We start from the raw sequence: 144,179 nt of genomic DNA, 5'->3' as shown, positions 1-144,179 counted from the left end.
CCGGCTGCCTTTCAGCGCCGTCAACGTGCCGTGAGTCCTCCTGCCCCAGGGCCTTTGCATGTGCTGTCCTCACCACCCTGAATGCTTTCCAGTCGTCCGCTTCCCTTGCATCAAATCCCCTGAGAAGGTCTTAGAAGAATCATCAAAATACCACCTGAGATTCTCTCAAGACCACATGATGAGGATGCCTGTGATTTACGTGAGGTTAATAACTTCAGACTGGAAGCTAAATTAAGTAAACCAAAACCTTCACTTGCTTTTAAGAAAAAAGATTGCATCTGTGATGAGGAAGAATTATGCAGGGGTTGAAGGTCTTTTTGGTGACAGCTCTTCTTTGTTTCAGTGTTATACTCGCTTGCTTTGCTGATGAATGGATATAGAAACGTCTTTATATGCAGATTAAAGGAAAATCTGCCTGACGACAATCCAAATAAGGAAAAAGAAGGCTGAAATTGGAAGTCCCTGTAGTTCCTTCACTCTTTGCCCCAACAACATGGGACCAAGCATCCCCTCCCCGCACCCTCACTCCTAAATGAGCCCCTGGGAACAAACGTCACGAATGGCCATCTGCATTAGTTTTCCCAAAACTACCCTCCTTGCTGTGGCTCCCATCCCGACACACAGGCACACGTGCACACAGAGAGGCAGGGTGACAGCTGGCATGATAACTAAAAGAAATAAAGGTAAGATACAGTACAAAATATTCTTCCCCTCTTTTCCGGTGGTTCCTCAGGTCATTAGGAATTTACCGCCAAAAAGGATCTTGTCTGGAGGTCCCCGCCACCAGGCAGAAGGCCCCAAACAGCAGAGCCAAACAGCACCTGCTTGATACTGGCCCATCCTTTGGACCTGGGCTCAGCGTCCTTTCCTCGGAGAACCCACCCCTCGTCCCCGTCTCCACTGGACACCTTCATGGCTCCCAGAACTCCTTGCCCACCCCAGGCCTTAATTATGTGTCCACAGTGGGAGGACGTGGTTCAAGCCCGTTTCCTCTCCCCTCCGAGCTAAAAGCTCTACAAAGGTGACCCAAGCCCTGGTGGTTTCCTCCTGCTCTCGTGGGCTTGAAACTTGAAACTCAGTGGGAAGAACCCAAGACAGGCCCGCCGAGACTAAGAGCTGGGCTAGGAACCTCCCCACGTCGGAGCCTCGGCCTTCTTACTTGAGAAATAGCAGGCCTCCTAAAGCCCACGCTGCGTGGTCTGGATCTCGCGTGGTAGCTGGATCGGGAGTGGTTGCTGCCCTCCAAGCACCGGCTCAAAGGCCTCCTGCCCCACCGACTCTCACAGGGTGCAGGGGGCCTTTGGATGGTACGTACTGGCTATTGTCCTGTGCCACGGCCTCCTCCTCTCCTCCCAGCTTCTCCTCCTCCCACTCTCCCTCCTCTTCTTCCTGCTCTTTCCACAGTCAGGGCAGGGTGGAATAATCCTAAAGGATGAGATGAATAATCCTAAAGACTTATGTATCTCACACTCCTTAGGTAAGAACCATTATTCACCCATTTTACAGCTGCAAGAAACTGAGGCCTGCCAGGCCCAGGGAAGCTCAGGCCTGTGGCCTTTGTGTCTGACAGGGCTGGATTCAAACCCCAGCTCTGCCACTTGTTCATGGGCTGACTCTGGGCAAAGGCTCCCACATTTCTGACAACTCTGAACATGTTTATCTGAGGGAAAACAAAGAGCTTTCTTTAACTGCCAAAAAAATAAAAATAAAAGCACAGGAAGGGTGTTATTCTCCAAATACCAATCTCATTATTATGTCATGGAAAGTTAAGTGAATTTTTTAAAGTAAATTAGGTCAGTACTCCTAGGCTTCCCATTAAACTTCTAAGAAGGTCCAAATACCACAGCACAGCCCACATGGCCCCATACCACGGGCCCCTGCCCACCTCCTGAGCCCGCTTCCCACCAGGTTCCCTTCATTCCCTCCTTCCGTGCCCCCTTTCCACCAGTGCTTTTTGCTAGCTGATCCCCCAACCTGGGATGCTCCCCCTGCAGGCTTTTCTCTGTCTGGCCCATACTCCTCATTCATAAGTCAGCTTAAATGTCACCTCCTCAGAGAAGCCCTCCCTGACTACCTTATCGAACACTCTCACGTGTTCACACGATGGTGCTCATCTTCCCCATGATCTATGTTACCATCTGACACTTTATGAGGGTGCTTGATGATTGTCTTTCTGTCCCCTTTGGCAGAGAAAGCTGGGGCCTCCTGTCTTGTCCAGCATTTCATCCACAGCACCTAGAACTGTGCCTGACTCATAGGAGGTGCTCAATAAATATTTCTTGAAAGAACGCTTGAAAGGGGATCAAGAATATAGAACGCGTGGCATGGAGTAAGCATTCAGCCTAGCCCAGGTGGGCTAGAGGATGCTTCGGTCCTTCTTAATGACCTGCCACAGGGTCTGTGTTTCTGCTGTTAGATTCTGAACACAGGCACAGGCAACACATAAAATGATGGGCATGGCTGTGTTCCAATAAAGCTTTATTTACAAAAATGGGCAGCCAGCTTAATTTAGCTCACCAGTCCTGGTTTTTCAATTCCTAGTCTAGGAGAATCCCCGCCAGGGGACCTGTTGTACAAAATGCAGGTTATGGTCCAGGAACCAGCATTCACAAGACACTTGAGACTTGGTCAAGGTACCTGACAAGGCCTGCGTTAGCAGGACCCTGAACACCAATTACAACAGAGGCACGGACCATAAACTTTATTGTTCAGCAGGACTTTGGCCCCCAACTTGGCGTTCTGCTGATTTTCCAAAGAGCAGCGGAGGTGGGCTCAGTGCTGTGATCACTGATGCGTCAGGGAAAGGGAGCCTGCACGTTTAATTAAATGTTATTCAAGAAATAAAATTCAGGCCCTCAGCTGACAACGCAGAATATTAAAGCATCAATTTCCTGAAGGAAACCTGCCTTAATGAGATTCTCCAAATAAATGGAAGGGGGGGAAGAAACATATTAATCCCAGCTGGTAATGTCGGCCCCATCAACCCAGAGCGATGTCTTGATGAACAAAAACTGATGATATTGGTTTACTAGGAAAAGAAGGTGTGCGAGTCTCTGGGTTCCAGAGACACCAGATCTCTGGGAAGAAGACCCTTCTTTCTCATGAGCCCCTAGGATGGGGAGAAGCCGTACCAAGCTGCATCCTCAGGGCCAAAGGTGATAATGATTGGAGTCAAGCTGGGAGGTCTGCCCTTGGTCCTGTCCCAGACAACCTTTTCATTAGTGACTTGGGAGGGAATAAGGGGGCATATTGACCTCATTTGTTGATAAGCTGAAACTAAAGCTGAATTAACTTATGTAAGGTACCTGAAACACTTAGAACAAAACAGAGGCCTATTACCTTTCCCCGCCAAACCCGTCAATCCCTTCTGTGCCCCAAAACCAGTGTGAATAAGATCGATTTACTCAACTGAATACCATGTTCATGGCCTTCACCATTCTTTTCCTCCCTGTTCGGTTATTAACTTAACATATTCCCTTGAATTTGACTCATTCATTATCTCAGACAGATTTTAAATGACACTTTAGATCACTACTGGAAATGAAAAACTGGCATTGCCCCCAGCAAAAAGTAGCCAGAAAGACAAATCTGATGACAATTTAACACTACTGTGGCTCAGTATCATTTGCCAGATGAAAACCACGAGCCTGAGATTCACTCCTTTTTTGTTAGAGTTAGTTTTGTTAGTTAACCTTTGCTCAAAGGTTGGAAAGGGGTTAACCGCATACTGGAACTGTAGACGGTGTCAGCCACCTGGTGACGTCATGCCTCTGTACTATGACCTCTGCCTGAAGTCAGCCCAAATCTCTTTCTATTATTGATGCTCACAGAACCCTAACTGATGGCCATGCAGACTTTTGATTATCAGCTCTCCCCAGCCCTGGTGTTGCGGGGTTCTTGCCTCACGGAGCTGAAGAATGAATCTTGCGGACAAGAGGAGGAAGTGAAGTGAAAGTTTATTAAGGGAAGGTGAAAACTGAAAGGACAAAACAAGAGCTCTCTAGAGTGAGAAGGGTCCTGGACGGGTTGCCATTGAGGGCTTTTGTGACCGGTCTACTATAGATAACTGACAAGGGAACTTGGTAAATATCTTGTCAATAACATGAAGACAAACAAGGTGGATGTGTCAATACCATGAAAATATCTCTCCTATATTTAGAACAAACAAGGTGGGTTTGTTACATTCCCTTCTCTCCAGCTAATATCTTGTCTATAACATTTCTCCACATCTGGGATTTCTGGGAGCCTGGTCGAGTAGCCCCCCCTGCAGGAGCCTAGTCATGTAGCCCGCTACCTGTCATCTCTCCCTACCTCGCCTCGCCTGTCCCCTACTCGCGGGGACCTACCCTTAGGCCTCCATAGAGAAGCTTCATTCTGGGACATGAAATGAAACGAGGCTCTATTCCCAGCATAACCAGTTCACAGTGAGAGGCTGTTGAGGCCTCTCCGGCTGCAAGTCGGATCAGCTGGGGAGCCGGGGCAAGACTGACCCTTTCTGACTCGTTTGGTACTATCTCCCCAGATGTGGTGCTTGGCACACAGTAGGCATCATGCCCACGGGTGCTGGATGCTCTTGGACTCAATACAGCAACAGGCTGCTCTGCTGTGCAGCGGACAATGCTTCCCGGGGCTCGGGAAGAAAGTCTGTGTGCGTATTTTCCCTTCTAATTCTGTGCCTAGGGACTGGAGGGAGCATTTCCCAGAATGACGGCGGAGGGTGTCAATCTTGATTATGGGGGGGATGAATCTTCTTGGGGGAAGTTTGATGGAATGTCCAGCAGTCACTATTAGTCTTCATTGAATACTAAATATAAATATAAAGAATCAGAAAAGACAACCAGATTGTGAAAAATCTCCCGAATTTGTTTTTGCAGTGCTGTTAAATCCATTTCTGATTAAAATAATTCATCACTTATCTATAGCAAGCAATAGTGGATGGTTATCCATATGTGAATCTGTCTTAGAAATATGCACCAACTTAAAGTGATTTTTAATAAAAATACATTATTTTTAGCCAGCAATTTTGTTCCGAGGGCTGGGTGCTGACAAAGGGAAGGGAGCTGTTCTCTGAGTCAGTGAATGTTTTCCAAAAAATAAATTAAGGGGAAAACAAGAGAGGCAGCTAGCTCCCAATGCGATACAAATTCATGGTGCTTACCTTTGCCTCAAATTTCACTGTTCTTTGGTGGGGGACGGGGGTGGGTTGTGGCTGGTGTTTGGGTTTTAATAAAATCCATCAGACAGCTCCTGACAACTCTGGCTGGGTTTGTGGTTTCCTTGAAAAGTGTCATGACTTGGAGGAAAATTTGAAAAATGGCCCGGCACATGCCCAGACTTGAAGAGTCTTTGGGGTGGCATTCAAGGCCCCTGCACAGCCCCGTCTCAACCCAATATTCCCTGCTGCCCAGGTCTGCAAACCTCTGCTTCAGCCGCAGAAAATTTGAACAACAGGCACAATGTGTTCTCTCTGAAATAAAAGAGGGGGAGACCAGAAAACATTCATATATGCCTGCATTTGCATGAAGTCTGGAAAGGTGCTCAGGAGACAAAAGGAAGTGGTTCCGTGGAGGGGGAAGCAGGGAGGAGGCTGGGAAGTGCGGGTGGAGGAAGGGGTGGGGAAGGAGGGAGATATTCACTACGCATCATTTTTTGCTGGTAGATTCTCAAACTAGGTGAATGTAACACTGGTTTAGAAATGCAAGGGAAGGAAGGGAGGAGGGAACGGAAGTAAGAGGGAGAAAGGGCAGGAGGGAGGGAGGAAGGAATTCTCATTATTCCAGAGACGCAGTTGCAGACCTTTGCACTTGCTAGCCCCACCTCCTGCAGGACTTGTTGGACCTAACACCACACGCCACCAGCCCACCCTCCCATCCCGCCTGAGGGATGAGCCAACAAGAGCTCCTCTGGGCTCCAAATCACCTTGGGCAGAAAGCAAACTCCCCGGGGCAGCATGTAGATGCCTTGTTCTCTGTCGTAGCACCAGGCTGTAGCACAATGCCCAACACATAGTAGATGTTCAATAAATATTTGTTGAATGAATGAATGAGGAGCCATAAGAAGGCTGCGTAACATAATGGTTAAGAGCATGGGGGCTGGTGTCAGGCGGATATGACTAATAGGGGCTGTGTGACTTTAGAAATGTGAATTAACCTCTCTGAGATCCAATGTCTCCCCCCAGGGGTTCCTGGCAAAGACTCGGTAAGGTCACTTGTGTGTAATGAACACGCAGTGTTAGCTACGTTGTTGTGGTTGTCTTGGGGGGGGGCAGTTGCCACACTGTATGACAGACACCTGCCATATTCCTGCCGCCACACCCAGACTGGACACTCTTGAGGACAGGGACCCATTCCTGTCCCTATCATCTTTTTGCAGTGCCAGCCCTAGAGTAGAAGCCAGCAAGGAAAGGTTTGTTGACTGACTTAAAGAGGGAACAAATGAACGAGGAGACTTCTGCCAGAGGGGAAGGAGAAGAGAAGCAGATGGGCAGATGGGACCCACCCTTGCTGGTAACTGGGACCCCAGCCATGCAAAGCACCCCAGAGCTGGAAGTCCCCAGCAGTCAGATCTCAGCCTTGCAGCAATCCACCACCAGGGATTCAAAATGAGTTGAGAGTTGGAGCCAGAAGCTTGGCCATTCCTCCAATAGGAGCCCTGCTCAGCCAGCCCTCACCTCCTCACCCCCCTGCTGTAGGGGGGTGCCTGGCACCTTAGCCCTCTACCCATTGGCCTCTGTGCCCAGGCAGCCCTCTCCTGGTATGGCTTTTCCGTGGGTGCCAGCTTGCCCCAGTCCTGGCATGTGCCACATTACACTATCCCCCCTTCCTACCACCCCCCAACTGGTCCAGTGCACCGCACTGGGTTTCCATCTTTCACATGTAACACACGTAGTTCCTGCTTGTTGAACCAGATGCGGCACTTTGCAGGGTGTTGTCATGTAAGTTTCTGCCTTTCCAAAGGGAGAAACTGAGGACTGAGGAAGTTCGATGACTCTCTCACTATTGCATAGCTATTCAGAGGCCAGGACGTCATCAAAGGTCTCTTGTATTCTAGGATAAGGGCTCCTAATTACACCCCAGGCTGCCCTCCCTGTGAGACCCATGACACAGGCTCGCTGATGGTTACACCCCTATTCCACCCTAACAGCTCTTTCGGTTCCAACTGGAGATGCAGCATCCCAAGCAAAGTATGTCCCGCAACCTCTCTGAATACCTCCCAAGATGGGGAGCTCACTCCCTCACTGCCTCTTCCTGTCTAGTTTCCTTTTACCACACTGGTAGGCAGGCTGATGCTTCTTGGAGTTTCCCAGATCAGGTGGCAGGGCCCTGCTACCCCCACTCTGACTCCTACCCCAGAGCTCAGCCTGGCATGCACCTTCAGAGGGAAGCCCCCATCCTTCATGCCTCGGCACAGCGTTAGGCACATAGTCGATGCTTAACACAGCTGTCTAGGTTTTCCCTTGGGCAACTGGACCCCAATGGAGGGACCCGCCCCTTGGGCCAGGCTGTATCTGAGGTACCTGGACTTTCCTTCAAGTTCACCTGTGTTGATGCCTTCACAGCTTGCATTGGGTGGCTGGGAGGGCAGGCAGCTCTCCTGCTGAAGTATTAATCGCCCTGGGTGGGCGAACCCCATTCCTATTTACTCCACTCACTCTTTCTTTCATGAAACATTCACTGTGAATACTCTGCTGGGCATGGAAATCCTACACACAGAGCAGATGGTCTCTGACCTCAGAGAGATTCCTGTGGAATCAACCCTGGCCATAGAAAGGGAAACAGCAGAGAGCTGGTCCCACTGTCATTAATCCACACCGCATCCTCTTGCTTGAATGCTGCGTACTGTGTGCTCCGGGACAAAGGGCATCTGTCTGTGGGTCACCGTTTTCTCCCTGGCAGGGAGCAGGTGCCTGTGGGAGCCCAGTGCCGATCGGGGGGAGGAAGGACTGAATGAATGAAACTCCTAGAGGTTTATACAATGTGCCGTTGGAACCTAGAGGGCAGATGCCAGCATCTTGGAAAAGAGAGTGTGAAACAATGAGTTTAACCTCGTGGATTGTGTGCCGGTGAGTATGGGTATCGGGAAGACCACAACCCAGCAGAAGGGACTGCCCAGAAAAGGCAGAGACGTGGCAAGGAATGATGGTTTGCAAAGTTACAAGTGTTTCAGGAGGCTGCAGAAAGCACTCGGTCTCCCACAAACACACTTCATTCTCTGCATTTTGAGCACAGCCCAGAGTCTGCAATAGGACCGGTGGCAGGCAGTTGTGGCTGGCGCAAGGGAGGAAGGAGGGTGGCAACCACACCTGTCGGGAGCACACTCCCCTCCTGTTTCCCCCCTTTCTGTCCAGCCTGGGTTCCCAGACCTGCAGATGTGACCTTGAGCATCTGCCTCCCATGGGATGGAGACTGTCAGTGCCTCCAAAGCAGACAGGCTTGTGCTAAAATTCATGGCACTCTCCAGCGACTGGGCAGGTGACGTGCCCTTTCCTGGGTCTGACAGATCCCTGGGCTGCTCATCGACCAGTGTGGCTCCCCCACACTGTGATTAGCCGGGGTGCCATGACAGCCAGCTGACATTAATTATCTGTGAGTTACAGGCATGTGAGAGCACAAACAGAGGGCTGTTAGCGGAGCAAAGCGGTGTCATTACAGCTCCTGGGCTTTGCAGCCAGGACCACAAGCAGGGACATGGCTTTGCAAGTTCAAGGAGGGGTGGGCGAGGCCAGCAGCCCTTCCCAGCAGGCTCTGGGTTATACACAAACAACCTTTGGATTATTTCATAAGAAGGTCAGGCTCGCGGTGGTGAGCAGTGCATTACCCAGCTCCCTGCCCCGACCCCCAATCAGATCCGTCCCCACAGCCTGACAGTTCTGTCTCCTGAACAGTGGTCACATCTGGTTCTCTGCATTCCCCCGCTGCCAGCCAGCTCTCAGCGCCACATTTGCCCCGACTTTGTCCTCCCCTCTAACCCAGGTCCTCCCTGCACCCAGCATCCAGAACGGGCCTTCCAAAGTCTACATCCAATCCTGCCACCCCTCTACACAGAGTCCACATCCCTGCAAACCCAACTTGTGGCCCTGCTGGACCCTCCAGCTTCTTCTCCACCTCGGCTCTCTGCTCCCCCATCACATGCACTGTCAAGGGCTTTCCCAACCAGTCCCCTTGGCCTCTTGCCCCATGGCCTTTGCACATGCTGTTCCCTCTGATTGGAATTCTCTCCCTCCATCCCCCACTTCCTTAAATGTCACATCATGCCTCCCTTCCACCACGAAGCTTCCCTCAAGTCCCAAACCCCAGCAAGATCCTGGTCTCACAAGGAGACAGCACAGCATAGAGGCCAAAGGCACAAAAGCTGGCATCAAGCAGCCTGGGTTCAAAACCCAGTCCATCTTCTGGCTGTGTGATGCCAGGCAAGGTACTTAACCTCTCCGAGCCTCAGCTTCCCCCTCTATAAACAATCCCACAATCCCTGTTTGATGGACTAAAGGAGGTAACAGGTACGAGGCCCTTGGAGCAGAGCATGGCACGTGAGCGCTATGCCAGCATTAGCCGCTGGATGTTTATACATTCCCTGATTTTCTGGAACTAGAGCCTCAATCGTGGGATAATTTGATTAATTCCATCATCTTCTTCTGCACTACTGACGTTTGGGGATGGATATCTTTGTCGTGGGGCCATCCCATGGATTGTAGGACGTTGAGCAGTGTCCCTGGGCTCTGTTCCCTAGATGCCAAGTAACATCCTTCTAATCGTGACAACCAAAAATGTCTCTGGACTTTGACCAGTGTTCCCTGGGGGCAAGATCATCCTTGGCGGTGGGGGGAGAACCCCAGCTCCTGTCTCTATGAGAGCAGTGGGCACAGGTGGTCTCCAGCAATATTTCTTCCCGGCACCCAGCACTGTGCCTGGCCCAAGACAAGGGCTCATTAAATACATGCTCAGTGGATCAGCGAATGAGTGAGTAGATGAATGAAGGCGTAGCAAGAGACATGGGTAGAATAAAGATGTCAGGGGATATGAAGTCAGAAGATCTGGGGTCACGTGCGGCTTCCGCTCGTCCCAGAGGGCATCACCCAGGGCCAATCGCTTCACTCCTGTCTTCCCATCTGTGAAATGAGGGTGGTGACAGTGGTCACGATCTCTGTCCCATCACAGGGGTGTTACGAGGCTCAGACAAGCAAATGGATGATAAAGTGCTTTATAAACTGTAGAGTGCCATACAGATGAGCAGGTTTGTAGGCGGCCCCTTGGAAATCGATAGACGTCTCTCCTCTCACTACGCTGCACTGGCCCCGTCTGGCATCATCTGGACTCTGACAGGCATGGGTGTATAATAGATGGAGTACATCAGGAAGAGAATATATCCCTTCGCCTCCCTTTTAATATCACTGTAAATATGTCTTACGGGGGAGATCATCGAGATACAGAGCGTGTAACGGTGCTGATGGAGTCCGACCAATAGGATCTCACATCTGCCGCGAGGGCAGTTTCCCCGTCATTGATTCATAATGGATGGTGTCCTGGGTAGATTGTGGTGCCAAGTATATTTCGAAGGCTAGCAAGCCCAGAGCGCTGAATTACACTGCGTTTCTAATAAGGAGAGGCACCATGTGGTAGCAGGAGAGCTCTGTGCTTGGGTCTGGCCAACCCAGGTGCAGATCCCGGCTGTGTGAGCTCAGGCACATCACCTACCCTCTCTGGGCCCCATGAACTTATCTATTCTATGGGACCAGAGAAGGCGGGACAGCATCAGAAGCTATTTGAAAAGGACGTCTATTTGGAGAAGGGGCAAGACAGTGTGGGAGAGCAGGATGACTCTGTTCTCAGTGATTTCCAAGTATCTGTCAAACGTGCTAATAGTATTTAGTTGCAGGCAATGACCCCTCTTAGGGGACTGGGAAACTCAATGACTTGTGCAGTGGGTAGGACATGGAGCCCAACCGAGGAACTGGGAATTTGGCTCAAGGACCCTGGCCCCCCTTTCATATCCCAAAATGTGAACCGGAGGTGCTTAGCACTTCTGTCTCGGACGCTTGTTGCAATGGTAGAAGAGAAGAACCGAGACAATGTATAGCCATTGCTTAACTCAAAGCCTGGTACATGGAAGCTTCTCGGTCAGTGAAAGGAGCCCCACGTGTCAAGTCCCTTCCATCCTGAGACAGAACTTATCTTTCCTGTTCTCCTGGAAGGTCATTGTTGTTTTCGTAAAACTAAAGGTATCCTAGTTTCTGGCTTCTGGAAGATTCAGAACACCTGACATTGCCAAGGCCATGATTCCCAGATGATCATAACAGGTGTCCAGGACTGTCTATTTTCAACCCGGCCTGTGGTCACCATTTTGCCAAAGTCCAAACCGGGGTTATTTCTCTTCGTAGATCATAGGCTGGTCCCATTAGCATTTGTGTTTTCAACCTTCCTGTTTCCACAAGGGGCAGTGCAGGCTGGTGGTCGGCCACCAGGCTGTTAGATACCACTGAGTGACCCGCCTCTGGCCCCAGCGTAGGAGACTGGCTCTGGGACCTCGCTGGGCCTCCAGATCCCTGAGGAGCCTGCTGGGGGTCTGGTGGGGGCCGGCCTGATGGGAGCCCAAGTGACCGGACCAGACGCCGCCACGGTATTTCTCTTAAAAAGCATGACATGAACTTAGATAAAGATGAAATTGGTTTGGGAGAGGCAGGTCCTGTGCTCTCCGCGCTGTGCCTGCTGGGAAGAAACCTTCCTCCTGGTGCTGACATTCTCCACGCCAGCTCGGCGAATTCCCCCCGAAACTGTGAAATTGCATAAAAAGATCTGATCAAAGCCCCCATTGGCCGCCAAGCTGTAATGACTTCTGTGATTTTTCTTAACCGGATTTTAATTTTTATGTTTATTATTTGGGGACTGATGGAGCAGAGGAAACCGCTCAGCCTCTGGATTCCACTTTCGCTCTCTCCTGTGAAGCACTTTAACGACTTGGGAAAACTCAATTGCAGAAGAAAGGCATTTGGCACTCAGTGTTTCATGTTTTGTTCCCACTCCCCAGGCTTGGAGACAGCTCAGGAACTTAATTAAAATCAATGGAGAAAAAGAATTGAATAAATCACCACAAAACATCTCTGAAAGTCTGTATCACAGTGCAGCGGCGTAGCAGTGGAAAAGATGTCCCGTTCCCTCTCTCTCCCTCTGGAAAGGGGCAAAATTAAAATGATCTCACAGTGCACTTGATATCTGCCTCCCTCTCTCTCTCTTTCCCTCTCTCTGCCCCTACAAGCAGAAATCTGAGGGGGAGACCATCAAGAGATCAAGGGCGAGGGTCTGCCCCTCATCCACAAGCGAGGTCACTACCACACAGAAAAAACCTCCATCCGTTACGGAACACGAAGCATGTAGCATTTGGCTTCCTCAAGCGACCCTACAAAGTCATGGTGCTTGGACCCCATTTTGCAAATGAGGTTCAGTCGTTCTCCCTGATTCACCTGGGCTTCCCCCGGCTCCCGGTGCTCCTCCTTTACCTTGGACTTGGCAAGATCTCCAAACCAGTGATTTGGGCACTTGTAGACAGATTGTGTGCAGGGGCTCTGAAGCATACCCAGAAAGGGACGGGAGAGGTCTCTACAGGACCTCTCCACCTGACCCCTGCCTCTGGGCACAATTACACTTAACCACCTCTGTCCCCAAGAGAATTGAGCGGGTTCCATAAGGTGCCAGAGGAAGAAATTCTCTTCCAGTCTTGAAAATGCAGTTAAGTCTCTAACATCCTTCATTCTGCATGAGTGGTCCTTGTCCAGAGCCAATCTGAACACTTTGGACTTTCAGCTGGATCCCGTCCTTGGGGTACATAGGAAAGTAAGTGATGGGCCGTCTTCTGCCCTCATCCGCCCCCGACCTCACACCCTCTCCAAAGTTCTGCCCTCTTGCCAGATACAACACCCAACCCAGTGCCTGGGGCAAAGCCTGTGTTTGCTGAATGTTAATTCCTCGCTTCCGCTCCTTCCTTCCACCATGCCCGAGCCCTGGCGTTGCAGAAGTCACTGGCCACCCTCTCCATCTCTTGGAGCTGCTTACGGTCTAGAAAGAAGGCCCACACTTCAGACATAGCTACGATGCAGAGAGGTAAGCGTGATCACAGAGCTAAAACCACTGAGGATCCCCAGGGAAGGACCTGCTCTGCCTTTTATTTTTATTTTTTTTAAAGATTTTATTTATTTATTGGACAGCGAGAGACAGTGAGAGAGGGAACATAGCAGGAAGGAGCTGGAGAGGGAGAAGCAGGCTCCTAGCTGAGCAGGGAGTCCGATGCGGGGCTCCATCCCAGGACGCCGGGATAGTGACCTGAGCTGAAGGCAGACGCTTAATGACTGAGTCACCTAGGCGCCCCCGCTTTGCCTTTTGTGACCCAGTGCCCCTCATGTCACTGTGCCTAGAACCTTCCTGTCACCCTTGGGGAGAAGGCCAGGTGCCTGGGCCCTGCCTGACTTGACTCAGCCTTGCGTATTGTCATCTCTCACGCTAGCCCTCACTCCCCGGCCTCAGGATCCTCATGCAAACTCCTCCTTACTCCTGACACAGTCCTGCCTCCCCGCTTCAACAGGCCAAACCCTATTCATCTTCCATATCTCTGCTTAAATGCCGCTGTCCCAGGAAGGCCCTCAGTACCTCCCACCCAAAAGCTGGTGCACGTCCCTTGCTCTGGGCTCAAGCCACACGGCACCCAACAGATCCCTTTTTTAAACACGCACACACTGAACGAGTAGTTGGTCACCAGTGGCCGTCTCTCCGAAGGACAGCGAGCATCCCAACAGGGTGAGGAAGAGCCTAGGTTTTTAAAGACATCACCGGGCAACTCTCAGACCTCCGGAGATGGTCTCAGGGAAACAATGAGTATCCTAAGGATTTGGGCCACTGTTCCTTGAGCAGTGTGTCGCTCACAGCTGAGTGTCTTCCTAACTGCTACAAGGGCTATGATTCAACCTGGGGGAACGATGGATCTGTAGTGGGTGGGCAAACGAGGGGGAGTCAGTAAAATAAAAAGAGACAGATGTCTTGGAACGTGGAGAGAATATCAAAACACAATCGGGGCCAAGTGCTGCAAGCAACTTCATTACAACAATGCATGATAATTCCCCACTGATTTTCACAAGCAGGGGGCTGCTGACGTAGATGAAAAGTTGGTGTTTCCCCCAAGTTTGTACGTTGACATCCTAACCCCCAATGTAATGGGTGCTAGGAAGTGAGGCCTTTGGGAGGTGAGGCGGTCAGAAGGGTAGAGCCCTCGTGAATGAGATTCGTGCCCTTATAAAAGAGACTCCAGAGGGCTCCCTTGCCCCTTCTGCTATGTGAGGACAGAGGGAGGAAAGAGCCATGTATGAATCAGGAAGTAGGAACTCACCAGATGCCAAATCTGACGGCGCCTTGATATTGGACTTCCCAGCTTCCGGAACTGCAAGAAGTAAGTTTCTGTTGTTGGTAAGCCCCCCAGTCTATGGCGTTCTGCTATAGCAGCCAAACCAACTAAGACAAATCACTGATGTATTTAAGTAGGGGAAGAGGGGTTTTTTTTGGTGGGGGGTAGAGTGGAAGATCACAAGAATTGAGAAGTACAGTAAACACTTGGGGGAGCATCAGGGTACATTCACCCTTCCTCCGTTCCTCCCTTTTGGGTGGGACTCATGCCTGACTCCAGGGATGATCATTTAGCCCAAACAAATCCCCCCAACTACAGCATTAGCCCAGAGGCTGGCATGTGCCCAAAGATGGGCTAATCAAAGTGGAATCTGAGCTTTGTGTTAGATAACAGGAAGACATTCTCTTTCTCTCTCTCTCTCTCTCTGTTACAGTATCAGGGAGGAAAGTAAGAAAATATATTGCTCCTCATAAAAGTGCGGTAAAAGATGACGTACAAACAGCCCCTCTGTTATGCTGAAATATTGTCATTCTGTGATTAACACTCCATGCATCAACCTAGTACTGCAGATACTCTTTTTCGCACTGGACTTGAACGTGGAAGGGTGTGAGGATGAAGCCATGTTGTCATCATGCAGATAGTGACTCTGAAAATGGATCCACCCCAGAAACAGCAAGAAGGAGGAAAGATCTGGTGACCTCATGTGAGCACCTGAATCAAGCCATACCTGAAGCCAGAACATCCAGAACTCCAGCAACATATGCCCTTACCATTTTCCTCCCAGTTTGCCCTAGAGTTGTGTAGGGTTGCCACTTGTGTACAAAGATTCCTGAGAAAAGGAGTGACATGGAGTGGAGGAAGTGGTGCTCAGTGGTTATCACTGTCCTTCTTATTCAAAAGCTGGCGCTAGCAGGCAATGACTAAACCCCTCCCCAGCCCTCTCACCGGATTGCCCTGTTTAGCCACCATCATTTGGCCAGCAGCTGTCATTTCTGCCTTACATGATGGGAAAGGAGGGGAGGGGTTGCCCAGCTCCTTCAATCCCTTTCTGTCTGAGTGCCCTGGGGTCTCACACTCCTCTCCTCCATCTGCAGAAAACAACCCACTCACCCAATTTATCACTCCTTGTTTTCATTTGCTTGTGTGTTTATCAGCTTTCAGTGAGATGCTCTGATTGTTCCCAAAAAGTACATCCAAGGGAAGGCACTGACTTCAGAGTAACCAGCAGTCTCTATGCTACGAAGCAGTCCTGTTGAGATTATCCACGTGGGGCCCAGAGCTTTTTGCCAAGAGCTCCTAATAATTCTCTGAGCATGGCTTCCTTCAAGCTCTGAATCACAGAGGGGCAGAGGCTGCTGCTGGGGGCTAAGTGGTTGGAGCTGTGCGGGTTAGAGGTTCACAGGGGTAGGGAGGCCACAGATCACTGCAGTCACAGGGATGCTTGATGTGTCATTGGTACACTCCACCCATCACCCCAGGACCTTGCTCAGGAGAGAGACGGGAAGTGGGAAAGGGGCCAGAAGCATACAGATGCCCTGATGTGAGAACTTTCTGATAGGCCCAGTCACCCATTTGAGATGAGCTGGAGAAGCACAATCTGATATTTTTAGCTTAGCAAGTGAGATCAAAGAGACCAGATATGGACTAGAGAGATGGTATGCTACATCTGTCAGGATGTGGTCTGGAACTAGGAGTCCATCTGACACCAAATACAAAACAATACACCCAGGCAGGGTCATGGAGGGGAGATCTGGGAGAATACTAAAATCTAAAGTCAGGATCACAAACTCAAATGACTCTAGGGCTAAAGTAGGAAAAATAACTGGAGGAACCGTGCTGAGAATAGATCATGGAGAACCAGAGAACTAAAGTTCCATCAAGATAAGCACCTGCTATTCAACTCAAACTAGGTAGAAATGAAGGTCAGTGTTGTCCATTTATGCTGGAGAAGCCAGAAATCTATAGGATTTTTTTCTTTAAAGTGGAATCATTTAATTTTTAAACACTGGCCACTAATGTGATTTTTTTTCCTTTTTAGAAACAATATGGACTTTCGATTCTGGTTGGGCATGTGAGGAGCTTAAAGATTGTCACTCAATCCCAACCACAAGTAAAAAGCTGAGCAAACTGAAAAACCCACAACTTTTCTTCGATCCTTCAGACAAGAAGTCACAAGGCAAGTGGCTGCCCCCAAAACTGGTGAGACAGACAGGCAGATACAGGGAATCACAACTCACCAAGCAGAAACCCACAGGCAGCAATGGGTTTCTGCATGGGAATCTGCGTGGGAACCAGCTGTGGGTAGGGAAATCTGAAATGGGGCTGACAAGTTACTGGAGGCTCAGTGCGGACAATCGGGGAGAGGAAAGTCAGTGGGGCCCAGTCATCGGGGCAGGAGGGAGGGCACACTTCGGTGAGTTATACCTCCAGGAGTCCAACCTAGTTCTCGCAGTGAATATGGGGGGGAAAATCTGCTTGTACTTTTGGAAGGGGGAAGGGAAAAGAAAGCATCCTGACGCCACCCACACATTCTGTTGTTAACAAGGCCTGCCCTCAAGAGAAGCTATGTTGCCAGGGCTCAATCTGCTGTGGTTCCATCAGACCCGAAGCCACCTGGAGAAGGGAAGTACCCAGCTCCAGTCCCCTCTCCCCATTTTGTCCCACCTAAGGGGAAAAACTATTGAGAAGCACTGAAGAAGTTCACATTTCCGGGGCATGGGCTCACCAGGAGACTGAGACCTAATCACAGCACCACAGAATGCTTCCCTTCCCTCCACACCTTAGGACTCCATCACTAAAGGCCTATTTGCCACCATTCCTTTTACCCAGCATATCATATCCACCTTTTGACAAAAAATAACAAGACATACTAAAAGACACAGATTGAAGAGACTGAATAAAATCAGAGTCTGATATGGCAAGAATATTGGAACGATCAGAGCAAGGACTTTTTTTTTTAACTATGATGAATAAACTAAGGGCTTTCATGGAAGAAACAGACAACAGACAGATAATATAAGCAGAGGGATAGAAATTTTAAGAAAGAGTTTTAAAAATGCTAAAAATCACAACAGTATAATATAAATGAAGAATACCTTTCATGGGCTCATTAGAAGACTTGACATGGCTGAAGAAAGAGTCTCTGAGCTTGGGGATATGAGAATAGAAACTTCTAAAACCGAAAAGCAAAAAGAGACTGGAAAAATATCCAAACAGAACAGAATGGAGTATCCAGGAACTGTGAACGGTTGCAAAAGGTATAACATATGTGCAATGGTAATACCAGAAGGAGAAGAAAGAAAGAAAAGAAGGAAGGCAATGTTTGAAGCAGTAATAACTGAGAATGTCCCCTCAAATTAATGTCAGACACCAAACCACATATCTAGGAAGCTTGGAGAACACCAACAGGATAAATGCAAAAAAACAACTCCACTTAGCCATATTGTATTCAAACTTCAGAAAATCAGAGATAAGGAAAAAAATCTTGAAAAGCCAGAAAAAAAATATCCTTACCTATCTATAAAGGAGCAAAGATAAGAATTAAATCTGACTTCTCCTCAAAAACCATGCAAGTAAGAAGACAGTGGAGTGAAATGTCTAGTGTTGAGAGGAAAAAAACCCACAACCTCAAATCCCATACTCTGCAAAATTATCCTTTAGAAATGAAGGAGAAATAAAGACTTTCTCAAAAAGAAATTGAGAGAATTTATTGCCAGTAGACATGCCTGGAAAGAAATATTAAAAGAAGTTCTTCAGACAGAAGGAAAGTAATACAGGTCAAAAAATACAACTTACTAAAATTTATGTGATACAGTGAAAGCAGTGCTTAGAGGGAAATTTATATTATTGACTGTGTATATCAGAAAAGAGAAAGATTTAAAATCAATAATCTAAACTTCCACCATACGACACTAGAAAAGGAGCAAATTAAATTCCAAGTAAGCAGAAGAAAATAATTAAAATTAGAGCAGAAATTAAGGGAATTAAAAACCTGTAGAGAACATCAACAAAACCAAAAACTGGGTGTTTGAAAAGATCAATGAAATTGATATAACTCTAGTCAGGCTAAACTAAGAGAGAGAGAAATTACTGATATTGGAAATGAAAGAGGGTACATCACTACAGATCCTGCAGGCTTTAAAATGATAACACAGGAATAGTAAGAACAACTCTCTACTCACATATTTCATAACCTAGATGAAATAGACCAGTTTCTTGATAGACAGAATCAGTCAAAATCACACAAGAAGACACAGGTAATCTGAATAAACTTATATTTATTAAAGAAGTCAAGTCAATAATGAACAATCTAGGGGCTCCTGGGTGGTGCAGTCGTTAAGCGTCTGCCTTCGGCTCAGGGAGTGATCCAGGTGTTCTGGGATCGAGCCCCACATCAGGCTCTTCCCCTGGGAGCCTGCTTCTTCCTCTCCCACTCCTCCTGCTTGTGTTCCCTCTCTGGCTGGCTGTCTCTCTCTGTTAAATAACTAAAATCTTTTAAAAAAAAATAATGAACAGTCTTCCAAAACAGAAAGCACCAGTCCCTGATGGGTTCACTGATGAGTTCTATCAAACATTTAAGGAAGATAGCACACCAAATCTTTACAATGTCTTCCAGAAGATAGAGGCCAAGAGAATGTTTCCTAACTCATCCCACGAGGCTAGCATTACCCTAATACCCAAACAAGATGAAGGCATTATAAGAATGGAGAACTACAGACTGATATAACTCTCGTGGACATAGAAGAAGGCACTTAAGCAGACTTAAACTGAGAGAAAGCCATGAGGACAGCTATGGGATGTGTACTTGAAGGAGAAGAAACAAGTGCAAAATCCCCGAGGCTGGAACACGTACAGGTAATAGCAAGAAGAATAATGGAAGATGAGAGCAGAGGATCAATAGATGAGGGACTCCTCCATAGTAAGGGCTCTGGCTTTTAATAGGAGTTGAGCAGCCATTGGTTCTGAACGGAGGAGTGACATGACACAGCTGTCTTTTAACACAATAGGTATGAATCTCAGTCCACAAACTCAGTAAAGGAAAGGAATATCATCTCATTTCACTCAAGGCAACCTGACTGTGACTCTTCTCTCCCTGGAGAGAAGCCCCATCTCAATCATTACAGCATCCCCTTCCTTGGTCTAAAGTCATTCTTGGATAAGGCAATGTGTATGGAGACCACAATGGGATGGTCTGCCTCTAACTGAATTTCACCATGGTCATCACCAGTACCCTTGTCGTGTGATCTGCGAGGGGTCCTGGGTCATGGAGGAGCCATTGCCTGGGGCTCCGTACCTAGGATCCTATCCTCCTACGCAGGGCTCAAAAACTATATTTGTCCAGAGAACTCCAGGTGCTGTAACAAATAAATCTAAAATTTCAGGGGCTTCATGAAATGGAAGAGAATTTGCTCCTGTGCTATTTCTGCATAGGTCATCCTGGATGATGGGGAATTCTCTTCCATGTGGGGATGTAGGGACCCAAACGTCTTGCATAGTGCAACTCTGCCACCCCTAGATAATCAGAGATCCTCTGTGCCCAGGGAGAAGGGGAAAGAGAAAGAGGAAAACCACGTCCACTTCCTAGCCACCTTGGCCTAAACTTCATACACATTATTTCTACTTACATTCCACCGGGGAGAACTAATCATATAATCCCACACAGAGACAAGAGAGGCTGGAAGAGGCTGCTGACACTGGAAGACAATGAGAAAGGTAACGAGGCTGAACCAGGGCCAGTGGTGCCCTAATCAGCAGCCATGTGTAGCCCGAGCATGCACGAGTTACATGAATGTCGACAGGGCCAAAAGAACATGGGCTGATGAATACCAGGTGGGATTTAAGAGGCGCCTGGGTGGCCCAGTCAGTTGAGCGTTTGATTCTTAATTTCAGCTTAGGTCATGATCTCAGGGTCATGGGATCGAGCCCCATGTTGGGCTCTGCACTCAGGGCAGAGTCTGCTTGAGATTCTCTCTTCCTCTCCCTCTGCCCCTCCCCCTGCTCACACTCTCTCTCTCAAATAAAATAAATAAAATCTTTTAAAAAAGAAAAAAGGAAAGAGAGTCTGCTTGAGTTTGAATTCCTACTCTGTCACTTCCTTGTTGAGTCCACTGGGTCAAGGCAGACAACATCTATGAGCCTCTGCTCCCCCACTGGATCCAGGGACATATAAAGGACATAAAACACTTAGCACGGTGCCTAGCACATAAGAAACTCGCAGTAAATGGTATCTAATATTTTTGCCACACACTGCAAGCCCCTGCACTCTGGAATTTCTATCCTACCCAGGGCCTGTATCCATGAGTCCTGACCCCGTTACGGGCTCTGTTCTGGGAAACCAAATATTCCCAACCAGGAACGCAGAGCAGACCAGTACGATATAAGGGATTGCTGGCAAGTTAGGGCAGAGAACGCAAGCACATGTTTCAATAAAATTTCACGGATGAAAGACAAGGCTGGTAAAAAGGATGGATGGAAGGGTAGAAAGAAGGGAGACAGGAAGTGTGTTAGGAAGAGAGTTGGAAAGAGGGAAGAAATCAGTTAGAAAGGAGGAGAGAAAGAAGGGAGAGGAGCTAGGGAGGGAGGGAGGGAGGGAGCGTACTGGAAGGCAAGAGAGGTGTGCTCTGCTGCGTCTTTGAGAATCTATGGATTTCTCTGGCCAGAGCCAAGTGTCACTATGCTCTGGTGCCGGTCCCAAATGCCCAGTGGTGAGCTACCGCTAACCAGCCCCAAGTGCAGCGGCAAGCCCCCCGTAGCTGCGGCTTAATAAAGGACTCGTCAGTTTATTGTCAAGAGCATGTGCCAATCTCATTCAAATCAATTAATTCCTTAATCATGCTGTGAATGGAGCAGGATGTGAAGCGCCCATGTGGGAGCAATGAATATTAGCCGTATTTAACTGCCAAACACTTCTGATACCATAAAGCATCCTTGAGGTTGCACAATAAAATCCAAAGTTTAATTGGTGGGTAACAAGGCCCCAGGCAATTGTACCTTATTAATGCTGACAACAGGAATATGTATGCAAGGCCGCAACAGCCGGCTACTTAGAGCAATGCCAGCCGCCAGCCCCAGGAACAGGAAGTGATTAGTGTGGCCCAATTGCAGAAAGATTTAGAATCTCTTTCACCAATGGATCTTTTTCAAACACCATGCTGTAAATACATCATCGCCTCCATCCAGCTATACCTCAGGGAATGATTTGTAAAAGGCAGAGAAGTGGAGGATACAGGCTTATGGGTGCAGATAGGCAGATACTGGAGAAATATCAGGCAGGCAGGTTGGGGCCACCCTATAAGGTTGCACAGGTTGTGTACTGCACAAGGCTTCTAGTGGAAGGGAAGCGAACAGGGGCTGAAATCCTGGCCTGAGCTCTGCCCACCAAGCTCTGTGCCTTGGCATGAGGCTATGTCTGCCCTGAGAAGGGCAAGGTTTTTTCCTAATCCAGCCATCCAGAGGGTAAATTGCTTAAGCTCTTTGAAACAATTTTTCCATTTGACGAGATGGGACTAGATGAGAGGTGTCTTCTGAACGTCACATTACTTAATCGTGTTTTGTCCGTCCAACAAACATGTATCAATACCTACTATCATCTCCGCATTAGTCTAGAACCTGGAGATAAGGCTCCTCCCTCCCCAACTTGGGGAAAAGGCAGAAACCCAGGCAGATAATTATGCCAGCAGTACTTTGGCGGGAAGAGTGGGAACACATCTCAGTTCCAGTTTAGGAAGCGCCTGTGGCCTTTCTCCTGTGGCCCCTCTCTGGCAGCCTCCCACGGCAGCGGCCCCAAGTAGCACATTAATGATGCACTTGTCACATTGCTTCATCTCTCTTCCTCACCTGTCCCCGCTGCCAAGCTGGGGGCTCCGGGAAGTCATAACTAGGCCTTATTCATCTCTGGCGCCCCCAAAATCTAGCCTAGTGTCTGACACACGGTGCAGGGTAGTGATGGTTTAATGGAGTTTCTATACTCTAAACACTTTTTATACATAGGATTCCTTAATTCCCTATGTTTGTTCTGCGAGGGATCATTACATTGTCTCTCAGCACCCCCAACGCTCTCTGGGCCATACTGCAGTGGGTGGCACACATTTTCTAGAAAGGGCCAGGACAGTAAATATTTCAGGTTTGGTGGCCCTTAGAGTCCCTGTCACAGCTCCTGAACTCTGCCGCTATAGCCCAGAAGCAAACCACTGACAACAGGAAAAGAAGTGGACATATCTGGGATTTATGGACTGAAATTGAAATTTCATACGCTTTTCACGTGTCATGAAAGATTCTTCTTTTTTTGAATTTCTCAACCACTTAAAAATGTAAAAACCATTCTTCAATCGTGGGCCGCACACAAAAAAGCAGCAGGCCAGATTTGGCCGCTGTCCCCTACTTTTGCCAACCTCTGTTCTACTCTGTGATGAGGGGGCTGGAGGTCTACATGCTATGTTTCCCAGAATCCCTTGATGCCTGGACTTCTGTTGGGTTTTTCTGGGAGGAGGCACTGCAGAAGGTCGGCAGGAAGAGAGAAGGGGCTTGCTCTTGTCTAGCTTCTGTAATAGCCCCCCAACAGAAGACGACAGCTGAAGATCTAGCCAGTTCCGGCCCTGGTGACTCTGTGTCCCCAGAGCCATGAGAACTGCCTGAGCAGGACTTCTTTTCGAGGTCCAAGTGCCCACCTACAAGGGCTCCTCCTATGAGCTCATATGTTCGGCAACATTACCTCTTCCCTTTCAGTCCCCAGAACTAGGGAATCATTGCTGCTTCCTGCATTTCTAATATTTAGGACACTTTGACCTCCCCTTTGTGTTTTCAGGTCCCTAATGCCTGAGGAACCAACTCCCTGCATTAAATCCTCTCTATTTGAAATACCTAGTGTGATTTCTGTTTTCCTGACAAAACCCCAACTACTACAGCTCCATTTTATAAGCAAGAAAACGGAGTCTCCAGGAGGGCTGAGCTTTATCTAGGTCCACGTAGGCGGTAAAGCAGAAGTGTTTGTCCAATATCACAGAAGAGGGAAAAGGTAGATTTATACTGGAACCCATCACTGTCTGACCCCAAAGCCTATACACTCTTAGCCAGCATACGGCCTGAAAGGGAGGGTTCACCACTCGTACTGCTCCCAGCAAAGCTCTGAGCACCCCGCAGCCACTGTGTTCTGATAGCTGAATGAATAAATGAATGGGTGATCTTGTCTTATCTCTGAGCCTAGCATTGGCTTGGGCATGCAGTAAGGTGTAACAGATGAGTGTTGGAGGAAAAATACAGAATTAATGTTTCGGGCCAGTAGTTCTCAGTTCCAGCTGCACACTTAAATCTCAAAAACTTTAAAACCATGCCCAAACCCTACTCTAGAGCAAATGGCCCAGCATCAGGCATCAGTATTTTTCTTATGAGTCCCCGGGTGATTGTAACACGCGGCTGGGATGGAGAATTGCAGCGTTAGAGAAAGCTTTGCTGGGGCCCAGTCTTGCTCAAAAGATCACTGGAGCAACGTGTGGTGGGTCCTCCCCAGCAGGCGGTACCATCCACACCACCCCAGGGACACGATCCCATCTGAAGGTGAAGGTCCCTTTGTTCAGGCAGCATGTAAATCCTCCCCAAGGTGGCAAATCAGACTCCAATTCAATCACGTTTGCTGACCACCTACTATGTGCTAGGCACTGTGCTGTTAAAGTTCATCTTAACGGATGCATACGTTACTTTGTCATCGAGAGACTAATAGAAACACGGACAACGGTCAGACCACATATGACAGAACTCTGACTCACAACCTCTGGAACAATCAGCCTAAAATAGTCAGGATTTGATTGACAACTGCCAATCTCCTTATTATTATTATTTTGCCACATCTTCTAACTCAGGACCAACCAGAGAAAGCCAAACATGTTCCTCCCAAGGCAAGAACATTAAGATACTTCTAGGTTTCTCACTACCAGCTTCCTCATGCCCACAACCTCCAAATGGGGCCCTACTGAAGCCTCGTGCACGATGAAGCTTTCTCGCCCCCTGGACAGCCTTTGAGTCTCTGGCAAACAGGAGTGGTGGATGGTGCCCAACTCCCCTGCTACAAGCAGCTCTGAGTCAGCGGCTTCTGTTCTCCTTTGGGTGATCGTCATTTATTTCTACGTGATTATCTATAATATTTTAATTGTGCCTTTTTTTTTTTAACAGGCGTGAAACGGAAGCTTAAAAATGTTAGGTGACGTCAGAGGTCACCCAGCTGGAAAGAGCTGAGGAGGGTTTGAAGCAGGGAGAAGCAGGGTAGCACTAGGAGGAGACGTGTAGAGCAAGGGCAGAGCATAAGCTATGACGTAAGGAAGAATGGCTGAAATCCCGGGCACGAGCAAGGTTAAAGAGCCTTCTGGACCTTGCCTGGGTCACTCGATTCTCTCTGTACTAAGGTTCCTCAAATCTGTAATGGAGATAACATTTCACAAGGAATAGAGTTTCCTGGGTCCGAGTAAAACCTCTGGAATAAAATTCAAACTCTGATTGAGTTACTTGCCAGCAGAGTAAAATTGTTCAACTGGACTGGGCCTCAGTATTTTCACCCCCAACATGAGGATAATTCATTTATCACAGGGTTATTAAGAGAATTCGATACATTTTGAAGCGCTTATGTGGCACCGACTGTGTAAGTATCAGGCCCTGCAATGTGTTTTACAGGCATTAGTATCCTTAATTTTCATGACAATGCCATGGGTTAGGCACTATTTTTACCACCTCCAGTTTATCGATGGGAAAACTGAAGGAAAAAGAAATTAGAGGGGATCCTGGATGGCTCAGTCATTAAGCGTCTGTCTTTGGCTCAGGTCATGATCCCAGGGTCCTGGGATCGAGCCCTGCATTGGACTCCCTGCTCTGCTGGGAGCCTGCTTCTTCCTCTCCCACTCCCCCTGCTTGTGTTCCCTCTCTCGCTGGCTGTCTCTCTGTCAGATAAATAAATAAAATCTTAGAAAGAAAAAAGAAAAAGGAATTAGAGGGATGCCTGGGTGGTTCAGTCAGTTAAGCATCTGACTCTTGGTTTCAGCTAAGATCATGATCTCAGGGCATAGGGATCGAGCCCCTTGTCAGGCTCCCTGCTCAGCACGGAGTCTGCTTGAGGTTCTCTCCCTCTCCCTCTGCTTTTCCCCCAGATCCAGCTCTGTCTCTCTATCTAAAATAAGTAAATAAATAAAATCTTTTAAAAAAAAATAAAGAAATTAGAGAACTCGCCCAAGGGCCCTCAGCCAGGAAAAGGTGGATCTTGTATTAGAGCCCCACACATCAGTACACAGTTCTGCTTCTTGAATAATGAAGTAGGCAAAACATTGACCTCCGTGCCTGACACACGGTAAGCTCAAAGGCAGGAGGAAAGAGTAGTAATGGGTTGGTGTAATTTCAAAACTGTTTTCCAGTACAGACTAATGCCTTCCAGGAAGCCGACATGCTACAAAAGATCACTCACGTAACAGTGAGGGTGAGAGACTGAGAGACAGAGACAGACAGACGGACAGCACAGACGAGTCTGATTTAACAAAATTGTTCAAGAGTCCAGCAGGATGAATAAACTCAGGGGGGCAGTTCCCAGAAAAAGAAATCTAAATGGATTTTAAATACGTGAAAGCGTGCTGAATTTCATCTAATATTTTCTGAAATTTATTTTTTAAAATAAGATACTATTTTTTAGAAATTGTAGAAATTGACAAGCTGATCTGAAGATGTGTGTATAAATGAGGGATCTAGTATAGGCAAAAAAATCTTGAAACAGAACAAATTTGGAGGACTCCTACAACTTGATTTCAAGACTTATAATAAAACTACAGTAATCAAGAGAGTCTGACACTGGCATAAGGATCACTGAACAGTCGAGAAAAGCCAGAAAAAGCCCCACACGTAGTCAGTTGATTTTCTTTTCCCCACTGAAGTGAGTAAGCAATTCAATGGCAGAAAGAAAAAGCTTTTTTTTTTTCTAATTTAAATTCAATTAGCCCACGTATAGTACATCATTAGTTTTTGGTGTATTGTTTAATGATTCATTAGTTGCATATGACACCCAATGCTCATCACATCAAGTGCCTTCCTTAATGCCCATCACCCAGTTACCCCATCTTCCCACTCACCTCCCTTTCCACAACTCTCAGTTTGTTTCCCGGAGTCAAGAGTCTCTCACGGTCTGGCTCCCTCTCTGATTTCTTTCAAAGCTGGGGGCATCACGATGCCTGGTTTCAAGCTATATTACAAAGCTGTGATCATCAAGACAGTATGGTACTGGCACAAAAACAGATACATAAGATCAATGGAAGAGAATAGAGAGCCCAGAAATGGACCCTCGACTTATGGTCAACTAATCCTCAAAAAAGCAGGAAAGAATATCCACTGGAAAAAAGACAGTCTCTTCAATAAATGGTGCTGAGAAAACTGGACAGCCACATGCAGAAGAATGAGACTAGATCATTCTTTTACACCATACACAAAAATAAACTCAAAATGGATGAAAGACCTCAATGTGAGACAGGAATCCATCAAAATCCTAGAGGAGAACATAGGCAGTAACCTCCTCAACATTGGCCACAGCAACTTCTTGCAAGACAGGTCTCTAAAGGCAAGGGAAACAAAAACAAAAATGAACTATTGGGACTTCATCAAGATAAAATGCTTCTGCATGGCAAGGGCAAGAGTTAGCAAAACTAAAAGGCAACCTACAGAAAGGGAGAAGAAAAAGCTTTTTAACAAATAGCATTGGAACAGCTGAATAAACATAGGGGAAAAAAATGAACCTTGATCTCTGCCTTACACCACATACAAAAAATTAATTCAAGATGGATCACAGACTAAACTTAAAAGATAAAACTATTACGAACATGGGAGAATACAACTCTGGCAATGATTTTTTATGAAAGAAAAAGTACTAACCATAGAAGAAAATAAATTGGAACTCATCAATATTTTAAAATTTTGCTCATCAAGTTACATATTAAAAAATCGGTAAGCCACAGACTGGACGAAAATACATACCTGACAAAAGAACAGTATCTATAATATGCAAAGAACTTCTACAAATCAATAATAAAAGACAAACAACACAATAAAAATTGTCAAGACTTGAAGAGATATTTTACAAAGAGGATATATGAATGGCTGAGAAGCACATGAAAAGGCGCTCCATTGGAAACTCATTGAAATACATATTTGAACTCATTGAAGCACATATTTGAACTCATTGAAACACACCCGAAACACATAGAATGATCAAAATGTAAAAGACTGACAACACCAAATATCAGGGAACAGGTGGAGCAGCCAGAACTCTCATGCATTACTGTTGGGGGTGTAAATGGTACAGCCACTTTGAAAAGCACTCCTGTAGTGTCTTATATAGATAAATATACATTTACCTTATGATTATTCTACTCCCAGACATGCATCCAAGGGAAATGAGAGCGTACTTCCACACTAAGACTTGTTCAAGAATGTTATTGACAGCTTTATTTATAATAGCCCAAACAGGAAAACAACCCAAATGTCCATCAAGAGAACAGATCAACCAATCTTGATACGGCCCCACAATGGAATACTATTCAGCCATGAAAATGGATGAACACAATAATAGCATGTATGAATCTCACAGACCCTCTGTCGGTCAAAAGAAGTCAGACACAAGAGAGTACACAGAGTATAATTCCATTGAAATGAAGTTTAAGAACAAAATCAATGGTGATAAAAACCAGAGCCGAGCTCCTTGGAGCAGGAGCCAAGAGAGATAGGAAAGAGGCATGAGAAAGCCTTCAGAAGTGATGGAATGATTCTCAGTCTTGACTGGGGGTGTGGGTTGCAGGGGTTTATGCGTCTGTCAAAACCAATTGCACTATGCAGTTAGGTCTGCGCATATTACTGCTCGTGAATTACACCTCGATAGATTGTTTGCGAGGGTGTGAGAAAATGCACCAGCATACGTTCCTGGGGAGAGTATAAATGTGCAACCTCTCTGAAGGGCAATTTTGACAAAACCTATCAAAATGAGCAATACAGACACACACTTGACCCAGTCATTTCACTTCTAAGAGTCATCCTACAGATATATTCATGTGTGATGTAGAGACGGTTGTACCACGATATTCTTTGCAGAATTGTTTGTGGTAGCAAAAGACTGGAAATAACATGGCAATCCATCCATAAAGGACAGGGTAAAAAATTACAGTGCTACATTTTAATAGAATACCATGCATCTGTTAAAATAATAAGGGAGACTGCTACATACTGATATGGAATGATATTCAAGATGTAAGATATACTGATGCCCAGAAAAACAAAGGTGTAGAACAGAGTTTATAATATCCTCCCATCGGTGTAAAAATAAATGTGTGCGTGTAACGTATCTTGAGAGGTACATAAAAAAACTGGACATGGCCGTTGCCTCTGGAAACAGGGACTGGCGGACTTGGAGACTGGAGGTTAGAGCGGGGCAAGGGGGAGAATTATTTTCGCCATATTACCTCTTTTATGGTTTGAATTATTTTGTTGTTTTCTTATAACCACATGGGTATTATGTAAATCAAGATTCTTTTTTAAAGCAAAGGAAAAGACCAACGCTTGCGGGGCCAATCCATTTTCCCTGGCACTTGACCCAGACCGCTTTAGATCCTGTGCACTGTGAACCCTAAAGTCTGTCCTGCCTGCTCTTATTAATATGTGCCCCCATCATTTCTGTCTCCGTGACAGTCATCCTCAGATCTGACCTCAGCCCCACCCACGGCCTCAGCTCTGCTCTCCTACAGGACCACCGGCCCTCACCTAGCAGGTATGTTCCCACCCCACGCTGCCTCCTGCCACTCCACATTTCAGTTATTGGATTTTCCAGCTTTTTACTTAGCCCCAGCTTTTTCCAAGCAAAACAGATCCGCCCATAGCCAGGACCATGTCTAGCCAACCAGATATATGCCCCCAAATGAGACCATGAAATATCCCTGTAATTTCCAGATGCCTTAAGACATACACACTTAAATATTTAGTAGATTATAAATGACCTAAAGCTTTAGTCCAGCTTTTAAACATAACTTAATGAGCCTATGTGGACGGTTTGCCCCCAGCCCGAATGCGGAGATAATTGTGCCTCTCCTGATGAATAAGAGGGTGGGTGCAGAGGAATGGCTGTGCAATATTAATGAAAGTGTCCTAGGGGCTTGGTACCCACTCCAGGGACAGATTTGCTGCTCGCAGCTTTCTCTCTGATCCTGCAGTTTGCAGACTGCTGCACAGACATTTGTAGGGAAGAGAGTCAAAACAACCGGTCTCAAGCCTGACTCCGCCACTGATTTTCTGTGCGGCCTTGAGCATGTCACGTCCCCTCTCTGGGCCTCTGGGCCCTTCTCTGTTGCATTAGGGTAATCTCTAAGGCACTTGCAGCAGCGTCCAGCTCCAGACTTCTGAGTGCCTGCAATTACAATTATTTGTTAAAATATGTTTCACAACAAAAGAAGGGGAAATAGGCAGCAAGGGTGTTTAAAAAAAAAAAACTTTTTAAAATGGGCTAAAAATAAGAAGAAGAAGAAATACTACATCTCTTTTAATCCTTATGCTCCAGCAGCGTCGGCATCACCTGGGAGGTCATTAAAAATGGAGAATCTCAGGTCTCCCCCCAGACCTGCTGAATCAGAATCTGAGGTTTAACAAGATCCTACGGTAATTTGTACTGAGCCCCCAGGGGCCATAAAAAAGTACTCCAGGAGTCTTCTGTAAAACCGGCAGCTTTGGGAAAGGGTCTTCTCCATGTCTTCAGGCCACTCTGGCCCCAGTAGATGAGCTAGATGCACTCACAACACCAAATGCCGACAGAGGTCAGGCAAGTGACACAAACTGGCAAAGGAGCCTGGGTGTGGGGCAGTAGGGAGGGGTGGGGGCTGTGGCTAAGTGGAAAGTGTTCGTCTTAGGTGGCCTTATAAAACGGGCTGGATCAGGGCAGCCTGACTGTGACTCAGCATCAATCAACTTTTGTTGTATAGGAATTCAGGGTCTATGTTGCCATATCTTGTGATTTTTTTAATATATATAAATTAACCTAGGTATTCAGATTTCTATGTAAAATCTCTATCTTTTTAAAAGATTTTATTTATTTATTTTAGAGAGAGAGAGACAGCATGAGCGGAAGGGAGAGAGAGAATCTCAAGCAGACTCTGCTGAGTGTGGAGCCTGACATGGGGCTCGATCTCAGGAGCCTGAGATCATGACCTGAGCTGAAATCAAGAGTCAGACACTTAACCCACTGCACCACCCAGGCGCTCCTAAGTGAAATCTCTTAATGGTGAAAATATCATCAGGTCAAACATAGCACATTTTAAAGCTAGAGATAATAGTGATTTCCAAAGCCTTAAGCAAGACCAAACTTGATGAGTTCAAAACACAAAAAGGAGGTTCTAAGCTGGCTGGAGTATGATGAGAAATGGGGGAAGTAGAACAAGACTAGAAGTGGGATGGGAGTGCTGGTCACCTATGGAGGAGGCAGGATGATGTGGCATTTGTTGGTGAACCAAGGGGTTAAAAGCACAGGGACTGGAGCCCAAAGCCTGCTCTTCTCCACCTCTGTGACCTTAGATCAGTTATTTCGTTCTTACATACCTCTGTTTCCTTATCTGTAAAATGGAGTTAATAATGGCATGAACCTCCAAGGTCAATATAAGGAGGCAGTGATCAATACAATTAGGCACTTTGAATAATGGCCAGACCTAAGTAAGCACTCACTAATTGCTTATTGTCCTTGCTATCATTTGCCTTTAGCCCTGCAAATGTCATGAGTCCCTGCACCTGCCAACCCACATACTAGACCTTTTCAGCAGGCTCACCAGCTATCTCCTCTCTGAAACCTTCAGACAAAGAAGAGGCACACAAAGATCTGTAGAAGGTTCCTTTTTGCAAGGCTTTTCCTCTGATGATGTCTCAGGCTGCCCCGACCCAGCCCCCGGCAGGCTGTTGGTGCTGAACATTCTTTTTTCCCCCAGTGCTTTGTTTTGTTAGTGGGCTCAGTGTTCAAGGCCCTCTGCAGGCTGCCCACTAGCAAAGCAAGGCCATTTCCTCATTCAACAAATACGTATCACGTCTCAATAACGTGCTAGGCCCTGAACTAAACGCAGTGATGAACAAGATCCCCGACCCTGTGGTTTTCTCGTTCTAGAGGAGTGGATAGATAATAGCCCACACATACACAAATAAACAGGACAATGATATTAAATGAAAATAAACAATGATAGTTATGTGACCGTCTGAAAGCAGTAAATTCCACCACGGTGAAGAGGTCAAAACAGGAATGACATTTCAGAGAGGGCCCTCCCGCTGCATCGCAAGGTACGAGGTCTGGAATTAATCTGCCTTGAGCAAAAGTTCAAGCTTTAGTCATGAGCTCATCCAACACTCATTCAACCATTATTCCTTTACTCGTTCATCCAATCATTCATTCCACATGTATCTAGTGAGGCCAAAGAGTTGCCAGGCTTTCTACTAAACAGTAGGGAAACTGAGAGGAAGAGACATGGTTCTTACCTTGAGAGAACTTCCCGGTCTGGTTAGGGGTGAAGTTGTATTATAGTCATTAATAAACAACTAACTTAAATAACTCTTCACCTTATAAAAAGCAGACCTGCCTGTGGGCTCTTACACTTGGAGAAACTCAATGAACTTCAGCTTTCTCAGCTTCTTGATGCCCCCAAACCACCCAAGTTCAACTAACAGTAGTACTGTCTAGTGAGGACAAGGTAAAACTGCAGACACAAGATCCCCTGAGAGAGATCGTCTTATCTAGAGGTACTGCCATAAATTTTTAATGCCTGAGTTGATTCTTGTATAAGGATCAATATGGCTCCGAGTTGTGTTTCCTTAACCGGGCCTGGCTAATGAAAACTGTACGGAGATTGACTTAATATAAAATATTTTGTGCCACGTGACATCTCCTTTCATGCATAAGAACAATGAAAGCATCAACACTCTACCAGGTTTACTTCTATGAGCTCATTTAATCATAATAGCAAAGCTAGGATGCATAGATATCACAACAGGATTTCAACCCATGCATTTTGGCTTCCAAAGTCCATAGTCTTAACTATCATGCTGTAGATAAGAAAATTTTGCAGTGGTTAGAATTTTAAAAGATTTTCCATCAAAAAACTGACATAATACACTCAAAGGATCTTTCCCCAAAACTGTCAATACCATTTTCACGTTGCCAATGAAAAACTATTTTAGCAACTCAGCATCCTCTGTCATATTTAAGTTCATGTCATTGATTTGGATATATGCTGAGTGAATCTTGAAGGATAAGTAGGAAACACCCAGGCTCCGGGCATGAGGAACCATAGAAGCAAATGCAATGAGACAACCATCACGACATACTCATGCACCTGCAGGGACTTCAGTGTGGCTGGAGTGTCTGGTGTGAGGTAGGGGTTGGCAGAAAAGGACACTGCAGGGAGAGGCAGAAGCCAGGCTTCAAGAATAGACTTTGAGCGGGCACTAAGCCAGGACCTGCTCGGATGGAGGGAAGGGGTGACACTGGGAAACTGCCTTGGGATTCAGCCATTCTTGAGGGAAGAACCCAAGAATGCTTTGGGGTTATTATCCATTGCTGGCACCTGGTGGGCAGACATGTACATAACCAGCCTCTCCACTTGGGAGGGAATAAAAACAAACCAAAACTGCAAAAGGGATCTTCTTAAAGACCTGTTTGAGCAGTGGGGTGCCTTCGTGGAAATTCAAGGTCAAAACGTGGAACTTACAGTCGGGGAAGTCTTCCACCTAGGAGCAATGTTGCCCCCTGCCCCGGTCATCCATCCACACGTAGAAAAATCTCATCTTTGCTTATAAAGGAGCGCTCATCCCCTATCTTTATCCACTGGCCTTTTCCTGTGAGTCGTACTACTGTCCTACTGTAACAACCACACACATCTTGAGGATGTTGGATTTTAATGTTTGTGCTATGATGAGTCTTTGAAAGGTGAGCTTTAAGGGGAAAAGAGAAAATAGAGACAGTATCCTGAGCTAATTTTAAGCAGACTTTCTGTGGCAGGAAGGGAAGCAACAAGACAATAGCAATGATTTTGAACCCTGGCTGGTTATAGAATCACCTGGGGAAGTTTCAAAACGTCTTGATTCCTGGGCTTGCCACCACTGACTTCTGTGTCAATTGCTCTGTGACGTTTGAGGACCCCTGAGCAGGACTGATGAGAAGCACTGGGGGAGCGTTGTTATAAAACTGTTATTCCAACGCGGGAGAGATCCTTGAGCATGTTGAAATGGTGATGACAAAGGGTAAAGGGGCAGAGATGAATATGTAGGACAAGTCAACAGTCCACCAGAGCAGAATCCCTGAGGGGGCAGGAGAGGTTGGTCTCGGGGGTACGGGTGGATTCACCTCCCACCATCTTCCTCTGAAACAAGGAGGGAGGAAGGGGGAAGAAGATGCGAGTCTCCTTTGGGGAGGAAAAGGAAGACGAGGGGAGTTTTTCCTGCGAACTGTAATTTCTGGAATCTTGTTCGTAAAGCAGGTGGATGGTTCGTTTGCTAAGAGGGAGGGGGAATGGTGGCACGCAGCTTGAAAAGAAGCAAGGCTTGAACTCTGCTGATTGTAGACGGGCAGAAGGCATTCCCCAGCTGAGACTGGAGGCCAGGAATTTAAGCTCTACTAGGAGATATATTCCATGGGAGCAGAGCCTTTCTCTGGGTTGGTAGCAGCCACATCACCAATGTTCAGTTCAGTACACTTGATGAAGAGACGTGTCATGACACCATTCTGCGACATTTCTTTTCCTCAGTACCATTTGGGAGGCCAGGGAGAAAAGCCTTGAAGTGACTCAGTAAAGCTGGAGTTTAGGGTTCAAGGGTAACCTGGCAAGGCATCAAAGATGGGTCAGGGAGCATCAGACAGACTGCGCAAGAGAGATTGGCTTTTACCTTGAAGGCAAAAAGTAGAGAGACTGGAGAGAGGCAAGGATAGATCTGCATGGGCAGAAGTCCACTCCGGGCTTTAAGGAGATGGTCTGAGGGGTAGTGAGAGGCTATTACAACCATCCAGGTGAACAGCGAGGAGTCAGATAGTCCTGGGGGATGCCGGTTGGAGCAGAGGGTCAGTTTCAAGAAGGCAAATTCCACATCGTTCTAAGGGACAGCTTTACAATAGTCAGTGAGCGCCCCATCTATCTGGGTGGGGCGCGGTGCTGGGCTGAGCAGTCTGAGAGCATGCTCCGTGGATCTGTGGAGCTCCAACAGCCCCTTTCACCTCCCCCTCCTCGAGAGGCCTCACAGTCTCAGCTGGGTGGGAGCCGCCTCTCCTCCAGGCTCGCCAAATTGCCGTGCTGTATTTAAAAGCCAAAGAGGAAAATAAGCCCCAGCCCAAGGAGGAAGTGATTTTGGCATTAAATAAAAGGAATGTTTTTATCCTGCAATGAAAACGCTGTGATCCCAGGACACAATTTGCATAAACAGACAGTTTGGCTATAAACAACCTCGCCAGTAACTGGTATTTACATATAGAACAATTCAGTCAAAACCCAATTAAAGGCTCTGATGGATCGAGGGTTGTCAAAACATTTAAAAGGCTTCACAGCAGCCAGGCGATTTATACGTCTCTGTTGGGCCAAGCATTCCTGATTTCTCCCCCAATCCGCTCTTAGTCTCTTACCAGAGCTGGAGACCCCCCCTGCCCAGCCCGCTCCCGGACTGGCAGCCTGCCCTCCGACAGGAAGGAGAGATCTCTAAGGAGCCCCCTGGTCTGGCCAAGACTTGGCGGAGGAAGGAACAGGATCCAGGGCAGGACGGCCGACTAGTCTGTGGAAAGCGGGGACAAGGGTCCAGTGTCGAGTCTGGACACATGATGCCATCAAGAGGGTCTGCTCGGAGGAGGCAGGACTCCAGGAGGACCCAGGCAGTAATGGTGCCTGAAGTCCTACAGCACTGCTGTGGTTCTAGGTTCCAGAGCTTCTAAGCAAAATGCTTCCAGAGCAAGATAGGAAATTAGGCTCCCCCAGCCCATGGAGAGAGGACTTGTGCTGCTCAGGGACTGAGGCCAGCCAAGAAACCCAGTCAACATGATGGGAAAATGGGGGACAGCTTTAATGGGAGGGGGAACCAGGAGCAAGAGGTTCAAGTGGCGCGTCATGAAGACTGGCAGGCTCAGGAGTCAGGAAGTATCGCCAGGGCTAAGTGGCCACAGGGCCTCTGCCCTCAGCACGGGCGGTGGGGGGGGGGGGGGGGGGGCAGTCTGCTGAGCCTTCGGAATGCTGCAGCTCAGGAGAGCTGGGAAATCCCAGAGCTGACAAGGACACAGGCCCTATCCCTGATTCTATTCAGGGAAGGAAATTCAGTGCCCTTCTTTTATGATGCAAAGCTATGCCTGGTGTGTTTGAGGCCAAGAGGCAAGCATTGAGCTGTGATGCCTGGGAGGACTGAAAGAAGGAAGGGAGGGAAGAAGGCTGGGAGGAAGGCAGGAAGGAAGGGAGGGAGGAAAGAAAAGAGAAGGTAGAAAGGAGAAGTTCCAGAATCTTCCAGGAGTGGCCTATGGTGGCCTCCCCTCCAGGCCTCAAAAAGATTATAGTGATAGACCATTGATTTCTGCCCCAAGTATGGGAGATGGAGAGCAACAGTCCAGATGCTGCCCTTTGCCACTCCCCAGCAAGCTGTGCTGTCTTGCTGCTCTCTAGTGTATTTACAACCATGGACTCTGGGGTTTTCATGCCCTAGAGTCTTAAAAATTGAGAACTTACAGGGGCATCTGGGTGGCTCAGTCAGTTGAGTGTCTGACTCTTGATGTCAGCTTAGGTCATGATCTCAGGGTTGTGAGATCGAGCCCCACATCGAGCTCTGCGTTCAGGGCTGAGTCTGCTTGAGATACTCTCCCTCTCCCTCTGCCCCATCCCCCTGCTCATGTGCTCTCTCTTAATAAAATTTTATAAGTAGATAAATAAATTAATAAAAATTGAGAACTTACTATGTGTCAGGCGTTATGCTAAGCACTTTGTCACATGTGATCCCTTACCTACTGATACATCAACCATGACCTCATACATACCCACTAATAGGAAGAGGGACCCAATATAACAAAACAAACTCACAACCTCCAGGTGGTCAGTGTGCAGCAACCACCACTGCGGGTGGGTCTTTTTCCTAGCAATACAAAATGATCCCTAACAATGAAGTGCTCTTGAGTACCCAGCACAACGCGAGAGGCTTTACACGCATAATTTCGTTGAATTCCCAAGACGGTCACAAGAAGAACGCACTATTATCCCCATTTTACGATGAGGCTCAGAGGGTTGAAGATGCTTGTTTGAGCTGATATGGCGGGAAAGTGGTAGAACAGGGAGTCTGTCTGGATCCAGAGCCTGCTACGTCAGACCCGGTGTTTCTGGTTCCTGGTTACAGGTCATCTCATTTCAGTGACCCATGTCAACAGCTGACACCCTGGTGTGGAACGGATACAGCAACACTAAGCTGACTTCACCCTGTTGTGGGATCAGCACTCAGCTGCAGCCTCAATGCTGGCTGTCCTCCTACTCCTGCGTTCCAGCTAAATCCACCGCAAGTTCTAGGTCCCCACCAAGACAAACCATGTGGCCCAGAAGACTAAGGATATTGGTAGAAGAAATGAGATATCTGGGTATCCCTCCCCTTCCTTCCTGCCTGCCTGCCTTCCTGCCTGCCTTCCTTTCTGCCTTCCTCCCTTCCTTCCTTCCTCCTCCCTCCCTCCCTTCCTCCCTTTCTTCCTTTCCTTCGTTCCTTCTTTCTTTTTCTTTCTTTCCTTTCTTACTCCTTTTTTCTTTTCTTTTCTTTTCTTTAAGATTTTATTCATTTATTTGAGAGAGAGAGAGAGAGAAAGACCGCAAGAAAAGACCATGACCTGAGCCGAAGGCAGACGCTTAACCAACTGAGCCACCCAGGCGCCCCTCCTTTCTTCCTAGGGGCTCAAGTCTCTGGCAGCTTACTACTGAAAGTCAAATCATCAGACGCTCATTCCTGTAAGACCAGGAATACAAGTTCTAAGAGTAAGCTCGTTACCACGAAGAACTTGGCATGTAGAGATAAAAATTCAACCAGCGTTTATGGAGCATGAACTGTCAAGGAACTATAAGATAATAAGGGATTTCATTTTATTTCACTTTGTTTCTCAGTGCGAAGCCCTGGGTTCCACGTCTGAGTGTAGTGCTATAGGTCGCGAGTAGGCAAACAACAGCGGCGGAGCCACCCCTTGTTTTCATAAATTCAGTGTTGGCAGAACACAGCTGACTCACGCATTTACGTGTTGTCTGTGGCTGCTTTCACACTGTGAGAGCTGAGCTGAGGAGCTGCAGTAGGGACTTTATGGCCAACAAAGCCCAAAATATTTGCTATCTGGCTCTTTATGGAAAAAATTTACTGACCTCTGGTCTAGATGTCTAGAAACCTGGACAATTCTTGGTTGTGTGTTTTGTTCCAAAGGATGTAGAATTCAGAGGGCATTCCAGAGAGGATCCCAAGGCAGAAGGAATCTGGCATTTGATTTCTTCTCTCCACCCCTTCACACATAAGGTATGATAAAGTCTTTGATTTCTTTTCCCCGACTTGAGTTGGGGTCCACCAAAACTGCCTCCATGTTCACAGCCTCCTCCGGTTAGATGTTCTATTTCTTCGTCTGGGAGCCGTGGCTAAGAATGGGGAGGGGAGGGACCACTACTTTCAGAGTGGTCACTGGGAAGCTCAGAGGTAGAGGGTAGCTGAGAAAGGGCTTGGTTGGCTCATAACGTAGTGAGTCCCCTGTCCCTGGAGGTATTCAAGTAGATGGTACCTACAGTGTGAAGGGCCCCTCAGACCCCAGATCTTGGATTTTGCAGCTTCTCAAACACTGTCCTGACACAAGTCTTTATGTTCACTACCTCTGGTAAGTTCAGCAGCCCCCTCTGTGACCTCCCCACCTCACACTCGCCATCCTCCAATCCCTCCTCCAGTAGCACAGCAAGAGTCAGCCTTGCAAATTTCAAATTTGATCTTGTCCCTCCCAGGACTAAATTCTTTCAAAGGCTGCCCCTCACACCCAGGCTAAGATCTAAACCCCATCTTCACATGTATTCATCCTTTGGCCCTCCTGATTTTTCCAAGCTCATCTCCTACACACCCCCCTCCCATGTCCCAACCAAGTCCAACAGCTACTTATTCTCCAACCCCGGGTTCCTCTCTACCTTTCTTCAGACCATTCCCTCGGCCAGGTATGTCCTTCCCTCACCTTGGGCATATGACAAACTCCTATGTATTCTTCAAAACCCCACTCCGATGTCCATCTTTTCAGATTAGTTTTTTAAAAAGAGATTTTTATTTATTTTATTTGAGAGAGAGAGAGAGAATACAGAGTGAAAGTGAGAGGGAGAAGCAGACTCCTCACTGAGCAGGGAGCCCGATGCGGGGCTCCATCCCAGGACCCTGGAATCATGACCTGAGCCAAAGGCAGATGCCTAACAACTGAGCCACCCAGGCACCCCCAGATTAGTCTCTATTTACTCAGTCCCTATGATGTATGTCTTGATCATAGCTTGTGACATTGTACTAGGACTTATGACATTGTAGTAGGACTTATGACATTGTAGTAGGACTTATGATGTTGTACTAGGACTTATGACATTGTAGTAGGACTTATGACGTTCTACTAGGACTTATGACATTGTAGTAGGACTTATGACATTGTAGTAGGACTTATGATGTTGTACTAGGACTTATGACATTGTAGTAGGGCTTATGACATTGTACTAGGACTTATGACATTGTAGTAGGACTTATGATGTTGTACTAGGACTTATGACATTGTAGCAGGATTTATGATGTTGTACTAGGACTTATGACGTTGTAGTAGGACTTATGACGTTGTAGTAGGACTTATGACGTTGTACTAGGACTTATGACGTTGTAGTAGGACTTATGANTGAGGACTTATGACATTGTAGTAGGACTTATGATGTTGTACTAGGACTTATGACATTGTAGTAGGACTTATGATGTTGTACTAGGACTTATGACATTGTAGTAGGACTTATGATGTTGTACTAGGACTTATGATGTTGTACTAGGACTTATGACATTGTACTAGGACTTATGACGTTGTACTAGGACTTATGACGTTGTAGTAGGACTTATGACATTGTAGTAGGACTTATGACGTTGTAGTAGGACTTATGACGTTGTAATAGGACTTATGACATTGTACTAGGACTTATGACGTTGTACTAGGACTTATGACGTTGTACTAGGACTTATGACGTTGTAGTAGGACTTATGACGTTGTAATAGGACTTATGACATTGTAGTACGACTTATGACGTTGTAATAGGACTTATGACATTGTAGTAGGACTTATGACGTTGCACTAGGACTTATGACGTTTTACTAGGACTTATGACGTTGTACTAAGACTTATGACATTGTACTAGGACTTATGACGTTGTACTAGGACTTATGACGTTGTACTAGGACTTATGATGTTGTACTAGGACTTATGACGTTGTACTAGGACTTATGACGTTGTACTAGGACTTATGACGTTGTACTAGGACTTATGACGTTGTACTAGGACTTATGACGTTGTACTAGGACTTATGACGTTGTACTAGGACTTATGACGTTGTACTAGGACTTATGACGTTGTACTAGGACTTATGACGTTGTACTAGGACTTATGACGTTGTACTAGGACTTATGACGTTGTACTAGGACTTATGACGTTGTACTAGGACTTATGACGTTGTACTAGGACTTATGACGTTGTACTAGGACTTATGACGTTGTACTAGGACTTATGACGTTGTACTAGGACTTATGACGTTGTACTAGGACTTATGACGTTGTACTAGGACTTATGACGTTGTACTAGGACTTATGACGTTGTACTAGGACTTATGACGTTGTACTAGGACTTATGACGTTGTACTAGGACTTATGACATTGTAGTAGGACTTATGATGTTGTACTAGGACTTATGATGTTGTACTAGGACTTATGACGTTGTACTAGGACTTATGACATTGTAGTAGGACTTATGATGTTGTACTAGGACTTATGATGTTGTACTAGGACTTATGACATTGTAGTAGGACTTATGACATTGTACTAGGACTTATGACATTGTAGTAGGACTTATGACGTTGTACTAGGACTTATGACGTTGTACTAGGACTTATGACGTTGTACTAGAGTGAATTATTTACAGGAATACATCTCTCCATGGGTGAAGTTCCTCAGGGAAGAGAGAGTGATTAACTCGTCTTCACAAGCTTAGTCCAAGGCCTTGAACAAGGTAGGTATTCAGTAAATATTCCATGAGTGAATTTCTAAATGAACAAATGAACTTTAAATCAAGACTCTAGGAGGCCAAGTGACTTGATCAAGCCAGGCCTTCTACCCGCTTGCAGATCTCATAGCCGTGCCTTACGTAGCTTCCGAGGACACTCTGTCTTTTCCTTCGAAGGCCACAATTTGGACAATCTTTTATGCCATATCTTTTCTATGAACTTCCCGAGTTTCACCCACTACTACTGTTCTGAATCCTGCAGCAGGACACCCCGGTAGAAAGGCGAGATCTGTGGAGTCCGGAGGAACTGATTATAGACCCAGATCTGCCCCTGGCCCCTGTGTGGTCTTGAACAAGGAGTCTGCAGCTCCCAAGTGGTAAAATGGGGACAGTAAATCAACCCTGCAGAGCCGCAGTGGGACCTAATGGGTTAATATACATTCACACACCAAGCTCCAGGCTCAGAGTCATTGCTCCAGAGCTATACGCTCCCTTCATCGAAATTCCAAAGGATCATCTAATCTAGTCAACCTATCTGTTGCTTGCATTTGATACCTGGGACAGGTGGGCGTTCAGCCTCTCCGAGACAACCCAGCAACGGGGAATTGTAGGAAAAGGAGCAATAGCAACAGCAGCATGATTATAGACCTCTCTGTCTATAAAGCATGCTTGTAATTTCTGATTCTCACACACACACACAAAATTAGAGCCATAAATTAATGTCCCCAAGTAAGGATGTGGCTCTGAAGCCCAGAGAGTTAGAGAACTTGCCCAAGGCCACTCAGAGATGAGCTGCTGAGCCAGAATTTGGTCCCTAGTCTTGATTCCTAGTTTTCAGGTGATTTCCAGGTGATCGGAATGCAGTTCGTTGTATCTTTTTCTACATGCTTCTTCCTCACAACGCTGGGAATGGTACAGACTTTGAGATCTAAGATTCCCCATAATCATCCCTGTGACCATTACCTCCATCCCCGCTGCTCTAGCTGAATGACTGTATTGATTAAAGCTCTTTGTTGTAAGCAATAGAAAATACTATGCAAAAAGATGCCACAAAATAATCATGGCAATCATANCGCAAAAAGATGCCACAAATAATCATGGCAATCATAACAGCAATACTAGAAGTTCTTTCCAGTCCACGTAACTAAAAGGACAGACGTGGGCTCTTCAGGAATGGTTAGATCCAGGCCTACCTATGCCATTAGATCCCCCTCTTCTNTGCAAAAAGATGCCACAAAATAATCATGGCAATCATAACAGCAATACTAGAAGTTCTTTCCAGTCCACGTAACAAAAAGGACAGACGTGGGCTCTTCAGGAATGGTTAGATCCAGGCCTACCTATGCCATTAGATCCCCCTCTTCTCTTCTCAATTCTCTTTCCCTCCTCCTGCCTCCAGCTTTTAGGCAGGCGCTCCCCTCCAGGAGGCTTCTAACAGCCCCACACCGACACACGACAGTCCTCGAAGCAAAGATAGAGCTTCTCTTCACCAGTCTTTGCAGACAAAGCCCCAGCACTGAGTGCCGTGGCCCTGGCCTGGTCAGGAGACCATTCCACACACGAACAGTGGCTCTGCTCAGGGGACCAAAATACACCCACCGGCCAGACCTGGGTACAATGCCTACTTCTGAAGCTGGAGGCATGATCGATCCTACCCCAACTTCATGAACGGAGAGGGAAGGATGGGTGATTTCCCCCCAAAGAACATCTGGATGCCATTGCCCAAACCAGGGGTGTCAGAGATGCAGACAAGCAAAACCAACAGATGTCCTCTTCGGTGACTTGTGGGTGCTTCGGTTTCTACGGATGAAAACTATGGGATTAAAGTATCTACCCCTCAAGGTTGTATCAAACCGGACACCGAAATAAAAGGATTGTGCAACTTCTCTTAGGCTAGCCTGGCCCTGTGGCTTTCACCCTCTTCAAAGACTGCCTTCTGATTTCATCCCACTGCCTGAGCTCTGGGTCGGGACGCTAGTGGTCACCCATACTGTTGTGACTCTGTGTAACTGGGTTTTCTGCCATCCGGGCTCTCCCCTGGCTGGTGGCACCTGCAGGGCCCTCCAACCCAGATAATTCTCCTATCTCAGCAGAGTTCTGGGAGCTACAGAGCCCAGCGGTGTTTAACTTGGCTGGCATTGAACCTCATCAATTTAAAGGCCATCTGAACCAGACCATTCATCTGTTCCTTCTCGACTCCCCAAAGTGAGCACAATTCCACACCCTCCTTTCTCATACCCGGCCATCGGAGCTGCTTACATATTTCTTTCTCGGGAAATCGCAGAGGGGGATAAAAAATCCAACATATCCAACCCCAGAATTTGAAACCTTCCTTCTATTATCTCATAAAACATCCTGTTCATATCATAATTTTAGTCCACAGAGAGGATTTGCCGTGTGAGCTCTGAGATGCATATAAATTGCCCTTCTAAACCTCTGGCTACAATAAGCAAACTTCAGAAGCTGACAGTTTACTTGATAAATATCTAATAAAGCTTAAATAATTATTGAAAGCAGACAAATGAAAGAGTAGACCGGCAAGAGGTGTTGTGGAGATAAATCACCGGGAAAGAGATAGAGTTCCAGCAACGCAGGCTGAACAGGGAATGGAAGAGAGAACTACAGGCAGACGCTGACTTCCAGAAAGAGTTGGTGATGAGCGAGACGCTGGGGGGACCAGGAGATGTACCAGATGGACTTCTCCGTGGGGACCATCAAATACTCAAGGTGTGAACTTTCTCAACTCTTCTGGAAGAAAGAGAGTCCAGGAAGATTGTGAACGTACCTCATTGTCTGCCCTGACTCCCCAGCCCATGGTCAGGGCTCCAGATACCACACCTCCTTTATAAGCTCACCCAACTGCAATTCCAATCTTGAGGCTAGAAGACTTAAAATCATTGTAGGGTGCCATCCCCTGAACTTGACCTAGAGTCACCATCCCTGATGGTCTTCAGGAAGGTATCCCAAACTCTTCACTCATCCACTTATTCATTTGTTCAACAAACATTAAGTGCCAACTGTGTGCTCTAAGTAGTGTCCAACAAGCTGTCAGTCTGACCAAGGATGGTTGTGGGAGCAGATCATTAAACAAACAAAGGTATGTGATAAAAATAGAAGCTTTGGGAGTTCGTAGAAGCTGAATCTGGTCTGGGGCAAGTGTGGGAAAGGGAAGCTTCCCAAAGGAATAGCACTTAAACTGAAATCTGAAAGGTAAATAGGAGTGGGGGGAAGGGTATTTCAGGCAACAGGAATAGCAAGTGCAAAGGTCCTGGGGTTTAAGAGTTTTGTTGAGAGAAATTCTGAGACCTTAGTCCCCACATTGGTGCTAATACGTGACAAATCTCACCCCCCCACTACCCTCCCCACAGAAGGAGGTTCTGATGTCTGTATTTCTGAGTCTGTGACCACTTAGTTGCCATTACTGAGGTAGGTTTTCTGGTGCCCATTTGAGAGATGAGGACACTGAGTCTCAAAATTGTTATGGGCTCATTGTCACCTGTGTGGTCATAGATTGAGCTTCTGCTTTGGACCCTATCCTTCAAACCACTCAGACCTGCCTTTTCCCTCGTCCTTATTCTTCAGCTCCAACCTAGCAAACCTGCCTGAGTATTCAGAATACTTCTGGGAAAGGATGTTTCCCTATTCTGCCAGATACTCTCCTAGAGAGACCAGAACTCTCCTGGAGTCCCAGCTGAGTGGGCTCCTAGTGATAGGACTCTTCTCTAGTGCCTGCCTGGATGTCCAACTCTCACCCCTCATACACACACACACACCCCACAGACCATTTGCCTCCACATGCGCTGGGCCTCCCCCGCCCTCCTGGAGCCCCGGTGTCAACCTCTCTGCACGTGTATCAACATGCAGAAAAAAATATTTTTTGCAAATGTATTTTTTTATTTATTTACCTACGTGAGAGAATGCACGAATGAAAGCAAGGGAGGGGAAGGGCAGAGGGAGAGAAACTTCAAGCAGACTCCCCGCTGAGCACAGAGCCTGATGCAGGGCTCTATCTCAGGATCCATGAGATCATGGCCTGAGCTGAAACCGAGAGACAGACACTTAACCGACTAAGCCACCCAGGGGCCCCACAAATATGTGTATTTAAGGAAAACTGTTTGGGGTGGCTACCTGTGCCTACAGGTAGTGTATAGTGATTTAAACTTAATTCTTTGTACACTTTTTTACTGTCTGCTTTTACAAAAAGCATGTGTTCCTTCTGTGGTCTCTATCCTTTGGGGTGAAATGAAGACTGAGTTCTATCGAAGAGCTAAAACCTTAATTAGTAGGTTAGTAGGACTAGTCAGTTTGTATATGGTGAAGATCTAAACTAGACACTCCTACAGAAACAAGCATGGTCTGTCAGTTAGGATAGGCTAAAGTATTGTAACAGACCCAAAATATAACAGCTCGAACACAACAGAGGTCTCTCCTTCATATCGTCATCTAGGGGAGGTCTCTCCTAATGGCAGGCACTCTGCTCCACATGGACATTCAGGGACCTAGGCTGCTGGTGAGCTTTCCCTCTTAAACACTACCAAGGGGCGCCTGGGGGTGGCTCATTCAGTTAAGCATCTGACTCTTGGTTTCTGCTCAGGTCGTGATCTCAGGGTCATGAGATCAGACCTGAATCAAGCTCCGTGCTCACTGGGGAGTCTGCTGGAGATGCTCTCTCTTCTGCCCCTCCCACCCCTCCTCCCTGCCCACACACTATCTCTTTCTCCCCACCCCCAACATAAATAAATCTTTAAAAGTAACAGCAACAATAACACCAAGGTCTCTCTGGTCATTTCCATTCTTACCACGGGAGGTGAGAAGCAGCACCGAGGCACAGTCCCTGGAGGTTTTGGGGGTCAATACTGAAAGCGGCTCACATCACAGCTGTTCATATTCCACTGGAAAAGAGCTTAGCCACAGCCCCACCTAATTGCAAGGGAGCCTTGGAATCGCAGTCCCTGGCCAGGCCTCCATATGCCCATCTGTGATTCCGTTTCTGGAATAGATTTTAGTGGCAATTCAGCTAATGGCACACTGGGGAGTGGGGAGCAGAAGCAGACAGGACAGGGAGCCAAGAGAAAGAGGAAGCTAACTTTAGCAGGCAGTTAATACTAAGTCTACTTGAAGAGGTCCAGGTATGTGGCATGTGGCCTCAGTCCACTCCAGGCCATAGGGACGCTCAGAGTTCACAGGGGGTGACGTCCTGGTTCCAGTGGAATGGCTGCTTTGGCATGAACTTGGCAGAGGCTTTGGTTAGAACATGAAACAGAAGCGTGGCCATCTCCCTAGGCTGGAGGTTGGAGAGAGGTTCCCCAAGCAGATACTTTATGGCAGTAAGACTGGCTGCATGGTTGCCCTTCCCCTTGGCTCAGCTTCCAGGGGAGGCCCAGTGATTCTAGCTGGGGTGAAACAGGAACAAGAATTCACAGAGGCAAATGATGTAAATGTCTCCATTTGCCCCTCTGATCAGGGGTAACAATAAAACAAAGGACTGGACTTGAGGTTTTAGGAAGTTGCCAGATCTACCCAGCTTTTTCTCCCCCGTACAAATGGTGCGTAAAAGAGACCTCCACTCCTCCCTCCCTCTGCATCACTTAAGCCTTTGGGAAGCACATTCCACAAACCCAGACTCTTTACCTACAGCGAGAATAGTCAGGCTCAGCCCAGAGAAAATTCGGGCGGCTCCTGCGGGCAATGTGTGGGCTACAGATGCGCAAAGCAAGCGTCCAATGAATATTATCCAGAATGTATTAGCTGATAACGCATGTCCCCCAAAATCAATGAGGAAATTATCTCCTCCACACAATTGGCACAAAAGAAGGACATTTTCCATGTCCCTCCGGCACATCCCAGCTATTGTCAACTCTGGCATGCGGGATGATTAATGCACAGGCGACCACGCGACCAGATTTCGATTCCTACGATTATGCACATGGACCATTTTTTCCCCTTTATGGATCCTCGACACTTAACCTACTCAATGGTTTTTATTTGCATTGATCACATTTTATGGTATGATTAAATTTGTATGGAAGAGAACCAATTAGTTTTGTTTTACACTTATTGAATGCACTTTATAGTCAGACAAATTAACTCTCCACAGTTAGGTTGATTTATCCAGTGGCAGGAGGCTTGATGGCCCATGCAGGGTCTCGTCCCCAGCCGGGGAGAGGGTGGTGGTGGGAGATGGGGGTGGGGGTGGTGCTGGTACCGCTGAGAAATGAGTTTAATGTGCTGAGTCCAATGGTCCAGCAGCTCACTGCGGAGTCTGGCTGGAATCTCTCTCGGGAGAGTACAGACAAGGCTGTAGCTCCGTGCAGATTTCAAGAACTGATCAAGGCTTTGTCTGAAGAGGAAACATTTTCTCCTACACAATGAAAAGATCAATGGAGAATTAGGCTCTAGCTCTGCTCTTCGACTGGTCAGCTGTGAGATGAGGCCAGTTGTTTAGCTTCTCTGAGCCACAGTAAACAGATGATAAGGAAGAGGAGGAGGGAGCCCGTCTCCCTACATAGTTTGCTGGAGGACCAAACGTGAAGGTACATATGAAAATAATTTATGAACTGTAAAGCATCATCTTTAATGCTAGTTTCCCTTCAGATAAAGAACAGGAGCAGAACCTAGAGTAATTTGGAACCAAAAGCCCCAAAAGTTTGCATCTCTGTTTGCTTCCCCGCTGTGTGGCTTTGCGGACGTCACTTAACCTCTCTGAGCTGAAATGGTCTCATTCATCAAGGAGAGGTAAGTATCACAGATCTAATGGGTATTTCAGACAGCCGTGTTTCCCGACCATAACAAAATCACAAGCCCATTACTCTCTGTTCCATTTCCTTGCTTTATCTTTCCCCACAGCTCTTGTGTTAGTTCCTTCGGGCTGCGGGAACACAAGGCCACAGACTGGGTCGTTTCAATAATAGAAATGTGTTTTCTGGCAGTCCTGGAGGCCAGAAGTCCAAGGTCAAGGTGTCGGCAGGTTTGGTTTCTCATGAGGCTTCTCTCCTTGGCTCACAGATGGCCGCCCTCTGGCTGTGTCCTCACCTGGTTCTCTGTGTGCATGTGTCCCCCGGTTTCTCTCTGGGTACCCAAATGTCCTCTTCTCCTGAGGACACCAGTGAGGTTGGATTAGGGCCCACCCTAACGGCTCTATTTCCACTTAATTCACCCTTTTAAAGATCTTCTCTCCAAAGAAAGTCACTTTCTGAGGTACTAGGGGTTAGGGCTCCAACACATGAATTCTGGGGGGACCCGATTCAACCCATAACACCACCTGACATTACAGTGCACATTTATCTGCAGTCATAAATTTCACAAGAGACTTGTCTCCACCACATACGCCTAACACTTCAAACAGTGCCTGGCACGTAATAAGTGCTCAATAAACATTTGTTGAGTGACTTAATGAACAGTGCTTAGCATAAGGGCAGTTCCAGCACATTCTACTTCCTGCATGAGGACACCTAACGATAGCTGGGCTGCAATCAACCATCTCTGAGAACTTTTCTAATCATTGCCGCCTGCCACGATTAGCCACTGTTGCACTTGCCCTGTGAGCCCAGAATTCAAAGAAAACCCTATCACGTGCATATTTAATAAACTCATGAAAGCCTTGAGCTTCAGGGTTGGAAGGGAACTTGCATATCATCAGATTCAATTTAAAAACCAGTGAAGGAAACCCCTTTGTAGCATTCCTTGCTTATCTTCTCCATGGCCAATGCCAGGGACTAGAAGCCCTTTACCTCTGGAAGCAGCCAACTCTGTGGTTAGCACGTGTTCTTTGGGGTACGTTATGAAGCGCAAACAAGGACGTTCTTTTTTAGAACCGGCTATCATAGCTAAAAACGAAAACAAGTATCTCTAAGTAGGTACACAGATGGCAAATGGGCTTATCCGTGCAGTAGTGGAAATTTTCAGTAATTTCGATAAATTCGTTAGGGTCTACATGCAACTAAATGAAGTCTCGGAGCGCCTGGGTGGCACGGCGGTTGAGTGTCTGCCTTTCGACTCAGGGCGTGATCCCGGCGTTATGGGATCGAGTCCCACATCAGGCTCCTCTGCTATGAGCCTGCTTCTTCCTCTCCCACTCCCCCTGCTTGTGTTCCCTCTCTCGCTGGCTGTCTCTATCTCTGTCGAATAAATAAATAAAATCTTTTAAAAAATAAAAAATAAAAAAAGTAAATGAAGTCTCAAAAACATGGTATTGATATATAACAATATGATACTATATACACACATATATTAATTTATATATATTTAATATATNACTCCCCCTGCTTGTGTTCCCTCTCTCGCTGGCTGTCTCTATCTCTGTTGAATAAATAAATAAAATCTTTAAAAAAAATAAAAAATAAAAAAAGTAAATGAAGTCTCAAAAACATGGTATTGATATATAACAATATGATACTATATACACACATATATTAATTTATATATATTTAATATATGTCAATACTCACTTTAATATAGTGTATCTCATGTTTAGAGAAGATACAAAACCTTGCATGGGATGGATACGCAGCAACCTCAGAGCAGGGGGTCGAGGGGAGGGCCGGGGGAGGGGCAGCGTGAACTCTCCCTGCAACATTTTGCTCTGCTCCCCCAGTGGGAGGGCCTGAGACCGCTTGGGGGAAATGGGGAAGCAACACTATGATCACATCATTTTAAGATAAAATTTCCCATCCTCCTTCCCCAGAAATCCACACTGTGATCCAGGAACTGGTCTCCAAAGAAAACCCCGTCTGCCTGGACCTAAAGACAAAGTTTCCTATGTACCTGCCAAAGCCTATTTCAGGCTCCAGGGGGAATAACACTTTGATATGTTAATCAATGTGTACCTTTTTTTCATTCCTAGAAATGCCAGGTGCCCCGTGATGTTTCCTCCATTCACAGAACATCTAGGGTGGCCAATATTCAGCCCTAGAGGTGGGACGTCTCGGCTCCGACAACTTGGAACACAAAAACCAGAAGAGTCGAAGGACCGTAGGTGAATGTATAGTAAGGTAAGCATCTCAGAAACATAAAAAGACTCACTCCCAGATTAAATAAACCTTGCCAGGCTTGCGGGAAGGAGGAGAACTCGAGAGCAAGAGACTTTGGGGAGTGAATGAGAAGGAGCCCTGTGCTCTCTCCCCAGGGCCAAGTTCAGAGTAATGGTGCAGAGAATTGCAGAACCCCGTGTCCCCTGTGGGGACTCCCAAGAAAAGAGGGCCCGTGCTCTCCGTCCTAGGGTGAAAGTCCCCGAACACGGCAGGACCCCAGAGTTGCCTGCTCCAAGCCAGAGGGAGAACAGAAAATTGGTGTCGTGCAGTCTGTGAAGGAAGGANCCTAAGCCCCTGTAGGGAATGAGAATGACAGAATGTCCCCACGCACCCTAGACAGAGAGAAGGTGGCGAGGAAGGGCGTGGACTACTGGAGTGGTAGGAAGGCAGACATAGCAGTGACCTGTATGGACAGGAAGAGAAGATCAGATGGGACCACACGTAGCACAGAGGCAGCCAACACACACAGAAGGCAACACCGAGAACACAGCTCCCTCCTCTGCCCCCACTTCCCACTGACCCTCATGGAGCTCTCAGCACCTCCAGACTCAGACAAGACCCTAGGAGATGAGAACACCCGTCCGCCTGATGTTCCGTGTCTACCCTCTGAGTCAAGCTCAGTGACATGATTGTTTAAACTCTATGTCTTACATCTCTGAGATCGTGAGATGAGATTTGTACCCACTACATAACTGGGACCTCCCTTCTTGCTCCCTGAACCCCCAGAACCTGGCTCCCACCTCCCGCAGCCGAACCAGCCGGCGCTGAGCAGAGACTGGATTTCTGGGGATGTTGACACTGCGTCCCTGCTCTCCTGCCTCTGGCTGCTGGGGCTATTTGTCTGCTGGTGACAATGACAGATGGCTCTGTCAGGGCAGGAAGTGGAGGGATAGGGCCCTGGAGGGTGCTGGCAGAGGGGCCTTCTGTGGACGAGGGGCCATTGGCCCCCTGGGCCTGCTGTGTCACAGATGGAGGGAGTGAATGTCAATCCCAAGGGGTCACTTCTGTCCCTGGCTGGGTCCTCACCTGGGGAAACCGGCCACACCTCCGAGAGCCCCCCCATAGGCTTGGCTTCAAGTGGGACTTATATCCTTCACTCCTGTCCTCCTGCCACTTGCAAGGACAGGCCCACCAGCCCTATCCCTAAATCAAGGGTCCCATTAGTGACCCTTGGAGACAGACAGGGAGCACTGTAGTCACTTCTCGTGATAATGAACATGTTTTGTGTTTGAGGCAGGCCAGGCCGTGTGCTAAGTACTTTATTACGTGACTTTCTTTGACCCTCAGTTAGGACTGTATCCCTTGGAGATAGATAATCTCATTGGCCANCTGTAGTCACTTCTCGTGATAATGAACATGTTTTGTGTTTGAGGCAGGCCAGGCCGTGTGCTAAGTACTTTACTACGTGACTTTCTTTGACCCTCAGTTAGGACTGTATCCCTTGGAGATAGATAATCTCATTGGCCACATTTTATACTTAAAGCGACAGAGGCTCTGAAAGGCATGATCGTATAGCTCCTGTGTGGCAAAAAGATTATTATTGGGACCCAGGTTTTTCTGACCCCAAAGCCCNAGAGGAGCCTGATGTGGGACTCGATCCCATAACACCGGGATCACGCCCTGAGCCGAAGGCAGACGCTTAACCGCTGTGCCACCCAGGTGCCCCTCATTGGCCACATTTTATACTTAAAGCGACAGAGGCTCTGAAAGGCGTGATCATATAGCTCCTATGTGGCAAAAAGATTATTATTGGGACCCAGGTTTTTCTGACCCCAAAGCCCGTGTGAACCACCATCCGCCATAGAAAGGCTGCGGATAGAGGTATGCAGGATCACCTGGCTGTGACAGCAAAATGAGTCTATGCTCCCCCCCCCCCCAAAGAAAAGCTGCCTCTTTCCTGGTTGGGCCAGGCAAGGGGATGGAATGAAGCTGGTCTAAAGACTAGAGTCTGCACCTATGGCCAAAAGGATCTGGAAACCATGCATTCTGGCAGGTCATTCTTCTCTGCCTGTGTGTTCCAGCTGCCAAAACGTCTTGCAGAGCCCCAGGAGCCCCGCCATCCATCAGGCTGCCTCATCCAGGCAGCTGGGAGTCTCTGCAGGTGCTTGCCTGGATCGGGGCTTAATGCGGCTGCATCACCACCTAGGTCTCTTGTGCTTAAAGAATCAGAGGGAAGAATTTGCTCCGTGTCTTCCTAAACACTTTGCATGAAAGAGACTTATGTCACAACCAGAGAATTCGACACTGTCCCTGAGTATCCAGGTAGCATTTCCTCGAGCTAGAGCTTGAAGATGTTGGGCGATTGCTCTACCGGAAATAGCTGGGCAGATGGGGATGTTAGTCTGGAATAAAATGAACCAGGTTGTAGAACTGTGGGTATCCTCATCAGCATTTTAGTGTCAATGATTTGACTAAAACCTTGAAACACTAAGAATTTTAACTCTTTTGGGTGTTAAGTTGTAGACACCCCATTCAAACAGGGTCAAACAAACAAACATAAAAATAGGAAAAAATGAAGCAAGGGAGGAGAAGGGGTGACTAGCTCATATAACTGAAAGGTTCATGCAAGTTTCAGGTACGGCTGGATCCAGGAGCTTTAACAATGTCATCAGAACTCTATCTTCCTGTCTCTTGTATTTCTTTCTCTTGTGCTGTCTTCGCTCTCTAGCAGAATCTATTCTCAAGAGGGTAAAGCAGCCAACAACCAGAGTTCAGCAATCCTAATGCGAAGACTGTTTCTCTTTCCCAACAGCTCCTGCAAAAGGTCCGGGGCTGATTCTTTGTTGCAGTTTGGAGCTCCTGGTGTCAGGTTCAGTTCTGGAGCCTGAGTGAGGAAGACACAGAGTGAGTGAGAAGAGTTGGATTTTTCTGTTGAAGAAAGGGGAGTAGATATCCCCTGGGTAGCCCACTCCGCAGAGGACCCCTGAGTGACTGAGTTTCTCTCTAAGCCAGGAGTCATGTGATATGCTAACCCACAAAGCTCTGCAGTACGCCCATGAACTAGCTTTTATCTTCCCAATATTTCTGTTGTTCTTGAGAAAACCCAGACTCCAAGAAGGAGGATAGTTTGACCTCCACAACATGAGGTCAGGTTCAAACTCACACGTGGCTAATTCCACCTGCACTGCTCCATCTTGCATGGAGTGTCCTGGGCCAGAGAGCCAACGGAGAATCGAATTTTGAAAGGGTCCCAGCTCCAAAAGAAACACTATTTGGTTCGGTCCCTGTGCACCGATTACTAGACTTCTCTGAGCTTTACTTTCTGCAGCTGTGAAATGAGTCCTAATGTCCTAAATGAGTGGAGTGAACCAGGGGAGGGATGGAGGCGGGACGTAGTTTACAGAAAGCCGGGAAGAGAGCCTCTCGTTTCAGCCAGCAGAAGTGACATATAGCTTCCTCTGCGTCCAAAAGCCATGATCCTTTGCAAATGACTTTGGACACTCAGTTTAACAAATAAAATGTTGATAACGCAGTGTGCCCTCAGTGCTTTGCATTCATCATCTCAATCTTGCCCTTTGTCTAGTTATGTAACATTGCAAATGTACAGAAAAGAACGTGTCAGACACCTATGTGATCTTTTCCAAGGTTAGAACGATGTTAACATTTCACCAGATTGCTTTAAAACTCTTTTTAAAGAAACAAAATGTTAGAGGCACTGGTAAACATGTCCTCATTAATACCCCATATTCTTCTCTGTATTTCCATCCTCCCCCAGAAATACCTTCAATATCAGATTGGTATGAATAAACTACGACTAAGTTTACATTCATTCTGTTTTTGTATATATGCATAAACTATATTTATTATCTATGTACGTGTGTGCATATACATACGTATATATATATTTTTTAATGTTTGTGTATTTTAAATTTTATAGGCAGTATCCTTTTAAAACTTGCTCTCTCCAAACTTAGTTTTCTTAATTTATCTGTATTGATACATACGGATCTGAATCATTCATTTAAATGATAATATCATATCCTGTTGCGAATAAACTATAATTTATTTACCATTCCGCAACCGAGAGAATATTGGTTGTTTTTATATTCTTGCAATGACAAACTACTATAATAAGCATCTTTGTTTCGTTCTCCTTGGGCACATACAGGAGAGTTTTTCCAGCACAAACACCCAGAAATGGAAGCAGTAGGTAATGAGCACAGGAGACTCCAACTGTACTAGGTAATGCAAAATTGCTGTCCAAAGTGGTTTTACCAATTTACACTCCCACCAGAAAGGTGAATTTCCACTTCTCCATATCCTCACCAGCCCTTGTGTTGCCAGATTTATTGATTTTGTTAGTCCGACAAGAACAAACAGGTATTTCACTGTTACATTTTGAATAGACCCAATAGAGGCATTGAGAATATTTTTATAGTTTATTGGATATCAGGTTTTCTTTTCCTTCTAATTGCTTTTTCACATATTTTATCATTATTGGGTTGTTTCTTAATGATTTCTGAGGGTTCTTAATACATCCTACATGCTAATCCCTTATTAATTATATGATTGGCAAGCGCCTTCCCTCAGACTGTCTGTTCCCAAGATTTAATATGTATTTTGTCATATGGAAGTTTCAATTTAATGTACTGGTGTCTATCAGTATTCTCCTTTGTGACTTAGGTTTTTTCTGTTCTATTTGAGAAATTTTTTTCCCACTGAATCTCATAAAAAGATTCTCCCAGGCTTTCTTCTAAAGGTTTTATTTATATTATGCTTTTCGCATATATAATTTGACTACATCTGGAATTTTTTCCATAAAGTTAGGCATCAAATTTGAATCTGTTCCCATATGGATAGCAAATCGCTCAGCACTAATGGTTCCTATTTTATCATGTCATATACCAAACTCCCTGATTACAAGAAGGTCTGTGTCTAGATGGTCTTGTAACATTGTTCTAACTACTAGGTTCATTCCCATGCCCATAATGCGGTTTCCATTGTGTGGCTTTCCCAGCTACTAAGTTTCTGTGTCTCAGCTCCAAACTTTCACACGACACTTTGTGATGTTGGGGTTGGGACTGCATGACCCCCAGTTCTGCTTTGCCAGTTGCTTCTGTTAGGCGTCAATAGTGGGCTCTCAAGCTGAGAGGCTGGGAGAAGAATAAGAAGCTTGCTCCTTTCCTCTGCTTGCAGTCCCTGTGGTGATCACACCCCCCCACTTCCTCAGCCCAGGAGCGGTGATTCTTTCCAGTAGCAGTGGTTTGACTGTTGGCAGTTCCCCCCACACTTGAGAACCAGCCTCAACACACCCCCTCCAGGACACCAGCACCAAGGAGCGGGTGCTCCCTCCTCAGAACTCAGAGTCAGTAGTGTGGGGTCCTCCTCTCAGCATGACTTTGAATAATTCCATCCACTTCCCTTTCTCCCTTCATTCCTGAGTTAGTAGTGAGCTCCTGTCACTGCCTCTGTGGTAGCTTTGTGTCCTTTATAGCATTTATTTACCTAATCAATTTTATACCCAGTTGACAGTTCTTTATATTAAACTCTCTCTGTTATAGCAACTGGTATGGTATCTCGCTCTTGACAGGACCCTTACTGATACAGCAATTTTACAGTAAATCTTGATGCCAAAGAAGGAAATGTTCTATTTTTCTTTTTCAAAGTTGTCTTAGATATTCTTGGCCCTTACTTTTTCACATGGGTTTTATAGACCTTGTTGTGAAGATCCACTAAGATAATAATATTCATATTAAGCATTTGAATATTTACATAGCAATTACATAAATTTGTAGCTAAGCCTGTGAACAACTGACATCTTTACTGAGATTTTCTGATCCAAGAACACAGCATGATTTTCCCATTTCTTCAGGTCTTCTCATATGTTTTTCAGTAACATACTATATTTTCCTACATAAAGTTTATATACATCCTCTGCTAGATATACTTCTAATTAAATTAGGGGTTTTGTTGTTATGGTACATTGAATCTCTTAAATTGCTGTTTTTAATTGTTTCTGGCTTGTGTTTAAGAAGGCAATTGATTTTTTTTCTGGGTATTGATCTTGTATCCAGCAACTTGATGAACTCTTTTATTTGTTATTAATATGACTCTGTATCCTGTAGAATGTTTCTACACAGTCTCATCAGCTGTGAATATTGACGGCCTTGTTTCTTTCTTTATGACCATTACAGCTTTTCTTTCTTTGTGGGCATGTGTACAGGTCTGGGTGTATGTGTCTCCTCACACTACTGTCATGCCCTCAGTTCAACATTGAAAAGAAGTGCTTCCTTTTCTGGCCGAGATGGGGTTACAGGAGCTGGCTCTACCTTCGCACTTGAAACATCAAACAGGTTATTTAAAGTATTATGAAACAATGGTTCTCAAGATATTGGGTATTAAGCAGAGAAGGTCAGTGAACTCTGAAAGACAGGGGGAAAATGAGGTAGGCTCTGGGATTGCCCCTGTTTACTGCCCAGAGAAAGTTTCCAGCACAGAGAGGGTGATCCCAGGCAGAGTGAGGTCCACCTGAGGTAAGGAGATAGGTCTGAAATTCCAGAAAGGCCAAGATGGCTAGAGTTCACAGGATGGAATACCAGAGAGGAGAAAACTATTCAGAGAGAGCTCTTCGGGGGATCTGCAGAAGGTCCCCATTGAGTCCTTAGCCGAACACTGATCAGCTCAAGAATGGGATCTTGTCATTTGCAATCACATGGATGGATCTAGAGGGTATAATGTGAAGTGAAAGAAGCCAGTCAGAGAAAGACAAATGCCATGTGATCTCATGCATATGTGGAATTTAAGGAACAAAACAAACGAGCAAAGGGAAAAAGAGAGACAAAGAGATGGACTCTTAACTATAGGGAACAAACTGGTGGTTACCAGAGGGGCGGGTTGGTGGGGCAATGGGTGAAATAGGTGGTGGGGATTAAGGAGTGCACCTGTCCTGATGACCACTGGGTGTTGTATGGAAGTACTGAATCACTATATTGTACACCTGAAACTAACATAACACTATATGCTAACTACACCGGAATTAAAAAAAAAAAAAAAAAAAGAAAAAGAAATGTGAGAGAAATTCCTGAGGTTAAATAAAGAACCACCATAAAGGATTAAAGTGTGTAAGATTCAGGAATCACACCGACCAGGAAATAATAATGCCTCTCCCCACCAGTTCTAGTGGAAGACCTCATAATTCACAATGCACTGGGCTGAGTGCGAGAAGGGTTTGCCTCAGCAGTGGGGTAGAATTAGCCCTGGACTAAATGCTGCTCTGAGTCCACCTAACAAAGCTTAAAGGCAAGACTCCAAACGATCAAAAATGTTTCAAGTAATATAATCACAGGCAAGAACAGTGCTTAAGAGTAGTCATAAGAATAAAAAATATCTAGCACAAAGCAAAGTGAAATTAAAATTGAGCACTCAATCAAAAATCAACAATCATACAAATATGCAAGAAAATATAATCTATTAATCAAAAGTGATGCAGAGGGGCGCCTGAGTTGGCTCAGTCTGTTGGGCATCCATCTCTTGATTCCAGCTCGGGTGGTGATCTCAGGGTCATGGGATCAAGCCCTGTGTCAGGTTCTGCAGTCAGCAGGGAGTCTGCTTAGGATTCTCTCTCTCCCTTTCCTTTGCCCCTCCTCCTTCCACATGTGCACGCTCCCTCCCTGCTCAAATAAGTAAGTCTTAAAAAAATAATGGTTGAAATTTAAATGCGTATGAAATATTCAGATAGAAATTTTACCAAAGAAAATAGATATGCAAATAGCCAATCAACACATGGAAAGATGCTCAACGTCACTAACAATCAAGGAAATAAAATTCAAACCACAACAAGATACTATTTCACACCCACCAGGATAGAAATAATACCAAATGCAGATACCAACAAGTATTGGCAAGGATGTGAAAACAGTGGTGGTGGGAATGTAAAATGATGCGGCCACTTTCAGAGAAAGTTTGGCCGATCCCCAAAGATTTAAAAACAAATTTAACATGAGACACCACGATCCCACTCCTAGGTATCTACACAAGAAAAATAAAATAGATATCTGGATGAAGACCTGTACATGCAGGTTCATCGTGGCATTATCTGTAAGAGCCCCAAACTCGAAAAACCCAACTGTCCATTAACTGATGAATGGATACCCCTCAGATATAAAAAGGAATGAACTACTGATACCAGCAGCATCATGAATGAACCTCAAAGACATTATGCTAAGTGAAAACAGCCAGACCCAAACACCACATACTGTAGGACTTCATTTATATGAAATTGCCCCCCCCCCGCAAAAAAAAGGGTAAGTCTACAGTCAGAAAGTAGAACAGTGGTTGCTTGGGGCTAGAGGTGGGAACGGGAAGGACCTACAAACAGGCAGAGAGAATCTTTATTGGTGATGAAATATTCTAAAATTTTATGGTGGTGATTATTGCTCAACTCTGCAAATTTTCTTAAAACGTCCAATTCTTTACTCAGAATGGGTGAATCTTTAAATATAGAAATCATACCCCCAATAAACTTATTTTAAAAAGACATTGGTAAAAGAATGAAAAGAGGCTGAGAAAATATTTGCAAATCACATACCTGATTTTTTAAAGGACTTGCATCTAGAATATACAATAAGAAAACAACAACAACAACGAAATAGAATGTCACTCAGCCATTAAAAAAAAAAAATGAGAGCTTGCCATTTGAGACAACATGGATGGACCAAGGGGGTATGATGCTAAGTGAAATGAGTCAGACAGAGAAAGACAAGTACCATACCATCTCACTTATATGTGGAATCTAGAAAACAAATCAAATACACAGAAAAGCAGAGACAGACCCATGAACACAGAGAACTGGTGGTTGCCAAAGAGGATGGGCCGGGGGGGGAGTGGCAGGTACAGATTCCCAGGTATGGAATGAGTAAGTCAGGGGGATGAAAGGCACAGCATCGGGAATATAGTCAATGGCATTGTCATGGTGTATGGGGACAGGTGGTAGTTCCCCTTGTGTTGAGCACAGCACAATGTATAGAGCCGTGGACTCACTGTGTGGCACATCTGAAACTAATGTAACCTTGTGTCAACTATACTTCCATAATTAAAAACAAATAGTAATAATATTAGACCAAATATTTGAACAGATACTTTACCAAAGAAGATACATGGATGCAAATAACACATGGAAAGATGTTCAGCATGGTTAGTGGTCAGGGAAATACAAAATAAAACCCCAATGAGATACCAGTATTCACCTATTAGAATGTCTAAAATTTTCTTTTTTTTTTTTTTAAGATTTTATTTATTTATTTGACAGAGATAGAGACAACCAGCGAGAGAGGGAACACAAGCAGGGGGAGTGGGAGAAGAAGAAGCAGGCTCATAGCGGAGGAGCCTGATGTGGGGCTCGATCCCACAATGCCGGGATCACGCCCCGAGCCTAAGGCAGACGCTTAACCACTGTGCCACCCAGGCGCCCCTAGAATGTCTAAAATTTTCAAAACCGACCACACCAAGTGTTGACAAGCATGTGGTACTACTGGAAATCTCATGCACTCCTGGGGCTGGGGGAATGTGAAAGGGTTATAAGCACAGTGGAAAACAGTCTGGCCATTCCTAAAGAGTTAAATGTGCACCTAACCTAGGATCCTGTCATTCCACTCCCAGGGATTTCAGCAAGAGAAACGAACACAATATGTCTATGCAAGGACATGGTGTGCAAATGTTCACAGTGGCTTTAGTTGAATGGTCAGAAACTGGAGACAGGACAAATGTTCATCAACGGACTAGAGAATTAGCAGACTGTGGTATACCCGTGCACTGGAATGCTCAGCAATCAGAAGGAGTGAAGTATATACAATGATACAAGATGGGAACATATTACAGTGGTTTTTTGAGTAAAAGAAGCAGATGCAAAAGACACACATTGTATTATTTTATTAGCATCAAATTCTTGAAAGCGAGTTGCAAATCCATAACCATAAAAGCAGATGGGTGGTCACCAGGGGATGGCGGGCTCTCGCAGGCAAGGAAGGGCAGGCGGGAGAATACCAAAGAGCAGGAGGAAGCCTTGCGGGGCAGTGGACATGCTCGTTATCTTGATCGTGATGGCAGTTCCATGGGTGCATACATGAGTCAAAACTTACCAAATTTACACATTAAATGTGCGCAAATCACTAACCATCATTTACGCTTCAACAAAGCTGTTTTTTTTTTAAATAGCAGAAGTATGGTATAGAAGCAGAAATGAACGTATACTTGTCTTGTTGCCAACTCTAAGGAAAATATTGCTTACATTTCACCATTTTTTGTTTGTTCTTGGATATTGGCAGCTGATGCTTTTGAATGAAAACTATCAGGTCTCATACTCTTCTTTAAAAAAAAAAATCACTGGGGTGCCTGGGTGGCTCAGTGGGTTAAGCATCTGCCTTGGGCTCTGGTCATGATCCCTGGGTCCTGGGGTCAAGCCCCAAATCATCCAACTCCCTCCTCAAGGGGGAGCCTGTTTCTCCCTCTCCTTCTGCCCCTCTCCCCTTCCCTCACTCTTGCTCTCTCTCTCTCTCAAATAAAATAAAATCTTTTTTAAAAATTAAACTAAATTAAAATTTAAAAAATACCACTTTATTGAGGTATGATTATGTAACAAGTTGTACATATGTAACATATACAACTGGGTGAGTTTTAGGGTAAGTATATATGGGCAAAACCATCACCACCTGGCTAACAGTACTGTATTGCATACTTAAAATTTGCTAAGAGAGTAGATCTTAGGTGTTCTTACCCCAAAATAATAATAACAATAAAGAGGACTGGAGGAAACTATGGGAGGTGATGGAAATGTTCTTCTTATTATAATTCTTTCCATTCCCTTTTTTCCCCCATTGGGTATTTTAAGTACTTCAGATGACTCCTTTCTCAAAGAGCACCAAAGGGATTTCCTGTGTTTAACCTTGAAACCAAACACCTATTTAACCACTATTGAAAGAAATGTCAGGAAGAAGAAGGAAATGTTTCTTCAATCCCGAAGGAGCTTGGGGGGAGGGGGGGAAAGGCAGTATTCCTGCATCATAATGCTCCTTCTAAAGTGAGATGGTGAGAATATTAACAAATTCATCAGTCTTACTCTCCTATTGAACGCGGAGAATAGTGCGCGAATAAATAATCCTGTCCTGTTTCCTGTTACTATAAAACCGTACGTGGAAATCGTCGCACAAAGGGATGTATTAAGTCACTTCGTCATCAGATATGGCTGCCATGCTGGTGAAATATCACCATAACCCGAAAATGTCTCCAGCTCTAAGCAACTGTTCCCGCTTTACAATGTGTTGCCTTGGAAATAGAATTTAAATCGACATCTCCCCCAGAAGGTGAAAATCTTAGGAAGTTTCCATGTGAAGCAACGGAAGGGCTTTGGAGTTTCCTGCTTCATGCGTAGGATCCTAAGCGTATAAATATATGTTATTATTTATATATTTATATACATTCTTATCATAAATACCGTGCCTTTTATGTTGGCTTCATCATTCAGCCCAAGGATTTGAGAGTCTTTTCTCTTGAGAGTAAGGAACTCATCAAGATAAGGAGTTTTCTTCTGTTTTCACTTGCTGAAAGCTTTTAATCATGAATATTTCTTGAATTTTGTTAAATAAATTTTGCCGAACCCATTGGAAGGATCATATGGTTTTCTCTGGGCTAGAACTTAGAGTTTCAATTAGTAAACTATTCAATTAGTAAACTATTTTTATGTTGCTGGGAAAAAAATTCCCTACTTGGCCATGATATGTTTTTAAGAGAAGTTGCTACATTTTGTTTGCTGATATTTCATTTAAGACTTTTGTTCATAAGTATAATTTGAATATTACCTTCCTTCCCCACTGTACTTCCTTCACTGTACTACCCTTGTCTGATTTTCATTTCTACTAGCCTCATAAAAAGGATTGGAGAGCTGCCCCCTATTTTTCCCTTTTTTGCATTAAATAGAAATGCAATGTTTAAATGTTTGGTAAAACACATTTAAGTTTTGAAATCTTTTCTAAGCGATGAATTTAAGACATAATTTTCTCCCTGCTTAGCTGTATCTCATAAGTTTTGATGTAAAAGGGTTTGTCATTCAGCTATCCATATTTTCTGGTTTCCACTGTGATGTTTTCTTTGACACATGAATTTCTACACTTATACTGTTAAATTCTAAAACACATAAATTTTTCTGTTTCTAGTTTCTAGTGTTATGGTACTGTGGTTAAAGCATGTAGTGTTTGTTAGTATTTATTTAGATTTGCTGTGTGGCTGAATCATAGTTTTTATAGACAAAGTATTTTGGAAAAGAACTTTTATGTTCTCTAAATATTACCTGAAAAGTTCTATATATGTCCATTAGCCAAAATCTTGCTAGTTTTGTTTTTTGAATTTTTCATCACCTTGGAATTTTTTACCTGTTTCACCTATCAGTTACTAAGAGACGTGTGTTAAACTCTCATTCTGATTGTGGATTTGTGTATTTCCTTACCCTTATAAATTTGTCAATACTTACTTTATGTGTTTTGAATCTGCCTACTTAAGCTATACAAGTCCTGGAGTGTTGTACCTTCCTAATAAATCACTCCTGTTATTGTCCTGTATCATCCCTTTTTACCAATAATACATTTCTCTTTTGTTCATAATGAATTTCTCTTTAAAAATAGTTTTATGGGGGCGCCTGGGTGGCTCAGTCGTTAAGCGTCTGCCTTCGGCTCAGGGCATGATCCCGGCGTTGTGGGATCGAGCCCCACATCAGGCTCCTCTGCTGGGAGCCTGCTTCTTCCTCTCCCACTCCCCCTGCTTGTCTCTCTCTCACTGGCTGTCTCTGTGTCAAATAAATAAATAAAATCTTAAAAAAAATAGTTTTATGTTAATTGAAGTACACAGTACTTTTAATTTAGTCTATATTTTTAAACTCATGTTACCAAACTAGGGGTGAGCAAACTATAGCCTGAGGGCCAATCCCACCACTGCTTGCTTTTGTAAGTAAAGTTTTATTGGAACACAGACAAACTCATTCATTTACATATTATCTATGACCTCACCACAGCTTGCTTTTGTAAATAAAGGTTTATTGGAACACAGACAAACTCATTCATTTACATATTGTCTATGGCTGCTTTCAAGCAACAACAACAGAGTTTAATAGTTGCAATAGGCCAATTTATGGCCAACAAAGCCCTAAAATATGTATCATGTGGCTCTTTATACATAAAGTTTCTTGGCCATGGTGATCCAATATTGACTAGGTCCAAATGAATATTTATAACTTGTATGTGAGATAGGAAGCAATGCCAAGGTCCGCTGTGTACCCAACACCTAGTTTAAGAAACAGAACATCGCCAGCATCTTTGAGGCTATCCATGGGTCCCTTGCTGATCTGAGCCGGGTCCCTCTCCCTCAGATTCTGCCCCTCCTGCTTATCCTGTGTGCTTATCCATTGTTTTTCTTCGTAATTTTACCATATTTGCATCCATAAACAACATATTGTTTAATCTTTCATGGGCTTTGAACTCTAAGTAAGTAGAATCCTAGTGTATTATTCATTGACAATTTGCTTTGCTTACTCGATGTATTATGTTTTTGAGATTCATTCTTGTTGCACGTAGCTGTGGTTCTTTTCCATTGCTGTTGAGAATCTCAGTGTATGCAGCAAAATGTATTTTTCCATTCCAGAGCTGATAATTATTTCTAGTACTTTGCTATTATTATAAAGAGTTGCTATATACATTCCTGTGTGTCTCGCACTGCGTATCAGCAAGCATTTCTCCAGCATAGATGCCTACAGTGTTGAGGGACTGCCTGGCCATAGATAGGATTACCTTCACCTTTACCAGACAAAGCCAAATTGCTGTCCAAGGTGGTTACACATTTTATTCTCCAACCAGAAAAGTGTAAATTTGCCATTGGGTCATAGCCTCACCAACAACTGATAGTGGCTTTGTTTGTTTTTGTTCGACTAAGTGATATGATGTGTCTTACGGTTGTTGTAATTTTCATTCCCAGAGTATTAATGGAGTTGAGCATCTTTTCACGTGTTTAATGACACTTATTCTCCACTCCTGGGATAGCCTTTGCAACATTTCTTAATTTTATTGTTTGTCTTATTCACCTTGACTTGCAGACCCTTTCTATTTTGCTTCATACTAATCATTTACCAGTTCTGTTGCTGCGAATACCTTTTCCCAAACTGCAGCTTACGCTTTTCTCGTTGTTGCTTTTTGACAGGAATTTTTTTTATGTAGTCAAATTTATTCATCTTCCCCTTTATGATTTATACGTCCTGTGGATTGTTTTTAAAATATTGTTCCTTGACGCATTGTCATAAATATACACTCCACTACTGTCTTCTAACAGGTTTTATGTTTGTCTTTCACATAAATCCTCGATGCACCTGAAATTGACTTTTGTGTGTAGTGTGAGGTAGAGATACAACCGTTGCCCCCCTCTGCATCACCAGACTTAATTAGCAGAGCTTTTAACCAATATAGCTTGTCTATTAGTCCTTAATAAGAGGTAAGGTAAGCTTCCCCTCATTTCTCTTCTTTATGGGCATCTCATTATGAGCCCTTTGTTCTTCCCTAAAATGTAGTATTTTTAATTTTTTTAATTCCGGGGTGATTAACATACAGTGTTATATTAGTTTCAGGCGTACAGTATAGTGATCCAACAATTCTGTACATGACTCAGTGCTCATCGTGGTAAGTATACTCTTCATCCCCCATTAAATGAAACATGCATCAATTTTTCAAAAATTCTGTTGGAATCTTAATAAGAATAGCATTGACTCTTTAGATCAACTTGGGAAGAACTGACAGCTTTAGGAAATTGAGTCTTCTTCTCCATGAACATAAAATAGTCCTTTATGCTTCCTTTAACTTCTTTCAATAACATTTTATAATTTTCTCCATAAAGGCTTCTTAAAATCTTTAGATTTAGATATCTTTATATGTACTACTGCAAATGGTATATGTTTTATTATGCTTTCTCTCTACTGATAGCTGGCGACCAGAAACGCAATTTATTTTTGTATATTACATTTTTTTGTGTAAGCATTATGCTAAATTTTCTTATTAATTCTAATAATTTATCTGTAGGTCCTCTTGAGTTTTCTGTGTAAATAATCATATCATCTGGAAATATTAAATTCTCTTCTTCATCTCTATCTTTATAACTTTTATTTCTTTTCTCACATTACTGTGCCAACTAGGACTTCCAATGCAATGTTGAATAAAAGTAGTGACAATAGGTACCACTTTTCTGTTCCTGATCTTAAAAGGAATGCTTTCTTCAATTTTCTATCAAATGCAATATTTGTTAGAGGATTTTTTACAGTGCTCTAAGGAAAATTCCCTTTATTTTTCTTTTGCTAAAAATTTTTTATCAGTTTTTTTTTACGTATGTTGAAATTATTACAAGCTATTTCTCCTTTAATATGTTAATGGGGTAAATTGCACTAATTGCCTTTCTAATGTGATCCAAACTCACATCCCTGGAATACACCCAAATTGGACATTATGTGCTTTCTGTTTAATGAATTGCTGGCTTCTATTTTTGGTAAAACTTTGTTTGGGCTTTTTCTATGTTCATCAATGAGATTGACCTGAAATCTCACTTCCTTATATTGTCCCTTGCTAGGTTTTGGTGTCAATGTTTTGTCTCATAAAACGAGTGGGGAATGTTCCCCTCTTCTCTCATTGTTAGTAAAGATTTTCAAGACCATTGGTTTATTTTCTCAGCTTGAGTATTCTCAGTGCAAATTCGAATCTCAAACGTACATGAGGAACAGAAGGCCCGTGGTTTTGAAGATGTACAGGGATGTTTTCTACTCAGAGGTCAGGCCGGAATTACAAGCTGCCTTTACTGGCTGGTGGATTTTTTCCTGTCTACTCTTTCTTAGAGGATGCAACCTTTTTAAGGGTTTTTTTTTTCTCCTGTGGGTGAGATCTCAGGTCTAACACCCCACCTCATCCCTTGCTCTCAGGTGGGTATTGAAACCCCTGCCCCCGATTGCTGGGACACTGGGTGGACTGACATTTCACCCAAGATGGGCACACTGCCAGCTGACAGGGTTTTCCTTCTACTTCTCAGTCAGCGGAAAACCCCTTTTCGTCTTTGTGAATTTATCTGTGCATTTAAAATTGTAACTATTTCCAACATTTCTAGATGTTTCTGGTGAGAATGTTTTTAGGTTTCTAAGCAGTTATATTGTCAGAGCTGTACGTACCCCCTCAGTGACTCTTTATAATAACCTTGTAATAAGAGATTATAATCCTAGATTTACAGAGGAGGGAAATAAGCTCAAAGAGCTCAATGCCTTATCCAAAGTCATGCAGCTAGTGAATATCAACACCAGGATTTGAAAAAAGAGGAAGGAAGGCAGGAAGGCAGGAAGGCAGGAAGGCAGAAAGGCAGGAAAGAGAAAAAAGAAAAGAAAGGAAAAGAAAAGAAAAGAAAAGAAAAGAAAAGAAAAGAAAAAAAAGAAAGAAAAGAACCAGGATTTGAACCAAATTATGCCTTGAGCCAAAGTCTGTGTTCCAAATTTCCATCCTTCCTGAGTTGCTTCTAATCCAGGATTACCCACTTTTTTTACCCATTTACCAGAAAATTGTGGAAGGGCCACAGTTCTGTGATACAGCCACTCATGTAATCACAGATATAGCCTGAGGAGGAAATTCTATTCTTTTCAAGTCCCTACACCAAGGAATCTGGTCTCCTTGCTCATTAACTGGTTAAAGACTAATATTTTTTAAAAAGAGTAATTTTGCACAACTAGCAAAATTAATAGGCAAAATACAAGCCAGAGGATAAAACTGCAACAAATACAACAAAGTGCTAGCATTCAACATAGGAATCACTCATTAAATTCAATACAAGAAAAACCAGCCTAATGGGAAAATGAACAAAGCAGATACACAGAAAATTCACAAAATAAAAAATATGAATGTGCAGCCTCAGTACTAATTTTTTTGATGGAAGAGACCTAAATGTAAGATCTAAATCTATCAAACTCTTGGAAGCAGACCTAGGAGTAAATCTTCCTGACTTTGAGTTAGGCAATGGCTTCCTAGCTCTGACACCAAAAGCACAAGAGACAAAAGGAAAACAAAAGATAAACTGGACTTCATGAAAATTTAAAACTGTGCTGCAAAGCGTAACATCCACAAAGTGAAAAGACAATTCTCAGCTTGAGGGCAAGTATTGACAATCACATGTCTGATAAGAAGTTTGTACCCATGGGGTGCCTGGGTGGCACAGCGGTTAAGCATCTGCCTTCGGCTCAGGGCGTGATCCCAGCGTTATGGGATCGAGCCCCACATCAGGCTCCTCCGCTATGAGCCTGCTTCTTCCTCTCCCACTCCCCCTGCTTGTGTTCCCTCTCTCACTGCCTGTCTCTATCTCTGTTGCATAAATAAATAAATCTTTAAAAAAAAAAAAAAAGAAGTTTGTACCCAAAACATGTAAATCACTTCTACAAGTGAAAAATAAGATGACAAAGAACCCAATTTAAAAATGGGCAAAGAATCCGGTAGCTATCCTTCAAAGAAGATACACAAATGACCAACCAACACACGAAGAGATAGAAGGTCCATATGACTAGCCATCAGGTAAGTACAAATCAAAATTACAATGAGCCACCACTCCACACTCACTGGGATGACTTGTTATCACAAAGACAAGACACTAAATGTTGGCGTTGGCGATGACTTAGAGAACTGGGAGCCCAGAGTCATGGCTGGTAGGAGCGTAAGAGTGTAGCTACTCTGGAAAAGCTGGTAGTTCTTCAAAAAGTTAAACTTACAGAGCTACCACATGACCCAGCAATCCCATTCATAGGTGCGGACCCAAGAGAAATGAAAACATACTTCCACAGAAAAATGCGTATATGAATGTTCACAACAGCACTGTTCATAACAGGCAAAAAGTGGAAACAACCCAAATGTCCAGGGACTAATGAATGAGGAAACAAAATGTGGTGTGTCCAGGCAACAGAACATGGACTCAGCCATAAGCAAAAGGAGTGAAGGACTGATTCATGCTACCATATGGATGAACCTTGAAAACATGACACTCAGTGAAAACAGTCCAGTCACAGAAGACCATCTATTGTACGAATCCAGAATATATATGAAATGGGATTTATATGAAATGTTCAGAGTAGGCAAAACTCGAGGTGCAGAAAGTAGATTAGTACTGGTCTCAGAAGGAGAGGAAATGAAGAGTGACTCCAGTGGGCTCAGGGATTCTTTCTGAAGGGATGAAAATGTTCTAAAGTGAGATCAGAATGATGGTTGCACAACCTTTAAGAAATACTAAAAACGCTGAATGCCGCATGTTAAATGGGTGAATGATATCTCAGTAGCTATTTATAATAAGAAGCAAAGAAAACTGGGACCCTTTACTTTGACTATGAAGTTGGTGACTTTTTTTCTTTTTCTTTCTATCTTTCTTTTCTTTTCCTTTTCCATTTTTTTTTTTACACAAATGATGCTAATATCATGCCTTGGCCAGGGTGCAAGCAAGTAAGTGCTACTGGAAGTATAAAATGATGCATACTTTCTGGAAGACAGTTTTAAACATATATCAAAATCCTGGAAATATGAACAGCCTTTGCTCCAGCAATTCACTCTCTAGGAAATATAGCATAAGGAACTATCTAGAGATACAGGCAAAACTTTATATATCACAGTGCTAATTGCACCGTTACTTTTAATAGCAAAACAAGAAAACTAGAGGCATCCTCGAAATCTGACAATGAGGGAACAAAGACATTATTATACATATGTACATATAAAACTACTACCCATCCATTAAAAATTATGTTGTAAAAGACAATGGCAAGGAGAAATCATCACAATGTTTCATACTAAATGAAAGACCAGCCTACAAAGTAATATGTAGAGAATAATTTCAATATTGTAAAACAAAATTACTGAAAATACATTCTTTAAAATATTAACAGCAATTTTTTTTAATGTGACAGGATAATGGAAGATCATTTTTATTTTCTTCTTTGTTCTGCATTGTTCTAATTTTCCATAGAGAACATGGGCTTTTCGTGACAGGGAAAGTAGAATATTAATGTGTTTCGGATTTTCTGCTTTCCTGGTTCAACCCCCCCACCTAAGGCGCAGTGAGTGATGGGTTGTAAGATTTGAAGGTCAAGGACCTTTGAGTTAATTTCTGTGATGCTTTCCATTCCTAAGATTACGACTGTGATATTCTATCCTTAGACCATTTCTTTCTGCAATCTACCTAAGGCATTCGCAAAGACAGATTCTTCCCATTTTCTTGTAGACTCCGTGGCCCCCACTTGCAGAGAGGGACAAGCTGCAGTCTTGAAAAATAAGGTTATTCGGCAGTCGGATGGTGTGGGGGGAACAGGACATTGCGAGATGAGACCAGGCGAACCCTGCAGAGACCTGGAAACGATTTTTCTCTCCCCAAATATAATTAATCAATTATGTCTAAAGAAGTGGAATCAATATTTTTATAAATGAGATGTTCATACGCCAAGAAGGGATTGTTGCAATGGTCACATCATCTCTCACCTGCTAATCCAATGTAAATTATGGGCTTTTTAGCTGATGTCTTCGGCATTTGCCAACCAAACTTTTCTCCACTTTGGCATTCTGATCACGACTTTTCGATTCTCCGGCCCGGCCCCCGGCAGATGCAATGTGCCAGGGTCTCTTAATAAGCAATCCACCACTAATAACAAAACCTTGTATTCACTGGCTGCCTTCCTCTCCCGGGCCTTGGTAATATTGTTGCATTGATCTTCCCAGCATCCTCTAGGACACAGGGAAATGATGTGTGATTGGGAGCACTAGCAAGGCTTAGATAAATTGCAGCTTGATTGAATCTTTTTAATGCAAGAAACATTTATTAAGTGCCTACTATGCACTCTAACTACTCCAGGCACTAGAGCCGCAAAGATAAATCCCATAGTCACTGCCCTCCGGGGCTCACAATTTAGCGGAGGAGGGAGGCACAGAGATGAGTCGTGGCATTACATCATCGAGGGCTCTGGGTTGTAGATCAGCGCGGGGCATTATGGGAGCACAGAGAAAGAACAATGAACTCTTTCTATAGAGAGGAGGCTCCGTTCCCTGACAATACTCAAGGGTAAGGAACTGCTCAGCAAGCCAATAAGGGTAAGAAGGTGTTCTGATAAAAGAAGGGAAACCGAGAAAAGGAGTATCGCCTTCGAGGAATCCAGTGAAGGAAGGTTCCAGAAAGGTGGAACTAGGGCAGGGCAGGCTGTCCTCATGTGCCCTCTTCATAGACATCTGGTGTTTTCCCTACTCTGCACCCACCCCTCCTTCTTCTGCTACAGATCCTCCAGTTTGCCTCTGGGGCTCCACCCCTTCCGCCTCCCAGTCCGGTGAGGCTGCTGGCACGCACCCCCATCACGGAATGCAGGGCTTGATAGGGAACACGAGTCCCCCTCATTCTGGTCACAGTTAGTGCCTCGGGCAGGGGCACGTGATCCAGTTGAGCCCTGGAGAACTGAGGCTGGGACTTTAGATAAAAGGCACTGTCTCTATGTCAGTTATATCTCAATAAAACTGGAGGGGAAAAAATTTTAATTACAAATGTAAAATTAGAAAATAAAAGAAACAACAAGTGTTTGGCGAGGATGTGGAGAAAGAGGAGCCCTCCTGCACTGTTGGTGGGAATGTAAACTGCTGCGGCCAGTGGGGAAAACAGTATGGAGGTTCCTCAAGAAGTTAAAAATAGAACTACCCTATGATCCAACAATCCCACTACTGGGTATTTACCCAAAGAATACAAAAACACGAATTCAAAGGCGCACATGCACCCCTAAGGTTATAGCAGTGTTATCTACAACAGCCAAGATATAGAAGCAGTCCAAGTGTCCATTGATAGACGAATGGATAAAGAAGAGGTGGTGTATCTTTGCAATGGAATATTATTCAGCCATAAAAAAAGAATGAGATCCTGTCATTTGCAACAACGTGGATGGAGCCAGAGAGTATTATGCTAAGTGAAATAAGCCAGTCAAAGAAAGACCAATACCATATGATTTCACTTATATGTAGAATGTAAGAAACAAACAAAAATATGAGCAAAGGGGAAAAAGAGAGAGACACAAACCAAGAAACAGACTGTTAGCTATAGAGAAGAGACTGATGGTTACTGGAGGAGAGAAGGGAGGGGGGATGGCGTAACAGGGTGATGGGCATTAAGGAGGGGACGGGATGTGATGAGCACTGGGTGTTATATGCAACTGATGAATTGTTGAACACTACAGCTGAAACTAATGATGTACTACGTGTTGACTAACTGAATTTAAATTAAAAAAAAAAAAAGGAGCCCTTTACGTGTGTTAACTTAATCCTCCAAACAGTAGGAATCATGGGGAGAAGTAAGGAATTGGGGGAACATTTCCAACCACCTGAGCTCCCCACCTGCAAGAGCAAGCTGGGAAAGGGGCTAGTGGTGAACTCAGGCTCCATGCAGGATGTCCTGGGGTCCCTCAGGTAGAAGGAGACCCCACAGGGATGCTGAGCGCACCTCAGGTGGTCAGAGTCTCGGGACTCTATCAGAGACTCGGGAGTCACTTTAGGGGGTTAGAGGATGGGGTCCATGGAGGATATCATGGCTCCAGCCAAAACGATCTGGGCTTACATGCTAGTGAAGGAAACAAAGGCAGAATTGTAGTCAGGGGACTGAGACAAACAAGTGATCTTAGCTGCTGCCAGCATGTTGCCCCGGGTAAACTTAAGTGCTGCTGCCCTGGCCCAGCCCCTGGGAATGAACTGGCTCACCTGCTGCATTATGGGTAATCTATGGATTATGCACTGTTATTGCCCACCGCCCCCTGCAGGACTGAGGAAGCCCCCCATCACCCAGCTGTCATGCGGGTCAGGCTGCCTGCCTTTGCCAGCAGCTTCTTGTCAACTAAACTTTCACAGGTTACCATAACAACTCATTTAGCTTTGTATCCCAACCTTCCTCCTGCCTCTTGACTGAAAACATATTTTAAACTCGTCTTTTGACATTCCAATATTCTCTTTCAGATAGGACTTAGATAACTGCCCACTTGTTCTGTGATGGCAAAGAAGTGCATTTCCTACATGTTTTGAAAGAATGGCAGAATCAATGAATGTGTAAATGAGCCTCTGTGGTGTAACAAGGGTCTGATACTTAATGATTCTTCAGAATGTTTGTCATCTTGAAAGAATTACTAGATAGAGTGGGAGAGTGGCTGGGGGGGGAGGGGGGGGGGGGGGGGGATGGATGGATGGATGGACAGAAGAGTAGGTTAATGGATAGGTAGATGGAAGGATGGTTAGATGGACAGATAGTTGGATGGATGGATGGATGAATGGACAACAGATGGATGGATAGAAGGGTGGGTGTGTGGGGGGATGGATGGATGGATGGGTGGATGGATGGATGGGTGGATGGGTAATGGATGGATGGATGGATAAGTAGTTGAGTGGAAGCATGGATGGATAGGTGGTGTATGGATAGATGAAAGGCAAGAATCTTTGCCATTGTTTTACTTTTTAAGATTTCTGGCAGAGTGCACCTCTTTTTTTTCCCCCAAGAAATACACTGTCTATCCTCATGGAGTTAAAAGACCAGTAAGAGAGACAGAGCAAATCTAAATAAGTAATTATCCCTATAAGTAATTAATTTCAACTGCATAGGTGCTAAGAGGAACTTCCAGGTGCTAGAGGAACATATATATAGTAGTCCAGAAAATCAGGTAAGCCCTCCCCAAAGGTATGTCAGTAAGCAAAGACCCAAAGTGCCACTAAAAGCTGGCCTAGGAAAGAGGGATCAGGTTGGGGGGAAAGAGGTGGGAGTTTTAGGCAAGAGTGGTTGAGGCTGGAGAAGGGCCAAGTAGCATGGCAGAGGCATGAAAGAGCTTGGCTTCGGAGACTGAAAGAAAGGACAAGGTAGCAAGAGCCGAGTGAATAAAGCTTAAATGTCAAGAGAAGACATGGAAAGGTAAGTAGGACTCTAGGTCACGAAGCAATTTTAATGTCAGATTAAGGATTTGGGACTTGCTTCTGCCTGAGACAGTGAGCAGCTGAAGGGTCTGGCATAATCAGACCATGAGCATGCTGTCTGGAATGGTAATGAAGGCTTCCTTCCATTCATTGCCTCTGACAAGGTGAACAAAGAAGGCAGCGTTCCTTGACCATGTTTGTGTTCTATTTTCATCAGCTTCACAGGGCAACAGTTTGGCCAAGGTGTGATTGTTGATGTAATCTCCATCCTTCCTTCAAGTAAACGGCTGCCCTTGTGTTTGGAAGACCCTTATCTCCATGCTCCTCAACATACTGAGTGCTTACTCTATGCTTGGCACTTGCTAAGAGCTTTACATGTATTATCTCATTTAATACCCCCAGCATCCCTAAGGTCATATTTGACATGTTACCCACTTTATGGATGAGATGGGAGTTGAGAAATGCCATATCACTTATGTGCAGTCACACAAACCCAGGTATATCTTTAAAACTTAGGCTCTTTCTCCTAAGCTACACTGACTATGAGTGGCCTTCCCCTCATGCCTTAAGCACTGATCAAGAGAAGTAATTCTCCAGGATGCCTGGGTGGCTCAGTCTTTAAGCATCTGCCTTCGGCTCAGGGTGTGACCCCAGAGTCCTGGGATCGAGCCCCGCATCGGGCTCTCTGCTCCACTGGGAGCCTGCTTCTTCCTCTCTCACTCCCCCTGCTTGTGTTCCCTCTCTCGCTGGCTGTCTCTGTGTCAAATAAATAAATAAAATCTTTTAAAAAAGAGAGAGAGAAAGAGAAGTAATTCTCCTAGCCACTGTTTGTGCCAGACAATGGGTTCAGAGAGGTGTTCATTAAGACTGGAAGATATAGGTCAATGGAAATGGCCTACAAGTTTCTGAAGAGACTCTAGCTCTATAGGGCTAACCTAAATTCTTTGGAACTAATCGTATACTCACCCTGAGCCTGATGCCTGACCTTGTTGGATCCCATCATTTATTTGGCTGTGGTGTTTAATCAGGCCATAGATTCCCCAAGCATATTTCCCCCTACTTGGACACAGAACCTTCTGCTGTAGAGAGGGTCCAATATCAGACACTAGTCCTTATCCAAAATAATTCTCACCCACAGATGAGGGCTGGCACTTTCACCCACTGCCTCCGTCTTCATATGAGTAGCTGGGACATGCCCTGCCCTAAGTCCAAATGAGAAAGGTCAACAGGAGGGCTAGCCTCATCCAGAGGCAGTGGGCTAACCTGGACATCACCTCTCCAAATCAACTAGATGATGCTGCATAGACTATACCTGAGCTTGTCCTGTTTATACACCAATTTGATTTCATACACCAGGGAAGTTGCCTTCTGCTCCTGCGACATCACCACGGGAATGCTGCAGAATCGGAAGGACCCACATTTTATCCTCCTTGGTGATCATGGTACCTCCCCTGCCAGGTAAGCATTCAGAAGTATTCTCGTCCTCCTTGAACTCGAGTAGCAGCTCCGCCAATAATCACTGGGAAGACCTGACACTTGCCATTTCTAAGCTTCTCAGATGGACCCTTCCCATATTCATCTACTAGCGTCTCACAAAGTAAGTAGGGACGTTATCAGAATCCCCATTTCAAATATCTAGAAAATAGGGCTGCATACCAGAAACTTTTGTCTACCTGTGTCTACTTCCCTTCTCAGCCTACAAAATTTCCTGAGATCTCACCTACTGTCCAAGAGCATCAATTTTCTCTGTACACCTGACGAAAATGGAACATTTTTGTTTGCTTGTCCCACATCCATACAACATACCCTCCTCCCCTACTTGCTATAAGGTTTTGTTCAAAAGCCCACCTCTTCCACATTGGCAAACCTAGTCCATCCCCAGCCCCAGGAGTAGAGTCTAATTCATGGTCAGCCAACCATTTCACACTTTCTGGTGGACACAGGACTTAAGTTGGCCAATCAAAGGGAATGGCTGCAGTGATATTTGGGAGGGAGATTTTGCTCTCTTCTGCTGCTTATGGATAGAGAAGTATGCGGCCCACATGGCCACCAGCAGCCCTCAGATGAAGCCAGAAGAATGGAGAACAGAGAAAAAGACACTAAGAATTTGTGTCTTTGATGATGTCACTGAGCTGGCTAATCGATTCATTTGACTCTGGAATATACCCTACCTCTGGAATTACTGTTTCCTGACATAAGAAATCTCCCCATTGTTTGTGGCAATTGGGATTGTTTTTCTTTTTGCTGTTATTGGGAGGTACCAGCATCTCACTGGTAATTCTCAAACTTCTATCTCCCACTTGGAGCTGTCGCCTGAGTTCCCGAATCTCCAAATGGCGTCATTCCTATCAGCATAAAACATGCTGAAACAGCTCTTGTGTCAACAGAAACTAGACAGTCGACAGAGCCCAGCTTCCTACAGGAAGACTCCTTGAAAGGGCTGTGTGTCTCTGCTTCCAGATTCATCCTCTTCTACTTTCTCTCCAGTGGACCAGCTCAAGCTTCGCCTACCACCAACCACCCCCTGCATCTTGCCGTATCTTCCGATTCCATTGCTCTGCAAGATGTGGCCCAGTTGGTCATTCTCTCCTTCTTGCATGATGTTTCTAAGACATCATGCTCCTGCTTTTCTCCCTGCCCAAGGCCTCCCCATCTTGTCTCCTTGGCTGGCTTTGCCTCCTGCTTCCTAATGTGACATGAAAAGCCCCAGGATTTGCTTCTTAGACCTCTTGTCTAGCTACACTCGCTCCCAAGGTGATCTCACCAAGCTGCGTGTCTTCAAATATTACCAAGAGGCTGATAATTCCCAACTTCCACTATGAAGTCCAGACTTTCAATCTCTACCTGGATGCCTCACACCTAATTTAACCAAAAGGGATGCTGAGTGGATGCTCGCGCCTACGTCTCTGGCAGATATCCTCATCTCGGCAAATGGCCCCTTCACTCTGCTATTGGGGCCGAAAAGCCAAGACCCCTCCTTGACTCCTCCCTTTTTTTCACACCCATGTGCCACCCAACACAAAGTCCTGTTGGCTTGACAGCGAACTATGTTCTGAATCGGCCTGCTTCCCATCACCTCCACCACTGCTTCCAAATCACCAGCAATGCCTTCCATACCAGAATCTCTGCTCTCCTCTCCCAGCAGCCAGAGTAAACTTCTAAAGAGGTTAAGAAATAAATAAATAAATATGAATCCCATCATCCAGTTACTCAAAACTATCAATGACCACCCATCGCACTCAGAATTAAAACCCATGGTGGAGGGGCTGGCTCTGCGTCCTGGTCCCTGGCCACCCCTCCAAGCCCATGGCCACCTCACTGTCTCTCACCATCATGCCAAGGGTCTTCCTGCCATCACTCCAGGCCTGTTTCCATCTTGGTCCCTCTGCCTGGAATGCTGCATCCCCAGATGTCAGCGTGGTTGGCTCCCTCCCTTCACGTGAGTCTTAATTCAGATGCCACCTCCTTCAAGAGGACTTAGCCAACTCCAGCCCAGCCCTTCAAGCTCCTCCCCTTCCTCTGCCTCGGTTTCCTTCCTTGCACTTATTGCAACCTGATATTGTGTTATAAATCACTTGTTTGCTCTCTGCCGCTGGAGTGGGGGTCCCGTGAGGTAGAGACGTAATCCTACGGGAGCCTTGTTATCTACAACAGAACATGCCATAATATTGATGCAATCGACACCTGACGTATAAAGCAGGCTCTCCAGTTAGATGAGCTAGCCCACTGGTGACCCAAACTCAATATGACCTAAACTAACTCTCTAACTTGTCACATCACTACTCTGTCCATAGCCCCTGGATCCCTTTTGTAGTTGTGTTCATGCCATTGGCCTGTGGTTTCCACTTCCTACAGCCAGAGCATGGGTAGTTTGTCAGAGGGCTACACAGGCTGCGAGAAGCCGCTTTTTCTGTATGCACATGGGGCCAGAAGCGTTCGGGATCGATGTCTCCACTGGGGGCTGCCTTTAAACAATGATTGACACGTGCAGGTCTCGCACCTGCACAATAGGGACAGCTCTGAAATGTGACCTCCACTGTTTCCAGGTCTGAGCCACAGTGACCCTGGACTTCGCTACTCACCTCACCGTTGCTTGTCTCCTTCCCTGCCCCGTCCTATGTTCCCACTTCTCTACCAATTTTTCCTGGGAATCACTTCCTAATAAATCACTCGGCATGCATAATTCTCTCAAAAGCAATGTTTACTTCCCAAACCGGTTCCTCCGTCTTTCCCATCTCAGGGATGAAACTTCTGCCCATTCAGTGATCCGAGCAGAGAGCCAAACCTGCCCCACCCTCCTTCTCTATCTGACCCCTACCCAACATGCCCAATTGTCCTGACCACTGTCCCTTTTAGTCCACTTTTCTCCATTCCCGCTCCCACTGCCCCCTTCAGCCTGGCCCCAAATGTGTTCCTGGCTTATTGAAGCCTGATGGAATGTAAAAATCCTGCAGACTGCTCTTTCTCGCCTTGCCAACCCTAGCGATCACCGTATAGCACTTAAAATTGCCCACAAGGGACAGGTCCATGGGATCACCTCCCGCTTCCCTCACTACAAGACCTAACATCAACGAGCTTACTTACAGTTCACTGCAGGCTGCTATCTTTGTCTTCTATTACAAGAGAGTCCTCCTTTGCTTGAGGAGAACCCGTCAAGCACCTACATCAGCCAGGCACTGGCTAGGCACTGGTGGTATGGTGATAGAAGGCACAGCCGTGGACTTCAGGAAGCCCATTGTTTGGGGAAGACCACAGACATGCAAATACTTTTGGTAAATTATTTAAAGTGCCACACTAGCTAATTCTGGGATCCACCTGGACCTGAACTACGTCATGTCCATCTTTAAATCCCCAGCACAGTGCCTAACACATAGAGGCTTGTAATAAAGGAATAGAATTGGCTTGGTAAGTCAAGTAGACGTATTTCTGGAAGTGACACTTTTGCTGGGCTTTGACAAATGAGAAGGGAGGAAAAGGGCTTGCCAGGCAAATGTCAGACAATGTGCAAAGGCATGGGAAAATGAAAGAATGGGGTGTTTTGAGGAAAGAGAAAATTGCACCTAGTATCTGGAGAACCACACGCATAATGAAGAGTAGCTAGGTTGGATTAGAACCAGTAGTGAAGGAATGTGAAAACAAATTTCATGAATCTGGACTGAATCTTAAGGCAAGAGGGAAAGTTTTTGGCCAAAGAAGTTTTGGCTCCACCACCGGGTAGGAGCCCAGGGAAGCAAAAGTGTTAGAGTCTGTCTCAGTCCCCAGGCATATAAATGATTCTTCAAAACTCCACCGGTGGTTCATATTCTATACCCCCAGTTCCACGCAGGCACTGTTCTGATGGTGCCGAACTTCACATCCTTAAAAATCCATCATGGGGAAGTTGTCACCAAGGTTGGCGATCACTGAAGTCATCCTTTGGCCAACTGTCTAGTCCAAACAGACAAGATATGGGTTCTGCTCTCAGATCAGACCAAACCAAGATACTCAGCACTGGAAGACAGTTTGTGCTTGTGTGTGTGTGTGTGTGTGTGTGTGTGTGTGTGTACATGTTTATGTATGCATGTGACCATGCACTTGGGACTGTGTGTGAGACCAGGGATGAGTTTGGGGTATTCGAGGGCATGTGATGTGAATTTATCTGTGTGCATTTCCCTAGGTGTGTTGAACTTTTTGAATGTGTGTGTGCACTTGCACATAAATGTTTAATACACGTGTGTTTGCATGTGGACATGAGCGTGTCTGCATATTTGTGTTTGCGTGTGCAGGTGCCCGTACTGGAGGCACGCCTATACGTGCAAGTCTCCACATGTGGCATGCACAACTTCGGCCTGCCATGTTTTGTTTGCGAGGTGCCCAGAGCCTGCTTTCTGCCAGAGCCAGCCCCATCCCTTCCTGCTGCATGGCTCCCCACTGCTCATTAACGCAGTCTGCATTGGTTATGCCCGTGGCAATGGGCCTCTGTAGAGAGTGTTAAATATCGCAACTGTTTATTGCTTAATATTTTTCATACTAATGGCAGACTAATTCACAGGGATTCGGGGCAGTGTATAAAACACCTTCTGCTGACTGCTCATTTCATGCCAAGGAAGGACTTGGCAATAAGCAGCCCCTGCCCCGGGCCTCTTTGACTCCGTATGTGATGCCACACTGCCCCCCGTTCGGTCTTCCCAGAATTAATTTGCAGCCAAGCTGAGTGCACAGCAAACAGCAATATTTGCATTTCTCTGCTGAGTGTTTGGCGTCGGGGGGGGGGGATGCTGGGGCGAAAGCCGAGGAGGTCAGTGTACTCAGCCCAGGAGAAATCAATTTTAAGAAGTGGAAAAGGAGATGGTACCAGAAAAGAATCTGGAAATGACAGAGATCAAACCATGTCCATGTTTTGATTGGCCATAATCCGGTGCCACAGCCCTGGCAAAAGCCGGCTGGATAGTCACCAGTGAAAAAGCATGTGCCTCTCACGGAGGAAGCTTCCAGCAGCCACAACTTATTTTCTGCGCATTTACTCGTTGCTGGCAGCACACCAAGCTTTGTATAAGAATTTTCTTTTTTTTTTTTTGCTTTTATTTATTATTATTATTTTTTTTAATTTAATTTTATTATATTATGTTAATCACCATACAGTACATCCCCAGAATTTTCTTATTGGATCTTCAACACTAACTCTTTTAGGCAAATAGTCACGTCTTCTTTTCACTGATAAAGAACCTGAAGTTCCAAACAGTTTAAATGACGCCGGCAGTCAGAGCCGATCAGCTAGTAAATGACAAAATCAGGAGGCCAGCCCTGGGCTTTCGGACTCCATATCCAAGCCCATTACTCGTGGTCTACACTGCAGGGATTGTATGTCTGAACCCAGAGTGACCCCACAGATGTGTTTCGTTGGGCTCACAGAGTGGGGTTGTTTTTCACACATTTGTTAATTGCCAATATTTAAAAAATCGGAAGGTGACTTATAAAAAATCGAATTCCGAGCCCTCTTTAAAAACTGAATTATCTGGTGACCCTGAGCTCCCATTCCTGCCTGGTAACTACTGGCTGGAGCGGTTTCAGTGGACCCTTCTAGATGGTGCACGTGTGCTGGTTCTGCCACAGTCCTCACCGCTCCCTATTACCACACACCCAGCCCTCTCTATATTATTGATCCAACACCTGCCGAACTTACCAGATCTTTTCTGCTGAGGAAATTTCTCTTTTTTTTTTTTTCTTCAGGGAGGAAGTGAGTCCTAGAAATGATTCTATAGGCTCACATTGTTGGATATTTGCTTATAGACTATTCTATGATCAGGCCAGTGTTTCCAACAAGACAGGTAATATAAACCAGTAAGGTAGGGCAGTGGTGAATAACTTTCTGAGGTGCAGACAAGAGCAATTTATGTGAAAAATACACACATAGACATATATATTTATAGCTTGTGATTTTTCCTACGTTCAAAATGAAAAGCATATAATGAAGTCTCATGTTGATACGTAGATATTTTAAGGACTTAGATCACCTAGTAATTAAACTGAACCTAAAATGGCTGACATTCGGGCACATTTGAAAAGCAGCTACATGGGGATTCTTGATAACCTTTCACTCCGAAAAATTGATGTGGAGTCCTTTGGGGAAATCAGCCTGCCCCGTGTAGCCCAAAGGTGATGGGGCTGGTCAGAAAACCATCACCACGGCATGGCCTTCTCTCAGTCAAGGGTAAAGATCACTCCCTGCAAGACGATGGATTTCCTGTGCTCCACTCTGATGAGCATCTTGGGAGAAAAGACCCGGTCTGCGGCTGCAGCCTCTGAGAGTGAGAACATCCCCAGGGGCCTGTGGCAGGAAGCTGGGAGACCCAAATGCCCACAGAGTCTCTCCGTAATGGTGGGAGCCACTACTCAGCCCCACCATTGCTGTCATGCAGAAACGTGGCCCCAGCCAGGAAAGCTTCTCAAGAGAAGCCCGAAGCTGCACTTTCTATGAAATCTCCAAATGGCCACGTGCTAACAAAGTGCTCTTTGAGGAGTCTCTTGGTGGTCTCTGACCTGGAAGATAACAGTAATCATCCCTACTGTGTGCGTGACCTGAGCTAAGCTTGTAGTGTGGGCTAATTTAAGCAATTCCCACTGTCTAACCCTGACTGTGTGCCAGGCACTCTTCTCAGGGCTTTGAGGCTATTAACTCATTCAATCCTCCGAATAACCTTGTGCAATGGGCACTCTTAGTGGCATCCCTTCGCATGAAGCAGGAAACTGAGGCATAGAGAGGCTAAATCACATAGCTAGCAAGTGGCAGGGCTGGGATGGGAACTGAGGGCTCTGGGTCCTGGCTCTGGCTCGCCGTCACTCCTCCGTGAATGTTCCCAGCACCCCTTTGAGGTATGTCTGGTTAGCACCCCCATTTCATAGAAGGAGAAACTGAGGCCAGGAAGGAACAACCACTTGCCCGAGGTCACGGTCTGTCTGACACCAGCGCTGGGGACGTTCTGGACCCCTCGCTTGTTTGTACAAGGCAAGGGGGGTGGGGCTGAGAGGAGTGAGGGAAAGATTTACGAAGGACCCAAATGTCATCGTTTTTCTGATAAGAAAAAGGCTACTCTAGCTGTCAGACCATAAGCAGCAACCTTTATGTTTACAAAGCACAAAGGGCAATTAAGTGAGACAAAATAAATCTTCTCGGGCCTCTGTCGATGGGCCTTGCAGGTCTGCGGTCTGGGGCCTGATTGACAGGACACATTACATTCAGGAGCAGACGGCCTCTGACATTTCCTTGATGCCGCACTGAAGCACGAGGGCCCGTCTCTTAAAGCACCCCTGCCTGCTGCTCTATGGGCTTAGGGATCTCCGGGGTGGGGGGGTACAGAGAGGAGAGCAGTGCGATGCTTGGCTGCGACAGGAGGTGACGGCCACATTCACAGTGAAGATGACAATCCCGATCACGATGATGGCGTGATGGTCGGCTCACTTTGCCAATGGAGGGCTCACACCCTTGTCACTGTCAGTAAGGCGGGTCCCATTACAGTTGCCTTCCGGGTGTGCAGGGGCTTGCAAGGAATTTCATAGCATCATGCAGAATGGCCTTATTGGAGACTCAGAAAGCAGGGTCAATGAGAGGAGACAGGATTCTCCGGTCCTCTTGTTGTCCACAGACAGACGCATGCCACACCAGGCTGCTCGGCTGGACCCTTGGTCCAGGTATGTCTGCCGGAAATACCCTGCCCCTAGGACTGTCCTGGGTAAGCGTAAGAATAACCTTGTCAGTGGGGAATACAGACTGGCTTCGGGAATTCTGGAGTTAGCTGGGAAAGGCCCTGGGAAGTTGGCTTTGGGAACAGCTCCTCCCGCTGGGAGTTGGAAGCCAGCTCATTCCATGAGAAGGTGAGCATGGCCCCATCCCTCCCTTGCAGGGAGGAGAACCTCTGGTCTTCCTTGACTCCTTGTCCAGCTTCATTCAGAATGGTCCTTCCTAGGGGCGCCTGGGTGGCACAGTGGTTAGGCGTCTGGCTTCGGCTCAGGGCGTGATCCCAGAGTTCTGGGATCGAGCCCCACGTCAGGCTCTTCCACTATGAGCCTGCTTCTTCCTCTCCCACTCCCCCTGCTTGTGTTCCCTCTCCTTGCTGGCTGTCTCTATCTCTGTCGAATGAATAAATAAATAAAATCTTAAAAAAAAAAAAAGAATGGTCCTTCCTTGGCATCTCAATTATCCCATGTCACCCTCAGGACGGTCCTCCCCCATTGGCACGACCAGCCCGTTTTCAGTGCTGCCTGTGGATGGAGCCTGTTTGTCTTTCACGGTCCCATTCCTGATGGTGGACATCAGGGCTGTGAGATGTGGGTGCCCAGGGGTTGGAATTCGATTCTGTGAACGGGTTCATCAATTGACCAATCGGTGACGACTTCGACCTCCATCTGGAGAGGCAACNGACTTTGACCTCCATCTGGAGAGGCAACACAAAACACAGACTCAGAGTCGGAGGGGTCTGGCCTCACATTTCTGGTGTCTGGAGAAGTGAGTGTGTGACTCCCAGTGGGCCGCTTCACATTCTGCACTCAGCTTCCACCTCGGCAAACTGGGGGAAATTTGGTGGAGCTGTGAGAAGTCAGTGAGATCAAGCGTGGCAAGTGCCCAGCTGCGTACCAAGCACATGGGCCTCTCGATGGATGTCGGTTCCTGACCATCAAGTTCCTGTTGATGCTGCTGCTGGAGATGATGCTGATGATGACAAGGATGAGGGTGACGTCCTCCAGACATCTCGTGCCACAGTCTGGGAGGAAAGATGTGAGCTGCCGGGTCCCCAGCATCCGCTCTTCTGTATTTTCTCAGTAAGGCAGACAGTAAGGCCAGCATTGTCAGCGGGGTACAGATAGGGCTTGAAAGCAGTAGAGATGGGAGAGCGGAGGGGGCTGAGCGGCACCAGGTCCCTTTCCTGGTGTCACTAGAGGGCCGGAGTTACTGTGGCTTCACCCAAAGTGATCGCTCTTTCCGGGCTGTTCCTCGCATGTGCTGCTGGTATGGGTCGATGAGCTACCCTTGACCAGATTGATCACACCCTGTCCTCTGCCCTTCAAATGCTTCAAACGTTCATGGTGGCATGGAAATCCACCTAGCTGTGACCCGGCCACTCCACTGTGGAGACCAGGAGGCAAGATTTTTATGACTCAAGAAGAGGAACATTCAGGTCCCTAAGTCCAAACACCCAGGTGGGTTCTGTCTGTCTGAGCCCCCAGCGCAGGACCTACTGGTCATGGAATTGTTATAGAATAGGGAGGGATGTAGGCAAGCCAATACTTCTAAATTGTGACTGCAGATGCCAGGGTGTCCCTCCCTCCTGGAAAGAAGTCATGAAAATCTACCACCACCTCCCACTGTTGGCTCCAAAGAGGCCATCGTGCTTCGTGGTACTAAAATAGACGTCTGGAGACCTGAGCTTGAATGTCTGCCTCTCCATCACCCAGATGACCTGGGGCAAGTCACTTCCATCCAAACGCCACCTTCTTTGTGCTTTGGAATGGGTAAAGGTCCCAGCTCAGACCATCTCACTCGGCTGTAGTGAGGACCAAATGAGACAAGGGTGTGCAGGACCTTTGAGAGGTGTAAAGTGCTGGGAAAGCACTTGCTTTATTTATAGCCTGTCTGTTCTCTCTGACAGTTACTTAAGGAGGAGAAAGAAGCCCATTAAGGAGAGCTCCTCCCCTCAAAGGGGGAGCAGCCAAGCATAGTCCTCAAAATCCTTGTGCTTCTACTGAAGTATCTACCCAATATAAAGTAACACTTAAGCAAGAAAATATGATGAAGATAAGGAGGAGAGGGAGGATGGTAATGAGGAACAGGGGGTGACTGAACAGGACTATCAGGATGTTTTCAGCAGCAAGTGATTGACTGAAAACGGCTTAAACAATAAGACAATTTATAATCTCATGCAACTATTGTGTAGTGGATGAAGAGGGTGGGTTTCAGGTCCACTATGATCCAGGACTCAACAATACCACCTGCAGCCAATGTGTTTCCCATCTTCCCACTCCACCATCCTCACTGTGTGTGGGCTTTGTGCTGCCTGCCCCCTCCCCAGAGACTCAAGATGGTGTGCGTGGTTCTAAGCTTCATGTCTAGGACATTGTAGGGGCAAAAACGGAGGAAGTGTAGGAAATAATGTAGGAAAAAGAAAAAGGGGCCACCTCTTCCTGTGTCCCCTTCTTTTTTTTTTTTTAAAGATTTTTTTTTTTATTTATTTATTTGACAGAGATAGAGACAGCCAGCGAGAGAGGGAACACAGCAGGGGGAGTGGGAGAGGAAGAAGCAGGCCCATAGCGGAGGAGCCTGATGTGGGGCTCGATCCCGTAACGCCGGGATCACGCCCTGAGCCGAAGGCAGACGCTTAACCGCTGTGCCACCCAGGCGCCCCCCCTGTGTCCCCTTCTTAAGAGGGAGGACAATTTTATCAAGAGGAACTCCAGAACTTTCTCCTAACTGGACTCTTGTTCACTGGCAAGGGGAAAAGAATTCCCCAGGAATAACAATGCTGTCCAATTCAGCAGACACCAGTCACATGAGACTACTTTTTAAATTGAAATATAATTCATATACCATTAAATCACCCTTTAAAAGTGTTTAATTCAGCGGATTTTCATATATTTGCAATGCTGTGCAATGATCACTACTAATTCCAGAACATTTTCATCATCCCAGAAAGAAACCCTGTACTCATTCCCTCCTCCTCTTAGCCCTTGGCAACCACTAATCTACTTTCTGTCTCTATGGGTTTGCTTATTCTGGACATTTTGTATAAATGGAATCATACACTATGTGATCTTTCATGTCTGGCTTTTTTTTTTAATTGACATAATGTTTTCAGGTTTCATCCATGATGTAGCATGAATCCATACCTCATTTCTTTTTGTGGCTGATTAATATTCCATTGTGTGGATATACCAGATTTCAATGTGCTGCATTTATCTGTTGAAAGACAATTGGGTTGTTTCTATTTGGAGGCTATTATGAATAATGCTACTGTGAATATTCATGCACAAGTGTTTGTGTGAATGTGTGTTTTCAGTTCTCTTGGGGGTAGACCTGGGAGTGGAATTGCTGGGTCATGTGGGACCTCTATGTTTAACTCTTAGAGGAGCTGCCAAACTGTTTTCCGAAGGGACTATATATCATTTTACATTCCTGCCAGCAATGCAGGAAGGGTTCAATTTCTCTGTATCCTTGCTGATACTTGTCTCTTTTTATTATTATTATTATTATTACCAGCATGTACCTTTTAAATTTTAAATTGATATTAATTAAACTTAAATAAAACATAAAATTCAGTTTCTCAGTGGGACTAGCCACGTTTCAAGTACCCCATAGCCACATGTGATGACTGGCTACTTTTCCGCATTGAGAAGCACAGAACATAGCTCTCATCTCATCTTGGATTAGCCCTGGTCAAGGCCAGTCAACATCCTCCTACTGGAGCTGGAGATCAGGTCAACTTCCCCTGCTGCATGATTTCTAGGTTTTAGGGAAGGAGGAAGGGGGAAGGAGGAAATGAATGGCAGGAGGCAACCAACTGTCTTCCTCATTAACATTTTACATAGGCCTTCATCATGTATTAAAAAAAAAATTTCTGCCTGCGCATCTTTCTCCACTATCACTCTTACAACCATGTATTATTGGTCCTATTTTGCAGCTGAGGAAATTGGAGCTCAAAGAAATTCAGTGTCTTGGAGAAGATCATAGTTAATAAGTAGAAGGACCAAGAAGAGGTCTTCTCTTGGCTTCATATCTCATACAAATGGCCACTGCTGTAGAGGTAAAGCCCTTGGATTAGGAAAAACGCATTTAATTCTGGCCTTTCCCACCCCAACTCCCACCTCACCCATCTTCCTCACAGAGCTAGCAGATTCCATTCCTAAGAACCGTCTGAAATGTGTCCAGTGTTCTGCAGGGACAGAATTAGAGAATGTGAGACTAGATCACTCAGCTCCAAACTCATTTATTTGCCTAAACATCCATTCACTCAAAAATCTGCCCCTGGAGGCAATATGATGGGAGACTAGAAAGCCCGGTCTTCCTTCACCAATGGGAATACCAAACAAACAACTACAGACTGACTAAAATAATTTTATAGGAGCCCGAGACCAAAAGATTCATGGCAACCAAGTGAATACCCAATCAAAAAAATAAAATAAAATAAAATAAGCCAATTCAAAATGGAAGGAAATTTCATGCAATTTTTCCTCACTATTGGCCCACACCCTCCCCCATTCAGCAAGGAGCAGTGTGGAGGAAGGGGCTCAATTCCACTTTCCCTCACTCAAGCCAGAAATAAGAATGGAAATTGTATGCAACATCCGTGCCTGCCTGTGGGCTGCCCAAGGGACTAGCTTCTGTCTTACCAGACTTGAACTCAAGACAGGAATGGTGGAAAACTGTGGATCTTAAGTTAGACACTGAAGAAGGCAGCAGTGGGTGCCAGAGTGCAGGAAAACTGCAGATCCACGGACGCCTTGGGGCAAGAAATTATAAACAGAGGAATATAATAGAACATCTAAGGCCCTGAGAAGAAACTAAGGTAAAACATTATAGGAAATTAAAGCATTTAATCTACATGGATGGAACTGGAGGGTATTATGCTGAGTGAAATAAGTCAATCAGAGAAAGACAATTATATCGTTTCACTCATATGTGGAGTATAAGGAATAGCACAGAGGATCATAGGGGAAGGGAGGGAAAACTGAATGGGAAGAAATCAGAGAGGGAGACAAAGCATGAGAGACTCTTAACTCTAGGAAACAAACTGAGGGTTGCTGGAGAGAGGTGGGTGGGGGGATGAGGTAACTGGGTGATGGGCATTAAGGAGGGCACATGACGTGATGAGCACTGGGTGTTATACGCAACTGATGAATTATTGAACTCTATGTCTGAAACTAATTATCTACTATAAGTTGGCTGATTGAATTTAAATAAAAACAAAAAACAAACAAACAAAAAGCCATCCTGCTGTGTAATTGAAATACAACCTCAAATCTGTTCTCTTATCCTTCATAGAGAACTGTGTGTACTAACAGTAATAAAAATTTGTTGAGCATTTAAAAAAAAATAAAGCATTTAAAAGCAGCCAGGGGAAAATCAGGGGGTGGGGGGTGGGGAGAACACACAAATCCAGATATAACAAGTGCCCAGAAAAAACCTGAGAAAAACTTAAGCCATCACCACAGGCTGATCTCAAGGGTCAGCAAACCACTAATTAATAAAAATCTTCCGTGCACAGACTGGGAAAGAGAACTTTTTTCAAATGCCCAAATTTGAACAAAAGACCACAAAGCTTGAAAAAACAAAGAAACAAAACAAGCAACAACAACAACAAAAAAAAAAAACATGAAAACATGGAAACGTGGTCCATTCAAAGGAAAAAAATAAATACCCAGGGGTACCTGGCTGGCTCGGTTAGTAGAGCATATGACTCTTGATCTCAGAGTTGTGAGTTCAAGTCCCACACTGGCTGTAGGGCCTGCTTAAAATTTGTTTTAAAATTTTTTTAATTTTTAAAAATTAAATATCCAAAAATAGTCTCTGAAGACATACATAAACACATGCATCAGACTTATTAGATCAAGACTTTTAAAAAAATATCTTAACTATGCTTATAAACCAAAACTAAATGAATTTATTCCTTGAATGCAAGGATGGTTCAACATATGAAAGTCAATCATTGTGATACAACATATTAATATATGGAGGGGGAAACCTACATGATCATTTCAACTGATGCAGAAAAAAATCTGACAAAATTCAAATCCTTTTCATGATGAAAACACTCAACAAACTAGGAACAGAAGTAAACCACTTCCATATAATAAAGGCCATCTATGAAACACTCATAGCCAGCATCATACTCAGTGGTGAAAGATTAAAGCTTTTCTTCTAAGATCGGGAACGAAACAAGAATGCTATTTTCACCACTTCTACTCTGCACAGTACTGCAGAATACAATACAATTCTTATGCAAGAATAAGAAATAAAGTACATCCAAACTGGAAAGGGAGAAGTAAAATTATCTCTGTTCACTAAGAACATGGTCTTGTACGTAGAAAACTCTGAAGATGGCACGCACACACACAAAACTGTTAGAACTAATAAATGAATTCAACAAAGTTGCAGGATACAAAATCAACACATAATAGTTGGAATTTTGTACACTAACAATGAGTAATCTCAAAAGGAAATTAAGAAAGCAATTTTGTTTATAATATCATCAAAAATAATAAAAACCTTAGGATAGTAGACCCAATTTAAAAAAAACAGTTTTGGAATTCACCAAAGATAAGCTTTGTTTTCCTTTTCCATTAAATCATTTTAGGCATCATGTTATAGATATTACCATTTGGGGCATTTGTGTAAATAAAGGTGGGTGTTTTATTTTTCACCTTTAGAGATGTGGCGATGATTGAAATCTGGCCTGAGACCATGAATTTTTCCTAATAGCCAGATGTCTATTCATCCCAGCACTCTAAATTTATAAACCTCAGCTTTGACCTAAGCAAGCTTAAATGGAAGTAATACTTGACAATGTTTCACTAACCTCTATCACGTATACACATGCCACTTCTTTAATTTACTTTTCATGCATAATTGTTCACCCATATGGTAAAAAAAAAATCTGTTACACAAAAATACAAATTCACTTTTCATCTACAAGTGGTAAACCCCATATGTTTTTTCTTAAAAAAAAAAATGTGGTAAATCCCTTTCTGAATTTTATGGTCTTCATTTTTACATACTACCTACTTCATTTTATACTTTCTTCTTTATAACTCAATATCATATGATTATGATTATTATATGAAACCTGTATGTTTTTTAAATTTTTTTGTTGGAGAGAGACTAAGCAGCAGGGGGAGGGGCAGAGTGAGAGTGAGAGAGAGAATCTTAAGCAGGCTCTGTACCCAGCACAGAGCCTGACTGAAGGCTTGATCTCACGACCCTGAGATCATGGATCATGACCTGAACCAAAATCAAGAGTGGGATGCTTAACTAACTGAGCCACGCAAGTGCCCCTGTATATTTTTTATTTTTAATGGCAACATGACACACAATTTTATTATACACACACACACACACACACACACATGCACACACACATACAGATACACACTTCTATAAGGATTTCTCAATTTCAATCATATGATACATCCTTAATTTATTTTTTAAATATTTTATTTATTTATTTATTTATTTATTTATTTATTTATTTGAGAGAAAGAGAGAGTGAGAGAGAGAACATGAGCGGGGAGGAGGGGCAGAAGGAGAAGCAGCCCCTTGGCTGAGCAGGGAGCTCCACTCGGGGATGGATCCCAGGACCCTGACCATGACCCAGGCAAAAGGCAGACGCCCAACCAACTGAGCCACCCAGGCACCCCATCCTTAATTTCTAATTTTGTGTTGTTATTGATATCAAAGTTACTAACATCCTTGTAAAAACTTGGACTTAAGTTTATATTTTTAGGTTAATTTCTTGGGTAATAATTGTATCTAATATGACATTATTTGGTATAAGATGTGAAAATTTTATATGAGGTATTTTTGTATAGCCTCGGTCCCTCAAGATAGTCAAATTACACTTTTGCTATTTTAATAAATTGGAATATTATTTCTCTTTTCAAGAAAAAGAATAAAATAGTTAGGAATAAACTTAACCAAGGAGGCAAAAGTTTTGAGAACTTCAAGATGCTGAAGGAAATTAAAGAGGACACAAATAAATGGAAAGACATCCCATGTTCATGGATTGGAAGACTTAATATTACTAAGATGTCAATAATCTACATACTCAATGTAGTATCTACACACTCAATGCAATCCTTATCAAAATCCCAACAACATTTTTTGCAGATATAGAAAAATCCATCCTAAAGTTTGTATGGATTTGCAAGAGATCCCAAATAGCCAAAGCATCTTGAAAAACAAGAACAAAGTTGGAAGTTTCACACGCCCTGATTTCAAACTCACTACAAAGCCACAGTAATCAAAACACTGTGGTACTGGCATGACGACAGACATATAGACCAATGGATTAGAATGGAAAGCCCAGAAATAAACCCTTACATATATGGCCAAATGATTTTAATAAGTGTGCCAATGCCACTTAAGGGAGGAAAGGACAATCTTTTCTGTAAATGTTTAACATAGGGGAAACTAGATATCCATGTTTTAAAAACAAAGAACTTGGTCCCTTATTGACACTGTGTACAAAAATTAACTAAAAATGGATCAAAAACCTAAATGTAAGAGCTGAAATCCTAAAATTCTTAGAAGAAAACATAAGGGAAAATCTTCATGACATTAGATTTGGCAATGATTTCTTAGATATGACCAAAAGCATAGGCAGCGAAAGAAAAAAATAGGTAAATTGAACTTTTTCCGAATTTACAGTTTTGTGCATCAAAGGGCCCTATCATGAGTGAAAACACAACCCATGGGATGGCAGAAAAGATTTGCACATTATATGTCTGGGAAGGGATTGATTTCCAAAATCTATAAAGAATCTATAAACAACTCAAAAACAATAGTAACAAAAAAATAAGCAACCCAATCAAAAAATGGGCAAAGGACTTGACATAGACATTCTCCAAATACGATACACAAATGGTTAACAAGCACATGAAAAGGTGCCCAACATGATTAATCATTAGGAAAATGTAAATAAAAACCACTGTAAGATACCACTTCACACCCGCTAGCACGGCTACGGTCAAAGAGTGAGAAAGTAACAAGTTAGTGAGGACGTGGAGACATTGAAAGCCTGGAACATCGTTGGTGGGAATGGAAAGGGGTGCAGCCACTGTGGAAAACGGTATAGTGATCTTCCAAAAATTCAAACCTAGAATGACCAGATGATCTAGCAATTCTGCTTCTGGGCACATGCCCAAAAGAATCGAGAGCAAGACGATGAGCAGATATGTATACATCCACGTTCACAGCAACGTTATTCACCATATCCAGAAGGTGGAGGTGACACACGTGTCCACTGACAGAAGAGTGGTCCAACACAGTCTGGTGCATACATACAGTGGAGTATTCGCCTTAAGAAGGAAGGAAACTGACACAGTGCTTAGGATGGAGATAGATTTTGAGGACCTTATGCTGAGTGAAATAAGGTAGTCACAAAAGGACAAATGTTGTAGGTTTCCTCTTATGAGGTTTCTAGAATAATGAAATTCATAAAGCCAGAAAGTAGAATAGCGGTTTCAGGCGCTTGAGGAAGGAGCAGAGGGGACATGAATGTTTAATGGGGATGGAGTGTCGGTTGGGGGTGATGACAAAGTTCTAGAGATGGATGGTGGTGGCACACAACACCGTGAATGCAGTTAATACCACAGAACTGCACACCTCAAAATGGTTAAAATGGTAAAATTTATGTTATATATATTTGATCACCATTTAAAAAATCTAGCCCCCTTAGAGTGCTTTTGCATCCACTCAGTCATTCTAGAAAGACAAATAAAGGTATTCAAAAGCAGATAAAATAGGAGGGGGAAAAGCACCCACAGGGATTCAAATGAATCCTACCCTTCGCAAAAATGTAGAAACACTGATACTCAGCAGATAAGAGAGGCACTAAGATATATTGGTTTAAAATATCCTTAACATGTTGAAAAATGATGAACCAAAAGGAAACATGGGCAGATGCAAATATTCCAGAGGCTGGTGTATTTTAGGTCCACTAATTGTTAGGGTAATTGATCGTTAGAGAAACTGATGTCTTGTGACAGACCCCATCAGGCCCACTCCTGACAATACTCCTGCTCAAAATTGGGGCAGCTGGGGTGGGGGGGAGAGGGGGAAATATGGGGCGGATGGAGGCGGGGAATGTGTTGTGGCCAAGTCCAGTGAAAACAGCTACGCGAGGGGAGCCAAAGAGTCAGGGATGTTAGACTCACCTGAACCATGGACATGGCTTCCATCTGGCTCAAGATGAGTTTCTTCTCTGCTGGGCCCCACGTCCCCTCACCAAGGTCTCTGTCAGTTCCCAGGAGGGAAACTCACTAGGAAGATCCCAGCTGCCAAGGCAGACACCTAAGACCTAACCCGGCTTTGGCTGATGGGGAAGAGGGACTCTCCCTTCCTCTTTGCTGAGTGAGGATGTGGCTAATGAAAACAGGGTGACCTAGACCATGCCGCAGAAACAGAGGGCCAGCGTGGAGAAGTGAGCTGTTCAAGGTCAGGCTGAGGGAGGGTTTCCCATTTTGGACAGGTGGTCGGGGAAGGCTTCCCTGCAAAGCTATTTGATGGAGACCTGAAGGTGGGGCAGAAGCAAGCCCTGTGGCCGTACACAGAGAAAGCATCTGGGTGGAGGGGACAGCAAGGACCATGCCACATGTGGGAGAGCTTGCAGCCAGGTTTGAAGAAGAGTGGGGAGTCTGATGCGGCTGGAACGAGAGAGTAAAAACAAAGCAGCAGAGAACAGGGCTGGATGTGCAAGGCCATGCAGGCAAAGGGAAGGACTTGGCTTCTACCCAGAGTGAAAGGGGGAGCCACAGAGGTTCTGGGAAAAGAACGGGTGAGATCTGGCTCAGGCTAACCCAGAACTCCTCTGGCTTCTCTGTTGAGACTAGACCAAGCTACTGATCAGAAACAGAAAACCCAAGCAGAGGAATGACTTATACAAAATCACACAGGATATTGGAAAGAGTCAGACAAGCCACAGTTCGCACTGTTGCACTTGGTGACGAGAAAGAAGTGTTAGTTGTACTCTCTCCCATCCCGAACCTCTCCTTCAGGGGAGAACACACAGCCACCTCATCTCAGAGACCACCTATCTCCTGCCTCTGATGGTGGGATGCGTTAACACAAACCAGCTCTTAGGAGATGGGAATAAGTTCGAATGCACCTATTGAACAAGTTTGGGTAGGGAACAGGATGTAGACTTTGGAGCTTAACTTCAGTCAGTAAGGATGAGAAAAAAAATGCATTTTTGAGCAGACGTACGCAGCAGTGTGCACAAACACAGACCTGGGCTCCATCCCTCCTCCCCACCAGCCCGGGCAATCTCTCCACCCCACTGGGGAGAAACTGGCACTTGGGCTATCCCGACGGGGCGGTAAAAGGCACATCATTCAATAAGCCTGACTCTGCCACCTGCTAGTTGGTGATGCCAATCCAGTTTGTCGGCCCCTCTATTAATCTCAGCTCACTTGTCCTGTGAAATGGGGATTTCAAATGCCAGCCTCATTTGTTTTTAACTGGAAGTTTGTACCTCTTAATCCCCTTCCCCTATTTCACCCATCCCACCACTCAGCTCTGCTCTGGTAATTTACCAGTTTCTCGTCTGGTTTATTTGTTTGTTTATTTGTTTATTTTTTAGATTCCACATATAAGTGAAATCCTACGGTGTTTGGCTCTGTCTGACTTATTTCACTTGGCATACTTTCTAAGGCCATTCATGTCATAGCAAATGGCAAGATCTCATTCTCTATAGTGGCCAAGTAATATTCCATTGTGTATCTCTATATATTCCATTATCTATCTATCTATCTATCTATCTATCTATCTATCTATCTACATAGATATAGACCCACATCTTCTTTATCCATTCATCTACCAATGGACACTTGGGTTGCATAGCATAGGGAATATAGTGAATAATATTGTCATAACATTGTACGGTGACAGACAGTGACGACAGTAATCGTGGTGAGCGCTGAGTAACGTATAGAATTGTCAAATCACCACGTGGAGCACCTGGAACTAATATAACATTGCATGTCAACTACACTTCAATAGTAAATTTTTTAAAGAAGTCCTACCCCTCAAAAGATCGATCGATTGATCAATAGATAGATAAGAAGCAGCTTCGTAAGTTTGTTGTAGGTATTTAACAACGTAAGTGAAGGTTCAGGAAGCAATGCCTGGTCTCCAGCAGTTGCCCATGGCCACAGTAAAATCTCTTTCTCGGGTTCCCTGTGAAGACTGCAGGGGCTTCCCCACCCCTCAGCTCTTCCCCACCAGCACACTCCCCACATGGACTACTTGATATCTTAATATGACTGTCTCTGGAAAAAAAAAATATTTCGAGACATTAATTGTTTGGGCTCCTTATACTTCCTCCTTTCTCTCCCCTGACTTTCAAGCAGAGCATGGCAGGAACAAAACCAAATCTTCCCTGCAACCCTCTGCCTTCTGTGCTTTATGAAGCCCAAGCCCTTAGGAAAATGGGATTCACTGGCAAGGTCAAAGTGAGAAATAGCAAGGACCAGGATTTCTCCCAGATTAAGAGAGGGGTAATAAAAGCAGAGACTGGTGGATCCTGGAGCATGCATGACCTGAAGCCTACTTCCTGACAACACTAACAGACAGCAAAATCCAAATAAGGAAGGTCTGCATGGTATGTCAGGGGGAAACCAGAATCACAATTTACAAAAGATTCCCATGCCTACCTTGGCCACTGAGAGCCACTAGACCCCAAGGGGTCACTGAGGCAGATGGTGAACGCCTCATCATCAATCATCCACATTAGTGATCAAGCAGCAGGTAGCCTGCTAAAAGATCAGTGGGCTTCCCCAAATTCCTTGACACCAGCTAAGACCCCAGAACATGAATGAGCTAATAACCTGACCTTCTTTAGGGGACCTCCAACATAGGTTGGGAGTAATGTTCAAATGGGAGGGCTCAAATTCGGAAATTGCGTTATACAAAAAAGAAGTTCGCTCTCACGCACATTTGAATTTGTGGATTGAGATTCACACCTGCAGCAGGATTAGATCCTATGGCTCCCTGTTGCCCTAGAAAATCACACCGCTCCGCCATCATAGAAGTCCCTCCGCGGTCTGGCTTCTACCCCCTCCCAGCCTCACATCTCACCACCCCCAAGGGCCGCCATATCTGCCAGCTACGCTAAACGACTCAGAGCTCCCAGAGGTTCATGTCATGCGCTCTCCCACTTCCATACCTTTGTCTGTTTTTTCCTTTGCCTGGAACACCCTTACACACTGAGGCCGCCCTAACACTTCTTACCATTTTCTGAAAATCAGCTCAAACATGAGACCCACCCATGATCCAGGGTGAATTAGGGACCCCTCCCTTGCTGTTCCTACAACAATGTCACTGTCCTATCATATGCCAGAGTCTGTTGCAATTGTGGACCCAGCCGTCTCCACCACTCTGAACTCCTTGAGCGCAGAAAATAACATACTCTCCGTCCTTGCACCCCCGGTGTCTGGCACAGGGCCCAGCACCGATGCAGATATGGCAAATGAAGGAATCAACGAGTAAAACAAATGCCGTCTCTGTGTGTGCCTCAATACCCCCGTTCGTTAAGCTAAGAAAGTGGACCAGACAATAACTCTGACATCCTGTGACTCCATGAATCTGTGTTTGGTTGATAGAGCAATTAACAGGGTTCGAAATAGATTGTTATTAGCTCTTGTGAGTCAGGTGGGAAGAGATGGGCATAAAAGAGGGGACATCGCCATACTTATCTTCTTCAGATAGGACCCTTACCGAAAAGAGGAGTTATTGACTCATGGAACTTAGAAGTCCAAAGCTTCTGGGCTGGTTAAAAGCAGAGCTTAATGCGGGGGGCTCAAATGGCATGGCTAGGACCCTGATTTCTCCATCTCTCGGCTCACTTCTGGATGCTACTTAAATCCTTAGTCAAGTTCTGCCTTTGGTGAGGCAAGATGGCAGCCTGAACTCTTAGCTGCCTGCCTTCCCTTGTTAAAATCAGTGGCGGGGGGGGGGGGGCGCCTGCGTGGCTCAGTCATTAAGTGTCTGCCTTCTGCTCAGGGCGTGATCCTGGCATTCTGGGATCGAGCCCCACATCAGGCTCCTCTGCTGGGAGCCTGCTTCTTCCTCTCCCACTCCCCCTACTTGTGTTCCCTCTCTCGCTGTCTTTCTCTGTCAAATAAATAAATAAAATCTTAAAAAAAAAAAAAATCAGTGGGAGAGGGACACCTGCGTGGCTCAGTCAGTTAAGCATCTGCCTTCAGCTCGGGTCATGGTCCCAGAGTCCTGGGATCGAGCCCTGCATTGGGCTCCTTGCTTAGCAGGGAGCCTGCTTCTCCCTCTGCCTGCTGCTCCCCCTGCTTGTGCATTCTGTCTCTCTCTTTCTCTCTGGCAAATAAATAGATAAAATCTTTTTAAAAAATCAGCAGGAGAGTGTGATCGACACCCCCAGTAGCTCTTGCTGACTCTGATTGGTCTAACCTGGCTCTGGTGCTCATCCCTGAATCAGTTGCTGAGGCCAAGGTCATGTGACACCTCCCCCATCCACCGGTGATGCAGAATGTAAAGCCACCATGCTGTCCGGGGACAGAAAATGAAGTGTGGCTCCTCCAAAGGAACCCAGAACCCATTGGTGCAGGATGCAGATGCTATATAAACGGCCAGGTCTCTACACTCCCACTCTGCTCACTAAGCTGTTCTCGGCCAGGATGTGGATAATAGAAATCCCATCTCTATCAGCAGTTCTGAAATTAACCTGGCTGCTCCAAATCCATCCCCCAGGAGGGGGGCAACCCCCACATACACGCGAGCCCCCAGCATCTCAAGCTTCTCTGATCGATCCCTGCACCCTCTTCCCCATGTCTGTGGTGTTAAATCCTGCTTTGGAATCAAGCCAGGAGCTTCCGGTGCGCCTCCCTGCTATCCCCATCTCACAATGGCTTCATCTGATCTCCCACATCTGAGTATCTGTCTGCCTGGAATGGACCAGTCACCTAGAATAATGGGGCTTCCCCCAGCTCACTCAGAGACCACTTTCTGGATTTACCCCAACGCCCAGCCCAGCTGACATTTGGACATTAGATGTTGAGCGGTGGCCAAGATTCATTTGTCCAAAATCAGCCCCACTGATTCCTACTGCCTCCTTCTCCTGGCCAGCTGAGCCACCAGGCTATGAGAAGACACAGGAGCACATTACAGCCACAGATCCCATGGGACAGCCTCTGCCTTCCCTTTGCAAACATTCATTCAACAGCAGGGCTTAAGTGCCTTCTGTGTGCCAACTGCTGGGTTAAGGGCTGAGAACACAATATTGAACAAGTCTGATATGGTCCCTGCTTCCCAAGAATTTTTCAGGTTAGAGAGGGAGGCAGATATTTACCAAACAACTATACAAATGATTAATTTCAACTATCCCTGGTACTCAAAAAGGAGGGTACAGGTTGCTCTAAGAACATATCATTTGGTCTAAAAGATCTCCCTGAGGAAATGATACTGAAGCTGGAACCATAAGGTCAAGTAAGACTTAACCAGGTGAAGAGCGGGAAGATGAGTGAGACAGAAGCAGCAGCTCATGCAAAGGTCCTGGGGCTGAAAGATGACGGAGAGTCAGCTGCCAGTGAGGCAAGAGAAGACCAGGCTGGGCGGTGTACTTAAGTTAGTATCTTGCAGAGATGTAAAGTTTTAAAATTCCTACATCTCATTTCATTAGAAATGGAAAATCTCTGTAAAGCAGCCAAGACTGAGTTTTGTTTTGTTTTTTTCCACCCTTTCTTTCTTATTCTCATACAATTCAGACTTCAAACAGCCATTCCCCACACTGCCTCAGGGCACCTAACCTGGAGCATCCCTGAAAATCTGCCAATTACAGTAGTCCACTTATTAATTCCTCTACCGCTAGGGCTTCTCTAAGAAGCAGCCAGGTGCCTAAGGGGACTGAGAAGTTGCTCTCACAGCATGCTCTCTTCTGGGTGCTGCCTGCGTGTTCAGTCCACGGGTGTGATCTCGCTGCTCCCAGGCTCTTAATAATGCAATGTCTGAACGTTTTTCCCATTTAAGGAGGAGGAAGAAAAGATTCTGTTTAAAACACACACACACACATACACACACACACACACACACACACACACACACTGCCACTCAAACTCTCTCCAAACATGCTGTCACAGGGGCCCTGTCCCCCTCTCTGTTGATGCGATTTGAATGCTGTCACAGCACCAGCCAGATCCCCCGCCCCGCTTGGCTGCCTCCGCGACCTCCATTATTTATGACAGGGCATGAAATTGATTGTGGTTGAAAGATTCACACTGGAATCAAATGAACTCTTCAATTATTGCTGCACAAATAAATCTCTGTTTCCAGAGTTCCCCTAGGGAGCAGGCATCTAACCCCAGGTTCAAGGTAATAGATATTTCTGGATGGCAAAGTACAGGTGACTCTATTGTAATGATTGTCAAGTGATAAGATTCCCAGGGTCAAGCGATTCTTTCTCTCCCCCTCGGGACCCCCTCCTTCTAATAGTTCCAAAGGAAGCATATTCCAACGGTCTTCCCATTGTGTGCCTACATGGCCTTTCCCTGGCTGCTGGATGCATGACAGATCTTTCCATGCTGCGGGCTCTGGTCATTTCCAACCCTTTTCACAGGAAATATGCAGTGAGTGTTAATGGGGTTATAGAAAGATTAATGGAGCTTTCAGGGTGTTGGGGCTTGGCTGGTATTTCTTCCACGGAAAGCCATCCGCTCAGGAAAATTTAATGATGAGACTTAACCCATTAAGACAACAAAAAGACAACCTCCACCCATCTTGGGCTTAATCTTATTTTCCTTCCTGATAATGCAGAGCATTCCTGGAGAGGGAAGAGAAGCAGAGAGCCCAAAGACAGAAGGCTTACTGTGGCACGCCAAACACGGAGCTGGGTACCTTCAGAAACATCAAGTATCAAAAGCCAGTGATCGTGGGCTCCGTTTGATCCACAGAGGCGTTCTGGTGGGTGTTTTTGGAAACGAAGAGTTGGTCAATTTCACACAGGAAATCTGGCTTTCCCAGAAATGACGGATCTGACTAGCCCACACTTGGATCTCCCGTGGCCCCGTTGGGCAGGAACGGAAGGGTATCGCCCCCTGTAGGTGGCCAAGGGCAAACACCCTCGGATAAGCCTTAGTCCCTGCCTGGCCCCACTGTGAACATTTGAATGTGCAGTCCCTGACATTTTACTCATCACCTTGTCACCATGACCAACATCTCCCCTTCGTAGTTGTGACCACATGCTGTCCCAGCACAGAGAAGACAGAGGTGAATCTATCTGTCTTGTGTAGAGACCTCATAACAGCTTCTGGCTTTATGGGACCAAGACAGACAATGTCTGAAGCCTAGCTAAAAAAATAACATAACATAATATTAATAGTAATAATAATAAAATAAAATAAATCCTTATTTTTTTTATTTCCCTTGCAACATTTTATAATCCCCTCCCAATTTCGATTTCTCATATCACCCTCATGGTCCCCCATCTTATGGACCAGTTTGGGGCTGCTGGGAGAGGCCAGGAGAAGACTGGGAAGGAACTGGCTCTGTGAGACTTTGGGGACCTATGTGCCTGCTGTGGTCCCGGGAGATTAAGCAAGCTATCTGGGGAATAGAAGAACCAAGGCTGTCACTGACCTTCTCCCCACAATTCAGGGGTTGGTCCTTGCCACTCACATCCAGAAATCTCACCACCTTCATGTAGATTCTTGGTGTTCCGTGCTACACGGTGTCTCGTACCCATGGAGGAAATGGTAAAATCTCCAGCTGTGTCCAGGTGATCTTAAGGTCTTATGACCAAAAGTTTCACTTGCATCACTCCTTGTGTTTATTACCAACAGAGTCAACTAATAACCGTGTCACACAAGACCACATGGTTTACTGTTGCCTTGATGTCATGCCATGCCTCTGTCCCAGGAGCAAAAACACGGCGAAATCAGGTCAGCTTACATTTCAGAAGTAAATGCACCGTGAAGCCATGTATCGGATCCTTGTGCATAATTTAAGTTGGCTAAGGTGAAGCAGACAGAGCTGAGGGTCACTCTGAGTCCGCAGGGCCCTTGAAGCGACCTTGCAGGGACAGTGGACAGAGAATGGCCCCTTTCCTACTTCTTGGTCTTGGTCTCCTACATTTCCAGGAAGCCCTGGTTGAGCTCGTAGCTTCACGAGGCTATCTATGAACATGGTTCTTTCTCCACCTTCCCCTGCCTCTCATAGGACCTCAAAGACATTTTAAAAGGCCAGGAAGAGAAAAGTTACCATATTCCATCTCTACATTGGGATACCCCAAAATCTCCAACTCAAGCCCAGAACTGCCCATGGGCATCACCACAGACACCAAGAAGTTATCTGTCTCCAAACAATGACACGTACAACCCCAAGGGTACTGTGGAAAATCCTTCATGACAGAAGGCAATCAGTACGTTCTTTCCCTTGCTCCCCTATGGATTTGGCTGAAGTTTATTTAGTACAGTTGACCCCTGAACAATTCGAGTTTGAATTGCACAGGTCCACTTATATGCAGATTTTTTTTCAACAAATATACCAACAGCACTGTAAATGTATTTTCTCTATCTTAGGAGTTTTTCTTTTTTTTTTTTTTTTAAGATTTTTTATTTATTTATTTTAACAGAGAGAGAGAGACAGCCAGCAAGAGAGGGAACACAAGCAGGGGCCGTGGGAGAGAAAGAAGCAGGCTCCCAGCGGAAGAGCCTGACGTGGGGCTCAATCCCAGAACTCCGGGATCACGCCCTGAGCCGAAGGCAGACGCTCAATAACTGAGCCACCCAGGCGCCCCTAGGAGTTTTTCTTAATAACCCTTTATTCTCTCTAACTTACTTTATTGTAAGAATATGGTATAAAATACATATAACATACAAAATATGTGTTAATCAACTGTTTATGCTACTGGTAAAGTTTCTGGTCAATAGTAGGCTATTAGTAGTTAAGTTTGGGGGGAGTCAGAAGTTAAAGTGTGGATTTTTAACTGTGCAGAGTGTTGGCACCCCTAACCCCCAAGTTGTTCAAGGAGCAACCATACATGCATCACGGGTTCATATTCTATGGCTTTCTCTTCCAAACCGAGAAGTTCCCACCCTAGTTCCTATCCTGCCAGCCACAAGTCTTCCTAAATGTGGATGGGCAACAAAGAGGGAAACCCGTCCATGGACTGTCCAACTTTTCTTATGCCTCATTCCAACTACTTATGAGGACATTAACCCCGGTTCAGAATGCTCTTAATTATATTTCTTAATGATTTTTTTCTGGAATTGGGTGATTTCTTCCATCATCTACTACACTTCAACAGATACTCACCAATTTCTCTCTTTAACATCCTCTAAGATAGATGCCTACACCACTAACAAGCTGTGTGACTGTGGGAAGTTACTCAACCTCTCTGTGCTTAATTACCTCCTGTGTAAAATGGGAATTAAAATAGTAACAATATCAGGGTGGTTATGAGTATTAAATACATCACCAGAACAGTGTCTAGCACACCTATAGGCACTTACAAGGGTTTTTATCATCTAGCCCTGCAGAAGTTCCCAGTCAAGTGAAGAAGAGGTGAGATACAGGGAAACTGGGGCAGCCTGAGGAGGCACCCCCAACCCAGTCTTGAGGGGACAGCGGCAGATCTAGGAAGGGATCCCTATGGAAATGACACCCAAATCAAATCCTTTAAAGTGAATGGGCATTAGAGGAATAGAGCTGGGAAGGGCATTCCTGGCAGAGGGAAAGGCCTCTGCAAAAGCACAGAGACTGAAAGGGGTGTGGAGCTTGGGAGGGTTAATTTCCCCGTGTCACCTTGACTGAGCCCAGGGCGCCCAGGTCCAACACTACTTCTAAGTGTGTCTGTGGGGGTGTTCCTGGATGAGATTAGAATTTGAATCACTGTCTCAGTGAGGCAGATGGTGCACCCCAATGCAGGAGGGCAGCAGCCAATCCATGGAATAAACAAAAGGCCGAGGAAGGAGGAATTCGTCCCTTTTTTCCTGCCTCACTGTTGAGCAGGGACATCTCATCTCATCTTCGCCTGCCCTAGGACTGGGATTTACACCATTGGTTCCCCCAGTTCTCAGGCTTTCTGACTTGGACTAAATTATACTACTGGCTTTCCTGGGTTCCCAGCTTGCAGATGACACATCATGGGCCATCTCGGCCTCCATAAACACATGAGCCAATTCCTCCTATGAAATCTCCCTCTCCCACTCTTCCTCCAGACAGAAGATAGATAGATAGATACATAGATAAATGATAGATGAATAAAGATAGATAAATGAATAGATAGATAGATAGATAGATAGATAGATAGATAGAAAGATNAGATAAATGATAGATGAATAAAGATAGATAAATGAATAGATAGATAGATAGATAGATAGATAGATAGATAGATAGATAGAAAGATAGATAGATAGATGATGGATAGATAGATGGATGGATAGATAGATAAATAGATGATAGATAGGAAAAAAAATCCCATTGGTCTGTATCCTCTAGAGAACCCTAACTAATACAGAGATCCGAACAAGGACTGCAACAACCTCCATTTCGACCTCCAACTTTCTAATTGATTAAGTTCTTTCCTGCTTATCTCTTGATTCCAGCAAAAAACCCTGCACACAAAGCATCCGGTGATGGGAACCAAAACTACCCCCTCAAGCAATAAGGACCGCCCTGACCCAGCAAGAACCCCCTACCGTGATTGACCCTAAGACAATAATAATTTGATCTTCACTGCCCACCTGCACTACTGACCCATCTTTGTCTCACATTTTCCTTCCATAAACCCGGAAGGACTTCCAGCACTTTGGAGACAGTCTTTGAGATGCTAGTCCCCTGTCTTCCCCTGTGCTGGCCTCTCGGAAATAAATCCCTTTCTCATTTCCCCACGCGTCGGCTCTCTGCCTTTGGATTTTGCCAGTGGCGAGTGGCCGGACCTGGTCTGTTTGGGACTCCCAGTGCCAGGTGCTCTTGCTCCCCTGCACCCCGTCTACAGACCAACTAGAATTATAAAGTGCAGCCTGGCAGAGCATAGCTTCTGAGGGGCGTGGGGAGAGAAGAGTCTGGAGATCCCGCAGGGGCCAGATGGTAAGGGCCTTGTGCACCATGCTACACAGCTTGGCTCTGCTCCTGAGGGCAAGACGGGCTTTTGGAGGGATGTGAGCTGGTCTGTGACTTGCCCGTAGTGTGAAGAGGCTGGGAGGAAGCATGCTGGAGGCAGGGAGGCCAGGCATCAAGCCGGACTGGCTCCCAGGTGGAGGTGACGAGGACTGAGTAAATACAGAGATGGAGCCACTGATTCGCTTTCAGTCCTTAGCAGCATATCTACGGTTCTGGAAGTTTGGAATCTCGAGAAAATAATTCCCTTGCAATTCCTCTCTCGTAGTTCAGAAACACTGGAGAAGGGGCTGAGGTTGAAAGCTGAAAAGCAGAGGTTCGGAATCCCCGCCAATGACTATACCTATATTGTGCCAGCTTTACAGATGGGGAAACTGAGGCACAGGCCAACAAGGTGACTTGCCAGAGCTCACACAGTTGGGGGAGTAAGGGACTCGGAGGAGAAATGCCTGGTTATCAGTTACTGCTCAAGAGTGGGCATTGAATGAAGGGGGTTCCACTGTCTTCAAGCCTCAGGGAAGCCTTGCAACCATCCCGAGAGGACTTAACAGTGTTTCTACCACGGATGGAAAGTACGGGGAATCGTAGCATGGAGAAACAAGTCATCTTCTAATATTCAGGCTCACAGCCAGTGTCCATCATCCAGCGTCCAGTATGTGTCTGGCAGAATGCCACTGGCTTTACACCTGTGAACTATCCTAATCCTCCCCAAAACCCTCAGGAAAGAAAACCAAGGACAGAGAGGATAGACAGGTCGCTACTCCAAAGGTCCACGGCCAGTGCCGAGGGTGGGACGTGAACCCAGGCCGCCGGGCCCCGGATTCCTCTTGGCTCTGCTGGTTGACTTTCGTGTGGTGGTGGAAGCCAGCAGGGAGTGAGGGCTGACCCACTCTCCTGCTCAGGGTTTTCCAGCCGTGCGCACTTGGGACATCATTACCGACTTCCCCGGCATGTTTTTGGGCAACCAGCCCCAAGGGGTGGGCTTGGGGTCCCAGGCACCTCCCTGGAAGAGTCTGAAGAGTATTCAGAGTTCAAATCAGGGAGCTGGACATGCCAGCCCAGTTAGGAAATGCCTGCCTGGCATATAGACTAAGACGAAAGTGAAAGGTAATGTGTCCTATGTTTCAAATATGGAACCTGACAGCCAGACGGTGATAGGCTTGGCACTGGACCCCCAGGCCCAGGTACCCTGCTTATGCTACAAGCCCATTTCATTCATTCACCTGCGTGAGTCCAAGCCCTAGTTAGTTTGTCACAGCAGCGTGCCAGTTATCACGCTGTTAACCAATATTTCTGGTTTTCTCCTCCAAAGCACTAAGTGCAGTGAACTTGCCCAACTCCTTCAACTTCAGTGGAGCCACGGGATTTGTCCGATGGAACATGAACCGGAGTGACTCCTGACTTCTGGGCAGAAGGGTTTAAGATCCAGGGTGAAACCATCGCATTTCCTCCCCCTTCTCTGGTGAGTGGCCATAGTCCGCGTTGTTGTGGAAAGAGCTCCATCAATCAGCCTGGATGCCAGAGTGAGCATGACATGGGGCCCGGTCCCAATTTGACCCCAATGCCCCAATGGAGCAAGAAACCAACCCTTGTCATCGTAAACCACCTCGTAAGGGTTCAAGCTAGTCTGTGACCACAGCCCAGCCCAGCGTGTCCTGATGGACGCAGGGGGCATGCGGACAGGCGTACAAGATGGCCCTGCCCTCGAGGTAATCACAGTCCAGTGGATGGGAAAATGAGTATCCAAGTAACAGTCGCCCCGGTCAGACTTCAAAGGATCCGTCTCAATCACAGCACCCTCCTGCACCAGAGCACTCGCTCCCTCACGTGACACACACGGCCATGGGGAGCTGGCCGGAGGGGACGTGGAGATGTGAGTGTAGTTCTCTGGTGAGAAGAACGGGTTCTCCTCCAAATGCGGTTTCCTGAAAGGCCCATCACAAGGATGTGTGGCCCATCTGGAAAATTCATTATTCTCTAGCCGAGTGATATGGCCCTATTTATCCTGGAGTCAAGAATCGCCCTGTGGGCAGCTGTGTAAACTCCAAGGGAAATGGGTTATCGATTTGCAATCTCTTAGATACACACACACACACAGCCTCCTTCAAAGCACTAGCTTCTAACCACTTTGTTGCCAACACTTTCTTATTCTTTTATTCTTTTTCTTCTTTGGAGCCATATTGGGAAAGAGAATTTCTCCAAACCAATTGGTATATAGGAAGTAATAGTTTCTTCCTTCCAGCTAGATTTTTTTGAACGTCATCCCAGAGTTAACCCACAGTCCTTATTCACTGAGTTGTCCCTGTGTTACTTCAGATGCTTTATAAGCACTCCTGGGTCCCAGCCCCAGACATTCTGACCGGCTATGTCCGAGCTGGTGCCTGGGACTCTGCATTTTGGCAGAACCCCACAGGTCACTCTGGTGCTGGTAGTGGGTGGACCAGATGGAAGAAGTGCTGGCTCTAATGCTGCCACAGAAAGGCATTGCACATTCCTGACTCCGTGGCTGCAGATGGCCTGAAGACGTCCACTGGCTCCCCTCAGCCCCACTGGCAAAACTCCGCCCAGATCCCCATCAACTCTCTGTAGGGCCACCAGGTAGGCTCCTAAGTGGTCTCCCTATCTCTAGCTCCCCATCCCCAGTCCATCTCCCAACCACAGCCCCACATCCAACATGGCGCCCCAGCCACCAAGCCTCCCCGGGAGCCGTGTTGCCTACCACAAGCCCTTATTGAGCTCTTATGCAAGGCAGGCATAACGCTGAGAACTTCACATCTGATGTTCTTTCTAGTCTCCACAAATCCCCAAGACATAAGGGCTACTTTTAATCTCACTCATGGGAAAGGAAACTAAGAAGCAGGTAGTCTCAATAACAGACCTTCCCTTCCATTTACAAGAGGAGGCCTTGAGCCCCAAATCCATACCCCTTCTCTTTCCATCCTGGCTCCATCCTGACTCCAACCCATACTTGAAGGGGCTTCATCATGCATGTGTGTGGACACCCCAGCTTGCACGTCAAAGCTTCATCCGTGTCTCCCCAAAACCGCAGCTCCTTGGCCGCCGCTTGGCAGTGAGAATGTGCACGCCAGCCACACGGTGCCTCTTCAGGGTGTGGTCTTGGCAAAGGGGTTCATGCAGGCTCTCGGAGTAGGTTAGAGGATGCTTGGACAGGAGTCACAGGGGCATGGGCTAGAATGAGGCAGCTTGGGTTCTGGGCAGGCACATCCCCTGGACCCCACTGACTCCTCACCCTTTGCGGAGGGCACAGCCAGAGGAGGGCCACAGCAGACCCCCCATGATCCTCTCTGCCACGTCTAAGGGCACTGCTAAGAAGGCACCACAATGGCAGGGTGACAATGGGAGCCCAGCCAAACTCCAAGGCCCACAACCTCAATTAACATTTCACCCTTCCTCCTCCCTCTACGTTCAATCTGCTCAATATGGAGCTTGCAATTTCGTCTGGGCTGCCCCGGGGCATCTTCCTGCCACGGACACCTCCTTCTCTGTGTCAGACCCAAGCTATGACTTGCCGACTCTGAGACATGCCGTGCTCTGTCCTCTCCCTCCGGCTTTGTGAGCTCTAGTTCATACGTTTGAAATGTCTTCTCTTTGTTTTTCCCCCAGACCACTTCTATTTACTTAAAGCTCAGATCAAACGTCCTCTGTAAATCCCTCTCCAGTTCTTCCCCAGCCACCCTGGGGCAGGATTTTAACCCCCCTCTTACGGCCACCATCACGCGAAACACACATCACACTCTTGATGAACCTGAGCCCTTCCATAACTTCAGAAGCCGACACAGAGTCTAGAACGTCCAGTGCTGAGTAAATGTTTCTTACAAGAATCCTGCTAACGCTGGTGACAAATCACTCTTTGCTGCTTCCAAAACCCAAAGAGCTAAAAACGTATCTCGTGTGGAAAACTCAAAGTGTGTATATCCTAAGCAGAAAAAGATGCTCACCATTAGCAAAAAAAAAGATAAGGTACATTTATTTGCTATGAGAAAATGTTAAATGAAAACAGCATATTACAGATCAAAAGAGAATGTTCACATTTAAAATGGTACACCTAAAATATATATTAAATATAGTTGTACTCATAGAAAAATGTGACATTATACGTGCCAAAACGTTGTCATTCCCCTCAGCGTGCAGGGCCAGGAGATTCATTAATGTCTTGCTTTAATGAACGGTTACATTGTTTTATATTAAGACTATTTATTTTATGTTTTAAAAATAAAGGTTTATTCTTGGGGCACCTGGGTGGCTCAGCCAGTTAAGCATCTGCCTTCAGACCAGGTCATGATCTCCAGGTCCTTGGATCAAGCCCTGCACCCGGCTTCCTGCTCAGCAGGGAGTCTGCTTCTCTCTCTCTCTCTCTCTCTCTCTCTCTCAAATAAATAAATAAAATCTTTTAAAAATATAAAAAATAAAAATAAAAGTATATTCTTAAAAGCAAGTGGCACAGAGATGGAAACCTCCTGGGAGTGCCAGCTTTGTTGGAAGGTGTAGGGTGCCTCCCTGGGTCAGTGCTTTGAAGATGCCACTCCTCATCTGTAGGCAGCAACCCCGAGCACCAGCAGATGAATGGATAAAGAAAATGAGCTATCTCTATACAATGGAATATTATTCGGCCATAAAAAAAAGAATGAAATCTTGCCACTGGTAACAACATGGACGGACTTTGAGGGCATTATACTAAGTGAAGTAAGTCAGAAGGAGAAAGACAACAACTGTATGATCTTGCTTATATGTGGAATGTCTAAAAAATAAAAAAGCTCATAGATATAGAGAACAGACTGATAGATTGATGGCTGCCAGAGGCAGGGGGTGAGCAAAATGGGTGATGGGCATCAAAAGGCACAAATGCTCAGTTATAAGATAAGTAAGTCCTGGAATGTAACGTACAGCTTGGTGGCAATCATTAATCATACTGGACTGCATATTTGAAAGTCGAGAAGAGAGTAGGACTTAAAGGTTCTCATCACAAGGGGCATCTGGGTGGCTAAGGTTAAGCTTCTGACTCCGGATTTTGGCTCAGATCATGATCTCAGGGTCATGAGATTGAGCCCCACATGGGCTCAGCGTGGAGTCGGCTTGGAATTCTCTCTCCCTCTGCCCTCCCCTCCCCTGTGATCACTTGCTCTCTCTAAAAACAAAAGGTTCTCATCATGGGAAAAAATAATTCTGCAACTATGTGTGGTGGTGGGTGTTGACTAGATTTATGGTGGTGACCAGTCTGCGATGTACTCAAGTATCAAATCAGTATGTTGGACACCTGAAGCCAATACAATGGGCGTCAACTCTATCTCAACAAAAAAGTATATATGCCTCATCATTGCTGTTTTATTCTCCAACTGCAATCTCACCAATGTAGGGTAGAATGAGACCATGTCTCCTCTAGTTCTTTTTTTTTTAATTTTATTTATTTATTTGACAGAGATAGAGACAGCCAGCGAGAGAAGGAACACAAACAGGGGGAGTGGGAGAGGAAGAAGCAGGCTTATAGCAGAGGAGCCTGATGTGGGGCTCGATCCCGTAACGCCGGGATCACGCCCTGAGCCGAAGGCAAGCGCTTAACCGCTGTGCCACCCAGGCGCCCCCCCTCTAGTTCTTTTAAGGCAAGTGTGAGTCATAGTCATATTCTTATGAGCACAATGACATCATCATTATTGGCTGATATTGACTTTGTGCTCCACGGCAAAATCTTCAATCCTGTTACCCGTGAATTGTTCTTTCTCCAGCCCTCTCACAACCACCAGGAGGTTCAGGGATGTGTTGAACCTAAACGTCCGCCCTTGTGTGCACACTCGTCAGATCTCATCGGGACATCTGTAGTCTGGTTTTCCATTTTGAAACCCCGGCTGACCCACCAGGCAGCAGAAGCAATTGATGTACACTTTGGGGATTAGGCGAGGGAACCTGGATCCTTTCTTCACCCAGAAAAGCCACACTGATCATTTCTTTCTTTCATTAGCAATCCGTATTTGGCCAAGCACTTACCTGTGGCCCCATCTGGGTGAGGGACTTACAAACGGCTGGGAATCTCTGATTATATTTCAAAGCCAGAGTAAGTGCAACATGGCTGCTTTCACTGGTCAGTCACTGTTCACTGCCTCCCCCAGGGCCCAGCTGTCCATGATCCCTTTTCCCACTGTCACCACAGACAGCCGATTTCTGGCCCTCCAGCCAATGCTACTTAAAGAAATCCACATTTGACCCCCCCAAAGAAGAGAAAAGAGGAAAACAAATATTTAAGGTTCAAAATCTCTGACATTGACCCTATGATGAGAGACCATAACTGTCAGGAGCATGAGCTTTGGGGCAAATGCTGGATTTGACTCCTGGCTCTTGTACCTGTCCAGCTATGTGACCCTTGGCTCCCTGCTAACCTCTCTGAGCCTTCACACCCACATCTGCAGAGAAGAACTAGTAATACTATGCCAGAGGGTGGGTGAGAGGTCGAGAGGTGGTTGATGATATAAAATATGTCAGACACTTGTCTTAGGCTGAGTTCCCCACACCTAGAGCCTGAGATGGGGAGAGAAGAGGGCAGAATGGAACAAGGGCAGAAAGAAGAGCAAGCTTATGGTCTCAACATACGACTGCCTTCAGCCCGATCCCACAGGGAGCTCCGGAGCACACAGTGAACCGCAGAGCTAGTCCCAGGTCGAGATAAGGAGGCCAGCCTGGGTCAGTCAGTCCCGGGCTGCTGGCAAGGGCAGGTGGGATGCTCTTTCTCAGCCAGAAAAGGTGGCTTCCATTCAGCCAAGTGAGGTGACGCCTACTTGGCCAGGTGGGGTGGCTCCCGTTCAGCCCAGGTGGCAGCTGCGAGCTGTTAGCAGCCAGCGCCCACAGCGGCTGGAGGGGTTTGTACAGACACTGCAAGGTTCCTGGGGAGGCACCCAGATCATCCACTACAAAACAGAAACCGGCAAGTGTAAGTGTTCGTTTGATGGTGGTTACCGTTATTATTTTAAATTGTCCTCACAATTTCAGCCTGAGCTGGTTTCATGTCCTGTAGCAAAAACCGTGACACATCTTAGGCATCTGTTTTTGGCCCCAAGACCTGAAGCGGTAAAGCCCCGGTCCGCAGTGATCACGTAATGACAGGAAGAAATTTTCCCTCCTCTGATGTGGAAACCGAATGCCCTGAATTCCCCAACATCAGAAACCTCAGAAAACCCTAACAGGGTGTTTTGACGTATATGGTTCAGGCTTCAGACAACTGCTTCCCAGTGGAAATACTGACTGTGTAAAGAAGAAGGGAAGGTTTAGGAAGTCGAGATGACAGGACAGATCAATTTGAGAAGCTTAATGTGTAAAGCTTGCTGTGCAGAGCAATTATACTGAAATGACAGTTTCTCCAAGCAAATTTTCTTGGCCCTTCTGGGGCTGCAGGAAACTGAGGTGTTTTCCCCGAGTCACTAGGAAAATAGCCTGGTGTCATCTGCACCCATCATCTCTGGGGCCCAGACTGCAGCCGAGCAAACAGCTGCAAATGCAGGGCTGAGCTGCAGGGCAGCAACAAGAGGACACCTGAGCTTTCTGTCTTGCATCCGCACATCTAGGCCACCTTGGGGCTGATGGCCCCGCGCATAAGCCCTGATTAGGACCCTCCCATGAATTCCAACCTAAGATGTCCAAGAGTCTACTTAACGTCTCCACTTGGACATCCAACAGGCATCTCAAAGTCAACACGACCAAGCGGACCTCCTGATGTCCCCTCTCTTTCGTCCTCCCTAATCCCCTGTCTCTATATGGGGCAACTCAGTTTTCTCAATTGCTCCGGTCCAGAACAGCATCCCCCTCTCTCTCATTCTCTTGCACAGCACATACCTAACTGGTCAACAAGTTCTGCTTCTCAACCTTCAAAATCTACCCAGAGTCCGACCACATCTTGCTGTCACCGGAGCCGGCATCCTGCCTCACCGGGATTCTGCAACAGACCCCCTCCCCTGCGGGTCTCCCCAAAACTGCCTCTGCTCCCCCTGAATCTGTTCCCAGGCATGCTGTTAAACTCTGTAGGAGCAGGCGACACCCCAGCCCAAAGACCTTCGATGGCTCCCCATCTCACTCAGAGTAAAAGCTGCATTCCCGACAGTGTCCCCCGGGACCCTGCATGCTCTTGCCCCCTTTCCCCCTCCGATCTTCTGTTCTACTATTCTTCGCCTCGCGCTCTCCGTTCCAAATACACCAGACTCCATGCTCTTGTTGACCAGGCCAGCCCTGCGCTAGCCTCAGACCCCTGTCCTTGCTGTCCCCTCCGCGAGGCATGCTCTTTTTCAGACACTGGTGTGGCTGGCTGCCTCGGGCCTTCCTGTAAGGCCACCTTCTCCAGGAGGCGTTCCATGCCACCTCATTTAAAGTGCACCCCCACCCTCGCCCCCGCTTCCAATCTGCCTCTTCTGCTTTACCTATTCTGCAAATAAATGTCGTCACCTCGAATATTTTCTACTTCACTTACTGTTTTCTGCCTTTCCTGCTAGACCGCCAGCTCGGAGAAGGCCTGTCCCCGGGTTGGTTTTAATTCACTGCTGTATCCTCAGCCGCGTCCAGTAAGTAGTCAACACTGGATAAATATTTCCTAAATAAATGGAGGAATAAACTCCCTTAAACATTTCTTGGTAAATTGATTCCCTTTTTAACATGCATAAATTCATTTGTAAAGGAAATGTATATCTAGACCGTAAATGACCCTGCGTCAACAGTGGTAGAGAGAAGTTATCCAGCAAAAGAAATTCAGTGCAAAGACAATGCTGATATTAAATCTAGCTAGATATTATAAATGGCCCAAGTCTCTAAGCCTGAGACGTAATCTCTTTTCTAAAGAGGGAGATCAGCAAGTGTTTAAAGACGTGCTAGCCCCAAACTCCGACTGTTTTTTAACTAATCAAAAGAGTCAATAAAGAATTGAAAGATAAATAGCTTTCTAACTCTTTGATTCACTGTTAACTGGTGTTGGGTCTGTGTATCATCTCCTCCACCACCCATAAATACTGAGCATCCCACACTTCTGGAAGCAATGAAATGGATATTAATGACTTTCAATTTCCCAAGCATCCATTCCTCCCACAATTTCCCCCATCTCTATATAGGACAACTCAATTTTCTCAATCGCTTGGGTCAAAAACAACATCATCGTCTCCCTTACTCTCTTACCTAATGCATAGCCAATCTATCAGCAAATCCCATTTGCCCTACCTTCAAAATATACCCAGACGCAGACCACATATCACCGCGTGCCATATCCTTTTCCACGTTGATTGGTGGGGAGGTTCTGAGGCTGGCTGCACATGGATCGTGCCCTGAAGATATGCACAGTATGGTTGAGAGATAGAGCGTGTGTGCAATTCACGTGCATGTAACAGAGAGTTGAAAGTCATAGACGCCACAAGGCATGCTAGATTGTGTGCCATTGGGCCCTGTGGTTCATTAGGGTAATGGACATTCCTCATGAGAAGAATGGGCTTCCTTGCCCATTGCTGTCAGGGGCTTGCCGTGTGATTTGCTTTGTCCAATAAGATGTGAGTGGAAGCAACAGTTTGTGAATTCAGAGTCAGGGCCTTCAGAAACATCGCACATTTCAGCTCACCCTCTGGGAGTGGCCAACCTCTTTCTGGGGAAGACCATGTCTCAGCAATGGCCATCACAGCCTGAAACGCGTGGGGCAGAGCTGCCCCACCTACCTGCAGATACACGGGCAAGAAACAAGTGCTTATTTTTATATGTTGCCGAGTTTCGGGGCTGTTTGTTATGCAACGTTGTTGTGGTGAGAGCCGATTAAGATAGAAACTGACAGGAAGGAGAGGTGACTTTGACTGGAAATCAATCAGGGACCCTTCCCAGTCGGGGTGGTGTTGCAGGTGGATTTCACACCACACTTAGTGCTCACAGCAGTCTTGCTGGGTTGCAAACCAGTAGGGTCTGAGAAGTACCCCAGAAAAGCCTATGCCAGGGATCTGAAAACACGTCTGCAGACCACTATACCCTCACAGCCCCGTAGAGGATAAGGGACCAGAAGGAAGGAAGAAGAGAAGACAGATGACGGTTTCTCCGAAGTATTTGGTTGCTGGTATTTGCTCTTAGGTGATTGGTTCCTTTGTGTGTTTGGGGGCAAACTTCCTTTTCTTCTTCTGCCTGCCCTTCCAGTGTTAGGATGTCGTCTTCTGTCCTCGTGCTCCCTGTTCTTCCCAGGAAATCTGCTGCTGCCCCGATCAGAGCCAGTGCCATGAGAACGTGTCCTGCTCTGGGTCCCACCCCGAAGAACTCGCATGCACAGTGTCGAGAGGTGTCATTGAGAAAGCAGGAGTGAGGGAGTGGAGGGTGAGGAGGAGAGCTGAGTGAAGGGTCCACTGAGGGCAGGAGACTACTGTAGGCAGCTGGTGTTGGGTCCCTCCAGGAACCCTCTGAGGTCCCTGTAGAATGCCCCTGGGAACTGTCCCACCAGACAATGGGCAGAGGTTAGGCAAGGCACTGACCCGCCACCTCTTATTCCTCTTTGGTTGAGGGTCTCCCCAGGGATGGTAACCTCCCTCCACCACTTCCCAGTGGCACCTGCCCTGAGCTGAGGGGCCTCCAAAAGCAAAGAGACATAGCAGCACAAGCTTGAGCAAGGACACTGGCCACGGGCATGGAATGTGTCCCCCTAAGTGTGTAAATCAGATGTGCAGGCGACGTGCCTCAGTACCTCCCATGCGGCGGCTGCAACTGAGGGCGGCAGACCTCTCTCCTGAGTAACACACACACCTCACATTCAACAGGTTCCTATGCTTTCCCCCCAAGTTCCTAAGCTCAGACAGTGAATGGCCAACCATCCATTACATTTTGGAAACTTCAAAGGTATCACCCATCTCTCCCTCTCCCTCACCTGTCAGATCAAAGTAGGGATCTGAATCAAAGCCAGGTTTTTCCCTAGCCACCCTCACTCCATTCTGCAAGTCCCTGTCCACCAACACCCCGCTCAGTTTTCTCATAGCATGATCCCTCTCTGAAATGCACTCGCTTATGACCGTTGACATGTTACTGGTCTGCTGTCCACACCTGGAATGTACGTACAGAAAGTTGAACCTTGTCTTTCTGGTTCACGCCTGCATCTCCAGTGCCTCAAATGATACCTAGCACATGGCTGGTGCTCAGTGAGTGTGTGTTACATGAACAGGTGGCCCATGGGGAGAGGGTCCCACAGGGCTCACCGGGTGGTCACCAAGGCAAAGGTTCATCAGAAACCTCCCATTCACCGTCCCTGGGTCTGCCCCTTTCTGGCTGGTCCCGCGTAAGATAAGGCACATGTGTGGTATGAGGTCTGCACCAACCCCCAGGACAGGGAGGAAGGCCGCTGAGAAGAGATCTAAAGAATTCCATGCAGAACATCCAAGTTAAAAAAGTCTGTTCTGACCACTGAGGGTCAATACATTACTTGTTTTTTTTTTTCTTTTCAACTGTACAATTTCACATCTCAGTGAATTTGCAGGGGGGTGTCCGAGCAGTCAGCAGCAGTGACTCCCAGCCTTGCCCCATCTCCCACGCACTCCCCCCTCCGCACCAGAGCCGCGCCTCCCCGCCTCGCCCACCAGCTCCTCAAGGACACTCACCATCAATACTGGACCCAAGGGACCATTTCTCTTGCTGGTGCAGCCGGGATTTCCTCCCTGAGAGGAGAACATAAAGATTAACTAGGTGAGGAAATTTTTCCCTTGGCTCTGAAGCTGGGGACATTTGTCTCATACAGCACATATTCTCCAAGAGACAGGCTAAATTAAAATACTAATGGACTGCTGTATTTAAAATATATTTACCAATGATTAACAGCTCGGTGGGTGATATATGTTTCAATAATTTCTTATTACAACGTGGGAAAACCTCAATAAATATTCTCAGAGTAATTAGCGGGTGTTTATTTAACATTCAGCTGTGTTTTCCTGCACACCCAGAAGGGTGTCATTGTGTCAGCCAGGCCCCTCCTGTGTACATACAGGGACCCGGCCCACAGGACCACCAGCCTTGACCGAAGGAGGAACCAGTCCTCCTTCAGATACATCTGGTTTTGGCCACAGTACTGCTGAGTAGGTTTGAGAAGATTATGCATTGTTCGCATTAAAAACAAAGAGTGTCTATAAAAGTTTTGACTTGCCGCTTCTCTGACAGTTCTGAAACTCTGGATACAACAAGCTTCCCTCCAGAGCCACTGTCAGCGGGGCCTGAGCGGACAATCCTCTCCAAGCTGACATCCACTGCCCCGCATTTTTCACTTAAAGATCGGCCCAGGTCCCCTAGATGTTTAAGTCTGCAACTCCGGCATGCTCTGACCAGTCTTTCATGGGGCCGCCCCAAGGGTGATGTCCCAATTCAGCACTAATGCTGCCAGCAGAGATGCTGGCAAAGGAATGGGCGGGGGGAGGCTACCTCAGAGCAGGGAGACCACGGCTCAGACTTCTGGGATGTGGGCGAGCTAGACCCGGCCACCCAAGGCCTCCCTTCTCTCCCCAGCCTCTCTTCCCCTGACCCCCAAATCAAGAAGTGTAGAGGGCACTGGGTGGTGTGCGGTGAAGACTCAAAGCCAAGAGGATCTGGATCAAAACCCACCACCGTTAATCACCATACCTCCATGGTCTACGGCAGATGTGGTGAGGACAGCTAGGTGCCTCCCTCATATCTACACACACACACACACACACACACACACACACACACACGAATATATATGTATACACACATACACATATATACACATACACATATGCGTGTACACACAATTCACATATGCACGCACACAATATACACATACACACATAGACATGTGCACACACATACATATATACACACACATGCACACACACACACACACACATCCTAAGACCAATTTTGTCCAGGGCAGCAATGTGCTCAGCTAAAACATCAATCTCACTGCCTCCTTTCCACATAGGAGTGCCAACCTGGCCCAGTTCTGACCAGTGGGTCCTAGGTGCCAATCCCTTCCCCAGTTATCAGGCCAAGTCTGCCCAGGAGGAAACCCTCTGCCTGAGGCACGTGGGCACCGTGCTGTGTGCCACCTCCCAGCCCGACCCAAACGTTCCCATGTGACGCTCTCACTTTCTGTCCACCTGAGCTGAGAACCCAGAAGAGAGCAGAGCCGTAAAAGGGACCGGGTGGGGGTTCCTGAAAATGGAATGGAGCAGAGCCCCTGTGCTAGCCCCATACTGGACTGTGACGTAAGAAATCTTTCTGCTGCATTATAGCCACTGACATTTGGAAATTGTTACACAATCAGCCTATCCTGTCAGACATACCCATTTGCCTCTTAGCAAAGTGAGGAGGGTAGACAGTTTTCTGAAGACCTTCTCTTCCGCCCCTGGGCTGACCTCCATGGGAGCAGCCTCCCAGTGTGGGAAAGCCATCTTCTGTCTGCCCCTGGAACAGGAGTCTACCCACCAAAAACAGAGACACAGTCACACCCCACAAGCTAGAAGCATTCACTTTGGATTAGCCTTCAGAGAGGCACTTTCCTGGGTATGCTCTTAGCCTCAAATGGCAATGTCCTGAATCTCGTTTCCAACCTGAAGTCTGCCTTGAGTCTTCCCTCCTCCGGGGGCTAATCCTTGACCCCGTTCCTCCTCCAACCAAGGAGGGACTGCCATTATATTTCACGATCCCGGGTTTCCCCTGTGGGAACAGCTGGGTTTTCTCAACCTCTTCACTTCCAGGGAGATAAATTTGCTCTGATGCCCTTTGCAGGAACATCAGTATTGACCTGAGAGTGAATGCGTCTGACTTGGATGAATAAGTTCATCTCCCTTATGGAAAATCCCAGGAGGTAAGCCCCCTTCCAGGCAGATGGCAGGGGGTTCCCCCCCCAACAGCTGACGACTCACCCTGAGGGGCTCAAAACTGGGGGCAAAGACTGGAAATGCCCAGGCAGGGAAGTCCAATATCTATACTATCTCCATGTCATCATCCCAACCCAAATGGGACCACCCCTCCCCTCTCTCATGCAGGCCAGCCCCAAGGGGGAGCACAGTGGGAGGGGAGCTAGAAGAACTCTGCCCATTAATGGCAACCCAGAGAAGAAGTGAGATGACTGAAGGATGTCCAAGCTGTCATTCCAAGAATGAGGACAGTCTTGTCGAGGGAATTGTCCAGTAGGTGGGAGGAGAGCACTGCACCCTCAGTCCATCAGACTTGTCCTGTCCCACAGAGCCCCCATCCAGAACTACTTGCCCTGGACCGTCTTGAACTGCACACCTCTCCCCACCAATCCTGGCTCTCGGAAAGTGACTCCATGATCAATTTTTCTTGGTATCTACCCAGACTCTGGCCAATTGTGGTATGATCTTCCCCCTCAGACCTGACTTTGGTCTTATATTCCTGTGCTTTGCTGTCCTCCTCACCTGCTTTTTAGCCACTCTGGAAAATATCCCACTCATCTGTCCCAGCCCAGACCTCACAGGGCATCACAGGATGGAGCCCGGGGGCCAGCAGATACTAAGTCACCTCCATGGTGGGTGAAGAACTCACTAATTCATCCAGCTCATCTCTGGGACCTCAATCTCCAGAGTCCCTGACCAACCAGGCTCAGGAGAAACAGACATGTCTTTTTTAGGTATTTGCTTAACAGGACAACAGAGATTTCTCAAGTGATCCCTGGTCAAAAAACACTTTGGTAGAGACCCTGCCCTTGGAGGGTAACTCAAACAGCAAGACACCAAAGGGACTCACCTTCCCTTCAATTGCCTTATCCTCTGTGAGGGTGAAGAGACACCCCCAGGGGGACGGTGCTTTGTGCCAGAGGCAAGCACAGAGCGTCATCAAGCAAGAAGCTGGAGACCCAAGCAGAAAAGGAAGGGTTCCACGGGAACAGCGGCTGGTCCCAGCAGACTAGTCCTATCAAAGAGGGCTTAGCTCTAGAAGGAGGTTGATCTAGCAGTACGTTGGGTCTAGAAGTGGGTAGGATCTAGACTGTGGGGGGCTCAAACCTTTAGAATAAGGAGTTTAGACCTTTTTTTTCTGAGGGTGCTCAGGAGACTTTGAAGGTGTCCTACCATCCTCTCACCCTGATCAAGAAAAGATACTGCCAGACCTCCCCTGTGGGGGGAATGACCCCCAAGCCCTACGCGAACCATCCCCAGCACTTCACATCTCCTCCAGCCCCAGTTTGACACTGCAGAGCTCAGAAAGGACCAGGAAGGGCCAGAAACCCAAGGGCCCCAGGGCACTTCGTCCACCACGGCTTTCTGTCCTCTGTGTCTGAGGAGTGGAAAGAGCAGAGGCTTTGGAGCCAGGTGGGGTCAGGGGAGCCCCAGCGCAGCAACTTCCTGGCCATGTGACACCTCAGTTTCCCCATCTTTAAAGTAAAATCAGTGATGTCACTAACCCAGAAGGCTGTCTCACAGGTTGAAGGAGGAAATATGTAAATGTGATCAGCACAGATGAATGCAGACCTCCTTGACACAGGAAGCTCTTCTTAAATACCAGCCTCCTTCTGTGCCCGTCTGTAGGCATTCCCCTGCAGCCAGCATACGGACCTGCCTCTGCCCCACTGTTTCCGCAGCTGGGCTTCTCTGTTGTGCCTCACGGCCCTGAGCCACAGGCTGCCGTCTCTCTGGATCATTCTGCGTAACATCCTGGTCTTCTCAGTTGGCCCACGGCTTCCTTTCTACCTGGTTTTGTCTTGGCCCTAGAAAATGGCCTCTTTGTCTTCCTCGCTGTCTCTCTCTGTCTCTGTAGCTCTGTGTATCACTGTCTGTCTGTCTTTCTGTCACTGTCCCTCTGTCCCCTTCCCTCCATCTGCCTCTCTCTGTCTCTCTGTCACTGGCTTTCTCACCATCTCTCTCTTTATCTTTGTCTCTGTCTGTGTCCCCCTAGCTCTTAGCCCTCCCAAATCCCTCTCTGTCCTCCTCTCTGTCTGGCTCTGTGTGGCCTTCACTGGCCCATCTTCATGTGAGCATCTCCTGAATACCTATTTCCCCATCCCCACCCCACCCCCATCACTCATAATCGCCTCTCTGGGGGAATGGCAGGGAGGAGCCCAGCAGGATGAGAAGCCTGCACAGAAGGTAGTGTTTTATTTCTCTGCAGGACTGTACATCCCTCCTGTGGCTTCCTGCAGAAAGGCACCTGCCTTACCAGGTCTCAGTGGGTAGGGATGAGCAGGTGTAGGACAAGGGGCACAGGGACCTGGACAGGCAGAGGCCCTAACCCTGGGCTGGGGCTGGAGGAAAGGGGACGAAGGCTGAGGGGACTCTCCAGGTCTGTTCACATCAAAACCACCCGTCTCTCCTTCCCAGCAACCTCTGCTCAGCTCAGCCCAGCCACCAATAAACTGTGTCCACAGAGCCTGTCAGGACACTGAGGCAAATACTGATCAAATTTGGGACCCCAAAAGGACCCTGACTGTTAATTTCACTCCCCGTCATTGTCTGGGTTGTCCTCCACATTTCCGGATTCACAATGGCCTCCGGGACTCATTAGCATGACTATTTACAAATCGAAAGCCCTACTCCCTGGAAGGATTTGCCTTCTAGGCCCCCCACCCAGTTCTTTAGTTTGCCCATTGCTCCTCCCCCACCATAAACAACTGGCAGCCCCTTCTCATCATTTCTTTAACCCCTTGGGTGGGTGTGCTGGGACCAGGATCTGCCCCAGACACCTCCTGGCTCCCCGCTCTGTCCCAGGCTTAGTGGGGCCTGGGGAAACCAGACCAACCCTGAGAGAGATGGAAACTCAATAGTCCCGAGGAGAGAGATGGGTCACAGCTTGTCCACAACTCAGATTTGTTCCACAGATGTGCTTTTTTCAGCCTGCATGGAGTTTTCAAACCTTTTTAATGAGTTGCCAACTTTTGGACAAATTGGAAAGTTCCACATTGAAATTTATTTGTCGGGCTTCTGCTTTCAGAGCAGTCAGACAAAACAAGAAGTCTCTCCCCCTAAAAAAGGGAAAACACCAAATAAGCCCCCAGATCTTAATTTTTCTTGAAGCTATCAGAGAGCTGAGGTTGCCCCGCATCCAAGTAGCTTGAAATCTGAGGAAAGAGAGGCAACGCCAAGGAGAGTCCAGACAGGAAGACAGGACAGGAAACCTGGCTCAAGGGAAGGGGGTGGCCCCCATCCCGTGAGACTGAGAGACTCAGCTCAATTTAAAGAGCCGCTCAAGGCAATTGTGGACTCTGACCCCCAAGACTCCCTGGATGCCCCAGGACAAAAGGAGTTCAGCCCCACTAAGAGACTCTTTCCCACCAAGGTCACGGGAAGGGCAGCGGACCAGGTAGAAACCAGAGACAGGAGCCTCGCCCCCAGCAGAGCTGGCTTGGAGAGGGGACCCACAGCCCCATGAGAAAGGGTACTCATCCTCCTCCCCATCTTCCATGCTCAGATCCTCCACTCATGGGAGCAAAAGTCCTAAGGCATAGGGGCAGGGGCAGCAAACGCCACTATCCCCCAGGACCCAAGAGAGGACCCTTTGTCTTCCTCCACGGGGGAAGGGAGCAAAGAATAAACCTTCCACCTAAGAGGGGTGGGCAGGAAACGCTGCAGCGTCAGCCAGAATCAGGCCCTAGCAAGAACTCCAGTCAGAATGGACTCCACCTGCAGAACCCCTCTCAAGCCCTGGCCGTCACAAAGCCCCTGTCCCCACCCTGTAACATGTCCCCAGTGGCATTTCTCAAACCTCCCACATTGCACTTTCTCCCTACTGATCACAGGAATACTCACTAACTGCTGTAACAGCCCTAAACTATCAGAGGATAAACACAACCAAACGTCTGTTTGGGTAAACATAGCCAAACATCTGTTTCTCCCACATATCACGGTTAGATGCTGGTAAAGTAACTTGTTCAAAGTCAAACAGAGTTGGACCAACCCGAAGAGCCCGGCCCGGAGCTCCTGCCCCTAATCGCTGCATGAGTATCCACTTCTGGTAAGGTTTTGTTGAGCTCGTTTGGTCTGGTTTGGGCAACCAGCTCTACCAGCATATGCAGTTGCACGTGATGGGGGATGCCCAGTGGTCTCCCAAATGGATGTGTGACAGGGGCCTGGGGCACCCCTACCCTTGGGCAAGGAGATGTCCCGTTTGCCCTCGAGCTTTCCAACCATGGAGCACAAGTCCAAGTTTTGAGAGGCTTGGGAAATAACAAGATTTGGACGAGGGCTTGATCAGGGGCGTGTGCCAAAGACATGTACAGAAATCTCTGCTTTGGACATATTAAAGGCTGTTTGTCTCAAACCAGGAGACCAAGGCTCCAGGTGGAGCTGTCAGGAGCAACATCACATCCTCTATAGACTTCCTGTCTCCCCACTCTGTTCTCTCCTTGAGCAGGCAAATTAGTAGCTAAGCTAACAGACATGTTAGCCAAGCATATAGTAGGTGCTCCACAAATACTTATTAAAAAAAACTTACTATTGGGAAAACCAGTAAATAATTGAATAAAGGAACAAGTGATCAGCACATGGAATCTATAATCTGCCTTTTCTCCTCTGTAAGCTTGTGCTTGAACTGGGCTGAATGTATCTCCAGCACCAGATAAAGACCCACTGGCCCCAGCAAACAGGGTCTAGAGCACCTTTACTCCCCCGGCACATCTAGGTGGCCTCAGTTAGGGGTTCTCACTGAAAGGGACCCATCAAATCGGATACACGTGACTGACAGGTTAGCAACCGTGACGACCACAAGAGCAGACAACGCCAGGCAGAAGAGTGTTTTCAGTAGGTTTTGGTGGGACCTCAAATTCAGGAACCAGATGCTTGAGTGTGAATCCTGAGGGCCAGATACACTCCTTTTTCCCCCGTCTCTTCATTCATAAAGTGGGGGGAAATCATGGTATCTGCTTCATGCAGTTGCCATAAATATTATATTAGGTGAATTGATATTAAATGTGAGTTAAATGTGTAGAACGGTACCCGGCACATGAAAAAATTCTATGGATGTGTTTTTGACTTTCAAAAATCTGACTTCAAGAAACCTAACTGAAAATGACCATTTTTTTCTGTTTGGCAATGAAACACCATTCATTCATCTAGGGCCACAAAATGCTCCATCTCCTGCCACAAACGTGCTTAGGAAAGCCAAGGATATAGCCATCAGAGAGTGCAGGATAAAACATTGAGATCCCAGCTCCAAAATGTCAACTTCTGGGCAGTCTAGACAAACATCTTAGTCTTACTAATCCCCAGGAATCTGTTTTACTGTCTTCATCCCAACAAGCATGAAGGTCCACCCATGGTCCCTTCTATGCAGCCGTGAAGTAAACATACTTCCTGGGTCTTTCAGGACCCTGGGGAGCTGCCCTATAATACAAAGCGTGGAGGTCAGTGCCTTTGAGGAGTCCCAGGGGAGAGTATTCTGGAGTCCCCAGGAAGTCAGTGCCCCTTTCCCATCCACCATGGCAGTCCCCTTGCCCACCCACGCCTCCTCCATGAGCCCAGAGCCCTGATTACTTAAACAGCTGACCGCTCCTGTGAGACCCAGAGCTGCAGAGGCCATTTGTCTGGCTGCATGGGGCTGAGAATCCGAGAGAAGCGAATGTCAGGCAAGATCAATAAAGCTCTGAATGGATTGGAGAAATGAGGTTTGAGCCTTAGTGTACATGCTTAGCCAAAGCCCTGGAGACCAGGATGGATAAAGGTGATGAATGCTGCAGTCAAGAAACGTGGCAGCCCCAGGCAAGAGGACAAGGAAGCCAGCCAAGAGGGGGATCTGGAGGAATGTAAAGAACCCTGGGCTGGGGGCAACAAGGCCCAGGTTCTAGCGTGAGTTCACCACTAATTCCCCATCTCTGGATAGAGTTCAGGCTTTGGAACCAAAGCTCTAGGTTCAAACCCTGGCTCCTCTTACCAGCAGTGACATTGGGAAAATCACATCCCCTCTCTTATTGTCATGTGCTCCCTCCAAAAAGTGGGGTTAATAATACTACTCATGTCATGGGGTTGTTGTGAGGATTAAATAAATCAGTAATGGGAAAGCATCTGGAAAAGTGTCAGGTACATAACAAGCACCTAATAAACATTAGCTAATGTTATTAATAACAAAGAGGAGGTGGAGAGGAGGGTTGTTCTGGGAGGGATTTGGCCAGCATGTGGAGCAGAGCACTGTTCCTGTGCATTCCACTCATGATTCAAGGTACATATCACAGAATGGCTCCTAATTACAGGTCACTTCCTTCATCCAGTACTCAATGAAGCGATAGTCACCTGTACCAAAATTAGGTGAATGTTCAGCTCTGTCGTACTCATTGAGGAAAATTACAATGATACATGAGATAACAGGCACAGAACTTCATGAGCAATTCAAAATCCTTTTCCAAAATTTGGGCTCTCCACTATTTTCTCCTTACATGCTGGCTGAAGAATCTAATCTCCATGCACAAAGCAATGGTCCAGGTGTCACTCACCTGCCAAACCTGGAATGGCAACCACCTGGAGTGTTAGGTGGAGGGTGATTTTAAGATGTACTGAGGAGGAGTTCTGAGATCGACTGGCAATGTCTGCCATGGGCAGCGGGGGAACAGGGGCCTTGTAATGCCATCCCTGGTTCAGTTAGCCTCCAAGAGGCTTCTATTTAGGAGAATCTAGGAGCTTATGAAAGTCACCAGTGAGATGAAGCAGAGAAACAGCAAACTAAGGGCCTGCTTTTTAGTGACAGGGTCCATCCAACAAAGCCATCTCTATACCCGGGCTCTGGTGCCTTCTCCCACAGCCAAAGGGACCTACGAAATCATCTAAGCACAGAGAACGGTGATGAGGGTTCTGCCACTAATATGCTATGTGACTTTGAGCAAGCCCCTTCCTGTGAGCCTCAGTGACCCGTAAAATAAAATGGATAGGCTTTAAAATTTAAGGAAAGGGTCAGATACTTATACTATTAGGTATGCTTGACCTTGCTTCTGATAACAGAGGAGAATGGGTCAGATTGGGATAAGACTGCCCTGAAGTGGGAGCCAAATGTCCGCAGGGGCCCATGAGAGCAGGGGACATTGCAGCAGCCCTGTGGCTGTAATCAGCATACCCAAAGGCCAATTTGAATTTCTTGGATTTCTCGAGGCATCTACAACATGATACGTCCAAAGTGAAGTTCTCATTCACAGTCTCTGCCAAAACTACTCCTCCCACATATAAGTAAAGGTAACCAACTCTCACCCAGATATTCAATCCAAAAATGTTGGGAGAAAATTTGATGGCTCCCTTTGCCTCACTGCCCATAGGCAAACCCTCCTGGGTTTAGACCCTCATGGGTCTACCTCCAAGGATAGCCTGAAGCCACCTCTCTGCCTCCTCTTCCCAAATATTGGGTCCCTGGCCTTCCCTCCTACTTCTCTTCCTGCAATCAGTTCTTCCCACAGACCCATGACAGTCTTACTCCGATGATCGTGCCACTCTCGTTTAAAATCCTTCCCCCACCCCCACCTCGGTGAATTCTATTACACTTAGGGTCAAATTTAAATCTCTTACTATGGACTACAAAACCATGCTGCCTGCCTCGCCAAGTAGTATTTAGCTTCTGGGAGGAGAAACATTTCTCAGGAGATAAATAGAATCTCTATGGACAGGAGAAAGGCCTGGCATTTCATGACTTTTTCAAAATATTTTCAATAGCAATTTGGAGGCTGTTTGCTCATCTGACATTTATCTTCATTTGGTGTGGGAAATGGTTGACAGACACGGAGGGCGGGGGGCATTGCTTATAAATGTTGGGTGGCAGCAAAGGAGACCTCTTACAGGAATCCATCACAAAGAGGAGCTGTGGCCACTTGGCTCGATGAAATCTGCCCCAACTGCTTTGATTTATTCAGACGGGGTGCCCCCTGATAGCTTGACTCATTTGAAGGATAATTATCCACTGTGTTATAAACGCCAGTCCCTTGTCCCCAGGAAGCTGGAGTCAAGGAGGTTAGACAAGTGACAAGTGACAAAGCATGTCCATTCACGGCTCACACCCCAGGAGAGGTGGCCAGCTGGGGTCAGGTCACTAGGCCCTGGGCGTGTGCGTAGGGGTCGGCTGTGTCTGCCTGGTCTCCTAACGGTGGCCCTTAAGTGCCATCTTCCAGGGTGGAGCTCAAGTCAGCACCTGGGGGTAGCAGCTCACTGTCACAGGGTTTGTGCCCAATGTTCTCTGTGTTTCCCTCCAGATTCACTCTACCTGTTTCTACCTTCTCCAGGCCCAGGAGGCTAACTTCTGAGGTTTGTATCCGTTACCTCCCTTGCAATCTAGCTTCCGGCTCAGTGTGGCTCCTGTGGGCCAACAGGGCTGTTGGAAGGAATGAAGCTCAGCCCAGACCCTGGTACATGGTAGGTGGATAATTGAAAGGTATCTCTTCTTATTATATGTAAAGCCACTGAACCATACGGTTACATCCTAAGGCCATCTTACTGCTGTAAGTAAGACAGCACTCTGGTTAAGAAACACAGGCTCTAGGGGCACCTGGCTGGCTCAGTCGGTAGAATGTGCAACTCTTGATCTCAGAGTTTAAGTCTGAGCCTCATGTTGCATGTGGAGATTATTTAAGCATAAACTCTTAACAAACAAACAAACAAAAAAAACAGAAAGAAACACAGGAGCTAGCATCGAACTCACCTGGGTTATAGCCCAGCTCTGACCATGAACAGCTGTGCAACCTTAGGGAAGTAACTCAATCTCTCTGAGCTGCGGTCTCCTCAGAGAATAGAAAATGGGTCAGAAGGTCTTTGTGAGAATAAGGCAGAGAGTACTCAGCATTGTGCCTGTCAGCTTTAATACTGGTCTTTGCTGCATTGCTGTTGGTGGCGTTACTTTAGAGGAACACAGAGCCATTACCACCCAGTACCCCTCCTTCCAGATGGTTGTAATTCTGACTCTTGCTTCTTTACTGAAGCTGGAGCTAGGTGGGCTCGGGAGGAAATGTTTATTTAAACCCACGACTTGCCCCCCTGGTTGCACACTAGCATCACCCAGGGTGCTTTGTGAATCCTTATACCCAGACGGCAGCCCTGACCAATAAAATTAGGATCTCAGGAAGTGGGACCCAAGCATCAGAGCGTTAAGTCCCTGAGGTGTCCAGGGTGTGCTGAGAATTGCTATTGGACCATTGTTCCTGCCGGCCGATTACCATATACAAATCATCAAAGCTCTGACAGTTTTTGGAGATAGAGGTGAATTTGTCCCCATTTACTCTAGGAGGAAACTGAGGCACAGAGCAGAGAAGGGACACAGAGGGTAGAGGTAGCTCTGGCCATCCCCATTCCAGAAACAAGGAAGCTGCAGCCTGCCCCAACAGTCCCTACACGGTCTGGAGATGCAACCACATCATGGCATTTGTGCGGGAATCACGTGGTGGCCATCATCCAGGCGGTCAGGCTCCCTCTTGGGAGCAGTGGCTTCAGTGGAGGAACGTGGCATTACAAGAGCTCCCAGGGGCTCTCATGGTGCAGCCCAAGGAGGAAAACCAAGAGCCAGCTTTAGTCTGCCTTTATGCGGGAACCCAAGCCAGGCCCTCCCCACTTCACCTGTCGGTTTTGAAATCTAGCAAGGGAAAGGGTACATGCGATGGAGGATTCTGGCACAGGAAAAAAGAATGTTAGTAATGAAACCTACATTAAGTCCATGACTGACTTAATAACATTGTCCTGATGTGAACATTTCAGTTTTGCTAAATGCACCATAAGGTGAGACGTGACCATCCCCAGAAGCTGGGTGAAGGGTATTCCCAAAGTCTCTGCGCTCTCTCGGCAAATCTTCTGCCACAGCCTGCCCTTTTCTACCACAGCCCCAGGAATCATGCCGAAGCCCCAACCCCCAGCACCTCCGAATGTGACTGTATTTGGAGGTGGGGTCCTCGGAGAGGTGATTCAGCTAAACGGGGGTGTTAGGGTGGCCCTAACCCGATCTGACTGGCATCCTTACAAGAGGAGGAGGACAGGACACTGGGATGGACATCATGGATGCAGGCCTTCTGCAGGTCACGGAGAGAGGCCTCAGTTGAAACCAACCCTGCTGGCATCTCGAGCTCAGACTTCCTGCTTCCAGAAGCGTGAGACCACAGATCCCTGCCATTGACGCCCTCCTCACCCCCCACCCCCGTCCACGCTGTTGTACTTTGTCTGGCAGGCTGGCAGCCTAGTACAGCTTCCTAAGGATACTTCTGCCTATGGGAGCTCCTGGAGGAAGGGGGAGACAAAGAAGAAGGGCCGGGAGGAAGAGAGGGAGAGATGGAGGCAATGAAAGAGAGACAAAGGGAGAAGTTTCCAGAAGAAAAAGAAGAGGAGCCCTGCGTTTGAATCCCACCCAGGACTGGCTATATGGGTCATTGACATATTGACAACCTTCCCCAAAGTTGGTGAACAGCTGCCCCAAGTGGCCCCCAGGTATCCTGTCCCCACACAAGACTCCTCAGCTCTCCCCAATCCAAGGGGGCTCCGGACCCGGTCTTCCAGTCATCGTGATCCTGATAGGACAGGTATGTCCAGGCCAGTGGTAAATATTGTGACCCTCACCCTGTCCCCTTACCCCTTACCATAATTCTGTGCGGCCTCTGGTGGCCTGACTTCCTGGTCCCGTTTCCTCATCTCTCAAATCCTGGAGTTTTTCTGGGTGTTCAGAGAGATTACAAAGGGAAGGTCTCGGTACAGTGGCTGAGGGGTCCCATCCCTAGTGCCTATTAATGCTGGGGTCTTGACTATAGTTGTGGTCACCAAGGGACAGGTACAGGTACAGGTAATTCACCTGTGCCTCCTGGCGGTTGTGATGATAATGTTGACACCTGTCATAACCAGGAGGAGCTGGGGTAAGGGAGTGGTCTCTTGGGTTGGCAGACCAGCCCTACAGTGTGCCTGGACCCCACAGGAGCATATCCACTGACCCCACCCAGTGCCCCACAGAGTCTAGGGACCTCAGGCTCCAGCAGGTTCCCCAGGGGGCCTGATGATCTGATGGGGACTCACCCTGTGAGTCTCAGAGCTGGATACAGGAGGCCGAGTTCAAGCCAGAGTAAGGAACACAGGCCAGAAAAACTAAACAGTGACCAGGAATGGGAGACAGATGGGGAGAAATACACAGTGATGTTTAGGGGAAGGCAGCCGGAGTTCCCCAGATCCTCAAGATTGGGCTGTGGGGCTGGGCCAGCCCCTTCTCCTGATGATGATTTACTGAGAACCTACTAAGTGCCCCATGCTGAGCTAGCCGGTCCGCCACGTAACTCAACCTCATCTCAGCTGGCTCTTGCTGGAGCACCTAAAGCAAAGCCCATTTCACAGACACGGAAAATTGGGGCATGGGATGCACAATAACTTGTTCAAGGCCAAGTAGAATACACGATGTAATCCAAGTAAAGAGGTAACATCCTGTTTAATAAATGTCTAGATACCATTAAAAAAAAAAAAAAGGTCAAGCAGAAGAGCCAAGACGGAAACCCAAGTCTCTGTGACCCCTACACCCACGCTGCTCCCATGAAATCCTAAAATCTTCCCTAGCTGGGGCTGGTCTGCTTCAGGGCGTGGGCTGCCTGCCGGGTAGCTGGGCAGGGGCAGGCAAGGCAGGGCTGATGGCCCTGGAGTCTGTGCCCACCCCCGGGGACCGCCTGCCCGCCTCTCCCAGCTCTCCACACCGGTGGTAGGAGGACAGCGAGTGGCCACATCTGGCGCGCTGACCCAGCGAGTGGCCACATCTGGCGCGCTGACCGCTAGTGGCAGGTGGGATAGCAAACACCATGGCAACGTGACCATGTCAACAGTAATCGCTTCCGCCACGCTGCACGCCGGGCTGCGACATGACGAACAGGGCTGCAGGTGGCGTGACAAGTCGGGAAATTAAGATTGAGAAGCACAGTGGAGGCAGCTCAGTGCTCCGCGGTAACGACTTCGCACAGTGGGAGGAAGAAGGGAAGTCACGCCCACGCGCTGGAGCTGGGACACGCCCCCACCCCTCCTCCTCCTCCTAGAGCCTGGGGGTGCCTGAGCCCCTGCCATTCTTTCAGGCTCCTGACATATTAAAAAATAAAAGACCGCCCCCCCAAAAACCCTCACAAGAGTCATGGCACATCTCTAGTGAACATATTAACATTTTAAAACCCTCAGGAAAAAAAAAGGCAAAGCAATGTAATTATACTTTTCATAAGATAATTATGGGAGTTCTAAAATATTATCAATTCTGTGTTCCCCATGGGCAGTGAGGTCCAGGTTTGGGACATAAATTTAAAGTTTGAGAATAAATCACTTCTTTCGAACCTGTTGGTGGATCTCTGAATGTAATAGTGTGTAAGTCTTATTTGGATGTGACGGCAGGAATCTAAATCGTGTGTGTGTGTGTACATTTGTGTGTCTGCACACATACACACCAGCATTTATTATGTGCCAGATAGAGCACACTATAGAGCTTTGTAAACAGTCATGCATTTAAGTCTCAAAAACCTTAGGAGGAGGTACTGTTATGCACCCCGTTTTCCAGATGAGGATACAGAGGCAAAAAAGGCTGAATGACTCGCCCAAGGTCACACAGCCACTGAATGGCGCAGCTGGGATTTGAGCTCAGGGCATCTGGCTAGAGCGTGTGCATGTAACCACCACGATGGGAGCATCTTCAAGTCTTCGGGGAAGGTGAGGTCCGGGCCACAGGGCCCCCCTGATCGCCCCCCTCCACTAAAGCGCACAGAGCTCTTGCAAATCAAAACTACTCCCCCAGAGCATGGCTGCATTATTTTTGCATGTCCATCAGCAGCAGACCGTGAACACCTGTCTCCCCTCCTAGGCTGAGCATTGCCCAGTCCCTAGCCCTGGAGGGAGTGTACCCCAAGCTTCATCCAGGGCTCCCCACTCCTGTAATCCGCCCCACACCCCAGTAGCCCTGGCTCTTCTGTTTCCAACAGATTCACAGTGCTGAACCAAGACTCCGCATTCCCCTTCACCCACTGGATGGGCCTTTTGACATCAGCACTGACAAGAAACCGTCGGGGCTGGGGCTGGCTCAGTTGACCCCTGGGTCATGAACTCGAGCCCCACATTGGGTATAAAGACTACTTACTTACATAAATAGACAAAGAAACTCAAGAAAAAAAAAAAGAAGAAGAACAAATCAGGGCTGTGACAGCTCCCCCCAGCATGGGGCCCACCCAGAGGGTCCCCAATGACCTCCCCAGCTTCCTTCGCATGCCTAGCTCAAATACCCGCCCCGGAGAACTCTTTTCCCCCAGTCATGTTCATTATCACCCTGTTTCATTTGCTCCATACTTACTGAATCTAAAATTTCCCAATCTATTCAACTACCTCCTGGCGTATTATTTATTGTCTCTGTCCAGCAGAAGTTAAACCCAAACATAAAAAAGCTACATGCCTAGCACTTAGTGGTCTGCACATAGTAGGTGCTCAATAAACACTTGTTGACACGGCGAAGGCTGAGGTCCCAGCATGAGCAACATTTTTTGGGGAAAAGAGGGATGGTTATTCTATAAATTCACATTCTCCAGAAGAGCCGGCTCTCCAACAGGGCTTAAGTTACTATGCTGGTACCACTCTTGTTGAGACCTTGGCGAAAGGCCGGTAGGGCAATCAGTCTGGACACCGGAGTGGGTCTGCTTAAGACAGATCGAACTAGAAGTGGTCAGACCGTGAGAAAGTAGCCGAGGAGAATAAACTTGTCCATTTGCTCGCTCCCCGCCAAATAATAGCCTAAGCCCTGGTCTCCTGCCCTCTCCCCCTATTGAAGCACTTCCTCCTCAGCTTGGCCCAAGCCAGACCTCTGCCCACCCGGCCCACAGTGGGAGGTCACCAAAGAGCAGAGGGAAGGGAGGGGCTCCATTTTTGCTGGCCTGGAAGGAGGCAGGGGAGGAAGCTTCTCCCCCCCGTACACCTAATACATGCCAGGCTCTCTGGTTTAGAGGTCTGTGCCTTCAGCATCTCAGGTTTTTATCCATGCCCATTGTACGGATGAGAAAAGCAAGCTCTGAGAAGCCCATAATTCACCAATGCTCACAGCAAAGGAGAGGAAGGACTCAGGACTGCCAGGTGCCCCAAAGCTTCACCCCACTGAGGTGGCAAGGATGGGCACCTGCTGGTGGGAGGTTAGCTCTCCCTTCTTGCTCCATGACTATTTTTATTTCCTATCCCTGCTGGAACAATTACCATAAATTGAAAACCTCCGAACAACACAATTTTGTTATTTTATAGTTCTGCGGGTNAGACCGTGAACACCTGTCTCCCCTCCTAGGCTGAGCATTGCCCAGTCCCTAGCCCTGGAGGGAGTGTACCCCAAGCTTCATCCAGGGCTCCCCACTCCTGTAATCCGCCCCACACCCCAGTAGCCCTGGCTCTTCTGTTTCCAACAGATTCACAGTGCTGAACCAAGACTCCGCATTCCCCTTCACCCACTGGATGGGCCTTTTGACATCAGCACTGACAAGAAACCGTCGGGGCTGGGGCTGGCTCAGTTGACCCCTGGGTCATGAACTCGAGCCCCACATTGGGTATAAAGACTACTTACTTACATAAATAGACAAAGAAACTCAAGAAAAAAAAAAGAAGAACTACAAATCAGGGCTGTGACAGCTCCCCCCAGCATGGGGCCCACCCAGAGGGTCCCCAATGACCTCCCCAGCTTCCTTCGCATGCCTAGCTCAAATACCCGCCCCGGAGAACTCTTTTCCCCCAGTCATGTTCATTATCACCCTGTTTCATTTGCTCCATACTTACTGAATCTAAAATTTCCCAATCTATTCAACTACCTCCTGGCGTATTATTTATTGTCTCTGTCCAGCAGAAGTTAAGCCCAAACATAAAAAAGCTACATGCCTAGCACTTAGTGGTCTGCACATAGTAGGTGCTCAATAAACACTTGCTGACACGGCGAAGGCTGAGGTCCCAGCATGAGCAACATTTTTTGGGGAAAAGAGGGATGGTTATTCTATAAATTCACATTCTCCAGAAGAGCCGGCTCTCCAACAGGGCTTAAGTTACTATGCTGGTACCACTCTTGTTGAGACCTTGGCGAAAGGCCGGTAGGGCAATCAGTCTGGACACCGGAGTGGGTCTGCTTAAGACAGATCGAACTAGAAGCGGTCAGACCGTGAGAAAGTAGCCGAGGAGAATAAACTTGTCCACTTGCTCGCTCCCCGCCAAATAATAGCCTAAGCCCTGGTCTCCTGCCCTCTCCCCCTATTGAAGCACTTCCTCCTCAGCTTGGCCCAAGCCAGACCTCTGCCCACCCGGCCCACAGTGGGAGGTCACCAAAGAGCAGAGGGAAGGGAGGGGCTCCATTTTTGCTGGCCTGGAAGGAGGCAGGGGAGGAAGCTTCTCCCCCCCGTACACCTAATACATGCCAGGCTCTCTGGTTTAGAGGTCTGTGCCTTCAGCATCTCAGGTTTTTATCCATGCCCATTGTACGGATGAGAAAAGCAAGCTCTGAGAAGCCCATAATTCACCAATGCTCACAGCAAAGGAGAGGAAGGACTCAGGACTGCCAGGTGCCCCAAAGCTTCACCCCACTGAGGTGGCAAGGATGGGCACCTGCTGGTGGGAGGTTAGCTCTCCCTTCTTGCTCCATGACTATTTTTATTTCCTATCCCTGCTGGAAAAATTACCATAAATTGAAAGCCTCCGAACAACACAATTTTGTTATTTTATAGTTCTGCGGGTCAGAGGTCCTGAAATCAAGGAGGTTGTGTTCCCATGGGAAGTTCTAGGAGAGAATCTGACTCTGCCGTTTTCTTAATAAGGACCCTGTGATTACATCGGACCCAGCAGATAATCCAGGATAATCTCCCATCTCAAAATCCTTAATCTCATCCACAGTGTCCTTTTGCCACGTGAGGCAACGTATTCACACATTCCCAAGACTAGGATGTGCACACCTTTGGAGGACCTTTATTGCATCTGCCACAATGACTTGGAACATCCATCACCCCGATCCCCATCATGGAGGGAAGGGCAAATACCGGTCCTATAACGTGAGAAGAAGTATCTGCACCAAAGAGAGTCAGACAAAGTACTGAGTGCAGGCTACGGGGGAGCCTAGTGCAGTCCTTATACGGTGAGCGCAACGGGCAAGGCGCTGTTCCGAGCTCTCTCTGCGGTTAACTCATTGAACTACCCCAACAGCTTTATCAGGTAAGCACTATTTTTGTCCCATTTTACAGATGAGGGAACTGAGATGCAAAGCAGCCAAGAAACTTGCCCGACCCAGCTGGTAAGTGGTGGGACTGGGCTTCAACCCCAGGCCCAGAGTGTTGACCACTCTGCCTTGGAGCTGGACCCTTGCCCAGGTATCAACCCCTCCTGCGGACAGTACTGACTATTACGAACCCCTTCTTGACAGAACTCAGCTTCTGCTTCTCGAGGGCTTACGACACGCCAGGCTGTGGGGCTGTGTGAAGTCCCCTGAGGACACTGTCTCACCTAATCCTCCCACAATCCTGGATAGAGACCTCCCCCTCTTGGTGGTGATGAGATAAGAAGAGGACCAGAGGGACAAAAGGAGTGATAAAGACAAAGTCGAACCCTCGGACTTTAAAATCCAGGCTGTTACCACCACGGTCCCCTGCAACTGGGGGCAGGCAGGGGGGGCGGTGTTGCCAAGCCTCCAGATGGGCCCCCCCAGTCTGGCAGGTCTGTGGAGCCATTGCCTCCCTGCACAGAGCCCGCTCTGCCCTTCAGCAATGGTCCAGAGGCGGGAGGCAGCGTCAATAATGTATGACAACCGAGAGATAAAGCGTGTCCGTAAACGCTGCTGGCAGCAGCTCATCAATGGTGCATGGGGGTTTTATGTTTCCCAGCTCTGATGAAGGCAGTTCCTCCCTTGCCTTGGGCCAGCATAAAGATGTGACCTGCAAAGGTTACATTTATCTCCGGAGACAGCACCCCCCCCACCCCAGGTGCTGGGGCTGGGAGTGCTACCATGACATGTAAGCAGCAGCCCCCCACGCACTCCTCCCACCCAAGCTCAGTGGAGCCCAGCTCAGGGTCACGTAAGTTTCCCATGCTGGGTCCTACACCACCCCCTGCCATGATTTAAATCTCTGTGGACACAGGCTTCAGCCTCTGGGGTGGAGCACCATGGCTCTGGATTTGGGGGTCCCTAAGGGGCTAGAATTACGCTCCCTGGACTTTCAGAATGCCGGTCGTAACCCCGACCTCCCTTCATTCATTCATTCACTCCTTCATTTGTTCACTCACCAAAAATGCATCGAGCAAGTACTTGGTGCTGGTGAGGAATGGCAACCTAGACAGACTTCCTCTTAGAGAACATTCCAGAGACGAAGTACACAGCACGAGAAGCTTCGTGCCAATTTTCGTACGTGGCATTTAGGAGCAGAGACAGGGGGCATCCCCATCCAAGTCACATTTTATAAGTCACAGAGCTGGTTACTTTCTTTTCAAGGTTACTGACTCGAAACCCCAGTAATGGATGACAGCCAAGTTTGGAAATCAGAAAGATCCCTTATACGTAAATCTCAGGAGGGAATCACACGTGAAGGGGAAATCTGAACTTAGCACGAGTCCTGGCACATAGTAGGTGCTCACAAAAATATTTACAGAAGGAAGGGTACAAGGGAAGGAAAGAGGGAAGGAGGGAGGAGGCTTAATTTCGGGGGCGATGTTTCCTGCTGAAAGAGACAGAGAGGCTGACAGTTTTATTGTTCAGTTGTTTCGTATGGATTTTGAATAAAAAATAAATTGGCTTCTTTTAAAGAGGACAATCCTGAAAGCCTAGGAGACTGGTGGTGAATCATGCATGACTGCCCTTGGCTTTCTTCCTGGCAGTGGGAACTCCCCGTCTGCAGTCAGGAGATCTTAGAGCTCAGTGGGGGAGCGAATGACCCCGTGACTGCCCTCCCCCAGGTCTGGCCTTGGGGTCCCCGAGGGGAGGAAAGCAGTATCCTAGGGGAGCTCCTCTAGCCTCTCTTTCTGCTTCACTGTTTGCAAATAACGGCCCCGGAAGAGGGAACCCCTGTTGCATTCACAACCCCTCTGTCTGTGGGATCTGCCCTGAAACCTGGTTCCTGCTGCCTCCGACTCACTCTCGGTCTTGGGCGAGTCTCTTCCTCATCTGTAAGATGGGCCTAAGAGAAACTCCCTCCCAGGACTTCTGTGGGATTAAAGGAGGTGTTCATGGCCCGGGCAGCCCAGAGCCGACCTCAAATGAGGCTCCATCATGTCAAGATAAGTTAAAGGTTCTCAAAGGTATGAAGGCGACTCTCTTCACCAAGGGGGGAATAAGTTGTTTAAAAAAAACAAAAGTCAACAGAGTAAATTTAAAGATCGAATTGGCTTTATTGGGTGATTCACAAACTGGGTGGCATCCCATCTAGCAAGTAGGAAGGGGAGGCCTGAGGAGGAGCTGGACGGGATGGCAGACTCTAGCAGGCAGAAAAAGGTGGGGTGAGGAGTTCTAGCATAGAGCTGCTCGTTTCAAGCCAGGTCACCCTCCTTTGGGGAACCATAGGGGCCTATCAGGGGGATTACCCCCGAGTGCAGACTGAGAAATTCTAGACTGACTGCTTAGGGATGCATTCCTGAGAGAGGCTAAAACTGCAGTTGGGTTAGGGATGAAGTCTTGACTTAGGGATGTGGGCTTAGCACGAGTGACTCCATTTTGGACCTGGTGTCTCTTCTTTAACATAAGGGAATGGAACTTCAGGCCTACCCAGAGAAACTGGCTCAACTGGAAAATGGGCAGAGGGAACCCTTGCCCATAAAGACCGATTTGTCTTTGGTGAGGAAGGGAGGTCAAAAGTAAGCCCTTAGAGAGGGCAAAGGGCAGAAGGAGAAACCCAGAAATCAGTCAGGATTCTTTCCGTTGTCCTTGGAAGAAAACAATTTAAAATGGTTTCATTGATTAAGGGGAATGGATTGGCTCATGTAACTTTGAAGTCTGACTTCAAACATGGCTGTATCCACATACCAAAGATGATGTCAGCGCTGCCATCACACTCAGGCAACTTCTCCCCTCCCAATGTGGCTGCAGCAGGCAGTCCCAGTGGCAAGAGAACCTCTTTTCCAGTAGGTCAGGCAGAAGTCCCAGAGCTGGCTTTCACTGTCCCGCCTCGGGTCACGTGCCTGTCCCTGACCCAGTCACTGAAGCCAGGATGGGTGGCATGTGCTGACTGGTCCAATATGGGTCACGGGTCAACTCCTGAGGCTGGAAGGTCATCGTATCAGCACCACCTGAACCAGTAGGATTGAGAGTGAAAAGGTCGATTTCCCACAGGAAAATCAGGGTACTGTTTCAGAAGATGGAGACGTGGCCGCTGGGCAGGCAGCAATGGCAGAAGACTCTATGGGGCTGCAGTGGGGACGGTTTGCTTGGCCCTGACTCAATCCCACCACTCTCTGCTTTCATTTCTGTCTCCAGCCATATAACACCAGACTCTGAGCAGGTGGGGGGATCCAAGCCACTCCCCCACCTCCCATCCATGTGTGGAGGAGGCATTCATCAGCCTCTCATTCTGTCTTGAAGACAAGCTCCCCCTTGCCCACCGCATAGCTGAAGGCCAATAACAACTAGTTCAGTGCTTGTCACCCTGTCCCTGTTAATCAGCCCTGGCGCTCTGGCTTCATCCTGCTCAGCTCTGGGAGCGTGCTTCTGAGCTCTTCCTGCCTCTGTCCTCCACTTCAGACTCAAGCTGGCTCCTCAGACTTGGTGTTGCCCTTGGCATTCTCTAAAATGTGACCTGGACTCACGCTTGTGGCACTTCTTGACCGCTTGGAAATCATTTCTCCCACACAGGCACAGAGACCGCAGGTCTACCAGACACGACACCCCCACCCACTCCCAGAGGAGGAGTGGCCCCTGTGAGATGAGACAAAATACATGCATTGGTCTCTCTGCCCCTGGTTCCAGCCACACAGCTCCTAAAACCCTCAGAATTTCCTGGGACAAAGGGCATTAAAGGTGTCTTTTGTTAGGTTAATGAGGTGGCTTTTGGACCTCACCTAAGGCTGAGGGTTGGTTGTCAGGACAATTAACCACGNAGGCTGAGGGTTGGTTGTCAGGACAATTAACCACGTGATTAGGGGGCTTGAAATTTCAGTCACAGTTGCTGGCTTCCTGGGAGCAGGGAAGAGCTGGAGGTTGAACTGATCACCAATGGCCGATGATTTAATCAATCGTGACTATACAATGAAGCTTCCATTAAAACCCAAAAGGACTGGCTCAGAGAGCCTCCAGGTTGGCGATGGCGTGTGGATTTGGGGAGACTGGTGCTCCCGAGGAGGGCAGGGAAGCTATGCCCCCTTTCCCCATGCCTCACCCTATGCATCACTTCCGTCTGGCTGTTCCTGAGTTACATCCTTTTATTTTATTTTTTTAAAGATTTATTTATTTATTTTGGAAAGAGCTANTTGGGGAGACTGGTGCTCCCGAGGAGGGCAGGGAAGCTATGCCCCCTTTCCCCATGCCTCACCCTATGCATCCCTTCCGTCTGGCTGTTCCTGAGTTACATCCTTTTATTTTTTTAAAGATTTATTTATTTATTTTGGAAAGAGCTAGAGAGAAGGGGGTAAGGGAAGGGCAAGAAGGAGAGAGAGTCTCAAGCAGACTCCACGCTGAGTGGGAGCCCGACATGGGGCATGAATTCAGGACCCTGAGATCAGACCTGAGCCGAAAACAAGAGTGTGATTCTTAACCAACTGAGCTACCCAGGTGCCCCAAGTTACATCCTTTTATAATAAGCCCTTAATTCTACGGGATCTGACGCTATCCCTGAATAGAGTGTCATTATTGAGTTGGACTGTAAGCCTGCGTCCTGAGAATTGCTTGTTGGAGGTATGGGGCACCCCACACAGACGTAGAAACTGGTGCTCAGAACCTATGTTAGGCCCTTGGTGACCAGAATTAGTTCAGGGGTTCCCAGACCCCAGAAAACACACTTACACAGAGACAGCTCCAAGTCATTCCTTTTGTCTTTTTCCCTTTGCCACTTGAAACATCCTCACCCAATGATCGAAACGTTTCTGACAGGCTTATGTACTCATTACAACAATGCTAGCTGAGGGAACAAATAAACCCCAAAACTTCAGTGGCTCACAATACGCTGAACTTTTTTTTCCCCTCCCAAATGTGACAGCATGATGAGGGTGTTCCTGGCCATTGCTGACACTGCATTCGGGGAATCAGCAACCCAAGCTCCTTCCACCTTGTGGCTCCTTCCATTCTGGGGCTCCCCCATCCCCTAGGTCCTCGGAGCCTTCTGTATCCCCCTTGAACTCAACCTACTTCCTGGAGGTCCCAGCCCAAAAGCGACCATGAATGGCTCCACTCACGTTCCACTGGTGACTCTAGTCATATGACCACACCTGGGAGCCAGGGAGACTTGGAAATGAAGCAGCTGTGGTGACAGTCCCCACACTAGGGAACACACAATTCTGCAAGGTATCTGGCTATCTCTGCCACAGCATAATCTTAGCATTTTATCATTAGTCGCTAACCGCAGGTAAATTGCTTTTTAAATTGATTTATGTTGTGCGGAGTCTCCCCGTATTAACATCCACCTCTTGGTTCCTCCGTGATGATCACTGTGTTAACCAACAGTGTGTGGCCTGTAGCAAATCGGGGCATTGCCGAGTTCCCACTGGCTGGCAGCCCTGGGGTTCGGAGTGGCTGGATCCCGAGGCATATCGACAGGAAAGGATTCTCGTGGTTAGGCTGGGTCACAAGGGCTTTAGATTCCACATGGCACACAAGAGGCTTCATTGGACACAAGTCAATGTCCCAAATATCCCTTTAAAACTCCCCAGACCCAGTCTCCTCCTTCGAAAGTCTGGTCAACAGTGGCGGTTTGAATGTATTTACGCCGACGGCGCTGTGGGAATGAAGCAGGAGCGTGCCCACGTGCAACGATCGCCCAATGCCAAGTGCCCCCGGACCGTGCGAGGCAGTGGAGATGGGGGTCTGTGTCCGCAGGCTCCGGAAGACATGTGCTCTAAGTTCCCAGATCTACCTCTTATTCGGCCTGTGATGTCGAACATAGGACTCACCCACACTGAGCGTTGGGCTTGTCCTCTGAAAGCTGGAGGACAGGATGACCTACCTCCCAAGAATGTTGTGACCGTCTAGTGCCCTTAAAGTGCTTGGCCTCAGCCTGGCACAGAGCAAGCATTCCGTAACTATCAGCTGCCACTGAGCTCCAACGTAGGAAGAAGTCAGTCCTTACATCCCCTGGCTTTGCGACGTGTTGGTCCAGGATCCGTTCGACGAGGCGCCTTTTGGGAGCACTGGGAGATTCGAAGTCATAGAGTAAAAAAGGCCAAGGGGCCCTGGAGGCTGGCTGCAGGCCACTCTGAGGAGCCCAAACAGCGGGAAAGGGCCATCCCGACCTCAGCGGTGTCGGTATGAGCCTTCGCATGAGGACAAGGCAGGGACAACACCCTACAGGACCCAAACTAAGCACTGGGCCGATAAGCCAAATAGGAGAAGAACCATCGTAACCCTGGCACCTGTGCCAGCCCCTTCAGACCACACACACAAGTGTGCAGGGGACATACACACACACATACAAGCACTATTGTACCAACTCCACTTCTGGGATTTTTTCCACAGGAAATCATTGGATTGGTGTACAAATATTTATGAACAGGGATGCTGATAATGACGGGAAGCTGGAAACAACCTAGCTGTCCAACAAAGGATGATCTGTTATACGATAAATGGGAAGCCCCCAGCATGATGCCCCCGTTAGAAACGATGAGACGGAGCTCTATTTATTGAGATGAGAAAACATTCCTGATCCAGCATTTAGTGGAAAATCAGACTGAAATAAGCCTCCCGATTAAGAAAGCACGGAGCCTCTGCCATGTACCAAGAACTATACCAAGGACTTTACATATATTAACTCACTATAACCCTCACACTAACCCCGAGACCCAGAAACTGCATGATGGTAAACCCTACCAGCGAAAAGCAGAGTCTGGGTCCCCAAAGGCCTCTCTGAGCTGTGCACTAGCCCTGGAATGCCTATAGGGTTTTCTTGTTGCAAATAAACAAGCAGACAGACAGACACACCCCAATCTCCCTAAGCCAGCGTTAGTGAGGTTTCCTATTCATTGCAGCCGGACACAATCTTAATTCGTACAATCTGTAAATGGCAAGGATGGGATCTCACCACACCTGCAGAGGTGGGGGAGCAGAGCCCGAAGTGCAGAAGATGTGAGAAGATCAGACTTCCCTCTGGGGCTGCATGTGATCCCTGCTCTCCTCATTGCCTGGCACAAACACCTGTCATGGCCATTGCCAGCTCCAGCTGGGCCCGCGGGCCCGCCCCCAGCGCGAGGCCCCCAGAGCCTGGGGAAGCCAGGACGCGCTCCCCAGGGTCATTCCTCCCTGAGCTCATGGCTCAGGCAGGTTCATCCCCAGAAAGACACTTTGCATCTCTTCTGCTCATTGCAATTCGGTCACGTCAGAGCCGCCCACAGGACCTGAATGCAATTTTCTCATTGAATTATGCTAAATCCTTCAGGGAAGGAGGAGAAATTATTTAAAACCTATAAAAACTAAAGCAACATTCTGGCTCTATATTTTAACTTTCTGATCATTATTTAGAGTTAACCTTTTCTGCTGCTAAATCACAAACCCATTTTGCTGTATATCAGGCAGCATGGGCCATAAGGCATGGGGGAAAAAAAAATACCCAGGCAAAGAGTATACCTGGGGATTGCTTCTTGGGCTCAGGCAGATAATAGAAATGGAGGTGGCATTTTGCTCTTAGAAATCAAAAGTATCAGGAGGTGATTCATTGAAGCAGCAGAAAAATGAATTGTAGCTGCGTTGTTATAAATATTAGAGCAATAGATTAGGGCTGAGGTGTGTTTCTGTGGAATAATGCACTGACTGGCAAGACGAGAATTCACAGAGCAGGCGGATGAGGGACTGAATCCTATGCCTGGGATCTCGGGAAATTATTTATTCCCTCTGAGCCTCAATGCCCCCGTATATAAAATGACAAATATATATATAACTCATTCAATTACCAAGTTAGTACTATTTTTTATTGCCGTCTCTTAAGTGGACAAAACAAGGCATGGAGAAGTCTAGTGACTTGCCTCTACGGTAAAAAGTGGCAAAGCTAAAGGCCTGATTCCAGGCTGGTGGCTTCAGGGACAGGACTGCTTGCAGAGTAGGTCAGAGAGTGAACATAAATTGCTCAAGACAGTGCTTGGCGGGCAGCGGGTGCTCAATAAATGCTGGATGAATAATTTGTACACGTTTGTATTTATAACCAAATACATATCGTTTGGATAAATATGTTGTACCAATAATCTTATCAATAGATCAGCCTAATTCCCATTCATCACCTTTCCAGAGCCCTACAACAAAACCCCCAAATCAGCAGGAGGCCCTTTATTTGCGTTCTTCTAGCACCCTGCATTTTTCCTTCTGGCATTTCAATGCAGTTCACTATTCAGGTGATCAGCGGGTTCCTAGGCAACTCCCACTCCAGCCCCGTGGGTCTCACCATCACAGCGACCGGGTGTCTCCGGCTAAGCCCCCACCCTCTTGAGTCCAGCGAGGGCCTCCAGACAGTAAGTAAGCAAACTACTGATTACTTGGNCACCCACACTGAGCGTTGGGCTTGTCCTCTGAAAGCTGGAGGACAGGATGACCTACCTCCCAAGAATGTTGTGACCGTCTAGTGCCCTTAAAGTGCTTGGCCTCAGCCTGGCACAGAGCAAGCATTCCGTAACTATCAGCTGCCACTGAGCTCCAATGTAGGAAGAAGTCAGTCCTTACATCCCCTGGCTTTGCGACGTGTTGGTCCAGGATCCGTTCGACGAGGCGCCTTTTGGGAGCACTGGGAGATTCGAAGTCATAGAGTAAAAAAGGCCAAGGGGCCCTGGAGGCTGGCTGCAGGCCACTCTGAGGAGCCCAAACAGCGGGAAAGGGCCATCCCGACCTCAGCGGTGTCGGTATGAGCCTTCGCATGAGGACAAGGCAGGGACAACACCCTACAGGACCCAAACTAAGCACTGGGCCGATAAGCCAAATAGGAGAAGAACCATCGTAACCCTGGCACCTGTGCCAGCCCCTTCAGACCACACACACAAGTGTGCAGGGGACATACACACACACATACAAGCACTATTGTACCAACTCCACTTCTGGGATTTTTTCCACAGGAAATCATTGGATTGGTGTACAAATATTTATGAACAGGGATGCTGATAATGACGGGAAGCTGGAAACAACCTAGCTGTCCAACAAAGGGTGATCTGTTATACGATAAATGGGAAGACCCCAGCATGATGCCCCCGTTAGAAACGATGAGACGGAGCTCTATTTATTGAGATGAGAAAACATTCCTGATCCAGCATTTAGTGGAAAATCAGACTGAAATAAGCCTCCCGATTAAGAAAGCACGGAGCCTCTGCCATGTACCAAGAACTATACCAAGGACTTTACATATATTAACTCACTATAACCCTCACACTAACCCCGAGACCCAGAAACTGCATGATGGTAAACCCTACCAGCGAAAAGCAGAGTCTGGGTCCCCAAAGGCCTCTCTGAACTGTGCGCTAGCCCTGGAATGCCTATAGGGTTTTCTTGTTGCAAATAAACAAGCAGACAGACAGACACACCCCAATCTCCCTAAGCCAGCGTTAGTGAGGTTTCCTATTCATTGCAGCCGGACACAATCTTAATTCGTACAATCTGTAAATGGCAAGGATGGGATCTCACCACACCTGCAGAGGTGGGGGAGCAGAGCCCGAAGTGCAGAAGATGTGAGAAGATCAGACTTCCCTCTGGGGCTGCATGTGATCCCTGCTCTCCTCATTGCCTGGCACAAACACCTGTCATGGCCATTGCCAGCTCCAGCTGGGCCCGCGGGCCCGCCCCCAGCGCGAGGCCCCCAGAGCCTGGGGAAGCCAGGACGCGCTCCCCAGGGTCATTCCTCCCTGAGCTCATGGCTCAGGCAGGTTCATCCCCAGAAAGACACTTTGCATCTCTTCTGCTCATTGCAATTCGGTCACGTCAGAGCCGCCCACAGGACCTGAATGCAATTTTCTCATTGAATTATGCTAAATCCTTCAGGGAAGGAGGAGAAATTATTTAAAACCTATAAAAACTAAAGCAACATTCTGGCTCTATATTTTAACTTTCTGATCATTATTTAGAGTTAACCTTTTCTGCTGCTAAATCACAAACCCATTTTGCTGTATATCAGGCAGCATGGGCCATAAGGCATGGGGGAAAAAAAAATACCCAGGCAAAGAGTATACCTGGGGATTGCTTCTTGGGCTCAGGCAGATAATAGAAATGGAGGTGGCATTTTGCTCTTAGAAATCAAAAGTATCAGGAGGTGATTCATTGAAGCAGCAGAAAAATGAATTGTAGCTGCGTTGTTATAAATATTAGAGCAATAGATTAGGGCTGAGGTGTGTTTCTGTGGAATAATGCACTGACTGGCAAGACGAGAATTCACAGAGCAGGCGGATGAGGGACTGAATCCTATGCCTGGGATCTCGGGAAATTATTTATTCCCTCTGAGCCTCAATGCCCCCGTATATAAAATGACAAATATATATATAACTCATTCAATTACCAAGTTAGTACTATTTTTTATTGCCGTCTCTTAAGTGGACAAAACAAGGCATGGAGAAGTCTAGTGACTTGCCTCTACGGTAAAAAGTGGCAAAGCTAAAGGCCTGATTCCAGGCTGGTGGCTTCAGGGACAGGACTGCTTGCAGAGTAGGTCAGAGAGTGAACATAAATTGCTCAAGACAGTGCTTGGCGGGCAGCGGGTGCTCAATAAATGCTGGATGAATAATTTGTACACATTTGTATTTATAACCAAATACATATCGTTTGGATAAATATGTTGTACCAATAATCTTATCAATAGATCAGCCTAATTCCCATTCATCACCTTTCCAGAGCCCTACAACAAAACCCCCAAATCAGCAGGAGGCCCTTTATTTGCGTTCTTCTAGCACCCTGCATTTTTCCTTCTGGCATTTCAATGCAGTTCACTATTCAGGTGATCAGCGGGTTCCTAGGCAACTCCCACTCCAGCCCCGTGGGTCTCACCATCACAGCGACCGGGTGTCTCCGGCTAAGCCCCCACCCTCTTGAGTCCAGCGAGGGCCTCCAGACAGTAAGTAAGCAAACTACTGATTACTTGGAATATCAGTGCCGTCTAGTCCATTTGGGCTGCTACCAGAAAATCTCATTGACTCAGCGGCTTAAAGAACAAATATTTATTTGTCACCGTTGTGGAGGCTGGGATGTCCAAGATCAAGGTACTGGCAGATCTGGTGTCTACTGAGACCCCTCTGCGTGGCTTGCAGATGACTGTCTTTTCGGTG

The 144,179-nt window shown here is 46.6% G+C and overlaps 1 long non-coding RNA gene across 1 annotated transcript; it reads right to left on the bottom strand.

The window, feature by feature from the left end:
* Positions 1–51,390: 51,390 nt before the first annotated feature.
* Positions 51,391–112,223, bottom strand: LOC109491234. The gene is made up of 3 exons (XR_004628444.1): positions 112,135–112,223; positions 111,398–111,517; positions 51,391–52,495 (listed from the first exon to the last, which is right to left on the bottom strand). It is a non-coding gene; the product is annotated as an uncharacterized LOC109491234 (long non-coding RNA).
* Between the last annotated feature and the right edge of the window lie 31,956 nt (positions 112,224–144,179).

This window comes from Ailuropoda melanoleuca, chromosome 10 (genome assembly GCF_002007445.2).
Source record: "Ailuropoda melanoleuca isolate Jingjing chromosome 10, ASM200744v2, whole genome shotgun sequence".
NCBI classification, from domain to species: Eukaryota; Metazoa; Chordata; class Mammalia; order Carnivora; family Ursidae; genus Ailuropoda; species Ailuropoda melanoleuca.
The sequence above is the reverse complement of the archived record's forward strand: the minus strand, read 5'-3'. Positions and strand labels throughout refer to the sequence as shown.